The 105,307-nt window shown below is 46.0% G+C and overlaps 5 protein-coding genes across 5 annotated transcripts; 1 reads left to right on the top strand and 4 right to left on the bottom strand.

Moving 5' to 3' along the window:
• Nucleotides 1–15,742: 15,742 nt before the first annotated feature.
• On the bottom strand, nucleotides 15,743–23,790 carry LOC306763769 (nucleus accumbens-associated protein 2-like; the record flags this gene model as incomplete). The annotated part of the gene is made up of 7 exons (XM_079250666.1): nucleotides 15,743–16,365; nucleotides 16,566–16,663; nucleotides 18,993–19,098; nucleotides 19,179–19,355; nucleotides 19,511–19,770; nucleotides 22,993–23,201; nucleotides 23,350–23,790. The coding sequence occupies 7 exons, from the start codon at nucleotides 23,788–23,790 to the stop codon at nucleotides 15,743–15,745; spliced, it is 1,914 nt and encodes a 637-aa protein (XP_079106792.1).
• A 13,913-nt stretch (nucleotides 23,791–37,703) lies between these two features.
• qsox2 (quiescin Q6 sulfhydryl oxidase 2) lies at nucleotides 37,704–51,908 on the bottom strand. The gene is made up of 12 exons (XM_079251495.1): nucleotides 51,563–51,908; nucleotides 44,864–44,964; nucleotides 44,738–44,786; nucleotides 44,565–44,670; nucleotides 44,367–44,457; nucleotides 42,733–42,878; nucleotides 42,520–42,657; nucleotides 42,318–42,447; nucleotides 42,113–42,235; nucleotides 41,872–42,022; nucleotides 40,463–40,651; nucleotides 37,704–40,373 (listed from the first exon to the last, which is right to left on the bottom strand). The coding sequence occupies exons 1-12, from the start codon at nucleotides 51,795–51,797 to the stop codon at nucleotides 39,847–39,849; spliced, it is 1,986 nt and encodes a 661-aa protein (XP_079107621.1). The 5' UTR covers nucleotides 51,798–51,908; the 3' UTR covers nucleotides 37,704–39,846.
• Nucleotides 51,909–53,019: 1,111 nt separating this feature from the next.
• Nucleotides 53,020–64,473, top strand: barhl1a (BarH-like homeobox 1a; the record flags this gene model as incomplete). The annotated part of the gene is made up of 6 exons (XM_079251743.1): nucleotides 53,020–53,046; nucleotides 53,492–53,519; nucleotides 58,636–58,753; nucleotides 61,326–61,636; nucleotides 62,303–62,552; nucleotides 64,272–64,473. The coding sequence occupies 6 exons, from the start codon at nucleotides 53,020–53,022 to the stop codon at nucleotides 64,471–64,473; spliced, it is 936 nt and encodes a 311-aa protein (XP_079107869.1).
• Nucleotides 64,474–68,638: 4,165 nt separating this feature from the next.
• Nucleotides 68,639–87,793, bottom strand: ddx31 (DEAD (Asp-Glu-Ala-Asp) box polypeptide 31). Its single transcript, XM_079250944.1, has 21 exons — nucleotides 87,731–87,793; nucleotides 87,283–87,549; nucleotides 87,068–87,187; nucleotides 86,781–86,929; nucleotides 86,594–86,669; nucleotides 86,429–86,472; nucleotides 86,220–86,290; nucleotides 85,055–85,164; nucleotides 84,936–84,977; nucleotides 81,346–81,410; nucleotides 80,760–80,879; nucleotides 80,537–80,643; nucleotides 78,945–79,153; nucleotides 78,725–78,871; nucleotides 78,576–78,644; nucleotides 78,286–78,336; nucleotides 76,448–76,587; nucleotides 76,271–76,355; nucleotides 74,361–74,472; nucleotides 74,040–74,289; nucleotides 68,639–69,150 (listed from the first exon to the last, which is right to left on the bottom strand). Exons 2-21 carry the CDS (start codon nucleotides 87,397–87,399, stop codon nucleotides 69,018–69,020), a joined length of 2,217 nt encoding a protein of 738 aa, XP_079107070.1. The 5' UTR covers nucleotides 87,400–87,549; nucleotides 87,731–87,793; the 3' UTR covers nucleotides 68,639–69,017.
• Nucleotides 87,794–89,172: 1,379 nt separating this feature from the next.
• ak8 (adenylate kinase 8) lies at nucleotides 89,173–97,751 on the bottom strand (the record flags this gene model as incomplete). The annotated part of the gene is made up of 14 exons (XM_079251742.1): nucleotides 89,173–89,262; nucleotides 89,335–89,464; nucleotides 89,557–89,637; nucleotides 89,705–89,846; nucleotides 89,998–90,087; nucleotides 90,350–90,472; nucleotides 90,974–91,174; nucleotides 91,254–91,325; nucleotides 91,408–91,489; nucleotides 96,115–96,183; nucleotides 96,272–96,364; nucleotides 96,834–96,883; nucleotides 97,441–97,525; nucleotides 97,668–97,751. 14 exons carry the CDS (start codon nucleotides 97,749–97,751, stop codon nucleotides 89,173–89,175), a joined length of 1,392 nt encoding a protein of 463 aa, XP_079107868.1.
• Nucleotides 97,752–105,307: the final 7,556 nt, after the last annotated feature.

Here is a 105,307-nt window from a genome sequence, read left to right as displayed (position 1 = left end):
GTGCTACACCCATCTTTACCACTAGATGGTAGTAACTCTACAGACTGGACCTTGAAGTAGAACCTTTCAGTGCAAAGGAATCAGAACTTTTCTGGCCTTCCTTCGCATAGTTGAAAGGATGACGGGTTGAGATTAAAATATCTGAAGAGAAAGTACGTTTTTACTATTTGTGTTCAAAATCACATTATTTTGATCACTATCTGACTATTCATGATCTCTGGTGAGAGTTGGACCAGTATCCTGGTAAAACTGCATCTAGAAGACCACATCTGTCTCCAGCCATGATGAAGTGTTAAACAGGATGACAGAACCATGGCAGATTTCCTCAGAAGTGCCCCTGATCATCAGCAAATCCAGCATCATCTTCATCCTGTTTCTTCTCTGAGATCTCCCCATCCAGTAAAAGTCATTCTGATCATGACTCTTGTTTTGTCTCTTCTTCTCAAAATGTCCTCTAACTTGTCTGTGCTAAATCACAGTGATGTTCTGAATGGCTGGTATATCTATTCGCTTGTTAGCATGTTGCTAGCATGTGACGTGGTGCATCCTGGAAGTAAAGCTGTTTCTCAGCCTCGGGACACTGCTGGTGTTGTCAGCCCATATTCTTTTTACTATGTGCATCTCTGATCACAGTACATATATAGATATATTGCAATTTATCGAACGCGCTGCTTTTATTGTGAAGCGAGCGGTGTGAAGCGAGCCGAAGTCACTGGGCAAGCCCGTGTGCGACTTCCTAGTTTTCTTTAAACACGAGGCCCACAGCGTTCTCAGGTGAGAATTGCTGGGCTGTAGTTGCCAGCTAAGGCTTCCAGACGTGGGACCGACGTGTGTGTACATCTGTGACATGAAAACGTGAAAAAATAATAAAATAAAGACAAAGAAGGAAGTGCCGGACTATTGTTCATTCTAAGGGTGCAACAACAAAAATCTTGGTGTTTCTGCCTGGTCGGATTAAGTTTTGGAAGCGTTACTGTGAATGCTACCGGAGCTCATGCGAGGATTCTAACCGCGAGTGGAGTACAATGAAGGACGCCAACACGGTGCTAGCGCGGAGCTAATGCTAACAGTGGCTACTACTCAAGCACGACAGATCACAACGCAATCTACCATTAAAACCAAGGTAACGAGTTTCTTCAATCATGTCTGCGCCACAACAGCAAATGTCTTCTATGTGGGAAGAAATGTTGGAAAGAATTGAGGAAAAGCTAATTACCTTACCTGTTTTGGAACTTGTTGATCTTTGCACAAATACATTTGGCATTGCAATTAATAATGAAGATAAGGACTCTCGCAAATTGAGAAGGCTCATCCTCCAGCATTTGGAAGGTGATGATGTCACGTTGCTTGAAGATGAAGGAATGTCTTTATTATTAACAATAAATGATAAAATAGATTAACTGAAAACACTGCCCGGTCGCCACGACAGCTGGTACTGCACCCAATGTCGAATCTGGGGTGAGGCTACAAACATCTGTCAATTTTCCTGCTACTGCTATGAGCTTAACTGAAAGGACTCAAACTGTTCACCCAATGTACAGAAAAGACCTGAAAATTAATGGAAAAATTGGTGAACACAATCAGAAGGACAAGCTGGGATATGCTAGTCTGGAAAGACAAATTACTAGAGCGTTAAAAAAAAGGGTATGATGAATGTGAAATTGTGGATGCAGTCATTCAAGCCATTATCCCGGGCACAAATCTCGAAAGTAGAGATGATTTGTCACAGCAAGCCCTCAAACAAATATTAAGGACTCACTTTGTTGAAAAGGATGCCACTGAGCTGTACCATGCTCTAACTCGTGCTGCACAAGAACCCAGAGAGACTCCAGTCCGGTTTTTGGTTTGAGCCATGGATTTGAGGCAACAGATACACTTTGCTTCGGAAAGAGCAGACAGTGGACTAAAGTACAGCCCAGAACTCATTCAGAATCAGTTTTTACAGACAATACTCACCGGACTTCAAGATGACACCATACGGACAGACTTAAAACCATACTTACAAATTCCAAAAATTGCAGATGAAGTACTCTTGGAGAAAATGACTGCAGCGTACAACTTGGAAATTGAAAGGAGGGGCAAGCTGGCTACATTATCTAGAGTCAAGGTGTCAGCAGTAGGTTATGAAACAAACTGTACTAATTCAGAAGGTTGCGGTTATAACAGTGACTCTACAGCTAGTAAGAAACAGGAACAGTTTAAAAAACGGGATACGTTAATGGATAAAGTTGATGAAGGGAATAAATCTATCTGTGAAGCAATACAGAATCTCACCACGCAGCTCTCTAACCTGCACCAGCCACTTAGACAACCACAACCACCACCATCCAGGGGACAGGCTAGTCGTCGTTATGGCAGATTGCCATCCAGGACACACCTCAACCGACAATGTCATCATTGTCAGCGGGCCAATCCAGGAGGAAAGTGCGACCACTGCTACAAGTGTGAGAGTACAGACTACTGGGCCATCGGTGCCGCAGAGGAGCCAGGAACACCACATCCTCAACCAATAAGATCGAGAGCAGGTTACATCTTGGTAAGAATGCAGATCTGTTCTGCTCTACAGCACCCCTTACAGGCAAACAACATCAAACAGCTAAGCTAGTGGGAAGGAGATGTCTTGTCCGAGCTACTATGAACAATGTTGATACCAGAGTGCTGTGGGACACTGGCTCCCAAGTGTCCATTGTTGGAGCAGGGTGGAAGCAGAGATACCTACCTGATGTTTCTGTGAGGCCTGTGGAGGAGTTACTGGAGGAGGGAGGACTGGACTTATCAGTGGCAAATGGCACACAGATCCCATATCAAGGTTGGATTGAAGTGGAGTTTACACTGTGTAAAAATGCTGTTGCTGGGATGAGCGACAGGCCTGTGGTTGTCCCAATTCTTGTTGCCACTACAGAGCTGGAGCGTTCCATCATTGGATTCAATGTGATTGAAGAACTGGCTCTAGAAAGTGAGGACCCTGAGAGCAGTTTTCCGGCTGGTCACATGGTAAAGAGACTTTGCTCTGCACTTGAAGTAGGACATAAAACTGCCAGAGCTGTTTTGACTGTTCTAAAGAAGCAGCCTTCAGGAAACAATCCCCATTTGGCTCGCATGGGGAGAATGCCAGTCACTGTCCCAAAGAATAAAACCGTCCAAGTGCAGTGCAGTTTCCTCCAGCAGGGTGTGCTGTTTGGACCCCATGTCATGTTGGAGCCCAACCCAGAAACACCGTGGCCCACAGGACTGAAGGTAAGGGAGCAGCTTATTCAACTTCCTCAAGCTAATACAAGGATTAAAGTGGCTGTTGAAAATATAACAAACTGTGACATCACCCTGTATGGCCGCACAACACTTGGCTGGTTGCACAGTGTTGATGCTGTCTATCCATTGGAGCCCAAGTCTACAGAGTGTCAACCACCACAAAGTTGTACCAGGTCATCACTGGAGCAGCCCGGGCATGTGTCACAGCTGGAGTCCTGGGATCCACCCTTGGATTTGAGTCACCTCTCCACGGAGCAGCGGCACATAGTTCGGCAGATGCTGAGGGAGGAGTGTGATGTGTTTGCCAGAGATGAGTGGGATGCTGGCTGTATTATGGACTTACAAATGGATATTAATTTAAAAGACTCTGTCCCTGTTCAAAGGACTTACAATGCAATACCACGACATTTGTACCAAGAAGTGAAGACTCACATCCTAGACTTATTAGAGACTGGATTCAAAAGTCATATTCTTCTTACTCTTCACCTGTAGTTTGTGTCAGGAAAAAGGATGGAACTCTTCGTTTGTGTATTGACTACAGGCTGCTGAACGAGAAGACCCTTCCAGACCGTCATCCCATCCCCAGAATCCAGGAAATACTGGAAAACTTGAGAGGAAATCGCTGGTTCACTGTTTTGGACCAGGGCAAGGCGTACCACCAAGGCTTCATGAGTGAGAAGAGTCGACCTTACACAGCCTTCATAACACCATGGGGACTTTACGAGTGGATCAGGATCCCATTTGGACTTTCAAATGCCCCGGCTGCTTTCCAACGCCATATGGAGGGATGCCTGGGAGATTTGAGGGATGAACTCTGTGTGCCCTATCTAGACGACGTCTTGGTTTTCAGCTGCGCATTTGAAGAACATGTGCGTAATTTTAGGCAGGTCTTGCAGAGACAGAGAGCGAGTGGGATAAAACTCAGAGCAGAAAAATGTGATTTGTTTAAACCACAAGTCACTTATGTTGGACGTGTGATCTCTGCAGAAGGATACAGGATGAACCCGAAGGAAGTTGAGGCAGTAAAGGCACTCATACATCAGGCCCCAGCTACAGTGAGGGAGGTGAGGAAGCTTCTTGGATTCTTGAGCTACTACAGAGCCTACATCCAGGACTTCTCCAGGATCGCAAAGCCCCTGTACGAGCTGTTGGCCAAGCCAAAGGGTGAGACAAAACATTACCATAAGAAGGAGACAAAACGCTCCAGTTTCCAGCTGCCACCTTCTTCTTTTGTTCACTGGACAGAGACTCACAGAAGCATTTTGGAGATAATTGTAAACCAACTCACAAATCCACCTGTAATGGCTTATCCTGACCTCGAACAACCTTTCATCCTCCATGTTGATGCCTCTGAAGAAGGACTGGGTGCCCTACTGTACCGACGTCAAGATGGTGTCCTGAGAGTAATTGGCTATGGCTCTAGAACCTTGACCCCTGCAGAAAAGAACTACAAGCTGCATTCAGGTAAATTGGAGTTCCTCGCGCTGAAATGGGCCATCACAGAGCGTTTCCGTGATTACCTGTTCCATGCACCTCACTTCACAGTTTACAGTGACAATAATCCACTCATCTATGTCACCAAGTCAGCAAAACTCAACTTTACTGGTCACCGCTTTGTTGCAGAGCTGTCGGATTACAGATTTACACTGAAGTACCGACCTGGAACAGCCAACAGAGACGCTGACTTTCTGTCTCGCACACCGGAGCCCATCGAGACCATCATACAGGAGTGCACTGAGGAATGTGAGCCAGAGGTTATGGACACTGTGAGCAAAGCCCTTAAATGCAGCCATACAGGTGAGAGAACCTGGTTTTCTGCAGTGACATGTAACACTGATGTCTTGCTACAGTTAGGCAGTATTGTACCACCAATTCAGCCCCTTCCCATTCAGGATGTTATGGCGCAGCAACATGCAGATCCAGTCATCCAAAGAGTTGCGAACCTGAAAAAACCCCACATTTACTTGAAGTACAAAGACAGAGCCGCAGAGAGTCAACCTGTCAGAGCTCTATTGAAGGAATGGCCGAAGTTGCAACTGGATGAAGATGGACTCTTGTGGAGGAAATGTAATAATAGGATGCAACTGGTGGTGCCAGAGTCCATGAAGCCCCTGGTGTACAAGTATCTTCACGCGGAGATGGGACACTTAGGTGCTGACCGGATGGTAGCTCTGGCTCGGGAACGCTTCTTTTGGCCAAAGATGAGACAGGAAGTGGAACATTATGTTACACAAGTCTGCACTTGCATTAAGAGGAAAAAGCCCAACAGAGTCACAAGGACACCACTCCAAAGTATCGAGTCTTCTGCACCTTTTGAGATGGTCTCCATAGACTTTCTACATCTGGAGAAAAGCAAGGGGGGTGAAGAATACATCTTGGTTCTGGTGGACCATTTTACTAAATATGCTCAAGCTTATGCAACCAAAGACAAGGCAGGAAAGACTGCAGCAAAAAAGTTGTTTGATGGCTTTATCCCAAGATTTGGTTTTCCAGCGAAGATCCATCATGACCAGGGAAGAGAGTTTGAGAACCAGCTGTTTGAGAAACTACAAAAGTACAGTGGTATGTATCACTCTCGCACTACACCTTACCACCCCCAAGCTAATCCTGCGGAGCGTTTTAATAGGACTCTGTTGAGTATGCTGAGGACCCTGGAGGACATTGAGAAGACCAGATGGAAGGAGCACTTAAACAAGGTAGACCCCTGCTGGCTATGCTGAGAAATGGAGGGAGGCAATGCAAGAAGCTTATGCCATTGCCCTGGAAAACATGCTAAAATCGGCCAGAAGAGGACAAAGTTATTACAATCAGCATGCTTGGAGTTCTATTCTGAAGCCAGGTGATCATGTATTGGTGAGGAATCTCACGCCCCGGGGTGGTCCAGGGAAGCTTCGCAGTCATTGGGAGGATGCTGTTCATGTGGTGAGAGGGAGCAAAGGTCCTTGAAGCCCTTTACCTTGTTTACCTTGTTGAGCCTCTGAATACTGCAGGGAGAAGACGTGTGCTGCATAGAAATCTACTCTTACCTTGTCCTTACCTGGTTGAGCCTGCTCCTGCTGATCCCGGTTCTAAAAGGAGAGACAGAGGAACCAGGAACATCTCACAGCTAGAGAAAAAACCTAAGTACAAAACTCAGCCTGCAGACATAGAGACCTCTAGTGAGGAAGACTACAGCCTGTTCATACCATCGAGACCTGTTCTTCAGCCACTCAACCCTGCAGCCAGAGAGTTCCAGCCTAGAGCCCCTTCGCCCGCACAATTTGAACAGAGAGCTGCGCCAATGGATAGGGTTGAGGTGATCATCCCAGAGGTTGGTCCTGAATCAGTTCAAGAGACAGATTTATCTGAGCCAGAGGCTTTCTCTTCCGATTCTTCTGAGGATGCTTCTGAGATCTGCCCATTCAGACCTGTCAGAACCCGGCAACCCAGGCGCTTCTATACCTACGATCACCTTGGTGAGCCAACAGTCAGGGAACTGAAGGGCTGTCCTGTTGGTGTATCAAAACCAGCGAGGAGCCGAGATGACGACTACTTCGGTCCACCAGCCAACCGATATCCTTTTTATTACTTGTCATAATGCAGTGATAACATGCACCATACTCATTAGTAGCAGTGAAAGTTAAAGTGTTTTGCACTTTACAGTACAGTGTGCAATGTAGTCAGAACACTATTTAATGCACTTTAATATATTGGTTTGTAAGTCGTGCATAGTTTTGGGTTTAGTCTTGTTATACATGGTTTATTATGTGGCTACATTATTTTGGGTAAAGAGGATTTTCCTTGAGTCAGTTTTGAAGATTGGGGGGCCCACTAATGCTTCAACAGCCAGACTACCCAGTGATACAAATGGACTACAGGTCTTGTGTGTTTTGCCATGTGGAAGGACTTTAAATAACGGACAATTCATAAAGCCAAGACTTTATTCTGGAATGCTGCTAATGTTGAAACTGATGACTCTTCTACTAGTATGTTGTTAAACCTAGTTGTAACTCATGTTAGAAAATCTTGGCGTAACTTTTTTTGTTTTTTTTAGTGGGCGAGGGTGTTGTCAGCCCATATGCTTTTTACTATGTGCATCTCTGATCACAGTACATATTATATAGATATATTGCAATTTATCGAACGCGCTGCTTTTATTGTGAAGCGAGCGGAAGTCACTGGGCAAGCCCGTGTGCGACTTCCTAGTTTTCTTTAAACACGAGGCCCACAGCTTTCTCAGGTGAGAAATGCTGGGCTGTAGTTGCCGGCTAAGGCTTCCAGACGTTGGACCGACGTGTGTGTACATCTGTGACATGAAAACGTGAAAAAATAATAAAATAAAGACAAAGAAGGAAGTGCCGGTCTATTGTTCATTCTAAGGGTGCAACACTGAATCCCGATAGAAGTTATCAGACGAGTCCAGAACGTGTGGTTTTAGGATTGGAAAGTTACATAATACAACTTGGAGGCGGACCTTGTCTACACAGTCCTTTTTGTGTCTCAAAGGACAAAAAAATACCCTCCAACACAAAAGCTCATATTCTGGTTTGCATATCAGTCCTTTGATCTTAGCTTATGACCTATAAATTGACGTGGAAGAAGAGCTGAGTAAAGTGGTGACCTGCAGGTGTACCTGCCTAAGGGGGGGAATATTTACACAATCACAAATTTGATGTTGCATATTCTTATTCAATTGTCATTACTTTGTAGAAATAAGTTTTCTATTTGACATTACAGAGGATTTTTTTCTTTTTTTTTTTAATTCACCATTTTTTTCTCAGAAAAGCCAAATTATGTTGCACACGACTGATTTCCAAAAGTAATAATAAAGCAAAGAAAATAAAAATAAAAATAATAATCAAAATAAAGAAAATAAAGTAATAAAAGAAAATCCTGCAGGGGGTGAATAGTTTTTATAAACACTGGAGAAGCGCAGGAGTCGTGTATCTGTTGTCAGCCCATATGCTTTTTACTATGTGTATCTCTGATCACAGTACATATTATATAGATATATTGCAATTTATCGAACGCGCTGCTTTTATTGTGAAGCAAGCGGTGTGAAGCGAGCGAAAGTCACTGGGTAAACCCATGTGCGACTTCCTAGCTTCCTTTAAATACGAGGCCCACAGCGTTCTCAGGTGAGAATTGCTGGGCTGTAGTTGCCGGCTAAGGCTTCCAGACGTGGAAAAATAATAAAATAAAGACAAAGAAGGAAGTGCTGGACTATTGTTCATTCTAAGGGTGCAACATATCTGTCAGGTCATAATGAAGATATTCTGAATTATTTGAAAAATATCATGAAAATACAATTTTGGTCTCCGGTGAGTTCAACATTGATTTATTTCCATCTAATGATTATATGAAAACTGTTGAGTTGTTTAGTCTGACTTTCCATACGTTAATTGTAACACCTAGAATAACCATAGATTTTTACAAACATGACGTTGGTCTCACTGCCTGTTTTTGCTGCATTAGAAAGGAAGAAAAAGTTAAAAGCAAGAAAAAGAACATAGACAAGTAATTTAGTTAGAATAAATTCAGCACACCTCATAAATCATGACCGTAAAGAAGTTTATAAATGATATGAAGGAATTTTAGATTAACTTTTGTTATATCGTTTAAAAGAAAATTGACAAAATCTACCAAAGAAGGTAAAACCATGACAAAAACAGACTGCAAAAAGAAAAATAGACTCTACAGGGAATTTATAACACAGAGCGAATAAGGATAAAAGTAGAAAATATAAAAAAGAATTTTATGAACAACAATAGTTGTTCATAAATAATAATAACCTCCTTAATGGTATTAAGTCACAGTAAAAACAATTTTAAAATGATTTTAGAAAATAACAACAATTCACTTGTTGAAAGTGCAGAAGAAATCGCTGCAGTTTGTAAAAATGGTTACGAGTGAAAAACCGACAGGTAATAAACGATGGAAAAAGGGTGAAAATGGCTGCGGTGGCCCCAGTCCAACAGCCTCCATCCATGCATCTGACTTAACCACTTGTTCCAGTTCAGAGTAGCAGGGAAACTGGAGCCGATCCCAGCAATCACTGGGCGGGAGGCAGGTCCACCTGGACAGGTCGCCAGTCCATCACAGTGAGACAAACAACCACACACACACACACACACACATTGTATTAAATTACAGCCTCAGTTCTCAAAAACATCCTACAACAGGCGTCCCCAACTGCGGTGCAGACCTAGTGTTTCTCTGCTACAACACACTTGATTCAAATGAAAAGCTTCTCCTGCCGGTTAATGAAGCACTTGGTCCATCAGATGTGTCACGACGAGAATTCTGTGTCGAATAATTCAGGATTAACGTGTAAAATAATCCGTTCCGTGTTTTCTACTCTTTGTATTTTTGGAATTCTCCGTTAATCTGAACATAAAAAGCAAAAACAAGCTTTGGCTTCAGTTTGTTTCCTTTTCAGAGTTCATGTGGAAAAAAACAACGTGGGAAAGATTTGCACAGCGTAAACATCCTGGTTACCTGTCCAGGTGTTCCCGCCTCTCGCCTGATGGCTGCTGGGAAAGACTCCAGCTTCCCACTATGAACTGGAAAATGAATCAATTAATCAGTTTAATGTGCCGTAGATTGTAACTGAAATAAACTAGTTCTTCATCATCATCATCTTCATCATCCGTATAATCATTATTATTATCACATCATCATCTTCACATCATCTTCATATTCATCATCATCATCATCTCCATATTCATCATTGTCATCTTCATCATCATCATCATCATTCTCATCATCATTTTCCTCTTCATGTTCATCATCATCATCACCTTCATTTTCATCATCATCATCATCATCATCATCATATTTGAAGTCTGTCAATCATCAGCAGTAACATCCATGTCCCAGGTGTCTGCGTTCAACTCAGTGTCGTCTCCAGAGCTGCATCTGCGTCCCAGCCCTGCTTCCTCTTCTTCTCCTGTTCCTGTTCCTGCTGCTGTTCCTCTTCCTGCTCCTGCTCTAGAGCTGCAGCTATCAAGTACTTTTGGAATCGGGTACTCTGTCAATTATTTCTACGAGTATTCGAGTACTCTAGCGATTATCTTTTTTATTATAATTTGTAAAACAAATACTAGAAACTCAACCAAAGTAAATCCATAAATTTATGTTTGTGAAGCTGTTGCATGTGTTGTTACTACCTAATGCCTGAGGAAAATGTGTTTTAAAATGTGATACTTTTGTGCAGCCAACGTGTTTGTGCACACGCTCAATGTGTGGAGAAAAAATTCTCAACCGGTCACGAATTTCTGCCTTTTCAAAGATTTAAAAGAAGAATTCATGTAGAAAGAAGGACTGACTTGTAAACATGTCCAAAGTATCTAAGAACGAGCTGATGTTTTTGTGGACGACACGCCTGTTAAAAGTGTGTCTGTTTAATACGGAATAAAAGTTTGCTGCAGAAACAGAGGCAACGCCTGCCGTCACACGCCGCCTAAAACATGCGCTTTGACTCTGCGTGTGTGCAGGAGAGACAGATGAGGGATGTTAACGTGAGTGAGCAGCACAAACCTTGCCATGCTTCGTCACTGCTGACTAATATCACAGGTTTTGGAAAGCTGAATCTCCACCTGGAGCGGTGAAGTGGGGGTGTTTTCTGTCACAATTAGCCCTGCTTCTTTCCACTTTGCTGCTAAACCACACCCCTCAACAGTTAACTGTCCTCACCTGCCACTGTCACCTGTTCACCCGGTGTATATGCAGCCTCCACCACTCACTCTTTGCCAGACTGTCATCGTCTTCATGCCTGACCTTCCAGCACTTAATCCTGAACTGCCTGCCTGTTGCCAACCCGATCTGCCCCTGACTACTGCCTTCTGCTTTGCCCTTGAACACTGCAACTCTCAGCCCTCTGAATAACTGTCTGTGACTTGGTTCTCTTACACCAGGTTTGATCCCTGTCTGCTCAGTTGGCCTGGAGGATCTCGCTCTGCCTGGCATGCTGGAGACCTGAGTTCAACTCCTACGGGACATGTGCCATTGAGAGCAATTCAAATAAAGTCTGTAAAACTGCTTGGATATCTTGTGCTGTTTTCAGGAACTGTTTACACAGTCTCAGGTGCTGCTTTTGGGTCCATTCCCTGCCCTTACAGTACAGCCGTCTGGAGACAATCAAGGTTGTTCTGCAGCAACATGAAGCCTTGATGACTGCATCAGCTACTGTGGCTAGACAAGCAGCTGAGATCCAGGGACGCTCACTGGCACCTTTGACAGCTCACATGCAACATCTGACAGCCCAACTTTCCCAGCTCACTACTTCTGCTCTGTCGGACTCTTCTTCTGAAGCATCAGCTCCTGCATCTGCCTCTCTGCCAAGCGACGCTCCTAAACCCCATGTGGGAACTCCAGAGCGTTATGACGGTGACAAAAACACTTGTGGCCCCTTCCTCACTAACTTTTCTCTTGTTTGCACTGCAGCCCTGCACCTTCGCATCTGAGTTGGCGAAGGTAGCTTTTGTCATCAACCACCTGACAGGCAGAGCTCGCTTATGGGGAACAGCAGAGTGGGAGAGGAGGACACCAGCCTGTGCTTCTTTTGACCTGTTTGCCGCTGAACTTTGCAAGGTCTTTGGATTTCAGAAGAGTGGTTCTGATTCTGCAAGGGGATTGCTGGGCTTAAAGCAAGGCACAATAACTGGCAGACTACTCTATCGATTTCCGCATCAGAGCCAGTCGAAGCAGTTGGAACAGTTCGGCCCTTTGTGATGCCCTCCTTCATGGCCTATCTGACTACATCAAAGATGAACTTGTTTCTCATGATATCCCGAAGACCTTGGATGAGGTCATTGAACTGGCGATAAGCATTGACAATCGTATCCAGACTCGTCGAAGGGAAAAGAACCAAGGGAGAACCCAAAGATCTCTTTTTCCTCACCCCTGCCTGCTGCCTTCAGGGGGTCCAGTCCCACTGGTTGGGGGTCCAGAGCCTATGCAGTTGGGCTTCACCTCACTCCCTCCAGAGAAAAAGGAACGTCATCGCAAGTCCAACCTCTGTCTTTATTGTGGGGCCGCTGGACACTACATTGTGGGGTGCCCAGTAAAAGCCAGAGCTCATCAGTAAAAGGGGAGAAACTGGTGAGCTCAACAGCCTTGTCAACTCCCCAAAGCCAGAGACCCCTGTTCCAAGGTCGTCTCCTTCTTCCTGATGGCCCTCATACCTTATCTATTTTCATTGACTCAGGAGCTGATGTAAGCATCATAAGTAAGTTCCCTTGCCTCATCCGGTTCTGGCTAGAGCATTAGATGGCCACATCTTGGGCACTGTTACACATCAGACCTCTCCTGACCGTCTGTTTTCAGGAAACCATCCAGTTCCACATCCTGAGCTCTGCCCGCCTGCCACTCATCTTTGGGTATCCATGGCTTCGTCTTCATAACCTTCACATTGACTGGACCACTTGAGCCATTTTGGAGTGGAGTCCTTCTTGTCACCAAAGGTGTCTCTAGTAAGCCTCATCTCCATTCCATTCCTCCAGTTCCAGATCTTCTGTTCCAGAGTGCCTCCAGAGTATCATAATTTCAGCAAGGTCTTCAGTAAAGCCAGGGCCACGTCTCTATATAATTACACAGGGGAATGTGAAAATGGATACAGAAGAGGTTTCTGCTGTCTCTTCTTGGCCTGTCCCTGAAAGTCGCAAGCAGTTTCAGCGTTTCCTGGGATTTGCCAACTTTTACCGTTGCTTCATCCACAACTACAGTTCAGTGGCTACTCCTCTTACTGCTCCAACCTCTTCCAAAGTGCCTTTCCAGTGTTCATTGCTGGCTGCTTCAGCTTTTCAGACTCTCAAGGAGCTGTTTACCTCTTCACCGATTCTCCAGATGCCCGACCCTGGGCGGCAGTTTGTGGTCAAAGTTGACGCCTCTGATGTTGGCATGGAAGCAGTCTTGTCCCAACGCTCTGACACTGATCAAAAGCTCCATCCCTGTACCTTCTTCTCTCAATGCCTGTCCCCTGCTGAGAGAAATTATGACATAGGCAAGAGAATTGCTGGCAGTCAAGATGATTTTAGAAGAATGGAGTCATTGGTTGGAGGGTTCTAAGGAGCCTTTTCTTGTCTGGACCAATCACAAGAATCTAGAGTATATCCGTTCGGCTAAGAGGTTGAACGCGGCAGGCTCGATGGTTCCTGTTCTTCACCTGATTTAACTTCACCCTCTCTTATCGCCCAGAGTCCCGGAATGTCAAGCCAGACACCCTGTCTGGTCAGTTCCAGACGACAGAGGAGTCAGTGGCAGGACCAGCAGCTATCCTCCCCTCCTGTCTGGTGGCCTCTTTGACCTGGGACATAAAGGAGAGAGTGAAAGCTGCCTCTGGACAACCTAGTTTTGCCCTTCTTTCTCTGTGTTCCCCCAGCCTTGAGATCTGATGTGCTGCAATGGGCCCACTCCTCCAAAGTCACTTGTCACCCTGGAGTTCATTGCACTTGACAAGCCCTCCGCCAATGTTTCTGGTGGCCTACCTTGCTACAGGATGTTCAGGAATTTGTCAAGGCCTGTCCCACCTGCAACCACCAAAAGACCTCCCGACAATCTCCAGTCGGATTGCTTCAACTCCTTCCTATACCTCATTGCCCGTGGTCACACATATCATTGGACTTTGTCACTGGTCTGCCTACTTCCAATGGTCACACTGTTGTTCTGACTATTTCAGTAAGATGGCCCATTTTGTGCCTCTGCCCAAAATTCCTACCGCCAAGGAAACTGCCGAGCTGGTGCTACATCATGTTTTTTGTCTTCATGGTCTCCCTGTAGATGTGGTTTCTGACAGGGTGCCCTAATTTTCTTCTGTGTTTTGGAAGGAGTTCTACAGTCTCTTGGGTGCCACTGCCAGTCTGTCCTCTGGATTTCATCCCCAGACAAACAGCCAGTCAGAGCGTAAGAACCAGGACCTTGAGACCGCTCTGCGTTGTATGGCCACGTAAGATCCCTCGCCTTGGTCTTCACAATTGTTGTGGGTGGAATATGCTCACAACTCCCTTGTCAGCACTGCCACTGGTCTTTCCACTTTCCAGTGTGCTTATGGCTTTCAACCTCCTTTGTTCCAGATTCAGGATGAGGTTTCCTGTCCATCTGTCCTGGCTTTCACCCGCTGCTGTCGCAGGACATGGCTTAGGGCTCGCTCAGCTCTCCTTCGTTCCATGGATCGTGATGCAGCCAACGCCAGCAGTCACTGCAGACCTGCACCTTCTTACCAAGTAGGTCAGCAAGTATGGCTTTCCACCCAAGACTTGCTACTCCGGGTGGAGTCTAGGAAGTTGGCGGCAAAGTTTATTGGACCCTTCACCATTCAGAAGGTGATCAATCGAGTAGCGGTCCGCCTGAAGCTCCCCCGTTCTGAGAGTTCACCCTATCTTCCATGTCTGTTGAATGCTGTTTGAAATGTCCGTCAACAGTCCGGATGAAACAGTCATACTGTACAGACATACCGAAGGCGACAGATTCTGTTTTTATTTATTTTTTTTAATGTTTAAATATTTTATGTTGACTGAAACAGTGATGTAGTCCCTCCAAACAGTGCAGTAGTCTGACAATGCCGCGATGATGCATAAATTAAAATATATCACCACGTGATATTAGTCAACGGAGCATCGAGGCAAATTATTTTTCTCAATCAATTTTTGTACCACGGTTACTCAAGGTTACCCAAGTAACCGTTTCAGCCCTATCCTGCGCCCTCTTTCTCAGAAGTTCACTCCTCTTTTGGTTCCTGCATTTGAGGGGGATGCATCTCCTCGGTCTCTGGCTACCCACCCTAGTGCCCCCCCCACACCCCCAAACTAGGACAAAAAATGTTTCATTTTAAAGTTTCAGATCTTTTCAGTTTTACTTCAAATAGAAACAATAAACCTGATTATCAAGAAGCTTTATTGTCATAATCAGAGTATCATCATCATCATCATCTTCATCAGCCCTGTTGCTATGGCCTGTGCGCTGGACAGGAGGCTGTTGACATGCAGCAGAGCCGAACAGACAGATAGGTGGACAGAGAGTCAGGAGTAGCGAGGTAGGCAGGTGGACAGACAGGTGCACAGGAAGTGAGGTAGGGGACAGACAGGTGCACAGGAAGTGAGGTAGGGGATGGACAGGTGGACAGGAAGTGAGGTAGGGGACGGACAGGTGGACAGGAAGTGAGGTAGGGGACGAACAGGTGGACAGGAAGTGAGGTAGGAGACGGACAGGTGTAAAGGAATTGAGGTAGGGGACGGACAGGTGGACAGGAAGTGAGGTAGGGGACGGACAGGTGGACAGGAAGTGAGGTAGGGGACGGACAAGTGGACAGGAAGTGAGGTAGGGGACGAACAGGTGGACAGGAAGTGAGGTAGGGGGACGGACAGGTGTATAGGAATTGAGGTAGGGGGACGGACAGGTGTATAGGAATTGAGGTAGGGGACGGACAGGTGGGCAGGAAGTGCGGTAGGGGACGGACAGGTGGGGACAGGTAGCGACTGTATTATTTACACACAGGTAGGCAGATACATTAGAAAGCTTATTGGCTGTCTTCCAGAGGCTCCGCCCCTCTCTCATCTGTGTCGGCCAGTCCCCTGTGCGGGGGGGCTGGCTCTGCAGGCTGAGGGGAGGGATGTGAAGAGGAGGCAGAGGAGGAGGAGGAGGAGGACAGGGAGAGGGGGAGGTCAGCAGGTTGTTCAGTCTGTAGCCTGGCCTCCCCGTCTGCCTCACCTCCCATCAGCCTTTCCTCCGCCTGTCCTTCGCCTCCTCCTCCTCCTCCACGAGACCCTGCAAACTGCAGGTGAGGCAGAAGGGCAGCCGGGACCTCCTTCTCTCGCTCCTTCTCCCCCGCCGCCTCCCTCTCGCGTCGCTCAGCGTACAGCGATGCCTCCAGGCCAAGGTAGGAGGCACTGAGCTGCCTCAGGTCCAGCTCGAAGGGACTGCTGCTGGGCGGCACTGCCGACTCTCCTCCTGCCACTCCTCCACCACCCCTCTTAACCTTGCGGGGGTGGGAGGAGGCGGAAGAAGGGAGGCCATCGGGAAGGAGCGACTGGATCTTGGGGAGCCAACGTTTACGAACTCTGCGAGCATTGGTGCACATGTCGGCTGCAATGACGTTCATCTCACTCTCCTTAAAGTTTGGAGCGAAGTTCTGACAGTACACTGAGGAGGAGAAACAGGAGAAGGAGGAGGTGGAGGAAAAGGGGCAGGAGGAGCAGGAGAAGGTGGAGGAGAAGGGCAGGAGGAGAAGGAGCAGTTTTCTAACAAGTGTCAGTAAAATCTAGAAAGTTTTGAGTCTCTGTGTGTGTGTGTGTGTGTGTGTGTGTGTGTGTGTGTGTGTGTGTGTGTGTGTGTGTTCTCACACTTGACGGTGTTTAAAACTCGGTTGTCCAGAGGCTTTCGGCTTGGATCATTGGTGGAGGAGCGGATCCCTGTCCCACAGCTGTTGGCCAAAGTGTTTCTATGGAAACCAGAACAACCCAGTCAGCAATTACAAGAAGCTGTGTATTTTGTGTGTGTGTGTGTGTGTGTGTGTGTTTGTATGTTATGTAAAATCGGTTGTGACAACACATTGCACATCAACAAGTTGCCTGATGTTAATTTACTGTTTAATTTTGTGCATTGTGTACAGTTAACCTGGTTCTTTCATACGCAAAGAGAAACCTTGTATGTAGCAGGGCAGAGTTGTGCATGTGGGGTTGTGCACATAAATGTTCATCTGTTTTATTTGTGATATTTTCTCACGGTGTCTATCAGCTGGTCATTAAAACTGTTTAACCTTTAGTTTCAGCAGGATGACAACATTCTGCTGTTAGCCTCTCTGTCTTAACCACGCCCACGTCGAATTCCTGACCAATCACATCATTGTTCTCAAACTCCCCACGAGAACAAAGTCCTGCTCAGACCAAGTGTTGACAACAAACCATGAGTCCCAAACCAGGGTCACAAAAACAAAATGACATCTTAGAGAAGGCAAAACCTCCCTCAACCTGGCCAGAAGGGTTCAGATAAAACCTGAGGCGTTCTCAGGTCGGACACAAATCCAGATGTTCACCTGTTTAGAGCTGCACCCTGGTCTACTTCCACGGATAGTACAGTCTGTTTGGAGCAGCATAAAGACTCATTCAAAGAAGCAGGCTTTGGTCCAGAGGAAAACCAGGGGTCTCCTGGTTGGGTTCTATCCAGTAGTCACAGAAAGTGACGTAGACCAGCATGGTAGACCTCTGGCTCCTGCTGCTGATACTGGACTCATTCTGGTGAAAACCAGAACACCAAAGTAAAACCAGAAACTTGACTGGAGACATTTATTGTTTGTACATGTGTACTGGTGAAACAGATGATTTGGGTCTGGTGGAGATTCAGATGTTGTCACCCAACACAATGATGACAAATGTTCCAGGTTGGTTTTTTATTTTGCTTTGACAGACACTTTAGTTTCTTCTTCCCTTTTTCTTCTTCTTTTACATAAGGTGTGTTCAAGAAGATGTTTATATCTTATCAGTAAGATCTTAAAAGTTTTTACAGAAAGTTTTTACCAGATTGCTAATGTAGGTAGAAGCTCCACCCCATCTCAAGGGTATTTGTTCTCTGCGTCAGGAGTCAGGTCCTGCCTCAAGTGTAGGAGTTTAAATATCTCGGGGTCTTGTTCACGAGTGAGAGAAGGATGAAGTGTGAGATCAACAGATGGATCGGTGCAGTAATGCGGGCTCTGCGCCGGTCTGTCGTGGTGAAGACGGAGCTGAGCCAGAAGGTGAAGCTCTCGATTTACCAGTCGATCTATGTTCCTACCCTCACCTATGGTCATGAGCTGTGGGTCATGACCGAAAGAACGAGATCTCGTATACAGGCGGCTGAAATGAGTTTCCTCCGCAGGGTGGCCGGGCTCTCCCTTAGAGATAGGGTGAGGAGCTCGGTCATCCGGGAGGAGATCAGAGTAGAGCCGCTGCTCCTCCGCATCGAGAGGAACCAGTTGAGGTGGTTTTGGCATCTGGTCAGGATGCCTCATGGACGTCTCCCTGGTGAGGTGTTCCGGGCACGTCCCTCTGGGAGGAGACCCTGGGGAAGACCCAGGACACACTGGAGGGGTTTTGAGTGCATTCACATACGGATAGTCCACTAGACTCGGTCCGTTTGGTGCTCAGCTGTAGCGGAGTCTATCCATGTGGACCAAGGTCGCATTCACGCTGCACAAACCTTTACATTAATATATCCCCATTCCCACCAAAGATGGCGCTGCACTGGTATTTAGCAAAAGAGAGGACAAGACCTGCCTGAAGAAGAAAACTGTTTCCTCCACTTGTGAGTTAAACCTCAAAATGAAACTGTGGCTCTCTATTGTGTCTTATCCAAGTATACTGCAGAAATACACTGCAACAATGGACGCAGTATTAACAACAGATGAGGCAGAGGACCCTTAACGCCGTCGCTATGTATTTACCCACAATGCAATGCTACACCAAATGCAGGAAATGACTTTTTTTTGTAGTCTGCTTCCTGTATTTGGTCATTTGAAGTGGCCAGGCCATGCATAACATACAGAACATTTGGAAATACGTAAAGTTAACTATGTAGCTCTATTAAATGCGTCCAGTTGATTATCTGGATCATTAAAAAATGGCTTATGGGAATTCTGATTGGTTGGTAAGTTTAGACATCTAGCGGCCGTGTTGGTTACTGATCAGTAAAGTTTAGAGGCATGCGTATGAATGCATACCTGGCTGCCTTAGCTACATACCGGAAATAATCCTACCTCCTGTCCTCATGCTAAGCTACATTTGCTAACAGCTCACCTGTCGAAGAAGGTAGCCAGCAGCCTCCTGAGCAGCACCTTGTGTTTGACTCCAGCACACAGGTGGCAGTTCATCAGCTGACCACGCGTCATGAACACACCTGAACCTGGACATCAGAAGGTGATGTGGATCATGTGATGTGGCCCATCTCACTGTGATCTTGTTTCCATGACAACACTGTCCTACCTGCCACCAGCTCCACCTTCTCTCCCGGGTCTCCTTCTGTGTAGAGTGATGGGTGGCAGCGGTACCCAATCTGACTGATCAGACTGGCAGGTAGCGCCATATTGTCCCGACCAACCAGCACGCAGGGCCGCCGCTCATTTGCCAATGGGAGGGGTAGCATCTCCAGCTTCTCTTGAACTGAGCCAATAAGAAACAAGGATGATTAGAAGGTCTGGGCCCTGGAGCCCCTTGTTGCTGTTTGAGAGACCTGAAATGGTTTGTTATCAGAACGGATATAAAAGCAAACGTCTACAAATTCACATGTTGTTGCTGCTGATGCTGATGGGACTCACGGAATTGGTTGCCATGGTGACCATAGATGTGCTGGAAGAGTCCTGGGTGGACAGCGTTGCTGTAGTAATCTTCTTCCAGCTCCTCCTCAGTGGGTGGGTGTGAGGGAGGAGAGTCTGTGGGGAGACTGGATCCTCCTGGACTGGAGCGCCCCCCACCCGCCAGCAGGTAGGACTGCAGCCCCGAGACTAGACCTCCACCTGCACTCAAGTAACACAGAGTGCTGCTGCGGGAGGATTGCATTTCCCCGACCATGTCCACTCTGAGGACAGAAGCAGCCAGAGGAGACATGTTGAAGACAGGTCAGGTTAGAATCTCAAACTAACCATTAACAGGTGAGAACATCCACACTTCCGCTTTAAGCTCCACCTTGTCTAACCCCAACATGTTGGCATTTGTTCTAGTTTGTAAATATTTAAACTTATTTTTTGAATGGATTCATTTTATTTAGTCTGAATCTATTTTTCTGAACAGTACTTTGATCCATTTTGGTTGGCTAAAAGTACTTTAGAAATAAAGTTGGATCTGATTGGCATGACTTAACTGGGATTGAGGTTGCGGTTGGACAGGATTAAATTGAAATCAGCATTGGACTTGGAATTTGATTTGATTGGGATTGGAATGGATTGTAAATGACCCTTTGATAGGTCCCGTCCCACTTGGTTACTGTTGCTATGCCCAGCAAGCTTTCTACTTCACCATTTTTTCCCCTTCAAACGTTTCTCAGTGATCTCGTTTACAGATATTCCAAAGAAAAGGTATTTCAAATGTCTGGAGTAATAGTAGGGAAATATCAGAGACAGAAAGAACAGCAAGGTGCGTTTGAGGAATACATTCAGAACATTTGACGGCAGAACAACGTTGACGAAGAACAAGCTCACCCCATGTCTTGACTTACTCATGTATGGAACAACAGTTTTATACCATAGCAGGGTGAGTTAATATATTGCTTTATTATAAGATAACTTTAATTTGTGACTCTTTATAGATGTTGGTACTTATGTTTTAACCCATTGCAAAATTTTTGACAACCAATGTTACTAACCAGTGTTTCTCTTATATATTTGTTTAATTTCAAGCAGTTCATAACTACCTTACTCAATATAAAAGCCCTAGTTACTTTTAATTAATATTCTACTAGTGTTGTTGCTAACAACTGTGTACTAGTTAGTGTTAGGGCCTTCCCTTGAAACTACTATGTTTGTTACTCCTGGAATGAACACAGTGGGTTTTTGTTATTTTCAAGAATTCAGCTAAGAGTGAAGTCTTTCACACCATTTTATCTATATTTGTATCTGTCTACTTGTATTTGGCGTTTTGCGAAGGTGAAAAATGCATCAACCAAACCCAAGCGCCGTACACGCACCGCTTTGGTATTTTGTCTAGGAAGAGAAAGTTTTCTTTTAGTTACTCTTTCTATTCTATTCTATTCTATTCTATTCTATTCTATTCTATTCTATTCTATTCTATTCTATTGTCATTGAGCAGATGCTTTTCTTCAAAGTAACTTACATTTGAGCGTGAGAACAACACAAGCAAGAGATCAAACAATCGGAAGATCATTGATAACTGTGACTGCTGTGAGTCCAGTTGGACACAGCTGTTGCCATGTTGTGCTAGAGGCAGTGCAATTTTTTTTGTTCCCTTCCCTTCCTGCAATAGTCCCTTTGTTAAAATAAAAGGAACAATTGATCCCACAACATCGTCTTGGACGCAGCTTATTTAGTGCTGCCATGTCGCAAAGAACTGCAAAAAGTTCTGCAACTCAGTAGCAGAGGTGGCAACATGAGGCATCATTCACTGGTGGAGTGTAACTGTGGAGAGGGAGTGTAGCTCTGGATTAAAGAGTGAAGGTATACAGGAGCTGTTTGAGTTTTGTTGTTGTTTTGTAAGCCAGAAGTAAAGCTTTAAATTTGATGCATGCTGCATCTCGAAACCAGTGAAGTCTGAGTAGCAGTGGAGTGATTTGAGCTCTTTTGGGCTGGTTGAAGACCAGATGTGCTGCTGCTTTCTGAATCATCTGCTGAGGTTTAACAGAGCATGCAGGCAGACCTGCCAGTAGGGAATTGCAGAAGTCAATGTGTAAAATGACCAGATCCTGAATCAAAAGCTGTGTTGTGTGTTCTGTCAGGTTTGGTCTGATTCTCTTGATGTTGTAGAGAGTGAATCGGCAAGTCCGTGCAACAGAGGTAACATGGACCTTAAAGATCAAGTGTGACACAGTCCAACTTCATACTTACAGTATTTATGCAGGTAACAAAGGATTGGCTCGGATTAGGATTTAGCTGAAGGTGGCGAGCCTTCATCTCTGATATTCTCATTGAGACAGTTGTGGTCTGGTAGGAAGGAAAGGAAAAGCTGAGTGTCATCAGCATAACAGTGGTAGGAGAAGCCATGAAAGCTTATAACTGCGCCAAGTGAGTAAATTTATAGTAAAAAGAGAAGAGGGCCAGGCAACAAGCCATGAGGCACCCCTGTTTTTCAATTCATGTGATCTGGAAACCTCTCATCGACAGGATACTCTAAAGGATCTTCCTGCGAGGTAGAACGTGAACCGTGAGAGGACAGATCCAGAGATGCCAAGCTCAGAGAGCATGGAGAGGATAATCTGATGGTTGACTGTGTCAAAAGCTGCAAACAGGTCCAGCAGAATAGAGACTGGGGATTAACTAGTGAATCTGGGAAGTCGTATGGAATCAGTAACAGACAGCAACTGTGAGACCTGACTGAAGACAAAACGCTCTAGTAGTTTGACACGTATGATTGGTAAGTGGTGGTTATATAGTGGGACTTATCAAAGGGTCATTTGGATTGAAATTGAAAAGGAAATTGGAATTTGGATTGGATTTGGAATTGGAATTGAAATTGGGTTAGGATTAAATTAGACTGGAATGAATGGAGTGGAATTTTAATTAGATAAGATTTTGCGAAGGTGATTTGAAATCCATTACAATGGATTTGACTGTAATTGGGTTAACATTTAAATTAAAATTGAAAAAAGACTGACTGGATTGGAATGGGTTACACTGAGTGTAATTTGAATTTATGTGGAATGGATACTGAACGGAATGCATTGGATTGTAAATTAACTTGAAGTGAATTTGACTGGCATAAAACTGACTGGATTGGATTGGGGGTTGAAGTGATATGGAATTGATAGGAATGGACTGGATTTGATTGGTTGGAATTGGAATTTGATTTGAAATAGGAATGGGAATGATATAGAATTGGAATTGGCCCATTGGAACATTTGGACATTGGAATATTTAAGTACAGCAGATTTAGAGCCTCTGAATAAACACTACACATTATAGCTAGATTGTAAACATCCTGGACAGGATGTGAATGCTGTAAAACTTCCATAGATCAGCAAAAGGATAAGATATCCAAACATTGTTCCTGGTGATAGAAGAGGAAGACTTGGGGGAGATCTGATGGTGGTTCAAAGGATTAAGGGGTTTCAATGGTTGAAGCGTGAGTTCACCTGCCCTCCTCTCCTCCTCCTCTTCCTCCATTCTCCTCTGCCAGAGGACTGTCGGCTCTCTCCTGCTTGATCCGGCTGACAGCTAGCAGCAGCTCCTCAGGGCTCAGAGTCGGCTGGTCCGGACTCGCCTCCTGTATTGGGTCAGCACCATGCTGTTGATGTTGGACTGCTGAGGCTTCAAAGCCCCCAAGCTCATCTGCTGAGGTTGTCTGTGATACATCAGGGTTTAAATAAAGTAAGGTTATTATACATCCCATTATGAATATCTGACAGCTACAGTTCCACTAGTGTCCTTGAGGTGACAATGTGTACCTGAATTGCTGCAGTATTTGGACTAGTTATGGTGATTTGACCCACCTGAGAGTCACAGCACAGGGGGGAGGAGGAGGAGGAGGCCTTCATCATCATCAGCTCCATGCCTCTCTCCACAATGTTCTGGATCTGCAGGTAGCCAGCGGTGTACATGAGCACCAGCTGCTCGCTGGCTGCCATGCTGAGGCGTCCGGTATAGCAGAAGGACAGGATCTGCTGGAAGCATGTGGGCGTCACTGAGGATGGCAGCTCAAACACTGCCTGGGAAGAGGACGGTGAGGAGGATGAGGGGTCGGCTGCTGAGCTAAACAGGTCTCTGAAGTAGAGTGAAGAGGCGGCGAGAACGGCCCGGTGCGCTTTGAAGGCCTGACCCTGCACCAGGATGGAGACATCGCAGTAGTGACCCAGCAGCCGCTGCTGGTTCAGGCTGCCCAGCACGCTGCTACCAAAGTCGGGGATCTCCACCTGGAGCAGCCCCTCGGACATTGTGGAGGCCTAGGGTCCGCAGGAGGACGGGATACAGAGAGGCTGGAGACAGGGAGGTGTTTAAGTGTCAGGGATGCTGCAGAAAACTCCAGTAGAATGTCTCAAATCCATGAGGTCTTGGAGGTTCTGGTCTGGTGAGGACAGGAGGAGGTAGTCGAGTATCAGGGTGAAGACCAGTGCTAAAACCCAGCTGGTATGATGAAGAGGAAGGAAGAGGAGAAAGAGAAGTTTAAAGCTTCAGCTAAACATTATCCTTGGCAATAAAGACAAGAGGAAGCTGTAGACTGTTCCCCACTGCCAGTCAGATTCATGCTTCTGGCAGATGGAACCAGTTAATTTAGGATTACAACTCATCCTGCCTTCCATTTGTTAACAGAAACGCTTTTCCAAAGGAATAACAGGAAATATTTAATTAATCTGGTTTCACAACAGAAGAACTCATTGCAGAGAACATAGAGGTTCCAGAATTGAAGCTGAACTCAGTTCCACTTGCAGTCTATCGTTGTCTTTTGTGATGTGCTTAGGGTCCATCTCTCCACTAAAGGTTTTGGACAATTTTCCTAACTTAGCTATCTCTAACATGCAATCCAACGTCACAGTCAACAATCCAAGTATTAAAGGTAATGCAGCTAGTAAAAACCTTGGTTATTTATATCAGGTGTGCTTGAGACTACAACTGATCTGCTGTTGGAAACTTCTATTCAGGGGGTTGAATAATCTTGAGACCAAAGTGGTCATTGAAAGTAACATTTTCTGTTGAATTTGGAGAAACCACTTATAATATTAGTTGTGTTGAGCAATGCAAATTTCTGTTAAAATTAGTGTATTGAAAAAAGCTGCTAGTTTGTACAATTTTGCCAATAAACCCAATTTTCAGTGGGCCTTATATAATGTTGACTGCAGCTGTGTGCTTCTGCTGTAAACAGCAGCAAGATATTAACAATAAACAAAGGACAAATCAAACTGGACTGGAAATGCAACACTGACTACATCTACAAGAAAGGTCAGAGCAGACTGTACTTCTTAAGGAAGCTGAGATGGTTTAACGTCAGCACCAAGATGTTGCATATCTTCTATAAGTCTGTTGTGGAGAGTGCAGTCAGCTTTGCAGCATCTGCTGGGGTAGTAGCATCAGAACCAGAGACTTGAAGAGAATCAACAAACTGATCCAGAAAGCTGCTTCTGTGCTTGGAGTAACTCTGGAGCTGCTGGAGCTGATTGTCCAAAGAAGAATGCTGCACAAGCTGATGAAGATGATGGAGGATTCTTCACACCCTCTCCACAACACAGTGATGAAACAACAAAGTGTGTTCAGTGAGAGGCTTCTTCAGGTCCGATGTAAGACTGAAAGATACAGAAGATCATTCCTGCCAGCAGCCATCAGCCTCCGGAACAAGACCTCCTCTAGTTAATTATTATATACTACAATATTGAGTTTCCCTTTGGGAATTAATAAAGTATTTGTCATTTCATTCATTTTCATTTCAGTTCATAACTGTTTTTGTTTACTATGACATCACACACTGACAATTTTGGATGAAAGAACGCTATTTACCTGGTATCCTCCTGTGATTACGAGACAACTGGAACACACCATAAATTCCCTCAAAAATAAGGGGGACATTCTCAAAGAACCCGCTGATGCATATGCTAAAGCTAATGCTAACGTTAATGCTAATGCTAGGTTGAGTTTTCATTGCCCACTTTTTAATCGGTCTCTATTCAAAAACTGATATAATTTCAATGCTAGATTATTGACGTCTAAAGTTTGGTACACACATAAGGACTTTTAAAATCTGAAGAGATTTTCTATGTCCAAGATTAAAAAAATCAGGAATTTAACCGTTTTGTTTGTACCGTATGTGGTGCCATGTTAATCTCAGCACAGCACATCACACACTGAATGATTCTGTCACACTGGTGATATAGAATCTAGCCCTTCAAGCCAGATATTTTACATGATCAAACATGATCTTACAAAAACTCTCTTAAACACCTAGCCCCTCAACTCAAAAAGCAAGAAAAGGCACAAGCTTCCTAAACTCTTAATGCCCTTTCACACCGAAATTTGTGCAGGCTGTGAAGCATCTACCGCAGAGGTCGATAACTGGTGGTCCACTGGCCTGCCAACAGTAATATCTGGTCCATCAGATTATATTGATAAAAACTTATTTCTCCTTTTTTTCACAGGTCTTCCTGAATAAGTGCAGTTGTACATGTTTTTCTGTCTTTCCTGTCCTCTCCATCCTAACCAGTCAAGGCAGATGGCTGCCCTCCCTGAGCCGGGTTCTGCAGGTTTTCTGGCTGTTAAAAGGGAGTTTTTTTCCTTCCCACTGCGCTTCGCGCCGCTCAGGATGGGGATTGGATCGAAGTCATGATTCAATGCAATTATTTGGTTTCTATTATAGGCTGTGTATGAATTGGCTTGAAATGATGTGTATGTAAAGTGCCCTGTGACAACATTGTTGTGAAGTGGTGCTATACAAATAAAGCTGAATTGAATGGAATTGAATTATTACAAAAGTTATTTGTCAGTGTGCAGACATATTGCTGTTTACAGTGCTATGTCAAAAGAACAGTGTGGCCCCTTTAAAATGGTCAATCTAGAAAGAGAAGAGAGAGAGAGATGCACAGCATGTCAGCTGCGTTGGGAGCAGAGGACATTGCATGGTTAGTGGTCAATGTTTTGCAACAAGCTTTAGCAATGAACAACATACAGCTCTTCTAGCAGAGTCCTGTGTCCACTGTTATACCGCTGCTTGGAAAAGTGAAAAGCAAGCTCCAGGGTAAACTGAGACACTACCTTATTGTGGTGGAGGGATTGGCGTGTCCTGAAGACCCTAGTAGCTATGTTGTCAGGGGCTTTATGCCCCTGGTAGAGTCACCCATGGCAAACAGGTGTCTCGGGTAGGGGAACAGACTAAGTGTGGCTCAGAGCCCCTTGATGATGATGACCATTGACAAAAATGTTCCCTTGCCCAGACGCAGGTCACAAGGGGCCCCCTCTGGAGCTAGGTCTGGGGGTGGGGCATGAGAGTGAGCTGGGTGACCGGGCCTTTGCTCGTGGGGCCTGGTTGGGCTCAGCCCAGAATGGTGACATGGGCCCTACCTCTCGTGGGCTCACCATTTGCAGGAGGAGTTGTTGGGTCAGATGCAATGTGTGCTGGGTGGCAGCAAGAGGTAGGGACCCTGGTGGTCCAATCCTTGGCTGCAGAAACTGGCTCTAGGGACGTGATACGTCATATCTCTGGCGGGAGAAGAACATAAGCTTGTGCGCGAGGTTGAGCGGTTCCAGCTAGATATAGTCGGACTCACCTCAACACATGGCTTGGGGTCTGGAACCAGTTTCTTCAAGAAGGGCTGGACTTTTTTCCACTCTGGAGTTGTGAGAGGCGCCAAGCGGTTGTGTGCATTCTCATTGGCCCCCGACTTGGTGCCTGCTCATTGGGGTTCACCCCAGTGGATGAAAGGGTAGCTTTCCTCCGCCTTTGGGTGGGGGGACGGGTCCTGACTTGTTTGTGCTTATGCACCGAACAGCAACACAGAGTGCTCACCCTTTCCAGAGTCCTTGGAGGGAGTGTTGGAAGTGGCTCCCTTTGGGGACTCCCTTGTTTTGTTGGGGGATTTCAATGCCCATGTGGGCAATGAAAGTGAGACTTGAAGGGGAGCGTTTGGGAGGCATGGTACCCCCCCACCCTCCACCCCTGAACCTAAATGGTGTTTTGTTGTTTGACTTCTGTACTTGTCACAGATTATCTTTAACAAAGACCATGTTTGAACATAACAGTGTTTATATCAAGGATCACCAATCCTGGTCCTCAAGGGTCGGTGTCCTGCAGTTTTTCCAAGTGACCCTGCTGGAAAACACCTGTCTCAGACTCAGACAAGCTCTGCTCATGTCTGCTAAATACACATGGATTTGAATCAAGTGGAAAACCTGCAGGACACCAGCCCTGGAGGACCAGGATTGGTGATCTCTAGTTTATATGTACACCTGGCATCAGGACTCTGGGCCGCAGTTCAATGATCGACTTTGTAATCGTATTGTCAGACCTTTGGCTACATGCCTTGGGCACTAAGGTGAAAAGGAGGGCGGAACTGTCAACTGATCAACTTTGGTGAGTTGGCTCAGATGGTGGGGGAGAGGGCTAGCCAGGTCTGGCAGGCCAAACGTCTCACAAGGGTCTGCTAAGAATGTCTGTCAAGTCCCCTGCCAGAGTGAGCCTCAATACCCACCTCTAGCAGAGCTTCAACCATGTCCCAAGTGAGGCGAGGACATTGAGTCTGACTGTGCTGTGTTCCATGCCTCTATTGTTGAGGCGGCCAGCTGGATCTGTGGTCATAAGGTTGTTTGTGCTTGTCGTGGCAGTAATCCCAGAATTTGTTGGTGGACACCTGCAGTGAGGGACGCTGTTAAGCTGAAGAAGGAGTCCTATCAAGCCTTTTCGGCCTGGGGGACTCTGGAGGCAGCTGATAGATATCAACAGGTGAAGTGGGATGCAGCTTTGGCTTCACAAAGGCAAAAACCCGGGCATGGGAAAAGTTCGGTTATGCCATGAAATATGACTTCCGGACAGCTTCAAGGGGATTCTGGTCCACCATCCAGTGACTCAGGAGGGAGAAGCAGTGCTCTGTCAAATGAGGAGCTGCTGACCTCTACTTGGGATGTTGTGGGTCGGTGGAAGGAATAGTTTGAAGACCACCTCAATCCTACCAACACGTCTTCTAAGGAGGAAGCAGAGTGGACTCTCCTATCTTTGGGGCTGAAGTCGTTAAGGTCTGCTCGGAGTTTTTTATGGCTCAGGATGCTGTGGGGTGACATGCCTCTGCATCATCACATGGACATCTGGGACAGTACCTCTGGACTGGAAGACTGGGGTGGTGGTCCCCCTTTTCAAAAAGGGGGGCCGGAGGGTGTGCTCCAACTACACAGGGATCACCCTCCTCAGCCTCCCCAGTAAGATCTATTCAGGGGTCCTGGAGAGGAGGGTCCGTCAGATAATTGAATCTCGGATTGAGGAGGAGGAGCAGTGCGGTTTTTGCCCCAGTCATGGAACAGTGGACCAGCTCTATACCCTCTTTAGGGTCATGGAGAGGTCAGGTGAGTTTGCTCAACCAATCTACATGTGTTCTGTGAACTTGGAGAAGGCATTTGACCATGTCCCCTGGGGACCCCTGTGGGGTTACTCCGGTAGTATCGGGTACCGGAACCCCTTGTACAAGCTGTCCGGTCCCTGCATGACAGATGTCAGATATTGGTCTGCATTGCCGCCTGTACGTCAAAATAATTTTCATTGAAGGTTGTACTCCACCAAGCCTTCCCTTTGACACCAATTGTGTTAATAACTTTTGTGGACAGAATTTCTAGGCAGAGCCGAGGTGTTGAGAGGATCCAGATTGGTGACCTTTGGTGACTTTTTTTGGAGATGACGTCATCCTATTGGCTTCATCTCTCAACCTCTCGCTTGAGCAATTTTCAGCCGAAAGTGTGAAGCGGCTGGGAAGGGAGTTTCTCCCCAAAGTTAGCTGCAATTAGCTGCTGTTCGATGAAGTTAAGGAAGTTTACACTGAAACTATCAACAGTTAGCTGCTGCTGGGTGAAATAAAGGGAGTTAACTCCCCAAAGCTAGCTGCAGTTTGCTGCTTTTGGGTAAAGTGAAGGGAGTTTACCCGGAATCTATCTGCAGCTAGCTGATGCTGGGTAAAATGAAAGGACTTTACCCTGAGGCTAGCTGCAGTTAGCTACTGCTGGGTAAAGCAAAGGGGGTTTACCTTGAAGCTATATGCAAGTAGCTCCTGATGGGTAAAGTGAATGGAGTTTACCCTGAGACTGGCTGCAGTTAGTTGCTGCTGGGTAAATTGAAGGTAGTTTATCCACAAAGTTAGCTGTTATTAGCTGAATGCTAGCTGAATTAATGAAGTTTACCCTAAAGCAATCTACAGTTAGCTGCTGCTGGGTTAAATGAAGGTAGTTTACCGTAAAGCAATCAGCAGCTAGCTATTTCTGGTTGAAATGAGAAGAGTTTACTTTGATGCTATCTGCAGTAAGCTGCTGCTGGTTAAAGTGAAGGGAGTTTACACTAAAGCTATTGACAGCTAGCTGTTGCTGGGTGAAATGGAGGGAGTTTACTCTGATGTTAACAGCAGTAAGCTGCTGCTGGTTAAAGTGAAGAGTGTTAACACCCCCCCCCCCCCCCCCCCCCCCCCCCCCCCCCCCCCCAGCTAGCTGCAAGTAGCTCCTGCTAGTTAAAGTGAAAGGAGTTTACCCTGGGACTGGCTGCAGTTAGTTTCTGCTGGGTAAATTGAAGGTAGTTTATCCACAAAGTTAGCTGTTATTAGCTGAATGCTAGCTGAAGTTAATGAAGTTTACCCTAAAGCTATCTACAGTTAGCTGCTGCTGGGTGAAATGAAGGTAGTTTACCCTGAAGCTATCCGCAGAAAGCTGCTGCTGGGAATAGTGAAGGAAGTTTACCGTAAAGCTATCAGCAGCTAACTGTTTCTGGTTGAAATGAAGGAAGTTTACTTTGATGCTATCTGCAGTAAGCTGCTGCTGGTTAAAGTGAAAAGTGTTTACCCCCAAATCTAGCAGCAAGAAGCTTCTACTGGGTAAATTAAATGGGAGTTTACCCTGAAGCTATCTGCAGCTAGCTGCTGATGGGTGAAATGAAGCGAGTTTACCCTGAGGCTAACTGCAGTTAGCTTCTGATGGGGGAAGTGACGGGAGTTCACCCCTGAAGCTAGGCGCAGCTTTTCTTTCTCTTAGCCTCCTGAGCTGGTTTGGAGACTGAAAGTTTAATAACTGCTTCTGTTTGAGTTTTCCCACAATGGAAGCAACAGACCAGAGCAGCTCAGTTATAAAACCGTCAAAGAAATGTTGCATTTAAAGACCAAACATGTTAGAAGGAAAAATTAGGAAAATAACTGGTTTTGTTGGAACCAAATGTTCATGTGGGTATTTAGTTCACCTGGTAAAGCAGCTGCTCCTTCCACACAACCAGGTCTAAAGTTCAATTCTGGTATTCCAGTGACCCACATTGTGATCTACCGCTGAACAATAAAGGTCACTAGAGCCCACACAATGTTAAACATACAACACACACAGTTTCCAAGTAATATGTTTTAAACTTTCTATTTGGATATAAAATTATACATTATTCATTCATTCATTTTTCCAACCGCTTTGTCCAATTAAGGGTCGCAGAAAGTTGGAGCCTATCCCAGCAATCCCAGCAATAATTGGGCGAGAAGCAGGGTACACCCTGGACAATATTATATAACAATCTAGTATATATGTTAATTTATAAATATAATAAAATAGAACAGAATTTATAACAAAAACAGAACAGGAGAGTCCACAACAGTCCACTACAGTTAACTACATAGAAAATTCTCTATGGTGGACGACATAAGAGTCCCTCACAGTGCAGGACAGGCCTTTGTAGTCCTTTGTAGGTCACTAAAGTCCTTTTCAACCCAGAATTGTCTTCACACGTCAGAAAAGTCTTGTCAAGTTCTTCCAACAGCTTCATGTAGTCCTGCACAGTCCACTAACTCCACAGTCCTAAGCATTGTCCTCTAGTCTGTCACAAACCCTTTTCAGTCCAAGATAGTCCAGTGTCATGTCTATTAGGGTCTACAACAGTCCTGTACAAGCCACCCCAGTCCAGAAGAGTTCACACCAGTCTGATACAGGACTGATCCAGACCATCTCAGTTCTGAAGAGTCCAGACCGATACAGGACTGTTCCAGACCAGCTCGGTCCCGAAGAGCCCAGTCCGATACAGGACTGTTCCAGACCAGCTCGGTCCTGAAGAGCCCAGTCTGATACAGGACTGTTCCAGACCAGCTCAGTCCTGAAGAGTCCAGTTCAGGTGAGTTCAGTTCAGTGTTATTGTTGTTTACAGTCAGAAACAGACCGACGGACAGCAGACAGATTGGAGACAATATAAACAGATAGACAGTTTGGACAAAGAGACAGTTTCAGAGACACAGACAGGAGATGATGTCAGACGGCAGCTCCTCACCTCCTTCTGCTCCTCTTCCTCCTCTGCTTCTCCTCCATGCAGCAGGCAGGACGGCTGGCTGCGAGAGGTTTTCTTCTCCTCCTCCGCTCAGTCAACGCATCGTCTGGCGTGTCACAGAGGAGGAGGCGGCGGTGGGGGGAGGCAGAGATACAGCAGACAGGCGAGGAAGAGGAAGAGGAAGAGGAGGAGGAGGTGGAGTCATCTGAGGACAGGCAGGGAGCTAATGCGGCTAACTGCCCTGCAGAGGATGAGGAGCGACGGCATGCATCACCGCTCGTCTGCACAGCCATGATCACTCAGGAAAACACATCAAAACACGCCACACACACGTGGAAACACACACACATGCGGTCGTCTGTCTGTGTGTGAGAATCTGAGCCTCTGTCCGTGTGTGTGTGTGTGTGTGTGTGTGTGTGTGTGTGTGTGTGTGTGTGTGTGTGTGTGTGTGTGTGAGAGAGAGAGAGAGAGAGAGAGACATGACTTGGCCAAATGCACAGCGCTGCATTGCAGTGCCGAGGCTGAGTTGGCATGCTGAGTACATAACGTGCATACTGCGACTGTGTGCCAGCCACACACACACACACACACACACACACACACACTGCAGCCTCACCTTCCATCACCTCACAGCTTAGTTCAGCATATAACATGAGACACGCGGTCCTGCGGATCTGAATTTAAACATCATGATTCCATTTTGAAGAGACAGAAAGATGTGTGGGTGGATGCTGGAGGGAGGAGGAGGCTAAAGAAGCACTCAAACTGTGGGTGTGTGTGTATATCATGTTGATATGTGATGAAGAGCATCCTGCTGTACTTTCAGGATTAACATTTACTGTCTTCAGTATGAGGATGTTGAGTTTGTCTTCAGTTTGGGAAAAAACTAAGAGTCTGATTAGGGGCCCTAAATACCAAGCTTGGAACCTGTTAGAAGGTCTACGAGAAAATCCTCTAATCTAAAACAGGTCCTTGAAGTTTCTGGAAGTAGAAACTGATTAGACTGGCGCATTGCTTGATGTCTCCTCTCAACTCTAGACGTCTGAGTTTGATGTCTTCACGACACACCGTTTGGCGGAACTTTTGCTCTGGTTCTGATCTAGACCGGCTCTAGTAATGCTTACAGGAGGGGGGAGGCAGAAATGTGAACAGGGCCATCATGCATGCATGTCATGCTTCAGCTCTTTTTGTTGTTATTACTGTTTAATAATAATAACAATAATAAGTGTTTTCTTAACAGGACTGTTAGTAGAGTCCAACACTCAGAAATGGATTGCACTTTGTCAGACCTCTAACCAAAGACCTGTCCAGCTTGGGCGTCCCACCAGAAACTAAAGCTCCTGCTGGTATGGCTCTTAGGGTCATTGAGTCAACAAACCCCCTGACTACAATACGGTGGTTATCCCTCAGGGGGGAAACGGAATATAAAAATGATAGATACATTAAAATAAGAAAAAAATAACAAATATTAATCATTAAAGTTTTAACAACCAACATTACAAATGTCTCATTAGACAGCCAAATAACAATAAACTAAAATATTAAACTAAGCTGAAATAGTTAGGCCAGGGTGTCAGAGTGGGCAAAAATAAAGATGGAGGGAGCCTCCGTGATGTCACCCGTAGGTTTCTGAAGAGCTGAATTTAAGCTCCGTTCCTACCATCACCATCTTGGTAGGGGCATGCATGTTGTCTTGCCCAAAAAATACAAATATGGGCAAAGAGGTGGAGCTGAGAGAGGGTCTGTGAGCGTCATGGTGGATGACTGACATCAAGAAAACTCCAAGCTGCCTGTAGCTAAGAGCTAACCGAGCTAACCCGGAGCTAACAGGAGCTATAAACATGCATAACAACAGGCTGTAATCATGTTTATTTCTACTGTAAACATGTTTATTTCTGCTGGGAAGTTGGTCTTTTTAACATGGGAGTCTATGGGGATTTGCTCTGTTTTGCAGCCCCTAGTGGATGAAGGGGGAACTGCTGTTTTATGCACTTCTGCATAGGCTTCGCTTTTAACCGCCAGAGGTTGCTGCATTAATTCTTTTTAAACTGACTTTAAATTGTTGATTTTTTTTCTTGTAGACATTTTCTGTGAAGAGTCATGGTTGTTGTGAGTGACTGTATTTGATTCTGTGACATTTAGAAGTACTTGTCTGTGAATCTAGTTTCCCATTGGGGACTACAAATAGCTGAAACTGCAACTGAAACTTTAATTCATCTCAAAACTAATGAGAAATTTTCCTCCTCATCGTTCCACCAGAGAAGAATGCCCTTTGAGCCCAATGCGGTTTGTGATTGGCTTGGTGTAGAGCTGAACATTTCTCTTTATGCCGATGACCGATGTCTTATTTAAAACTTACATGCCTGTCTCACTCCCTGCTGCTCTTTCTACGTTTAAAATATTTTCCAATTTTCTGGATCTAAATTAAAGGCAACCTAAATTAAAGTGGGATATTCCCTGAAAACCAAGCGGCAAAGAACTATCTGTTACACGCCTTGCTTTCCAAAGTTGTCCACAACAGTGTTACCTACCTTGGGGTTCAAGTCACACATGAATTCAAGCCAATTTTGATCCCCTTTAACTCGAATTTAGGAAGATTTTAAACGATCGTCTCTGTTAAACTAATCGACAAGCTTGTATTCCCTGGTCTCTTTCGTTTGTTCTAATGTACACCACTTTTTCTCCCATATGGAAATCATTTGGAACAAACAGGTATCTTGGTTGCATGAACAGTCATTACAAAAACCTAATCTCTCAGGTTCTAATCTGAAAGGTTCCATTGCAAATTTCTTTGCTTTGAGTCCACTGTTCACTGTTGCTCCACCATTCAGCATACCCAAAAAGATGTCATAGCATTTTTCCTCTTCATTGGCTAGAAGCCTGAAATCAACAAGATCCCTGAGTCACATCCACCGGATCAGAGGTGTTCTGTATTTAGTCAAACATAGGAAAATTTGATTGCCATTAAGTGTTTGCGGTAGTGCCCTGCGATGGACTGGCAAGCTGTCCAGGGTGTACCCTGCCTGTTGCCCAAAAGCCAGCTGGGATAGGCTCCAGCTTCCCCGTGACCCTGAATTGGATTACGCGGTTTAGAAAATGGATGGATGGATGGATGTTTGCGGTAGTAAATTTGACTGCATACAGAGCCTCTTTCTATGTTTCAGGAAGAGCTAAGATCTTCCCCTCACCACTGATTAAACCGTTGAGTAATTAATTATTTTGCCGTCGGTGGGTGGGCTTGTCTGGGGACAGAACAGCTTAATTGTGCTCCCTCTAGCTATATTTATGTAGGGTTGTGGTTTATAATAGACATCTTTTCACTCTTTCTTGTGACTATGATTTTATTGTCTCACATGTTGGCCAAGTCATTTGGTACTTGTTTGTATGTTTTTTTCCTCCTCATTTTTAAGGAAAATGTTCATTAACAAGTATTTTTAATGCTCCACCTTAGTATTTTCTAAAAACTGAATAAACAATGTTGAGGAAAAACAAACGTCCTTACAAAGACACAAGAACAGGTGTTTTATTACCAGTGGGGACAAAAATCCTCTGATTAAAACCAGGTTTAATCAAGTTTCCCATTGGCTACACTTGATCTGGGATACAGGTCAGTATAATCCGGTCTAGTCCACCATCGTCCTCTAAAATCCAGGTATGGAATTCTACAATCCAGTACTGTCTACTATAATCCAGTCTACACTAGTCCAGTATTCATCAGGCCACTCGTCCTGAAAAGTCCAGTGCTGTCAACTCGATTTATGGTCCAGTACAATGCAGTCCAGTCCAGTCAAGTTCAGTTCAGTTCAGTTTTCTACAGCAAGGCTCATCAGTACAGTCCCACAAGGGCTGCAGCCCTGCTTCAAATCAAATAGATCCAACAGCCAATGAAGTTCTGCACAATGACTCATTGAGTTGGTGTGTTGGTGCAGGGATACACTGAAAACCTGCGGGGCTGCGACCCTGATGAGGGATGAGTTAAATAGCCCTGCTAAGACCCAGTAGAGTCCTCTACGGTCAAGGTCAATGCAGGCCTGTGGCCTGTGGAGTGGTGGTTTGTGGGGAGAGCAGGCTGTCCGGTAACAAGAAACTCAAATCCCACTTCATCCTCGTCGAAGCTGCAGCGGAGCATGAAGGTTTGGTTGAGTTTATAAAAACTGTTGGTGTGTTCCGGTTATCATGTTTCAATCAGTCTGCTCCAGGATTTACACCACTGGTTTACACCACAAGGTTTACACTACTGAGTACAACTAAATCTAATCCAGTACTATCATAATCCAGTAATATTCCACAAGAATGAAGTTCAGGATCCTCTTGGAACAAAGTGCAGCAAGATCCTGAACTTTCTTGTAATGGAAGAATCTGTTTACTAAATGCCAGCGGGATATAACTGACTGTAATAGACTCTAGGACAGGTTCCCAGCTCCGGTCCTCGAAGGCCACAATCCTGCAGGTTTTCCATGTATCCCTGCTCCAACAAATAAGTCATTTTGCAAAACTTCATTGGCTGTGGGATCCATTTAATGAAAGCCAGGTGTGTTGGAACAGGGATACATGGAAAACCTCCAGGACTTCGGTCCTCAAGGACTGACTTTGGGCACCCCAGTACTTGGAGACTGTAGAGATGGTGGTAGACTCCATGTGTGTCATGGAGCAGACTAAAGGAAATGTGGCAACCAGGACAAGCCCACTTCCTCTACAAACTCAAGCAGACATTCTTCCACTCGCAATATGGACTCTGGATGTGGACCCTGGAGGCGAGGACAGTGAAGTGGCTTGCCTACTTCAAGAAGGCCCAACGTCCAGCAGACTTACGGTATTACCCTTCTTCCCCACCTGACTCACCGCCTCCCTGGACTGTGTGTGTGTCTTGTCTGAGTTTGTGTTTAAGTGTATGAGGTGTTTTTTTTCTCTCCAGACTGCGCCATCTAGTGGCATGGTCTGGAGCTACGTTTCTTTTCCCTCAACCCCTTATGATCCAAATGTATCCGTTCTTATCTGTTATAGGCCGGCACCGGTAAAACTGGCTTCAGTTCAGTTCTGTCAACTTGTCATAAAGTTACATGTCTGTATGTCAACCCTTGGAGGAGCTGGCTTGAACCTTGAATTCCCCTCGGGGATGAATAAATTATCTTTGATTTGATATGAATGAAAATTAATGGCTCAATAGCAGACCTGTGCAGAGCTCGTCAGAAATCCATTTAACTTGGATCAGGTGTGTTGCAGCAGGGAAAACCTGCAGGATAGTGGGTCTTAAGGACCTCCAGGAACTGTGTCTTGCATGGACGCTGTCCTGCAAGTTTGGGGTTATGCCTGCTGCAGGTCCTGAATCAGATGAATAGGTCAACATTATTGGACAGAACTTAACAGAAGAACTTTGAACAATCAGAAGTAAACATGACTCTGAGCTGCAACAGGATTTATTTACAATACTTACACAACCTCAATTAATCACAAAAATACATTATGTATGAAACGCTGAGCAGAAAGAGTTTAAAAAGAGTCAGAGCTGATAAACAGCAGGACGACCGGCAGAGGATTACCATGGAAACCACTAAAACATCCAGGAAGCTTCCATTTTCTAAAATAAAGTTTATAGATAAAACAAAAAAGTATTTTAAAAAAGAGCAGTTTTGGTGAAATTGATCTAATAAACACATTTATATGTTTATGTTTTAACCTCAACGACACACTGCTGCCTTCAACTAAAAAAAAAAGAAATCTTTTTTTTCCTTTTGAGCGACTTAGACGGCCACCAGGTGGCGCCAAACACAACGCTGCAAAAGCTTCTGTTCAGTCAGTGAAGCTGATGAGGACGTTCCTCCAACAGAATAAATAACTTTCCACCCACCCACCCACCCACCCACACACACACACACACACACACACACACACACACACACACACACAGACACACACACACACACACACACACACACACACACACACTTTCAGCTGAGTGTGAAATGGGCTGACAAGCAGCACCAAATTCTAACCCTGACCCTAAAACTGGGTTTAAAACACTTTAAAAACCACTTTACATCTGCAGGAGGTGAAAATACTGTCCCATGTACATTCACTTCACTCTGCGGTCATATTGGTGTCCCCAAAATGTCAGAAAAACAAGAGTGAGCGTGTCAATGCACATTTATCTGACCCGGTTCTAACCCAATAAATGGTTCCAAACACCAAAATAATAATAAACAAAAAACTCCAAAAGAACCATTTTTCACAGAAGTCCCAGTAAATTTACTGTCAGATAAAAGAAATGAGATTAAAACACAACATGTCACCAACATGCAGGAAAACCACGATTCTGCACCCAGTTTTAACCCGGATCCTTAAACCGGGTCTAAACACACACACGCTGCACCCAGCGGGATGATGCCTTTATGTGCAAACAAGTACGTGAACTCTGAACTCCCCCTAGTGGACATACTGGCTAACATCAGGCACGCATGCCTAGTGGACATACTGGCTAACATCAGGCACACATGCCTGATGTTAACCAACATGGAGGAGATGACGTTTGTTTTCATTAAGTGACATAAAAAAGGCAGTAAAACAGACAGACGTAGCGTGGGTGGTCATTTTACAGATCACAGCTTCTTTTCTGTTCGTTGTGCGGGCTGCATGTCAGCTGTACTGCTCAACACTGCCCCCTGTGGTTCCCTGTGATACTGCTTTGTTTGCACCATCAGGTTCTGGATCTGCCAGAGTCCCGAACATGGGACAAATTCTGAACATAAACAACCCAAAAGGCTGGAGGAATGCTCCATATCCGTCTGTAGAGTAGAGCACAGATGAGTCTTCAGTCTCTGGTCAGATTCACGTTCCAACATGTGAAAAAACAAACGTATTCGTAGCTACAGACATGGATCTGAACTTGTTTTAACCCTCGTGGTGGGTCAAAGCGGGCCACGATTAGACTTCACTTTCCATACATTATGTCAGAACCAGATCAGCCGGACTTCGACACGGGATGATGATGCATCATCCACGCTACAGCTAGCTTAGCAATTTTCCACCCTGTTCCAGCTACAGAAGAGGCGTCTCAGTGGGACAACATTCATACAACGGGAATGCAAACCGGTCAGTAGATAAACATTCGCTTTATTTGACCAAACTGTCATTGTGCTACTTTATCTTTTATAGTGCTATACTCCCATTTGCTCTACAGTGCAAATATTACTCTGTCATGTTGGGATAAAAATATAGTTAAAGACCTGTCAGGAGAGTTCATGTGATTTTACAGATTTATATTCTAATTAATTAATGCAGAATAACTGTGATAGTTGTAAAATAAGAATCATCAAACCTGCTATCATGACGTTACTATTCTAAACACAATTAAATGAATGTCCTATGTCCACCGAGACCCCGCAAGGCAGCGGTCAGATCCGTGTCCTCACCGTGCAGGAAAAACAAGAATGTGTGTTTACACACTTCCAAACCTCACGCGGTTCTAACCCTGTTCCTAAAACCAAGCCCAGACCCCTTCCACGGTCTTTCATAAGGTCTTCATAAAATCCTGAACTCAGATGTCCTCACAAATGTAGAAACACACACACACACACACACACACACACACACACACACACACACACACACACACACACACACACACACACACACACACACACACACACACACACACGGTCCGGGGTCTGAGAGGACAGGTGTGTTTCCAATCAGCGGGAAAACGTTTGGCACAAAGTAAACTCAGTCTCTGATCCAGGTTCCTCGTGTCCCTCCGGTCGGATTCTGCAGTTCTGAGAGTCCAGAACCAGGTCCGACTAAACGCAGGTGTTTCCTGGATCCTGTTAGAAATACAGAAATAAACAAACGTCACTAAAACTTCATACCGGTCCAGTCTTGTTTGGTTCTGGTCTGATTCAGGGCTGAAAACAGCTGGTTTACTTCTGGTCGGAACCAGCTGAGCTGTCTGCCGCAGGTTCAGCACCTCAGCCCTGAACCGGGCCCAATAGGACCCAGCTCTGGTCCAGTAGAGGCCGGTCCGGAGCAAACCGGTCACGGGTCAGACGTGGAAGCGGGAGTGCCGGAGCTTCCACCTCCTGGAGCGGACTTTGAAGAAGAAGAAGAGGAGCATGAGGAAGAGGCAGGAGGAGATGTAGAGCACCACACACAGACTCATGTCCACACTGTTGAAGCCCAGACCCAGAATCCAAACTCCTCCTGCTGCTCCTCCTGCTGCTGCTCCTCCTGCTCCCTCCAGAACCAGAACCTCCTCTTTCCCTCTCAGAGCTGGCTTTTCGGCTCCAGCCTGCTGCTGGGACCTCCTCTCTAGATTCTCCTGGGCTCCTGCAGCCGGTTCCCGGCGCTCCAGGGCGGGCCGGTCGGGGTCAGGAGGAGCAGCGGGGAGGTGGGGAGGAGTCAGGGAGTATTTGGGGGACAGGTTGGAGGCACCGTAGTGATGTCGGAGGAAACGCAGGACGTTGTCCTGGTTCCACACGTGGACGCCGTCCGTCTCCTCGTGGCAGGCGGGACAGAGGGAGGGACTCGGCCAGGGAGCTTTGGGGAAGAGGGGGTCGTCACTCAGCGAGCCTGGAGGAGGAGGAGGAGCCTTCATCAGCACATGCACCTGCAGCCGTGTGTGTGTGTGTGTGTGTGTGTGTGTGTGTGTGTGTGTTTACCGGCCAATCTGGTGTTGACCCGGTTGTGCTGGTTCCACAGCCACAGGATCTGCTGGTCTCCGGTCCGGACCCGGTCCATGCTGGCTGTCGCTGCCTGCTCGAAGTGACGGCCGCACTCCTCGCAGCCGAAGAACGTCCGGATGTAGCGCCGCATCACCTGCAGCACCGGCGCCGCCTCGCCCTCCAGACCTGAGACAACAATGCACACACGGGTTCAGAACCAGAACCAGGAGACCAGAACCAGAACCAGGAGACCAGCTCTACTGATGTTCAGGTGGGTTAATGAGATCCAAGGTTCAACAGCAGAACTTTGTCCGGGTGAACCTGTCCTCACCTGGTAGCTGATGGAACACATATTCCCCCGTGATACTGGGGCCGATACTGGGACTGATACTGGGGCCGATACTGGGACTGATACTGGGGCCGATACTGGGAGTGATACTGGGGCCGATACTGAAGCGGATACTGGGACCGATGCTGGGACCGATGCTGGGACCGATACTACTGGGGCCGATACTGGGGCCGATACTGGGAGCGATACTGGGGCCGATGCTGGACCGATACTGGGAAAGATACTAAAGCGGATACTGGGACCGATGCTGGGACCGATGCTGGGACCGATACTGGGAGCGATACTGGGAGCGATACTGGGGCCGATACTGGGGCCGATACTGGGGCCGTTACTGGGACCGATACTGGGACCGATACTGGGACCGATACTGAAGCGGATACTGGGACCGATACTGAAGCGGATACTGGGACCGATGCTGGGACCGATACTGGGAGCGATACTGGGAGCGATACTGGGGCCGATACTGGGACCGATACTGAAGTGGATACTGGGACCGATGCTGGGACCGATACTGGGAAAGATACTAAAGCGGATACTGGGACCGATGCTGGGACCGATACTGGGAGCGATACTGGGAGCGATACTGGGGCCGATACTGGGACCGATACTGAAGCGGATACTGGGACCGATGCTGGGACCGATACTGGGACTGATGCTGGGGCCGATACAGAGACAGATACTGGGACCGATACTGGGGCCGATACTGGGACCGATACTGGGAACTGACACTGGGAACTGACACTGCATCTGGATAAGGACCAGTCCCCTGTGAGAGCCTGTGGAGGGTGCTGCAGCACCACCTGCTGGTCACTCAGAGTAAACGACACGTCAGTCTCCAGAAACACCAGAATAACATGTTTGTTGTTACATAAGTATAAAAACACGGTAACCATAACGATAAGTCTTTAAGTCAGCAATAACGTGAACGGGGTCCTTCAGGGAGAAGCTGTAGAGGCGGAGGTGTCCGCACCAGTGCCTGGTGAAAACAGGTGGACCAGGAGTATCCTAAGATCTGGTTTCAGGATCAGTGTCCGGTTCAGGTTGGGTGTGTCTGTACCTGTGTTGTCCAGTGCTGTGGGCATGGCTTCATGTTGGACAGTCAGAATATGAAACAGAGTCCAGAGGGAACAGGGGTAGCCTCGAAGCCCCGCCCTGCTGCCCTGGCAACCAACCCAGCGAAGCTCCGCCCCCAAGAACACACCTGAGATCTAAGAGGATGCAGAAGTTCAGCTGCTAATCAGTGTGTCTGTGTGTGTGTGCGTGTGTGTGTGTGTGTGTGTATGCGTGAGCACACTGACCCTCATCTTGTTGTCCACCAGGTCCAGGACAGCCTGGTAGGGGATTCGCTGCAGCGGCAGACTGAGCAGCCAATCAGAGAGCGTGTCCATCAGCTTCACCACCGAGCCACCACCTGGATACAGCTGAACAGGTAGATGTAGAAAAGATGCAGAACCGGGTCAGTCCAGTTCAGGACAGATACAACTACAGCTGAGCTGCTGTTACCTTGGCAACCAAGGTGACGAAGTCCTTGAAGACCTTTAGCTCCTCCCCCTCCAGCGTGCTGTGAGCGGCGAGCTCCACTCTCAGCAGGTAGTGAAGCGCTGACTCCAGATCAGCAGAGTAAACTTTGGACCTGCAGACACCGACACATTACTGCACGTGCTCAGAACCGACCCAACACCGGTCAGTTCAACCCGAGCCCGACCTGTCGAAGTCCCGCCACGGTTCTGATGTCTGGTTGTCCACCAGCGTCCCTGTCTGAGCCGGCGAAGAAGCGCTGCGGCGATGGACGCCTGGCAACGTCCTCAGGAGGGAGGAGAAGAAGAAACGAAGGCGCTTCTCGCTGCAGGAGGAAGAGGAGCTGGTTCTGGTTCTGGTTGTACGCCGACACGTGCAGGTGTGTTCATGCTGAACTCACCTGTGCAGGTGTGAGTGTGTCCCGTTTGGATGCAGCAGGTAGACGGAGGGAAAGACGGAGATCTGCAGAGCGTCCAGCAGGGGGCGCTCAGAACTCAGAGCCCGCTTCACCAGGACACCTGAGAACTGCAGCAGGTCCAGGATCACCTGTGAGAGACACACACACACACACACACACACACACACACAGAGTCAGGAACATGATGTGAAGCGGGTCGACGGGTCTGAGGAGAACTCTCAGGCTTCTGATCAGTTCCGGGTCTCATTTACGTTTCTTTCCACCAAACGCTGCGATCGATAAAACCAAACCTGACGGGAGAATCGGGGCTCCCTCTGCAAACTCTGACCCAAACATACCCTGGGTCTGGTTCCGGAGAAACAGGCGATGGCGAGGAAAGGAAGTGCAGCGCCGGTGATCCGTAGCGATGCATCAGAACCAACTTAAACATTAACTTCAAGTCCAACGTCGTTTCATCAGTTTTCTCACCTTCACAGCCTTGCCGGATGATCGCCATGGTGATGAGGATCAGATTCACACTGAAACTTTGACAACTTGAGAGCCAATCAGACGGCTCGCTGTGAACATTTAAATCCGTTCGTACATAATGCTGCGTGCTGATTGGCTCGGCTGGAAGACTTGCAGATGGAGAATGGGGAGGGAACGCAGAGATCGATAAGATTTCCTGATGACGGGCTGATAAGCTGAATTGGAGCATTGCTCTCGGATCTTTGTGCTGAACTGGGTCCAGTATTGGAGAGACCGACCCGCCAGAACCACGTAATCCCTGTGTCGCTACCAAGGTATGCTGGTGTTTCTGGGCGACACGTTTAGGAATAAAGCCTACGCAGTGTTTTAGAAATGAGAGCCCGGGTCCGTCTGACTGGTTCTGAACTGTCTAACTGGTTCTGAACCGTTTTAACCGTTTGATTAATTCTGAACAGTCTGATCTGTTCCGCACTGCCTGATTTGTTCCAAACCGTCTGGTTGGTTCCAAACCTTCCGATTGGTTCTGAATTGTTTGATTGGTTCCAAACCGTCTGACTGGTGCCGAACCGTCTGATTGTTTCCGAACCGTCTGATTGGTTCCGAACCGTCTGATTGGTGTTGAACCGTCTGATTGGTGTCGAATCGTCTGATTGGTGCCGAACCGTCTGATTGGTGCCGAACCGTCTGATTGGTGCCGAACCGTCTGATTGGTGCCGAACCGTCTGATTGGTGTCGAACCGTCTGATTGGTGCCGAATCGTCTGATTGGTGTTGAACCGTCTGATTGGTGCCGAATTGTCTGATTGGTGCCGAACCGTCTGATTGGTTCCGAACCGTCTGATTGGTGCCGAACCGTCTGATTGGTGCCGAACCGTCTGATTGGTTCCGAACCGTCTGATTGGTTCCGAACCGTCTGATTGGTGTCGAACCGTCTGATTGGTGTCGAACCGTCTGATTGGTTCCGAACCGTCTGATTGGTTCCGAACCATCTGATTGGTGTCGAACCGTCTGATTGGTTCCGAACCGTCTGATTGGTTCCGAACCGTCTGATTGGTGTCGAACCGTCTGATTTGTTCCGAACCGTCTGATTGGTTCTATTCCTCCTCAGCTGGTTCAGACCCGTCTGAACGTGTTTAGTGACCAGCTCACCTCCCGTCCAACGTACGAATCCGGTTCCTCCAGGATGATGGCGGTGTAGTGGTCTGACTGTTGACCCAACAGTGGGAGGAGCTCAGCAGCACTGCACACACACACACACACACACACACACACACACACACACACACACACACACAGTTAGCAGTTGTGGTCTTGATGAAGGCCTGGTTCTGGATCAGGTGCTGGTACCTGTACGGCTCCAGTGGAGGGCAGCGCTGGGGCCGGTCCACTTTGGTGTGGTTCTGCAGGATGTTGACCATCAGTTGGCGGACGGACTGGACCTCCCGGTCTGCACCTGCACGTATTGTCATGGTAACATGGAGACATTTGTACACCGTGTGACAGCCACAGGTGAGGTTTACCTCTGTGGGGGGTTCCCTGGTCTGTGGGAGGAGCGTGGGCCCGGAAGAACTGCAGACAGAAACAGGGTTATTACAGCTGTGCTCCTGCAGGGGGCGACATGCCCACCGGACTGCACGGCTTCCTACCTTAAAGGTCGGGTAGAACTTGATGCCGTAATCTTTACAGACGTCGAAGTTTTCCTCCTGAGCGCAGTCCAACACGGCAACACCGATAGCTTCCTGCCAATCTGACACAAGCACACGCGTGTTACAGAGGAACCGGATCACACTTGTTCGATGCTGGTCACGGAGTTCCTCATGGTTCTGTACCTGGACCATGTTCTACGTTTCCTTCAGGTAACACATTAAACTCAGATCAACATGAATCCTGATGAAACCGGATCGTCACAAGCACGTCCTGAAGACCCAGACGACTCGGAACGTTGTAATTTCAGACCGAGCGCGTTGTGTTCAGACCGGATCGTGTTTCCAGCTCACTTCGGAGGTAGGTCTGGGCGATTTATCGGATTTTAATCTCACTACGATCTGGGTTTTCAACGATGATAAAACTAAAAGGGTGTGATTATTTTTCTCTCTGCAGTTTCCTCTCCTGCTGTCTTCAGCTGCTAATCGAGCGTCTCTGGCGTTGCAGCGCTGTGCTGTAAACTCCTCCCACAGCCGCTTTGCTTTCATTCAGACACTGTTGCCAACTTGGAGACTTCCTCGCTAAATCTGGAGACTTTTTTTGTTAAAAGCGACAAATCTAGCAGCTTTTACTGGAGTTATTGGAGACTTTTCTGGTGTTTTGGTGACTGACTTGAAGGCACATATTGTTCTGCAGTTACTGTAAGGAAGGAGCAGCGGGAGCCTCTCCCGTCCTAAAGCACTCCCAGGCGGCCAGTCTCAGTCGGCTCCGGCTGCAGGTCAATGTAGAATACAGTGCCTTGCAAAAGTATTCACCCCCCTTGACATTTTTCGTGTTTCGTTACCCCACAGCCTGGAATCAAAATGGATTGTTCAAGGGTTTGCATCATTTAATTTACAGAACATGCCCACAACTTTGAAGACGTGATATGATTTTTATTGTGAAGCAAACATCAAATGAGACAGAAGAACAGAAAACATAAATGTGCATAAGTATTCACCCCCCCAATGTCAGTACTTTGTAGAGCCACCTTTTGCAGCGATCACAGCTGCAAGTCGTTTTTGATAAGTCTCTATGAGTGTACCACATCTTGCCACTGGGATTTTTGCCCATTCTTCAAGGGAAAACTGCTCCAGCTCCTTCGGGTTTGATGGTTTGCGCTTATGAACAGCAATCTTTAAGTCTGACCACAGAGTCTCAATTGGATTGAGGTCTGGACTTTGACTAGGCCATTCCAACACATTTACATTTTTTTCCTTAAGCCACTCAAGTGTTGCTTTAGCAGTATGCTTGGTGTCATTGTCCTGCTGGAAGGTGAACTTCCGTCCTAGTCTCAGATCTCTGACAGATTCATAGAGGTTTTGCTCAAGAATATTTCTGCATTTCCCTCGACTCGGACCAGTTTCCCAGTGCCTGCTGCTGAAAAACATCCCCCCAACATGATGCTGCCACCACCATGTTTCACTGTGGGGATGGTGTTCTTGGGGTGATGGGATGTGTTAGGTGTGTTCCAGACATACCGTTTTCCTTGATGGCCAAAAAGCTCAGCTTTAGTCCCATCTGACCAGAGCACCTCTCTCCATACAGTCTCTTCCACATGCCTTTGTGCAAAGTCAAAATGTGCCTTCTTATTTCTAGCAGAAAGTAATGGCTTTCTTCTGGCCACCCTTCCATAAAGCCCAGCTCTGTGGAGCTGATTGTGGTCCTATGGACAGATACTCCAGCCTCTGCTGTGGAACTCTGCAGCTCCTCCAGGGTTACCTTCGGTCTCTGGGCTGCCTCACTGATTAACGCCTTCCTTGCACTTTATCAAGATAAAGCTTCATGTTATTTGTTTTCTACAACCTGTGGAATCCTAAAGACGTTGTTTAAAAGCCACGGTTTAATGTTAACTATGTTCATGTTGTTAAAGATAATCGCGTTAAATAATCGAGATCTCAATCTCAGTCAAAATAATCATGATTAGAGTTTTTGCCATAATCGAGCAGCCCTAGGTGGAGGTGGTTTTCTAAAGGACATGAAGAAGTGAGCTGGTTGTTCTGAACTGGTCAGTGGGTCCAGATGTTGAGACGGGTGTGTCGTTGTGCCACGTCTGACTGACTAAACGTTCGAGATTTTACAGATAATCAGGTTGTTGTGGGGGGTTTGCATGTGAAAAGTCACATTAACGTGTGGTTTATTAATCGATATCACCAGTGCCGTCATGGTGCACCTGTTTACGTCGGGGATGTGATTTATAGTTTTATCCAACGGAACTCATGCTAACAAAATGCTAACAACCGGCTAGCTAGGATGAATCCATATCAACGGGAACGCTAACAGTCTGCTCATGACAGAAGCTGCTCACCGGGGCAGATAATTCCCAGGCAACATAAACACACCATGAACCAGAGGACTAAATGTATTTATTTGCTGGACGCAGAAGACAGACACGCAAACGGACAGACTGTTCTGGGTCTGGTGCATCGGGTCTGAGAGTAATTTGGTCCGTTTTCAAGGAGTTTAGCTGTCTGTGACTAAACGCAGAAAATGGAGCGATACCAGCGGAAATCACGGGCAAAGTGATGAGATGTACAGCTGACACGCAACCAGAGAAGATAGAATGGGAACAGGAAATAGATGACGCGGAAACCGCCTAATAAAACACACCTGAAGAAGAAGAGAACAGCACAAAACCTTTGTGGTTTCATTCTTCTTCTGGCGCTTCTGGATAGCTGAAAACAACTCTATAGCGGTGCGTTAGTGCCACCAGCCAGTGTCAGAACTCTGAACTTCCCACTAGTGGCTGAACTGACGTAACTATGGCAACGTAAAAGACACATGGAAATATGAGAACGGCGACGTTTAACACCGTTTGAACAGACATCGTCATTTACGTACCCAGGGTAGCGGGATTGGACCTTACACTGTGCAGCTATGGAAGTTCTCTGGATGTAACAGGCCGGCTTTTAGGGATGGAAAATCTCATCCAAAAATTGAAAATCGGGATTTTTGCTTGACAATTTTAAAATAGATTTTTATTTGTAATTTTATCATTTTTATTGTTTTTATTGATATTTTTACGTGTCTTCTTGGTCATTATAGCAGCAGAATGAATGTCTGCCTACTGTGTTGTTTTTTACTCATTGAAATCAGGAAAAATGACGAGCAAAAACATTTTTTTTTTGTTGATTTGAAAAATAAAAAAATCAGCAATATGGAAGAATTGTGAGAATCACAATTTAAATCGAATTGGCACCCAAAAAATCGGAATCGAATCGGGACAAAAATCCCGTCGCAGCTCTATCAGCCTTCTAGACTCTGTTCTTCAGCCTGAGGACGCTACGTTAGCACGGCACGTCTTAACGCCGAGACTCCAGTAGACCGTTATACGACCATGAAGTGTTACAGCTGTTGCGCAATCATAACTGACACTATGATGTCATAACGTTCTATCCATTCTCATTGGACGTTGCAGCGCCGATTAACTTGAACTATGTAAAAGCTGGATGTAATGTGACGTCATCATTCAGGCGGAGGTCATCTATGTCCATCTGAACCGCTTCGTCCAGTTCAGGGTCGTGGGAAACTGGAGTCTAATCCCAGGAATCACTGGGAGAGACAGGTCACCAGTCCATCGCAGGACACACACTCACACACACTCCCAGGGACAATGTAGAGTAACCAGTTAACCCAACATCGTGTCTTTAGATGGTGGGAGGAGAACCCGGGGAGAAACATCACATACACGGGGAGAACATGCAAACTCCACACGGACAGGCCGCTTTTTGAGCCTCCCCCGAGTCAAGAATCGAACAGTGAGGTTGCTGTGAGGCCGTCTACGTCTCCGCGCCGCTGTCAATGTGGATTTAATATCACACATGAAGAGGAGGTCATGTATGAAGAAAAACACACTCCCTGTTTAAAACAGGCATATGTAGTAAAAGCTGTTGCTGAGCACGTTTCCATGACAACATGGCATCTGGTCCCCACAATGAGAGCAAAACACACATGAAAGCCCGCTCCGTCTGTGGAGCTGTGGAGGTCAGAGGTCGTGATGGAGACAAAGACCGCCTCCTCTGAGACAGTCTGAGGTGAACAATGACGTCCAGGACGTCCTGTCTGACGTCCATCTGCTCTGGAGGATGAGGGTGATGGGGTGAAGGCTAACAAGTGGAAACACCATGGAAACGGTGGTCACATTGGTGCTCGTGGAGTTAAGGACCAGGTTTTAGGGCTGGGACACTCCAGAGACCTCAAGCTGCAACGTAAACCAGATGTGTGTCAGCTGGTGAGACTTCTATGGAGACAGATGGACTCCAGTTGTGTGTATCAGGCTTCCTGACTTTGTGAGGACCGGCTGGTTCACCGGTGAAGGAGGAGTGTGTGGTTCTGCATCAGAGGTCTCGTTTCTTAACGTTGCGTACGCACAAAACGGACCCTGACACCAGCGTTTGGAAACCGGCGTTTGGAAACCGGCGACTGGAAACCGGCGACTGGAAACCGGCAACTGGAAACCGGCGACTGGAAACCGGCAACTGGAAACCGGCGACTGGAAACCGCTGTTTGGGAAACTGGCAGCGCAGACGCCGAGGCAGGGAACTGAAGCCGCACGGCAACATCATTCCTCTCAGACATCTAATTTGACTCCATATCAAACTTTAACCATAGATCAGCTTCATCGTGAGTGTTACAAACGGACGTTATTTCTGCTGAGTCAGAACTTTTCACATCAACATAAAAACCATTTAATTCCATATTACGTCAAAGTCTGCAGAACATTTAACCAGTTTTCTCATCATCCCGTTCCTCCAGATGGTCTCCACGGTGATGCGGACCATCGATTCACACAGAAACTGTGACAAGGTGCGACTCAATCACACCGACTGCTGTAAACATGTAAATACCGTGGCGTAATGCTTCGTCATGGATGCAATGGTTCTGCTGGGAGGGCCTGGGAGAATCAGGAGGGAAGGTGTGTTCAGGACATTTCCTGGCCCATCATGATGATGGTTAACATGCAAACTTTGGATCCATCTGCTGAACTGGGTCCTGACTGGGACCGACTGGAACCGCGCCGTCCACGGTCAGTTACAGGTGTTAACCACTGGGTTCCCATGGCAACCGGCTCTTACCAACTGGAATTAACCAATAATTAACTTTCTGTTCTCTTTCAGGAACAACATCATTCCATCGCAGCAGCGCTGAGCGCCACAAGTCCTGGATGACATCATCAGTTATCCATCAGTTTCCTGCTCTGTGGGAGAACAGACCAACGTTAACACGCAGGAATCTCCGGTTTTCCACGTGGAATGGTGGCGGCTCATCCTGCTGATTTGTAACCTGCTGCATTCTAGTAACATGCAAGTCATGTGACACTAACATGTACAGCTACACGCCACAGGTAGCTCTGACACGGTTAGTGGTACGACACTTTGGTGCTGTGTAGCGGCCAGGCTAGCGGTGGGCACTGACCACCTGCTAGCTGCTTGTCGGGAATTAAGAGTGCACAGGCCCCTGGGCCCAGAGTGTTCCAGGGCCCCCACCACAACATTGTGAAAACTGAAACGACATTTCTAACATCTCTCAGCCAGTGGTACCAGTAGCAACACACTGGACACTGTGGTGTAACTATCTGGTTTTTATGTACACTATGTTTCATGTCCAAACTGCTGGTGGTTGCCCGACGTGGGCCCCTGGGCCTGTGCCCATAATGCCCATTGGATAATCCGGCCTTGTTTCCAGCAGGTGTGTTATCGCTGCTGCAGGTGTTTCAGGTCTCACATGAGACCCAGCTGCTTCTCTTCACATACGTGTTCCTGAGGTCACGGCTGGAACCAACTGGTCAAAGAAACAAAATGATGGACGATTTTATTCTCTTGGCATTTCTGGACTCTTCTGCAACATGTAGCTTCTCTTCTTCATCACAGCACATGTGTGTTATTAGGGTCTGCATTTCATGCAGAGATGGGAGCGGTTTCCATAGAAACCACATGTTTGTACTGATTCTGACACCATCCTTCCTGCTGTTCATTCACATCTCTGAGCTTTAGTCTCTGATAAAATCTAAATAATTACAACACAAACTTGTAACGTGCTCAGTAAAGTGTTTCCTGCTGGCTCCCAGCAGCTCCTGGAACCAGTTAGAAACATGAAGATGACACCAGTCTGACCTGGTCTGAAGGGTACTGGTCTTACCCAAACCTCAGGTAACCTGCTGGTGACCAGAAGCTCCGCCCCCATTAGCCGACCACCTGTTAGCTTAGCACCAGCTGACCCCAGCGCTCCCAGCAGCTGGTGGATGTTTCCATCACCAGTAACCAGTCAACTGGAGCTTTGACCAGCAGCAGGTTATCAGCATCGTGTTAATGTGGTTGATTTTAGTTAACATCTCTAAACCGATTAAACCAGTCGGAATTAGTTAAGAATCTCCCTGAAAACCCGCAACATTTAGTATAATAAACAACTAAAAACAATCCGCTACCACGAAGAAAAGTTGAAAAATTTCTTAAATTAAAGGTTAAATTAGGATAATAATAATAATGCCGAACTGACAAAGACACTGAAAATAACTTGTAAACACAAAGACTGGTAGGAAGTGACTGACAAGACTTTAGTCTGGACTGGAATTACAGAAACAGCAGTTATGTGAATGGACTCTTGTTCTGTTGTTCAGACCAGCTGCTCGGGATCTGGACCGACCCATCCGAACCCAGCGGTACCTTTCACGTCCTGAGCCAGTTCCTTCCACGTGCTGGAGTACTGGATGCAGTGTCCGCACCAGGAGGAGTAGAACTGGACCAGCCAGGCCGAGGACGAGTTGGTGACGGTGGGCTTCAAGCTGCTGCCGCTCAGGATCAGCAGCGGGTCCTCCTCCGTGTACAGCCGGGCTGCGCCTCCCCAGGATCCGGGGACGAGCCAGAGAGCGGCCGCAGCTTGCAACCAAAGCAGGAACATCCCTTCCGAATATGGTGCGACACACCAAAATGGATGGTCAGAGAACCTGGCAGTTTCTACCGAGAATGAAGGAGGAGAACCGGGGAGACATGAGTGGACCGTGCGGCTTTCCGTGAGTGTTCCCCGTGACAGCAGCGCGGGAAGAGGACTCACTCCGATGCGGTTTCCAGGAACACGCGGCGAGAGAAACTAATGACTTTTTAAAAAAGAAAAAAAATATTTATGATGTATCAATACCATGATTTTCGATATATGTGTAATATCTTGTCTTGCCTTCAGGTTCAGTTACATGGTGTGTTTATCTACCGTTTTGTTACATTTTGTAGTTCCTGTTGATGCTGTAGTCACACATCTAGCTTTTCCTTCAGATAAACGATCGTTGTGACAAAAAAAAAAGACGAAGAAGAGTGAAACAGGTGCTGACGTAACAGCCGTGTTGCGTTCAGGAAACATTAAAATGTTTGTCTTTTTATTCTCATATAAGTATGTTTTTAAAAATTCTTCATTGTCTTGACTCGCTGTCATCACTGTCAAATCTGTTATTTGCAATTTTAAAAAAGTTAAAAATGTTTATAATAGATACAATAAAATGCCTGCGTTCATGTGAAAATCCATTAAATGTTTCTGAAACATGGATTATTTAAGTCATGTAGGATTTTTGTGGTGTGATGTAACCAACACTTCCCTCTAAAATAACAAATAAAAATAAATTCATCAGATCTCAGCAGAAAGTACAATGTAGAAGTAAAAAAAAAATGCATCTATATATTTACATATAAATATTATTTAGCTTTTCCACGAATGCACGTGTTTGGAGAACAACTTCAATACAGATTGAAGTTGAATTTTTATGCCCTTCATATAACATCATGTCTGAGATTTCAAAAATATCTGCATGTTTCAATAAACATCTCCTAAAACCTCCTTTAATTAAGATTTGTCCTATTTTCAATATTGTGTTTCAGTGCTTTTAAGTTATGAAGTAGAAAAACAAACATTTGCATCATGATGGATCCGATTCTGTATCTAAACACATAAAGTACCGGTTCCGTAGCACTGATGTCAGCGCCACATTACCATAGCAACGCTTCAATGAAACCCCTGGAACGAATTCAAGTGAATTTCTGATCAATACTTAGTTTTATTTATTTATTTATTTAATTTGTTTGCTTGTTCAGTAAAAACCGGATCCTTTTCACATCACCACATCTGGACGTAGTCCATGCTGACCAACCCACCAGTGGTCAAGGTAAACAGAACCAGAACCAGTATGGCAACTGGCTCATGCTGACTGTACAGACATGAGGAAGTGGGAATGGAAGTGATTTATTGGTCATAAGCAGAATCCTTGTGAAGACGATAGTCCAACTAAACCAGGAGGAAATCTCACATATGATAGTCAGACTAATATCCTAAAGTCTGGCTAGAAGTCTGGTTTAGACCTTCATGTGGTTCTGGCCCATAGATCAGTAGGTACCAATAATCCATTACTGGTACCAGTTAAACAGCCCCAGTATGATTGTAGCTCCTCCCAACTCTGCATGGATGAACCAGAACAGACCTGAAAGCATCACTGAGAACTGGAGGACATCTAAAGTGGACCTTTAAACGTGTTACCATGGAGACGGGCTGCTGATTGGAGGAGGAGCTGCAGCTGTTTGAGACGCCTGATGTTTGTACTGTTCTGCCTGCAGGCGCCCCTTGGGAAGACCCGGTCCAGAGGTCGGATGTCCCAGACTTTACCTTGGGAATGAGGAGCAGTTCCTCAAACGGAGGCGTGACTGAGGCTAAGACACGCCCCTTAACAACCATCACCGCAGCTTTATGACTGAAGCCTCAGCTGACCTGACCTTATGGAGGAAGTACAACATAAAACATGACTCAGCTTGATTCATCATATGCCACGTTTACATGGCCGTAAAACAACGTGTAAACACCTAATCCTGAATGAAACCAATCTGAATTAAATTAAGTTCTGGATTAAGTGGCTGGTTGATTCCCACTTTAAATCTGAATTGATTATTTCTCTTTATAATGTAAACGTTCATCCTGCTTTAAGTCCATTCTGTTTCTCCACCTCAACCAATCAGAAGCCTTTTTCACCCACAGATCTGATTAACTAAATGTGTTTTCCACGTAAACCTCAATTCAGAATGACTATTTCCATCTGAACACAAAGGAGAATCCTTTGGAATTATGTCATGACGAATAATTAATGCAGAATTCAAAAGCAGCCAAAATAATTCAGCCTGATTAATAAAATGTGACTCAGCATTCATACAGTATGACTCAGCTTAATTCATCTGGCGAACAAAGGAAGACAATATCTCTAGAGCTGGACCGAAGCGCTGATGCAGTCTCAGTCCAGGATTAAACCTTCCATCTTCAACGTGAGAACATCCATCACGCGTGTCCAGATGTGTCACGGACTTCTGTTTTCCTTTAGTTCCTCATGTAGAGACATTAAAATGTCCTTATCTATAGACATATTATCTCCTTAACTATAGACATAAAATGTCCTTATCTATAGACATATAATCTCCTTAACTATAGACATAAAATGTCCTGATCTATAGAAACTAAAGCTACAATGATTTGTCAACAAAGTCGACAATGAAAATTCATTGTCGACGCGTCGCATTATAAACGCTGTAACAGCTTTGCTAATAAAACGCTGCACCAGGCAACTGAACGCCATTTACCAACCACGGCTTTTCAGACAGTAGAAGAATTCTAAACACCAAGCAAACGACGCAAAGCACCACAAGAAGTGATGGGGTCAGTATTTTGTGCAGCATCTTTGTTTAAACAACGAAGAAGAAAATGACGGCCGAGCGAACTATTTCCAAAGTTTGGGGATATTTCACGCTAAACAAAGTGTCAAACAGATGAAATGTGTCGTCTGCCACGCAGAGTCGGCGTACCACGGCAGCACGACGGTCATGCATGAGCATCTGGAAGGAAAGCACCCCGGAGTCATGGTTTCCAGCATTCCTGATGGCAAAGTTAGCATTAGCTAAAGTTAGCATTAGCTAAAGTTAGCATTAGCGAGTAGTAATGTGCTGTTGTTACCTCTGCCAAAGAGCTTCTGTTTTTACCGCCGTTTGTCTATTTGTGTTCAAGATAACTCAAAAAGTTAAGGATAGATTTTCATGAAATGTTCAGGAGTTGTTGGAAATGTGAAAAGGAAAAAGTGATTTAATTCTGGTGGTGATCCAGATCACTGTTTGGATTCAGGAACTTTTTAAAGGATTCTGGGTCTTGTTTACCTCCAAAACAGGCTTTTTCAAGATGTAAATAATCATTTCAATGCAATTCTACAGAAATTAAGATGTTAAAATATTTATTTATTTTGTTTTCCTTTTGAGGCAAATTCTGTACAGCTTGGATATGACACTATAGCTAAGTATGAATATTTCAAAATAAATTAGTAGTGAGCTGTAAAGCTTAAATTTAATATTCAACTGGTTCAGGAGTCGTTCTTTTTTTTTTTACCATTGACTGACTGGGAATCAGGGGGACATTCATATGATGCAAATGAAGAGAGTGGGGTAAAACATACTGGAGCCTGTAAAAAGAAGCACAGATGGTGGGCGGGACAGAAATAATTGTGACCAATTGAAAAAAATATTTACAGAATAATCGACTATTGACGACCCCTCCCTGAGCCATCACCTTATCGTGGTGGAGGGGTTTGTGTGTCCTGAAGATCCTAGCAGCTATGTTGTCGGGGGCTCATCCACCTCTATGATGAACACAAACCCGGGCAGAAACGTTCCCTTGCCCGGACGCAGGTTACCGGGACCCCCCTCTGGAGCCAGGCCTGGAGGTGGAGTACGAGAGCAAGCGACTGGTGACCGGGCCTTCGCCCATGGGGCCCGGTCGGGCTCAGCCCGAAAGGGTTACATGGGCCCCACCTCCTATGGGCTCACCATCTGCGGGAGGAGCCGTAGCGGTCGGGTGCAATGTGAGCTGGGCGGCAGCAAGAGGCGGGGACCCTGGCGGTCCGATCCCCGGCTGCAGAAGCTGGCTCTAGGGACGTGGAACGTCACCTCTCTGGTGGGGAAGGAGCCTGAGCTTGTGCGTGAGGTTGAGCGGTTCCGGCTAGATATAGTTGGACTCACCTCGACGCATGGCTTGGGCTCTGGAACCAGTACCCTCGAGAGGGGCTGGACCTTCTTCCACTCTGGAGTTGCTCATGGTGAGAGGCGCCGAGCAGGTGTGGGCATTCTCATCAGCCCCCAGCTTGGTGGCTGCACGTTGGGGTTTACCCCGGTGGATGAAAGGGTAGTTTCCCTCCGCCTCCGGGTGGGGGGACGGGTCCTGACTGTTGTCTGTGCTTATGCACCGAACAGCAGTTCAGAGTACCCACCCTTTCTGGAGTCCTTGGAGGGAGTGCTGGAGGGTGCTCCTTCTGGGGACTCCATTGTTCTGCTGGGGGACTTCAATGCTCACGTGGCGTACGCCAATTATAGTCAACTTTTGGGATTTATAAAAGCAGGACTTGGCGGTAAAACGTCCCGACCTCCACGCCAACTCTGACCATGGCGTACGGCAACATCTGGAGAAACTGGAAACGGCGACACCAAAGGCAGAAAATAAAACCAAAGAAATGGTGTGAAATTTGATACATTTGTTCAAAATCAAATATAAACCTTTAGGCAGAATGCCGTAAATTAACAGCATTTGCACAAAAAAAAAACACAAAACAAAAAAAAAAAAAGAAAGAAAAAATACCCGCACATTTTGATATTGTTCCTCCACCACGTAAAACGCCAACCACTAAAATCTGTTCTGAAACGAAGCAGTTCTACATGTTATAAAAACCATTTCACACAGTTCAGTCATACAGAAGCTGCCATAATATTAAAGCGCTAAATGAATTAGTACATTAAAATGAGGTGTCGCCCATCATCAGGCTGATCAGGTGTTTCCTCCACCTGCAGATACAGAACATGAAGTGATGGTTGGAGATAAAATGCTCCCCAATGCGTAAAGGCGCACAGTGGCTTATCTGTCCCTGCGGATGAGCTTGGAGACTCTGGAGTCGAACCCGGCACCTTCCAAAGGGAAATGAATGACAAGTCGCGGCTGATCACTCCTTTTCCCAACCCAGAGCAGAGGAACAGAACGATGTTCTCCACAGCCAGACGTGGTGTAGCGGCCATCGGGCAGATGGAGGCAGGTGGAGGTGCCTCCATGCCCAGGAGGAAACCTGTTGTACAGCTGCAGATGTGTGCAGATAGTGGAGACGCTACATAACATGCTACTAAATGACGTCAGCGCTTCACCTGCGTTCACCTGATCAATCATCCAATCTGAATGATTGGGTTGTCAATCATCCTCTCATGTTGGAACCAAACGCTGCTGCTTTACGTCTAGAAGTGATGCAACACATCAGAGGTGGAGAATTGGACTCCACCAAGGCTGCCCTTTATCACCGATTCTGTTCATAACTTATATGGACAGAATTTCTAGGCGCAGCCGAGGTGTTGAGGGGATCCGGCTTGGTGGCCGCGACCCGACCCTGGATAAGCGGCAGAAGATGGATGGATGGATGGATGGATAATCGACTATTAAAATAATCGTTACTTGCAGCCCTAATATACACAATATGTCCTGATCTTGAGACAAAACATGTACTTATCTATTTACTGATTTATAGATCCATAGATTTATGTCTATGGATTTCCAGTATAATTAGGACCTTGCTGGACATTGTACCTGGCACACTGCGGGGGTCTGCCTCATTGTTCTGATGATCACAAGGACGTATGGATGATGGATGGATCTGGTTTTGATCTTTAGGTCAGATCCAGCCATGGTTGCAGGTTCAGGTTTGGATCTGGACCAGTTCTGAACATATGTAGACTGCTAGTGGTGGTCCACTATAAGAATAGAAGTAGTGTGTATATATACGTGTGTGTGTGTGTGTATGTGTGTGTGTGGAGGGGGAGATGCGTACGTGCATGTGTGTAGCATCAGTTAGCTGTCAGAGTGTGTTTGTAGGAAGGAAACATGCCTTCAGGCAACAACCACTGCTGTCAGTCACACGTCACACACAGATGTGTGTGTTGTTAAACTGACACACCAGGTTTAACTTGACAACTCTCTGATCTGTCAATCACTCCACACACACACACACACACACACACACACACACACACACACACACACACACACACACAAGCTTCTGCTGTTGATGAGCATTTAACCATGAATCTAATTGAGATTAAAAACCTTTTTTTCCAGCAGTCCTGGGACTACACACACACACACACACACACACACACACACTGTGTGTTACTGTGACTGACTGTCCAGACGCCATCCAGACGCCGAGCCGTGTCGACAACATGCTACAACATGCTAACAAACAACATAAAGCTTTGAACATGTGTACCAGTGAACCCGCCTCCTAGTGGCCAGAGAGGGTCATCACGCTTCTGAATGCAAGTCGCAGTGATGCGTCAGGGCTCTACTGTTTGTAATAAACCACAAAGATATATTCTATTCTATTCTATTCTATTCTATTGTATTCTCTCTTATTTATTCTCTTAACTTGTACATCTGCCAGGAGCAGGTCTACAATCCATCCCTTCTACCGCTCAGCCGAGACTCCAGATCCACCTGGATCCCACCGCGGTCCCCCTGGATCAGTGATTTTACTGGGAAGTAGATGATTTCCTGCTGGATGGTCTGAAGTCAGACATGTTGGTGTATGTGGACAAACTGGTCCCTGACCATCAGGTTTATGGACACTCGGAGTCTCTGGTCCTGCAGCTGTCTGGATCTGAGTCCCGTAGTCCTGTTCAGTAAGCATTCCGTGTGTTTTCAGTGCTGTCAAGCTGGGAAGTCCATGAACGGTCTGAAGGTCCTCCTGAAGTTCCAGACTTCGTGTCTGTGAACCGGGAGGGAGTGAAGGCCGGTATGGTGACTTCAGAACAAACCAGAAGGTACCAGTTTCAGGCAACAGGAGCCCTCGTGGCTGGGGGAGGTTTGAACTGCAGCCTTTCTGTGTGAAGTTTTTTCTAGAACTGGAGGAACCCAGCGGCTCTTTTTCTTTTGCAACGATATCATCATTGCTTGATGTGGAATCCATCTTTGTTTCTCAATTTTCATCATTTATTTGCATTTTTGCATCACAGTCAGTGTTTAGAAACAAAAACGCTGATGTTACACCTCCAGAATATTCTCTATTTCCTGTTTATTCCTATCGGTTCCGGTGTGTTTGCTTGCAGATATTTTGTTCCAAAATAATATAAAATAAGATTTTATTCATGCTGCAGAGTCAGCAGTAAGTCAGATTCGTTTCCGGTGAGGGTTGGACTCCGCCAAGGCTGCCCTTTATCACCCGATTCTGTTCATAACTTATATGGACAGAATTTCTAGGCGCAGCCGAGGTGATGAGGGGATCCGGCTTGGTGGCCTCAGGATTGGGTCTATGCTTTTTGCAGATGACGTGGTCCTGTTGGCTTCATCTGGGCGTGATCTCCAGCTCTCACTTGAGCGATTCGCGGCCGAGTGTGAAGCGGCTGGGATGAGAATCAGCACCTCCAAATCTGAGACCATGGTCCTCAGCCGGAATAGGGTGGATTGCCCTCTCTGGGTCGGGAGTCAGGTCCTGCCTCAAGTGGAGGAGTTTAAATATCTCGGGGTCTTGTTCACGAGTGAGGGAAGGATGGAGCGTGAGATCGACAGACGGATCGGTGCGGCGTCTGCAGTAATGCGGACTCTGCACCGGTCTGTCGTGGTGAAGAAGGAGCTGAGCCAGAAGGCGAAGCTCTCGATTTACCAGTCGATCTACGTTCCTACCCTCACCTATGGTCATGAGCTGTGGGTCGTGACCGAAAGAACGAGATCTCGTATACAGGCGGCTGAAATGAGTTTCCTCCGCAGGGTGGCCGGGCTCTCCCTTAGAGATAGGGTGAGGAGCTCGGTCATCCGGGAGGAGATCAGAGTAGAGCCGCTGCTCCTCCGCATCGAGAGGAACCAGTTGAGGTGGCTCGGGCATCTGGTCAGGATGCCTCCTGGACCTCCCTGGTGAGGTGTTCCGGGCACGTCTCAGACAAAAGGATACATTGCAGGGATTATGTCTTTTGGCTGGCCTGGGAACAGTTTGGGATCCCCCCTGAAGAGCTGGAAAATGTGGCTGGGGGAGGCTGGTTAGGCTGTTTCCTCCGCTACACCAAACCCAGGATGGATGGATGGATGGACAGACGGGGGGATGGATGGAATAATGGCAGAATGTGGTTCGTGGTAAAATGGCCTTTTAGCTCACCTGGCTGGTGTCCCCTTCTGGGTGTTCTAACAAATGTTCCCCCGGCAGCCTGAGCTCTCTATCAAGGTTCTGGGAGAGTCCATGAGACAGATGGGTGGGGCTTCGGCAAAAACGGCACTAAGGTTTTAGGTTTAATTATGTGTATTTATATTATCTTGGGGAAGGTAGTTTTTATATTTATAAAATCTATTTATGGAGGTTTTTTTTTAAATAATGTAGTGTTTTTATGTTATTGGAAACACCTCTGGCTGGTGGAAAATAGTTTAATCCAATCAGCAGCAGAGGATATAAAATAAGGCCAGTTGGCTCATTGGGAGGCTGAGCTGCTTTTTTCTGCAATATGTACACAATTATACAAATAATACACTAAATTTGCAAAACTCCTACATAGTTTGCAATATGACACACTTCGGCCAAACACCTACACACATCTGTAAAAATGGTATTTTCATCCCACAAACAGTCTTCAAATGAAAAGATGCAATTGTGTCGAGTTGAACACTGCTGTGATCAACACAAAGCAGATTAGTGAAAACATCTTGCAGGGAACCAGTGATTCTCTGGATGAATTGCTGGACATTTTATACATTTATGAAGAGATCATTTAGATCAGGGGTCTCCAGCTGCGGTCCTCGTGAGCTCCCATGCTGCAGGTTTTAGTGTTTCCTCGCTGTGACACAACCGATGAGCCAAATCAATGTCTCATCAACCGGCTGGTGCAGAAGATGACAGCAAAGTGCTGGAGATGCTTTTCATTTGAATCCAGTGTGTTGTAGCAGAGAAACACTTAAATCCTGATTCATACATGGCTGATTCACTCTGAATAAAAATATTTTGTGTTGTTTAGTTTCTGTGCAACTTGCAGTAATTGATCAGGTTGAATTCATTCGCTGCCAGGCAAAACACTTTTTACTCAACTTTACCTTCAGATTCTGATTCTTATTGCGTCTCCTCCTGAATAACAAGAAAGTAAAAGAGGAGAAGGAGGGGAATCATGAGGGAGATGAGGAGGAGGAGAGGGTGGACGGATTGGTGGCTGAGGAGGAGCAAAGCTTCTTGCAGATGAAATCAGAAACTTATCAATCCATTCAGTTCACATCTTGATAAATAAAACTCAGTCATCAAGACTTTACTCTAAAATGAGATTTTCTTTTACTTTAAATAAATGGTAAAATATTGCCATATTTTCATCACTTTCCTGCTGTCCAACATCTGACTGATACAACTCACCTGGCTGTCTCCGGAAGCTCCAGGTTCCTCATCGACTCCTCGCTGTCGCTCAGGCCGGAGGACGCGCTCCTCTCCTCGGCAGACCCTCCGGAGCTCAGCCCGGGCAGCAGCAGCGGCTGTACGGCGCCTCCTTCCCGGCAGAGAGTGTCTGTTTCCCGGCTGCCACACGGTCCAATGCAGCCCCGCTCAGTCTGTTCGTCCTTCCTGATCCGGGATCTTTTAGCGGACAGCTGGCCCGGTTCTGACTCGGGACGGTCCGAGCTACGACCCGAGCCCTTCCGATCCGGACCAGATGAAGAGTGTCAGGACAAAAACTGCGAGAACAGAGGTAAAGGTCCTGGAGAATATTTATGTTTTTCACGTTTTTTGTGTTTTTTAAAATTATTATTTTAAATTATCCTCATGTAAACTGAGAAGTTTTAATCTGTGGACAGAACCAGAACCTGGTCCAGAGATAGAACCCGAACTTCTTATTTATATTATTTGAGACAGAAGAAGAGGAAGATGAAGATGATATGATTATCTCTGTCAGAAATAAATGTAGTAATAATAAATTTGGTTCATTTTCAGCAGTTTGTCCTTTTTCCACCTCAGATCTTCCAATAAAGTTGCTTCTTATTTATAATTGATTATTGATTAATTATTGATCAGAAAATGAACCAACTGAAGCTGCTTGAACCTCAATACACACATGTATAAACCTGCCAGTATGAACCAGAACCTGAATCTGAACCTAAACCAGAACCAGAACATAAAACTGTAAACCAGTGTAAACATGGAATTGCTGCTGTTCTTCAGAAAATGATCAATAATCAATTAAAACCTGAAAATTTCTGTTGAACAGATAAAAATGAGTTGAAAAGAATAGTTTAGAGATTCTTCTGCAGAGACGCGTAAAAACACAGGTTCTGGAGGTCCAGAGATCCGGGTCCAGTCCACCATGACCTTCAGCATGAAGTTTACAAATATTGAATCAAAAAATAAAACCCTCCAGATCTGCAGATCAGACCCAGAACCAAGACCTCTCTACCTGTCAATCACCCAGCAGACGGCCCGGCAGAGCCAGGGACCGGTCGCCTGAAGAAGCCCCGAAAGGCCCGAACAGCATTCAGCGACCAGCAACTGGTGCGACTGGAGAGAAGCTTCCAGAAGCAGAAATACCTGAATGTCCAGGACCGCATGGAGCTGGCGGCCTCCCTGCAGCTCAGTGACACCCAGGTCAAAACCTGGTACCAAAACCGAAGGTAACCCAGGTCCCCAGGTAACCCAAAATTGCATGTTAACCAGAATTGTAGGTAACCCAGATCCGTAGGTAACCCAGAACTGTAGGTAACCCAGAACCACACATAAAACAGAACCAGACGTAAACTAGAACCGTAAGTAAGCCAGAGCCATATGTAAACCAAAACTGCAGGTACCCCACAACCACAGGTAAACCAGAACCATAGGTAAATGAGACCCGCAGGTAATCCAGAACTGCAGATAAACCAGAACTGCAGATAAACCAGAACCGCAGGTACCCCAGAACCGCAGGTAACCCTTAACCACAGGTAATCCAGAATCATAGGTAAATGAGAACCGCAGGTAACCCAGAACCACACGTAAACCAGAACCAGAATCACATGTCAACCAGAACCACACGTAACCAGAATTGCAAGGTAACCTTAAAATGCAGGTAAACAGTCACACTGGCTTGTGTTACATTTACTCGTGTAACGCTGGCTTGTGTATTCTTGACTGTTTTCAGGCTTACATGTGTAATGCTTGCTCATCTAACGCTGACTCGTCTAAAGCTGACTTGTGTAACGCTGGCTGTGTAACACTCAGTCATGCAACTGAGTCATGTAACGATAGCCAAGTAACTGAGTCGTGTTACACTGAGTCGTGTAATGCTGAGTCGTGTAACGCTGGCTGTATAACTGAGTCGTGTAGCGCTGAGTCGTGTAACACTGCATGTGTAACTGAGTCGTGTAATGCTGAGTCGTGTAACACTGCATGTGTAACTGAGTCGTGTAATGCTGAGTCATGTAACACTGGCTGTATAACTGAGTCGTGTAAAACTGAGTCGTGTAATGCTGAGTCGTGTAACGCTGGCTGTGTAACTGAGCCGTGTAACACTATATGTGTAACTGAGTCGTGTAACACTGAGTCATGTAACACTGGAAGTGTAACTGAGTCGTGTAACGCTGGATGTGTAACTGAGTCGTGTAACGCTGAGTCGTGTAACACTGGATGTGTAACTGAATCGTGTAACGCTGAGTCGTGTAACGCTGGCTGTATAACTGAGTCGTGTAAAACTGAGTCGTGTAATGCTGAGTCGTGTAACACTGCATGTGTAACTGAGTCGTGTAATGCTGAGTCATGTAACACTGGCTGTATAACTGAGTCGTGTAAAACTGAGTCGTGTAATGCTGAGTCGTGTAACGCTGGCTGTGTAACTGAGCCGTGTAACACTGAGTCATGTAACACTGGAAGTGTAACTGAGTCGTGTAACGCTGGATGTGTAACTGAGTCGTGTAACGCTGAGTTGTGTAACGCTGGCTGTATAACTGAGTCGTGTAGCGCTGAGTTGTGTAACGCTGGCTGTATAACTGAGTCGTGTAAAACTGAGTCGTGTAATGCTGGCTGTATAACTGAGTCGTGTAACACTGAGTCGTGTAACGCTGGCTGTATAACTGAGTCGTGTAACGCTGAGTCGTGTAACGCTGGCTGTATAACTGAGTCGTGTAAAACTGAGTCGTGTAACACTGAGTCGTGTAACGCTGGCTGTATAACTGAGTCGTGTAACACTGAGTCGTGTAACGCTGGCTGTGTAACTGAGTCGTGTAATGCTGAGTCGTGTAACACTGGATGTGTAACTGAGTCGTGTAACACTGGATGTGTAACTGAGTCGTGTAACGCTGGCCGTGTAGCTGAGTTGTGTAATGCTGAGTCATGTAATGCTGGCTTGTGTTTCCCTGTAGGACGAAGTGGAAACATCAGTCCGCTGCAGGTTTGGAGCTCCTTGCTGCAGCCAGCAGGATGTTCCTGCCCACACACTTCTTGTGTCATCCTGCCCCGTCCACAGTGGACCCCTACCTGTACAGAGGCCACGCTCCCTACCACGACCACCCAACAGCCCTGCCTCTGTTGCCATGTGTCCTCACCCACACGGACCCCCGCTGACAAGGCCACACAGATATTACTGGGAGATGAGCATCAGTCTGGACATCTTTTTGACTTCAAACTGTTTAGGAACTGTTTTTGGAAGTGATCCTGGAAGTAAAGTGAGTTCAGGCTCACTGCGACACTTTGGACTTGTAATGTCAAACTTTGATTTGCATAAGAAGGACACCAGGAAACCACAGCTCATGGACCAGATGGAACATTTAGACCACGGGTCTCCAACTCCAGTCCTCGTGAGCTACCATCCTGCAGGTTTTGGTGTTTCCCTGGTAAAAAACACTTGACTCAAATGAAGTTTCTCCAACAACTTGTTGTCATCTTCTGCACCTGCCTGTTATTGAGCCATTGATTTGGGTCAGGTGTGTTACAGCGGGGAAACACCAAAACCTGCAGGATGGTAGCTCACGAGAACCGGAGTTGGAGACCCCTGGTTTAGACCATCAAACCAAACCGTGGATTTCAGACAGAAGGACAGTGTGTAATCTATCAGAGACTGAACCAAGTCATCCTCAATGGGACACAAATATACCTCTGAATGTCTCACTGTTTTACATGTTTTCAGAAATACAATGCTGATGTCTCTCAGTTCTCTTGTTTTTATGCTGAGTGAAGATAAAAGATCAAACTATGTCAATGGCGACAGTTTCAATCTCTCTGGTCATTTGTGATTAAATTATTCACTTAGTGGCGATGGAAACCTCACCACTTTGAGGTGGTGGGGTGACCTCTGGGGTCCTCCAGACTGCCCCTCCTCAAGCTGGGGGCTGGTCAGTGCAAGGGGGACTGGATTAGCTGGGAAATGCCATTGAGTGGGTGGGTTTGTGTGTGTGCCTCAGTATCTGTTGTTTCCTTTTGTGCCTTGGACCCAGGGTTTCTGTCTAATGGGGATAAAAGGTGGGGAACTGGGTGGGGGGGTTGGTTTGGGGTGGGAAAAGGTTGGTTTTGCAGAAGATAAATGATACATGATGTGGCTTTTACAGAGCAATCTCCTGTTCCTCTGCTACCACAGTCAAGTGGTTATGGAGAACAGCATTCACTCATGCTTCTTGTCTTTTTCAATGTTTTTGGTGTGTCGTCGTCCCCCCCCCCCCCCCCCCGAGCTGCCACCTTAGTACAGTACATCCCAAATATCCCATGAGCTATGTTGTTGGTTGGATCCGCAGCTAAAGCGCAGCTAAAACTTGGACTCAGATCACTGGAGCTAGGCTTGTCAAGATGGGTTGGCCCCATTTTGGAGTTGTTCCTGGTGAAAAATACCAAGTAGACCAGAAATAGCAATTCTTTGGGAATATTTCAGGTCTGCAGTCCATCAGACAGAAGAAGATCAAGCTACACTCATAGCCCCCTGACTTGGACAGGAGCGTAGCAATCCTCACCCTTTGGGTGAGGGTGTGTGTGTGTGTGTGTGTGTGTGTGTGGATGTGTGTGGAACAGCAGCTCAGAGTAGCAACCCAGATTGGAGTCCTTGGATGGAGTAGTAAACAGCACTCCTCCTGAGGACAGCCTCAACCTGCTGGGGGACTGAAATATTCACGTGGACAATGACGGTGAGCTCAGGTGCAACATTGGGCAGAACACCTGTGCCAGTCACAGCGACGATCCCAGAGCTCGTTGGTGGACACCAGTAGTAAACGATGCCGACAAGATAAAACTCTGGCATGGGGGTAGTTTTGGAGAGGCCATGGAGAATGACTTCCAGGCAGCTTAGAAGAGATTCTTTTCCATCATCTGACAGCTCAGGAGGGGGGAAGTAGTGCGCCATCAACACTGTGTACAGTAAAGATGGGGCACTGCTGACCTCGACTCTGGATGCTGTGGGTATGCGAAAGGAATACTTCGAAGACCTCCTCGGTACCACACATGTTTTCCAATGAGGAAGCAAAGCTGGGGAACTCCAAGGCAGAGGTCTCTGAGGTGGTTGTATGAGATCCGCCCAGTTTCTTAAAGTCTGGATGCTGTGGGGCTGTTCTGACTGACTCTGCAGCACTGCGCGATATCAGGGACACTTCATCTGGATTGAAGTGGTGATCCCCTGTTAAAGAAGGGGGACCAGAGAGTGTGCTCCAACTACAGACTCAGCCCCAGTGAGGTCTATTCCAGGGTCCTGGAGGGGAGGTTTCGCCTGACAGTCAAACCTCAGACTAAGGAGTGTAGTTTTCGTCCTGGCTGTGGAACAGTGGACCAGCTCTACACCCTCTTCAGGGTCCTGGAGAGGAGTTGAAGGTGAGTTGAATGTCCTGCTCCAGTTCATATTCTGCACAGATGTTCCTGTACACTATGCCGGCTACTTGATCATGGCGCTCCATGTATTCTTTGATGTAAGTGAGTTACATCATTTAATCCTCAACCTGTTGTTTTTTCGGTTATAAAAGAAAGTGATAACACTAAACATAGTTTAATAGTAGATGTTTTAATCTTTTTTTTAAAAAATGGACAAAGTTTCAGACTCTTTTATTTTACTGTCGATCCCATTCCAAATGTTTGGACCTTTACAAGTTACACTGAAACTTGCATTTCAGTCTCCTTTTCTTTACCATGAATAAAATATTTCTCCTTGTGTTGTAATCATGAGTGTGAGAACAGATTGGGATAAGGTGTATCTACCATTAGATCCAGATACTATATTATACATTATGCCTTCCATCTCTTTGTTATGATTCGCTCACATTTTTCCAGTCCAAACGACATTCTGATGTCTCTGCTGTAGATCCTGGTGGTGTGGATCACTGAGTCCATGTCTCGCTCACTCTTAGCGTACAGCTGGATGTCATCCATGTACAGGAGGTGGTCCCATTCCATAGCCAGTCTTGTTGATCATTTGGCTGAGGGGGTTCAGGCCTATACAGAACAGCAGCATCAGGGCATCTCCTTGATATTTATTTCTAATTTATAACATTTATACCACTGCATGAGAAATCCGTCTGCAACCGGAGCCTTCCTGGTCTCTAGTTATGAAAAAGATTTAATTTGTACACAGACATAAGTCATATCAGATCTTCCTTTTGGAAGGACGTGAGTACTGAGAAGTTTCAAAATGTTGAAAAATGACTCATTTGAAATTCCACAAGGCAATAAAATGTTTTATAAAATGGTTTAAAACTCTGCTGGATTTTAGTTTATTCTCTAGAAACTTGTTTTTGGGTTGATTATACAATACATTTTACTATTTACTTGTCTATATGCTAAAAGTTTTGCTGATTTTCCACCAGTTTTGTAATTTTGTTTCAGGAAAGTAATTTTTTTCTGGGTTTCTTCTGAGAATAAATCATCATTTTCACTTTGTACTCTTTTAAAATCTTCTTTCAAAGTAAAGTTTTTTATTTTATTTACTATCACCAACTAGAAGCAGGTTCAGTTTTTCCTGGAGATCTACTAATCTTAATCCTCTCGGTTTTTACATTGACATGCAGGTTTAAGAAAATACAGTAACAGAAGACAAACAGATAAACAGAATATATAATACGTATGACGTTATGAAGCTGCTTCTTCCTCTGTGTGTAACGCGTAGAGCTACCGTAACAGAAATACTGACCAGAATAACAGGAATAACCTGATTACACCTTGGTTATAATAAAAACAGTAGATGACCGTAATAATGTAAAACGATAAGTCTGCGTACTATGATCAGTGTTTATCACAACTCACATCTCTCTGTACATTTAATCAGCAAACTGGTCACATTAGAGCAAAACCTGATGCCAGTTTATAATTATTAGGATGACTGGGACAGAACTGGACCATTTGGACAGACTGGGGTCTCCGTCTGGTGTCTCGACCACAAACTGTTTGCTGTTAACGTCCAGCTCTTCTCCTGGACCACCAGTCTGTCCAGGAAGACACCTGGAGTCCAGATTCAGACTTTTCTGCAGCAATTATCTGATCAAATATAAACCAGAAGATGAATTATTGATGCAGCAGGAGCTCCACAAAGCTCTTAAATCTTATTTTTCTATCTAAAACTAATATTTACTGATGTGGATCTGTTGTGTTTCTGTCGGGCTTTGTTCCAGCCAGACCGGACTCAGCCGGGGACGTTGGTCTTCAGGTCCGTCTCAGATGGAAGCCAAAGACGCTGCGCGCATAAAAACTCAGGAAACCTCAGCGTTTATAAGAACAAAAACATCCAAACTCTTCTTTATTCAGGTTTAGATAAAAACACACCAAGTCAAACAGAGGAATTCATGAGCTACGGCAGCCTGAAAGGACAAATCTCAGCTGCTGCTGACAGGAAACTGGCTGGACCAGAAGGAGAACCTGCTAAATCTGCGTTTATTCCTCAGATGTCATGAGGAGCTTTGGGGGGGCTGAGGGAACTGGACCGGCCTCTGGGACTCGTGTCCAGCTGGGTGAGTCCAGGATGTCTCTTTCTGATCGACTCCTTGTCCTCATTCCTCCTCCGTCTCTCTACTGAATCACAACCAGGAGCGAGCTGAAAGGATCTGATGCAACATCAGAGACGTTCCCACCGTAAGACACTGGTCCTGTCCGAGGTTCCACCTTCAGACCAGGACTTCTGTCTCCTTTACTCTGAGAGTTTGTTAGCATCACTGCTGCTCCTCTCCTGACCCACTGATTTTCCTCTTCCTCCTCTTCCTCCTCTTCGTGGCATCGTCTCCCTCCAAGCCGCTGGAGAACTCCGAGCGGAAAAGCTGGGCCTCCCTCCGACCCGGATGAAACCTGAAACCAAAGCGGGGGAAACAATCCCGTCAGGGCTCCTGCAAGTTTTTACTGGTTCAACTTTTTCAGGTTAAAACCAAAAACTCAGAGAATGAAAGTAAAAGTATTTGTTTCCATCGGCAGCGACTGACCTCCTGTGCACGTCAAGCGACAAGGCTCTGCTACGTACGACCCGCTACCACGTACCAGCAGTACTACCACGTACCAGCAGTACTACCACGTACCAGCAGTACTACCACATACCAGCAGTACTACCACATACCAGCAGTACTACCACGTACCAGCAGTACTACCACGTACCAGCAGTAGTTCCACGTACCAGCAGTACTACCACGTACCAGCAGTACTACCACGTACCAGCAGTACTACCACATACCAGCAGTACTACCACGTACCAGCAGTACTACCACGTACCAGCAGTACTACCACGTACCAGCAGTAGTTCCACGTACCAGCAGTACTACCACGTACCAGCAGTAGTTCCACGTACCAGCAGTACTACCACGTACCAGCAGTACCACCACGTACCAGCAGTACCACCACGTACCAGCAGTACTACCACGTACCAGCAGTACTACCACGTACCAGCAGTACCACCACGTACCAGCAGTACTACCACGTACCAGCAGTACCACCACGTACCAGCAGTACTACCACGTACCAGCAGTACTACCACGTACCAGCAGTACTACCACGTACCAGCAGTACCACCACGTACCAGCAGTACCACCACGTACCAGCAGTACTACCACGTACCAGCAGTAGTTCCACGTACCAGCAGTAGTTCCACGTACCAGCAGTACCACCACGTACCAGCAGTACCACCACGTACCAGCAGTACTACCACGTACCAGCAGTAGTTCCACGTACCAGCAGTACCACCACGTACCAGCAGTACTACCACGTACCAGCAGAAGTTCCACGTACCAGCAGTAGTTCCACGTACCAGCAGTAGTTCCACGTACCAGCAGTACTACGACGTACCAGCAGTACTACCACGTACCAGCAGTAGTTCCACGTACCAGCAGTAGTTCCACGTACCAGCAGTACTACCACGTACCAGCAGTACTACCACGTACCAGCAGTACTACCACGTACCAGCAGTAGTTCCACGTACCAGCAGTACTACCACGTACCAGCAGTACTACCACGTACCAGCAGTAGTTCCACGTACCAGCAGTACTACCACGTACCAGCAGTAGTTCCACGTACCAGCAGTAGTTCCACGTACCAGCAGTACTACCACGTACCAGCAGTACTACCACGTACCAGCAGTACTACCACGTACCAGCAGTAGTTCCACGTACCAGCAGTACTACCACGTACCAGCAGTACTACCACGTACCAGCAGTAGTTCCACGTACCAGCAGTACTACCACGTACCAGCAGTACTACCACGTACCAGCAGTAGTTCCACGTACCAGCAGTAGTTCCACGTACCAGCAGTACTACCACGTACCAGCAGTACTACCACGTACCAGCAGTACTACCACGTACCAGCAGTAGTTCCACGTACCAGCAGTACTACCACGTACCAGCAGTACTACCACGTACCAGCAGTACTACCACGTACCAGCAGTACTACCACGTACCAGCAGTAGTTCCACGTACCAGCAGTACTACCACGTACCAGCAGTACTACCACGTACCAGCAGTACCACCACGTACCAGCAGTAGTTCCACGTACCAGCAGTAGTTCCACGTACAGCAGTACTACGACGTACCAGCAGTACTACCACGTACAGCAGTACTACGACGTACCAGCAGTACTACCACGTACAGCAGTACTACGATGAACCAGCAGTACTACGACGTACCAGCAGTAGTACCACGTACCAGCAGTACTACAACGTACCAGCAGTACTACCACGTACCAGCAGTACTACGACGTACCAGCAGTACTACAACGTACAGGCAGTACTACGACGTACCAGCAGTACAACAACGTACAGGCAGTAGTTCCACGTACCAGCAGTACTACCACGTACCAGCAGTACTACGACGTACCAGCAGTACTACGACGTACCAGCAGTACTACCACGTACCAGCAGTACTACGACGTACCAGCAGTACTACCACGTACCAGCAGTACTACCGTGTACCAGCAGTACTACCGTGTACCAGCAGTACTACCGTGTACCAGCAGTACTATGACGTACCAGCAGTAGTACCACGTACCAGCAGTAGTACCACGTACCAGCAGTACTACGACGTACCAGCAGTACTACGACGTACCAGCAGTACTACGACGTACCAGCAGTACTACCACGTACCAGCAGTAGTTCCACGTACCAGCAGTAGTTCCACGTACAGCAGTACTACGACGTACCAGCAGTACTACCACGTACAGCAGTACTACGATGAACCAGCAGTACTACGACGTACCAGCAGTACTACCACGTACCAGCAGTACTACGACGTACCAGCAGTACTACGACGTACCAGCAGTACTACGACGTACCAGCAGTAGTACCACATACCAGCAGTAGTACCACATACCAGCAGAACTACCACGTACCAGCAGAACTACCACGTACCAGCAGAACTACCACGTACCAGCAGTACTACCACGTACCAGCAGTACTACAGCGTACAGCAATACTACGACGTACCAGCAGTACTACGACGTACCAGCAGTAGTACCACGTACCAGCAGTACTACCACGTACCAGCAGTACTACAACGTACAGCAGTACTACCACGAACCAGCAGTACTACAGCGTACAGCAATACTACGACATACCAGCAGTACTACAACGTACCAGCAGTAGTTCCACGTACCAGCAGTACTACGACGTACCAGCAGTACTACGACGTACCAGCAGTACTACGACGTACCAGCAGTAGTTCCACGTACCAGCAGTACTACGACGTACCAGCAGTACTACGACGTACCAGCAGTACTAAGACGTACCAGCAGTACTAAGACGTACCAGCAGTACTAAGACGTACCAGCAGTACTACCGTGTACCAGCAGTACTACCGTGTACCAGCAGTACTACCGTGTACCAGAAGTACTACAACGTACAGCAGTACTACCACGTACAGCAGTACTACCACGTACCAGCAGTAGTTCCACGTACCAGCAGTACTACCACGTACCAGCAGTACCACCACGTACCAGCAGTACTACGACGTACCAGCAGTACCACCACGTACCAGCAGTACTACGACGTACCAGCAGTACCACGACGTACCAGCAGTACTACCACGTACCAGCAGTACTACCACGTACCAGCAGTACTACGACTTACCAGCAGTACTACCACGTACCTGCAGTACTACGACGTACCAGCAGTACTACGACGTACCAGCAGTACTACGACGTACCAGCAGTACTACAACGTACCAGCAGTACTACAACGTACCAGCAGTACTACCACGTACCAGCAGTACTACCACGTACCAGCAGTACTACCACGTACCAGCAGTACTACCGTGTACCAGCAGTACTACGACATACCAGCAGTACTACGACATACCAGCAGTACTACGACATACAGCAGTACTACGACGTACCCAGCAGTACTACCACGTACAGCAGTACTAAGACGAACCAGCAGTACTACCACGTACCAGCAGTACTACCACGTACCAGCAGTAATACGACGTACCAGCAGTACTACCGTGTACCAGCAGTACTACGACGTACCAGCAGTAGTACGACGTACCAGCAGTAGTACGACGTACCCAGCAGTAGTACGACGTACCCAGCAGTACTACGACGTACCCAGCAGTACTACGACGTACCAGCAGTACTACGACGTACCCAGCAGTACTACGACGTACCAGCAGTACTACGACGTACCAGCAGTACTACGACGTACCAGCAGTACCACGACGTACCAGCAGTATCACGACGTACCAGCAGTAGTACGACGTACCAGCAGTACTACGATGTACCAGCAGTACTACGATGTACCAGCAGTAGTACCACGTACCGGCAGTACTACCACGTACCAGAAGTACTACCACGTACCAGAAGTACGACGTACGAGCAGTACTACCGTGTACCAGCAGTACTACCACGTACCAGAAGTACTACGACGTACCAGCAGTACTACCACGTACCAGAAGTACTACGACGTACCAGCAGTACTACCGTGTACCAGAAGTACTACGACGTACCAGCAGTACTACCGTGTACCAGCAGTACTACGACGTACCAGCAGTACTACCACGTACCAGCAGTACTACGACGTACCAGCAGTACTACGACGTACCAGCAGTACTACGACGTACCAGCAGTACTACCGTGTACCAGCAGTACTACGACGTACCAGCAGTACTACCACGTACCAGAAGTACTACGACGTACCAGCTGTACTACCGTGTACCAGCAGTACTACGACGTACCAGCAGTACTACCACGTACCAGAAGTACTACGAAGTACCAGCAGTACTACCGTGTACCAGAAGTACTACCGTGTACCAGCAGTACTACCGTGTACCAGCAGTACTACGACGTACCAGCAGTACTACGACGTACCAGAAGTACTACGACGTACCAGCAGTACTACCGTGTACCAGAAGTACTACGACGTACCAGCAGTACTACGACGTACCAGCAGTACTACCGTGTACCAGAAGTACTACGACGTACCAGCAGTACTACGACGTACCAGCAGTACTACCACGTACCAGCAGTACTACCACGTACCAGAAGTACTACGACGTACCAGCAGTACTACCACGTACCAGCAGTACTACCGTGTACCAGAAGTACTACGACGTACCAGCAGTACTACGACGTACCAGCAGTACTACCGTGTACCAGAAGTACTACGACGTACCAGCAGTACTACCACGTACCAGCAGTACTACCACGTACCAGCAGTACTACGACGTACCAGGTGGAACAGTCATTTCTGACTGACACTCAGTCTCACCTTTTCTGTCCAGATTTCCGCTGGTTCTGGTGCTGGTTCTGGTTCTTGACTGGACTCTGGTCTCCAGGTTTCTTTGGCGGCCTGGTCCTGGTCCCGGGACCACCTCGGCCCCCCGCGGAGGTCAGGCCCCGCGGAGCGTCTCTGAGGCCGAAGCTCTTGGCGGTGTGTCCCAGATGCAGCGAGCGGATGTGGAAGATGTGTTTTAGGTGAGCGGGGTAGGTGGTGTACGCACGCAGGAAGGACTGCAACGCTGCTTACATCAAACACAATCAGCCAATCAGACGACAGCGCTGACCTCCTGAGGTCACATGATCAACCTACCTTTCTTGGCGGCCTGCAGAGTCTGAGCGTCTGCGTGGACAAAGTTCTCAAACTCGGTTTGTAGGACGGTGGTGCGTTCACGGACCTCCTGCTCCAGAGCTTTGGATGAGCTCTGATGACACACACACATCACACACACAGACACACACACACACACACACACACACATCACATGATCTGATCAGGTTATTGATCACCAATCAGGACTCCAGAAACAGGATCCCATAAAAACATTCATCATTTACTGATTGAGACCTGCAAAGATCTTCACTTCATCATCTGGACCAAAAACAGAACCATGCATGACAGTCCACCTCATGTTCGTACTGTTAAACTGGTTTAAACTGGTTTAAAGTGGTGTAAACTGGTGTAAACTGGTGTCTTGAGATAATTTAGGCTGGGACTGGTCCTGGACCATGGAAGTGAGGAGTTTCCTGCAGATTTACTGTGTTCTGTACATTTTAACTGAAGATGTGGCAGAGATGGACGCCACAGGTGCACCATCCAGGTGCCATAAAGTCCTGCCATGTTTTCCCATCTACCTGTGCGTTGTTACAGCTAATCGTTACTAATATTTCAGTTCTACCAGTTAAACTCGGTGATGGTAACATGTAGTTAGAGATGACTTCTTTCAGTCCAGATGGTTAAAGTCAAACATATTTTCCAAACTGTTTTTGTGTTTTTCTGTAAACACTAAATAAACCATCAGTCATGTTTTTGCATTTCTTGGCCATAAAAGTATAAAAATGATCAGTCTGTAGGTCAGATCTGATGTTTTACTGATATCTGGGTGGTTTATGCAGACTGAATCTGTTTTTCAGATTCCTCACATAAGCCAGAAAACACCAGAAGTTTTATCCTTTCTGTCCAACTTCAGGAGGACAACTCACTGTGACGCTGCATGTTCATTACAACACATCAGCGTGTTACTGGAGCTCATTCTCCCTCATGTAGAAGATACTCATCATGTTGATGCATTTGTGTTTGACCTATTCTAATACTATGAATGAATGAATGAATGAATGAATGAATGAATGAATGCTGATCTAAACTAGACACAGTCCAGGGGATCCAGAACAGACAGACATGAAACCTCCATCCTGCAGGGGGACAAGACTCTGTACAACATCTGACATTTTATTCTAAAAGTAACCCTGCAAAGGAAGAAGGGACAAAAATAAATGGATGATGGTTGGATGAATAGATAGATGGATGGATGAATGAATTGATGGATGGATGAATAGACGGATGGTTGGATGAATGGATGGATGGATGGATGGATGGACGGATGGTTGGATGGATGGATGGACGAATAGACAGATGGTTGGATGAATAGATGGATGGATGGATAGATACATGGATGGATGGATATTCCATTAAAAGTCAACATAACGTTTCCTGTGTAGTTTAACAGACTGTAAAGACGAAAGACCATTAAAGACGTCTGGATTCCCGTTGCGGGTCGCTTCCACAACCAGTCTGACTTCTACGACCCCGTCACCCAAACACATTACCAGTAAAACCATGATAAAGAGATCTGGGTCTCATCTCTGAAAGACCCCACACAGTTTGGAGAAGCTTCTAGAGCTCTAGGTGTTCCTCAAAACACCACCTGGACAGTAAAAAATCTCCACTTTTCTTAAAAATTTATCTGCTGCTAAAGATCTGATCGTTTGATGCCAGAAGACACTTAAAGACGTCAGCGGGTGTGCTTTGTGGTTTCTGCATATGGAAAGTCCATTTGGCTGGATCATCTCCAAAATACATGTTCCCAACACGGGTTGTTACGCACCCTGAACAGGCCCCGACAGATGAACCCGGCCAAATCGGCTCCCATTCCCCGAACCACAACACTCAGCCCAAAACGCTGGCGGCTAACGAGTTAAGGACCTTGTGAGGAGACAACCTACCTTGCTGTGGTACTTGCCCCGCCCCTTGTACGAGTCGTCCATCATCAGACAGGATAGCACGTCGAGTAACTTCATCTCTGATAGGCTGAAACACAAACCCGGCCCCCTCAGTAAATACCAGCCAGAGGACCAATGAGATCATATTGCAGGATGCTCTACAGCAATCAGTCAACACACCTGATGTTGTTATTGGCCAGCTCGCTGATGAAGGCCGTCTCAGCGGGGGTGAGGAAGAGGAGGCTGCTTCCTCTTCCTCCAATACGAGCCGTCCGGCCGACCCGGTGAACGTACTCAGCAGCTGATGGTGGAGGAGTGTACTAGTAACACACAAAGAAGAAAATTGCTCTCTTATTGTTCAGAGCAGTCAGGAAAATCTTCCCCCATCCTTCCTTTTTTCATTGGATCATCAGTGTAGTAAGACTAGACATCAGCCCACTGTACAATCCCAGTCCTCAAACCAGTTAAACCAGCAGCAAGAGGCTGCAAAACTTAAACAACTGGAGTGACATTTACATTTTTAACTAAGAACGAGTCAGTTACATGACTAGTGCGACCGTTTAACTTGGAATAGGTCAGTAACGTGACCAGTTTAACTGGGAACAGAAAGATAGGCGGAGCCTCCGTGAAGTCACCAGAAGGTTTCTGAAAATGTGAGCTCATTGGACGGTTCCCACTTTTAGCATTTTGGCAGCATCACATGTGCTGTCATTCCTGGAAATGACAAAAATGGGCAAAGAGGTGGAGCTGGGAGGGATGGGGGGGGGGGTTGAGTGTGGGGGGTGGATGATTGACATCTAGCGAACTCAAAGCTGCCTGTAGTTAAGAGCTAATAGAGCTAACCCGCAGCTAATAGAAGCTAACCAGAGGTGAGCGGGCTAAAGCTAAGTCGCTCTGTTAACCTGCCTAACACCGCGGTTGTTCTACATTCTGACTTCTTGCAGCTGGATATTGGGTACCTGTCAATCAGAAGGACACGCCCCTAATTATGCCAAATTAAAAAAAAAAAAATTCCCTCCCCCCACAGTTATCATGAAGCATATCCTAATATACCTCAGATGTATTTTTACCAGGCTGTAAACATGTTTATTCCTGCTGTAAACATGTTTATTTCTGCTGTGAAGTTGGTCTTTTTAACATGGGAGTCTATGGGGATTTGCTGTTTTGGAGCCCCTAGTGGATGAAAGGGGAACTCCAGGTTTTGGCTTCACTTTTAACTGCTGGAGGTTGCTGCTTAGGAACAAGTGAGTAACATGACTGAATAAACTCGAAACAGGCTAGTCACATTGCTGACATCACTGGTTTAACTGGGAATGGGTTGGTAACGTCACTGTGTTTAAGGGAGCATTTCAGGGAGGCAGAGTCTCTCAGATGGAAAGATGGACTCCTAAAGTTGTTTCTAATTTTTTGCTTCAGGCCTAACTCTCTAGATGTTTTGCTGCCATCAGCAGATATTTCCCATCAGATGATAAAATGTTCCAGTTTCATCATCTGACATGATGTTTATCTTCTGCTGGGAATAAATATTAGTTGCTGAGATTCTGCTTTAAATACATTATAAACATCATCTCAGTTATGTTGCATTAGGAGGTTAGGGGTTAGGGTTAGTTAAGTATCGGTTAGTTAGGATTAGTTAAGTTTGGGTTAGTTAAGATTTGTTAAGTTTGGGTTAGTTAGGGTTTGTTCAGTTTGGGTTAGTTAGGGTTCATTAAGTATGGGTTAGTTAGGGTTTGTTAAGTATGGGTTAGTTAGGGTTAGCTAAGTATGGTTAGTTAGGGTTAGTTAAGTTTGGGTTAGTTAGGGTTTGTTCAGTTTGGGTTAGTTAGGGTTTGTTAAGTATGGGTTAGTTAGGGTTAGCTAAGTATGGTTAGTTAGGGTTAGTTAAGTTAGGGTTAGTTAAGTTTGGGTTAGTTAGGGTTATTAAGGTTTGGGTTAGTTAGGGTTCGTTAAGTTTGGGTTAGTTAGGATTAGGGTTTATAACATTTACACCAGTTTGTCATGCAGGAGTGTATATTTACCTGAATAATCCAGGTTACCCAAGGAAGGTCCAGACCTCTAGCTGCAACATCCTGAAACAAAATTCCGTTACAGCTAACTATTTCAGACCGACAACCTGGTCTGGACCTGGTGGCCGGAGTCAGACCGCCACCTTGTGGCCCACCGAGACCAGAATCCAGCTTTGGATTGATTACATTTACATTGCAACTGATTTTCTGAAACACTGAGGTGTAAAGACCAGTTCACTGTGTGTAAATTCAGTCTTCATTCTGGTATGTGTACCATGTCGGGTAACTGGTAACTCACTCACCGTACACAGCAGGACTCCAGAACCAGCAGAACCAACAGCTGAAAACTGCTCAAAGACCTCTAATCGTTCCTGGTTAGGAAAACAAACACACACCTGAGCACACTGATCAATGAGCAGCGGTGACGTTCGGACACAGTGGCTGCGTTTACCTCTTGTTTCAAGTTGCCATGTAGACGCAGGAACTGGATCTTGTGATTGGTGGAGGGGCCGGAGAGGACAGAGGTGAAGAGGAAGTAGAGGAACTCAGCGACCTCGCAGCTCGACACAAAGACAATGACTTTGTTGTTCTGAGAAAACTAAAGCAACAGGCTGTCAGGTCACCATGGCAACAGCTTACCCATCATTTCCCGGGTTGTGTTAAATGTTCACCTTGCACTTGTCCAGTATGAACGCAGCCAGGCAGACCAGTCGGAGCTTACTGGGAACCACCACCACAAACTGCTTTAGAGCCTCCGGTACAGCAAAGCTCTCTGACTGGCTGTCGGGGGTGGGGTCAGAGGGTGGCGGCGAGGAGGCGTGGCCAGAAACATGGATGCTGACTGGATCCTTTAAGCAGACGTCAGCTAAGTGAGTAACAGCTGAAACACCGACAGAATGAGATGTTAACTACTGCTGTTAAAGTTCAACCTGAAATATGCTCTAAACATAAATAAGACTTAAAACTTCAGTTTATTAAGGATCATATTCTGTTTAAATCTATATTTATATCTGGTCCTCAGAATGAATACTGTGCTTCTAGGAATTAAAATGATGCCCTCAGATAGTATGTACCACATTAAATAATAGCTTATAGAGATTATATGACAGGAAGACACAATTTCCATGGAAACTAGCGGGACTTTTATTGCCATGGAAACTAACAGGACCTTCATGAGTTATTTCAAACGAAAGCTGGAGTCATAGGAGACAAAGCAGAAGAGTATTTTAGAGCTGGAACAAAAACAACAACAGTATAACATGAGGCTTGTAGTTGCAGTACCAGGACCTGGTAGGTTCCCCCATGCTAAGCAGGTCTGGAGGGAAGAAATCAGATAAAACCCAACTCAGGCGACCTCTATACTATATTAAAATATTGCTTCAAAGTTTCCTTTACTCAGTTAGCTAAGCTAGCTGCTGCTCCCTCCGCAGGATGTGTTCCTTTACTCAGTTAGCTAAGCTAGCTGCTGCTCCCTCAGCAGGATGTGTTCCTTTACTCAGTTAGCTAAGCTAGCTGCTGCTCCCTAAGCAGGATGTGTTCCTTTACTCAGTTAGCTAAGCTAGCTGCTGCTCCCTCAGCAGGATGTGTTCCTTTACTCAGTTAGCTAAGCTAGCTGCTGCTCCCTCAGCAGGATGTGTTCCTTTACTCAGTTAGCTAAGCTAGCTGCTGCTCCCTAAGCAGGATGTGTTCCTTTACTCAGTTAGCTAAGCTAGCTGCTGCTCCCTCAGCAGGATGTGTTCCTTTACTCAGTTAGCTAAGCTAGCTGCTGCTCCCTCAGCAGGATGTGTTCCTTTACTCAGTTAGCTAAGCTAGCTGCTGCTCCCTAAGCAGGATGTGTTCCTTTACTCAGTTAGCTAAGCTAGCTGCTGCTCCCTCAGCAGGATGTGTTCCTTTACTCAGTTAGCTAAGCTAGCTGCTGCTCCCTAAGCAGGATGTGTTCCTTTACTCAGTTAGCTAAGCTAGCTGCTGCTCCCTCAGCAGGATGTGTTCCTTTACTCAGTTAGCTAAGCTAGCTGCTGCTCCCTCAGCAGGATGTGTTCCTTTACTCAGTTAGATAAGCTAGCTGCAGATCCCTCCGCAGGATGTGTTTCTTTACTCAGTTAGCTAAGGTAGCTACTGCTCCCTCTGCAGTTTGGTTTCCTTTACTCAGTTAGCTAAGCTAGCTGAGGCTACCTTCATCCTGCGGGAATGGTCTGACTCTCGAGGCAGCTGGCGGTTTCTTCCGGGGAGGCAGCAGTGAGGTAAAAACACGGTGTGTGTTTACCGTGTGTCAGCGTTGCAGAGAGCAGTACGTTCTGCCGGGCTGGTCCTGTAGAATTCAGACTGTTTAATATGATGGTCAGGTCTTTCTCGAAGCCCAGGTCCAGGGTCCTGTAGGAGGAACCATCATGAACTCACTACTTATAACCCAGTAAGAGCAGACCAGACACTGGGATGTTAAACTGGTTGAAGGGCTGAACGTGACCCATCAACAGTAAACATGTCACCTGTCCGCCTCGTCCAGGACCAGCCAGCGGACCGCACTGAAGGCCATGCTCAGGGTGTGTTTGATGTGATCGACCAGACGTCCAGGAGTCGACACCAGGATGTTGATTCCTTTACGGATCCTGAAAGGAAACAAGTCTTTAGAACTTCATGAAGAATCAGCCTGGTTCTCCTGACAGCTTGGGTCCACTTAAACCCAATTTTACCCTCAAATAAACCAGATTCCAGTTTTACAAAGCTCTGTGTTACAGATAAAAACAAGGGGAACTGCATCTTCACTCCTCTCTTTCACAGAGACATGGTCTCTGAACCAGGTATGGACCAGATCTCTCACATGAACCAAATCTCTAAACCAGGTCTGGACCAGGTCTCTGATGTGAACTGATGTGAAACAGAAACCCAGGTAGGATGTGTTAATGGGTTGTGTGACATGTTGGAACAGTAGCATTACCTGCTAACAGCAACACTGACTGTATAGGGTTCATATATGAAGCTGACATGATGGCTGAACACCTGCAGAGACCAGGTAGTCTCTGGTCCACTGGGTCCCTGCAGGTCAGAGCTGTAACAACCTGAAGTCAAACACACCTGGCCTTCTCTGCTTTCCTCTTCTCTCCTCCCATCAGGACACCTGGGACAATCCAGGTAAATGGCTGCACAGAGAGAGAGAGGGAGCGAGAGAGAGAGAGAGAGAGAGAGAGAGAGAGAGAGAAAGAGAGAGAGAGAGAGAGAGAGAGAGATTCTACACCAGGAGTATCAAAAGTTGGTCCTGCAGGTTTTCCACGTATCTCTGCTCCAACACACCTGGCTTCCATTAAATGGATCCAACAGCTAATGAAGTTGTGCACAATGAGTGATTAGTTTGAGTCATGTGTGCTGGAGCAGGGACACATAGATTGTGGCCCTCGAGGACCGGAGCTGGGCATGCCTGTTCCACACTGTATAAGGTGGATCTTCAAAGTCTGAGGAACATTTTTCTGAACAACAACTTGGTAAGTTCAGTTGAAAAGTTGACACTAAACGTTTCCATGTTGCCGTCAAGCCGAACGGCGCACAAGTCGTGTTGTTATGCTAGCTGTTGCTAACGGACTAAGAGACGAAGGCTGCTGAGAGTACATGACTCAGTTAGGAGATGTTGATATTTAATTTCTGCTGGCATAAAAGATTTTAGTAAACATGAAATTTGCATGATACGCTTCATTATTAGAAGGTGAAACATGAAATGTATTCATGATTTTGTTCTTGAATGAGGAAACAGCTTTCAGCGGATCAGGAAAATGTGGGATGAAGTTGTTCTTACTGCTGAACTCAGTCATGGAAACATCCTGCTCTTACATGACCTGGAGATAATGTAAATGTTGGACCATTAAATCAGACATGTTGGTAGCTTTATTCTCCCCGTGGTCAGATAAATAATTCTGTTGTAGTTTTTAGAAGACAGCTATGATGTAAGGATTAAACAACAAGGAGCCATCCAGTCCCCGGTTTTATACAGCGGAGCTGCTAAAACAACCACTGTCAAGCTACAGCACGTTTCTCTCTTTCATCTGTCAAAAGCCAGCTGATCTGAACCGAGTGATGAAGACGTTGCTATGGTGATGCCCGTAATACTGTCATATAACGGTGATTTAACTCACTGAACAACTTGTGCGTTTATACAAAAATAATGCAGCAAGTTGGCGTTAGAATTATCACTGACCCTGGTGGTACCACTCGTACATGCCCAACAGTAATACACTCTCACACACACACACACACACACACACACACACACACACACACACACACGGACACACTCACATACACCCACCATGTCACTGTGTGCAGGCAGGTGATATACAGTCGCTGATCTCTGTCCTACATTACTATGCCGTGTAAAATAATTCTGTTCTGGTTACCGCGGTAACCAGCACCGAACCAACATGATAAATAAATAAACTTCAAGATTAGAAGATAAAATACATTCATGGGTTACTGTGGACTGCTGTCTTATGTCGTCAGTCCAGATACGCTTTCAGATCTATGCCCAGTCCAGTTACCGACCTGTTGCCAGTTAAACCAGTCATGTTACCGACCTGTTGCCAGTTAAACCAGTCCAGTTACCGACCTGTTGCCAGTTACACCAGTCATGTTACCAACCTGTTGCCAGTTAAACCAGTCATGATGTCGACCTGTTGCCAGTTGAACCAGTCATGTTCCCGACCTGTTGCCAGTTAAACCAGTAATATTACGGACCTTTTGCCAGTTAAACCAGTGACGTGACCGACCTGTTACCAGTTAAACCAGTGACGTGACCGACCTTTTGCCAGTTAAACCAGTGACGTGACCGACCTGTTGCCAGTTAAACCAGTAATATTACGGACCTTTTGCCAGTTAAACCAGTGACGTGACCGACCTGTTACCAGTTAAACCAGTGACGTGACCGACCTTTTGCCAGTTAAACCAGTGACGTGACCGACCTGTTGCCAGTTAAACCAGTGACGTGACCGACCTGTTGCCAGTTAAACCAGTGACGTGACCGACCTGTTACCAGTTAAAACAGTGACGTGACCGACCTGTTGCCAGTTAAACCAGTGACGTGACCGACCTGTTTCCAGTTAAACCAGTGACGTGACCGACCTGTTGCCAGTTAAACCAGTGACGTGACCGACCTGTTTCCAGTTAAACCAGTGACGTGACCGACCTGTTGCCAGTTAAACCAGTGACGTGACCGACCTGTTGCCAGTTAAAACAGTGACGTGACCGACCTGTTGCCAGTTAAACCAGTGACGTGACCGACCTGTTGCCAGTTAAACCAGTGACGTGACCGACCTGTTGCCAGTTAAACCAGTGACGTGACCGACCTGTTGCCAGTTAAACCAGTGACGTGACCGACCTGTTTCCAGTTAAACCAGTGACGTGACCGACCTGTTGCCAGTTAAACCAGTGATGTGACCGACCTGTTGCCAGTTAAAACAGTGACGTGACCGACCTGTTGCCAGTTAAACCAGTGACGTGACCGACCTGTTGCCAGTTAAACCAGTGACGTGACCGACCTGTTGCCAGTTAAACCAGTGATGTGACCGACCTGTTGCCAGTTAAACCAGTGACGTGACCGACCTGTTACCAGTTAAACCAGTGACGTGACCGACCTGTTGCCAGTTAAACCAGTGATGTGACCGACCTGTTGCCAGTTAAACCAGTGACGTGACCGACCTGTTACCAGTTAAAACAGTGACGTGACCGACCTGTTGCCAGTTAAACCAGTGACGTGACCGACCTGTTGCCAGTTAAACCAGTGACGTGACCGACCTGTTTCCAGTTAAACCAGTGATGTGACCGACCTGTTTCCAGTTAAACCAGTGACGTGACCGACCTGTTGCCAGTTAAACCAGTGACGTGACCGACCTGTTGCCAGTTAAACCAGTGACGTGACCGACCTGTTACCAGTTAAAACAGTGACGTGACCGACCTGTTGCCAGTTAAACCAGTGACGTGACCGACCTGTTACCAGTTAAAACAGTGACGTGACCGACCTGTTACCAGTTAAAACAGTGACGTGACCGACCTGTTGCCAGTTAAACCAGTGACGTGACCGACCTGTTGCCAGTTAAACCAGTGACGTGACCGACCTGTTTCCAGTTAAACCAGTGACGTGACCGACCTGTTGCCAGTTAAACCAGTGATGTGACCGACCTGTTACCAGTTAAAACAGTGACGTGACCGACCTGTTGCCAGTTAAACCAGTGACGTGACCGACCTGTTTCCAGTTAAACCAGTGACGTGACCGACCTGTTGCCAGTTAAACCAGTGATGTGACCGACCTGTTACCAGTTAAAACAGTGACGTGACCGACCTGTTGCCAGTTAAACCAGTGACGTGACCGACCTGTTTCCAGTTAAACCAGTGACGTGACCGACCTGTTGCCAGTTAAACCAGTGACGTGACCGACCTGTTGCCAGTTAAACCAGTGATGTGACCGACCTGTTGCCAGTTAAACCAGTGATGTGACCGACCTGTTGCCAGTTAAACCAGTGACGTGACCGACCTGTTGCCAGTTAAACCAGTGACGTGACCGACCTGTTGCCAGGTAAACATGAGCTCCAACATGTGTGGCAGAACAACGGCTGCTTCAGCCACTGGTTAAACTGGGATGATGCGTCCGACGCGACTGGCGGTGATGGAAGTGTGGATGTTACCTTCAGAAGCTTCTGGAAGGTCTGGAAGGTCTGCAGAGCGAGCTGAGGACCAGCAGGACAGTGAATCAGACAGGACAGGAAGCTACGAAGCGACCAGCAGCAGAGTTAAAGTGTCAAACCTCTCTGGTGGGGACGATAATGAGGGCCAGAGGACCGTCGGACCTGCTGACCTTCGGCTGAATGGACTGGAGACCCTGAACCAGCGGGACGGCGTAGGACAGAGTCTTACCTGAAACCAAATCTCTTTGATACAGGTGTTTACACTCATGATGCACATGCAGAAATAAACACTGAATGTCTTTATTACTTTGTTTCCACTCATTTGACAGTAAACATGTTAAAACCAAGCGGCAACCTCCGGCGGTAAAAAGTGAAATCTGTTCGGAAGTGCCAAAAACTGCAGTTCCCCCTTCATCCACTAGGGGCTCCAAAACAGAGCAAATCCCCATAGACTCCCATGTTATAAAAGACCAACTTCACAGCAGAAATAAACATGTTTAGGAGAGAAATAAACATGTTTACATCAGGAACAAACATGTTTACATCAGGAATAAACATGTTTACAGCCTGGTACAAAAATCCATTTCGGTTTAATTGTTCAGGTTTACCTTCATGACAACTGTGGGGGGAGTGAATTTTTTTCTAACTCGCACGTTTAAAAGTAATTTAATCTCAAAATTCGGCATATTTAGGGGCGTGTCATTTTGATTGACAGGTACCCGATCTCCCGCTTCCAGTCAGAAGAACGTAGAACAACCGCGGTTTTTAGCCGGTTAACAACGTGACTTAGCTTTAGCCCGCTTACCTCCGTTAGCTGGTTAGCTCCTGTTATCTCCGGGTTAGCTCGGTTAGCTCTTAGCTTCAGAAAGCTCGTTCGAGTTCACTCAATGTCAATCATCCACCATGACGCTCACAGCCCCCCTCTCAGCTCCACCTCTTTACCCATATTTGTATTTTCCGTGCGAGACGACACGCATGTCCCTGCCAAGATGGTGATGGTAGGAACCGCCCACCGACCTTAAATTCAGCTCTTCAGAAACCTACGGGTGACATCACGGAGGCTACGTCCATCTTTTATATACAGTCTATGGTTAACCGTAAAGTTCCAGGAACATATTTAGCCGCTATATCGCCTGTTTTCTGTGAGGACGTATGATTGGTCAGGTCAGCCGCCGCCTGTGGAGAAGACCCAGCCTCTGCTGGTCTTCCTGGACCAGAATTGTGACCCACATGCTGTTGTTCTCCTGCTCTGGATCAGCTGATGGAGCTGTAGCTATGTCTCACCTGAGCCCGTCTGGGATCGAACGACGGCATCTCGACCCGACAGAAGAGCGGGGATGGTCTGCTTCTGTACGCTGAACACACACAAGGAACATGTGATCAGAGCGTGTTGCTGACGTCATGGGAACCTTCTTGTCTCCACACAGATCTGTTACTGTGCTGGTTAAAACGTCTAACGACTGGTATGTGGACATGAACCACTTCATACTGACCTGGTCAGAGTGGAAACATTCATGACTTTGTCCAGTGTTGCCACCTGGTGGACAGAAGTAGCCAATCAAAACGCATAAAAGTGTTCAATCATCAAATCAATAAAAATGAGAGGACAGTCTTCACAGATGCAGAAAAACAGGGATGTGTGTGTGTGTGTGTGTTACCAGGTGGGGATGCAGGTGGAGGTCCGAAAACGAGTCCGATGTGAAAATCTGCTCCGTTACCGGCGAAACAGCTGGTCTGAAAGACACAGATGGAGAAAAAGGAGGAGTTTTGGAATGAACCAATCAGAAGCCAGTGAGCTGAACCAATCAGAATCCAGTCAGCTGAACCAATCAGAAGCTGGTCTACCTGTGCAGGTCGGGGATATCTGGGTTGTGTTTAAACAGAGATGAAGTCTTGATGCTGCCGCGTCCCAGTTCCTTCCCAGCATCTGTCGTCTTCTCCTGATTGTCTCTCTTCTTCTGTGGTGTCCTGTGTGTTTCTTCAGGGGGCGGAGCCTGAACAATAAGGCGTTAATTTCTTCTTCTGTTGTTTTCATGCATGAAACAGTGTGATGTTCCACATTGTTTCAAGAGCTTCAAACATGTTTCTAACGCTAGCATGTTAGCATCATGCTAAAATGGAGGTCAGCTCACCTGTCGGTCTTCCTCCTCCTCCTCCTCTTCCTCCTCCACATGAGGAAGGTGAAGTCTCCTCTGGTTTAAGGAGCATCTGGTCTCCTCCGAGGAGCTGAATCTCTTCTTCTTTGCTGCTTTCTGGGAGTTAAAACGACCACAGAATGAGTGTGTGTGTTTATGAGTGTGTGTGTTTTCTGTATGTGTTTGATGTGTGTGTGTGTGTGTTAACTCACTGCAGCCCATCTTTGCTGACTGGTGACACGTGACCTCCTGCTGGTCAAAGCTGATGATGATGATGAAGAACTGCTGCAGATGTTCAGACACAGCTGTTCGTCTGCTGGAGACGGCATCACCTCACCTGCTGCACGCGCTCAAGCAGCTACAATGACGCCACAAAGTTCACGCGCCGGTCTTGGGATATGGTCGCTGTGTGGCAGCACGCGCAGGTCCTGCTGAGCACGAGCGCGAGTTTCACCGTCAGGATCTATGATCGACACATTCTGGATGGAAACCACGACGTGAGAGTTAAAGTACCGCCTCACGCACGCACGTGAGTCTGTGGAAACTAACGCCAGCATGTTAGCATCATGCTAAAAGTTACTTCCGGTTTGAAAATGCGTCTCGCGTTCTGATCAAATGTAAATAAACAAAATAAAAAACATGGAAACAATCAAAACTCACCATAAAAGTGTCCGAATAGACACACGAGGGAATCTGTTCCTGCTACGTTAGTGAAGCCCCGCCCCTCCACAGCTGACAGCATGGACATGCGCAGTAGCATTGTGTCAACGCAAAGCCTTTTTTTTTTTTTTTTAATAAATTGAATTAAATCTTTATTTCCGTGGATGATTTACTTCTGTAAATAAAATTAAATAAATCAGATTATTCCAGATTTTAAATATTAAATGACATAATTTGTTGGTTTAGTTAGTAAATTCTACTTATATGATGAAAAAAATTTATTTTATAACTTGTCTTTGCAAAGCAAATGAGAAATTATTTATTTATATTTATTCCAATAAAAGATGTTCCAGAAGCAGCTTACCTTCTGGAACATCTTTTATTATTCTAATAAAAGATGTTCCACAAGGTATGTTACTGTTCTGTATGTTGTTTCATTAAAATAAACTTTTTGTTTTATTTAATCTATAGATTACATAAAGAGTTAAAAGAATTTAAACAGAATACAAACAAAGTGTTTTAATGCCGTTTTCATTCGTCGGCTGAGATAAATTTAATGTTCAATGTAAAACAACTTGAAATGTCTGATAAACATTTAGGTTATTCACAGATAAAACATCTTGATGTATTTTATTGAGCTTCAGGCTGAATTATCTCTTTGAACAGAAATATGATGAATAATATAGAATAAGCATGATGATAACATCCTGTCAGCTTATATTTGATTTAAAAAATGTTTTCAGAACAAATTACTCTTTTTATTATAAAATCTGGTTTAAATGATTAAAAATGTTTATTTTCCTCCTGAAAGTTTAGATTTAATCCTGAAACTGGTGAAAATATGGATCCACAACTTTTATAGTTCTGGTTCTGGTCCTGGTTTTGTCTTTGGTCCTTGTTCTTGTTAAGAATCAGGTCTGGTCATGTGATGATGCAACACACACACACACACACACACACACACACACACACACACACCAGATTCACACAGATCAGTGGATCTGTGGACCAGTGGATCTGTGGACCAGTGGACCAGTGGCTGGTGGATCCCAGCATCGACATGGACTCGGGCAGCAGTTTGTCCCATGATGCATCAGTCTACTAAGCAGCAGGTTTTGGTATGAAGACATCTCACTATGATTGGTGGAAACAGCCTGTATGCATGATGTCAGCGGTTGTCGTGGTTATCAGAACTTCACTGATGCTGGACTGGGACGATGCTCAGGAACCAACTCAGCCAATCAGTGTGTAGAATCTGGTACTCAGCATGGACCCATGGTCCAGTTCTGTGGGACCACATCCAGTGGCCCCAGTTGATCCAGAACCCAGTTTGTTGATGGAAAATGGACCTTAGACTCCCGTAGACCAAAACAAACTTTATTTAAACAACATAAAACCACAGAACATTCTGCAGTCCAGGTGGGTCCAGGTGGGTCCAGGTGTTATTTAGACGTCAGTCTGCTCTCCAACATCTCAAACACAATGTGTGGATCCTGATCAGCATCGATGTGGATCGCATCTGGATACACCGACTGAACACACACACAATGTTTCAATATTCTGTCTTTCTGTGCATGTATCTGTGTGTTTGTGTGTGTTCGTACCTGAAGAGCGGCGGACCGGACCCGGTACTGTTTCAGTCGTTGCATCACGGTCTCAGTGCGGTCCTCTGGTCTGGTCTGCAGTCTGGTCTGGACCTCAGAGCTGGGGGCGGGTCGGGTCACGGTGTGGAACCTGCAGCAGTAAACAGGTGTGTCCACTTGTGTTCTGAGATGGTTTTACCAGGTCAGAACCAGTTACTGTCCTGGGAGAACTGGTCCACTGACCTCTGGCCGCTGACCGGGTCTGTGGCCCTGAGACTGAGTCTCTCCTGACAAACTTCGTCTGTCGCCTCCAGGAAGAAGATTCTGGAAACAAAGAACCAGAGGAGAACCTGCTGACCTGACCAGAAGAAGGAGCGCTGTGTTCATGTACCTGTTGGGCTGGAACTGAGTCTCCTGCAGGCTCTTGGCTTGATGGAGGTCCCAGGGGAAGCCATGCAGGATCCAGCCCCTGCAGCTGCAGTCCACTTGGCTCAGACGCGCCTCCAGAACCTGCAGGACCAGGGAGTCTGGAACTGCAACAGCAGCACTCATCAATAACTCAACCAACTGGTCCTGGATCAGCAGCATGCGAACAGACCCACACTGCTGGGATCCGGACCAGAACACAGAACCACCTGGACTGCTGTGTAGGACCGAGAGGTTGCTTGGAAACAAGATCCTTACCTGGACGTCCACCATCCAGGTACGGCTGGACCTCTGCTCCCAGACCAGAACCGTCAGCGGCAATGGATCTCAGCAGGTACCCACAACACACTGAAACACACACACACACACACACACACACACACACACACACACACACACACACACACACACACACACACACACACACACACACACACACAGAAAGGATCAGATCCGTCCAGGCTCCAGACATCAGGCAGATGAGACTCAAACTAATCAAGTTCTGGTTGGCTTCAGTCAGAAACCCAAACAGAGTCCTAATCCACCTGAAGTTGGGTTAAATCAGACCAGAACCCACACAGAACCACAAGGACGAAGTGTGTGTGTCTACCGTCCACCATCTTGTACTTTTCTGACAGCAGCTGGGCCTGACGGCTCTTTCCAGACCCTGGAGGACCCATCAGGAGGATTCTTGGAGTTCTGGAGCGATGATGAGTCCGGACAAAAGACAACACTGATGACACACACACACACACACACACACACACACACACACACACACACACACACACACACACACACACACACAGAGACATGTGTCAGCTGTACAGTACAGTACTGAACTACCAGACTCCCAGAACTGGACCAGCGGTCCAAAAAAAATTTTTAAAAGTAAAAGACATGATTAAATAAAATATTTCCCATCAGTCATAATGGGAAATATGACAGGCCCCCGTCTCCTCTCCATCCACAGAACAATCCTGTGATGTTTCCAGTCAGGTGTTTTCTGTTCCTCTCAGTCAGACTTCTGCACCTGCTGACAGGTATTTTGTCCCACTGTTCAACAGAAAAGTTCTAATGTGTCCAGGACCAACTTGTTTTGACAAAACATTTCGTCTTATGTCACTAAATCACAATTTATTGTTCCTTTTTTCTGTCCCGTTATCTGAGTGACTGTTGTAAATTCAGCCTTTTCTTTAACAAAGCGGATGAATCCACCTGAGGACGGCTGTACCTTGTTGGTAGACGTCGTTGTGAGGCTGGTCGCCGCTGACGCTCTTCAGGACGTGCTGATAGGCTGCTTTCACACCGGTGACCTCACAGCGGTAACGCTGCAGCTCAGCCAACACCTGTTGCTCTGACAGGCCCCGCCCCCTCTCCAGACGCTGAGCAATGATGTCATCAGTTGGCAAAATGAAGGTCTCATGGTAGACATCTGCAGACAGGAAGTGATGTCATGATCAGTCACCTTTCCATTAGTTAGATCTGTTAGTAGCAGACCGAGCTGGACTCACCTCCCGTCAGCGGGTCTACCAGCCGGCCCCGGGCCCGCTGAACCAGAACCTCATCGCAAGCCTCCAGAAGAACTGAAAACCGGTAGAGACGGTTCATGAGACAGGAAGGGGATGACGATGTGACCATGTGATGGATGACGTGTCATATCCTCACCTACGTGGTCTGGGAGGACGCCGGCCTGCTGCAGCCTCACAGCGTGCCAACGGGTCTGAGGGATCCCTTCCAACACCCAGCCCTGTGACACAGTAAACCTTCATCAGGTCTGTCAGCTGGACAGGATCCTGCATGGCTGGACAAACCGTCCTCCGTTAGATGAGCAGATCTGACCAATGGCAGCTTTTACAGTCTGATGACATCATGTCATCGGTGGGCAACAGGAGTCAGACTGCATAGGTTTACTGTCAATACCATTACCATGGAAACAGTCATTCGACCAGGAGGACATACCTGATGAGGTGTTCCAGATGCAGGAAAACAACACTGAAACCAGTAACCCTCCCATTTACGCCCATTTACACCTGACAAATTCTGGGATGTCTCAGAAGATCCACAGACCAGTTTAAAGTGAAGCCAAAAGCTGGAGCTGAAATTCAATATTGTAGTATATAATAATAACTAGAGGAGGTCTTGTTCCGGAGGCTGATGGCTGCTGGCAGGAATGATCTTCTGTATATTTCAGTCTTACATCGGACCTGAAGAAGCCTCTCACTAAACACACTTTGTTGTTTCATCACTGTGTTGTGGAGAGGGTGTGAAGAATCCTCCATCATCTTCATCAGCTTGTGCAGCATTCTTCTTTGGACAATCAGCTCCAGCGGCTCCAGAGTTACTCCAAGCACAGAAGCAGCTTTCTGGATCAGTTTGTTGATTCTCTTCAAGTCTCTGGTTCTGATGCTACTACCCCAGCAGATGCTGCAAAGCTGACTGCACTCTCCACAACAGACTTATAGAAGATATGCAACATCTTGGTGCAGACGTTAAACCATCTCAGCTTCCTTAAGAAGTACAGTCTGCTCTGACCTTTCTTGTAGATGTAGTCAGTGTTGCATTTCCAGTCCAGTTTGTTGTCCAGCTGAACTCCAAGATACTTGTATTCCTCCACCACCTCCACCTCCTCTCCCAGGATGGAAACAGTGCTTTGTTTATTCTTCTTCCTCCTGAAGTCAACAATCATCTCTTTTGTTTTGCTGCTATTTAATATGAGATGATTGTCACCGCACCATTTAACAAACTGACTGACCAGTTCTCTGTACTCTGCTTCTTGTCCATCCCTGATACACCCCACAACTGCAGAGTCATCAGAGTATTTCTGCAGATGACAGGACTCAGAGTTGTACTGGAAGTCTGAGGTGTACAGAGTGAAGAGGAATGGCCAGAGTACAGTTCCTTGTGGTGCACCAGTGCTGCTGACCTCCATCTCAGACACACAACCTTTCAGTTTCACAAACTGGGGTCTGTTTGTGAGGTAGTCATAGATCCAGGTGGTTGTGGAGGTATCCACCTGGAATTTATGGAGCTTCTCACATAACAAAGCAGGCTGAATGGTATTAAAAGCACTGAGAAATGAAAGAACATGACCCTCAGAGTGCTGCCTGAATGGTCCAGATGAGAGTGTGCTCTCTGGAGCAGGTATATGATGGCATCTTCAACCCCAAGTCCATTACGATATGCAAACTGGAATGGGTCCTGAAAGGTGTTTACTTGCTTGTTGAGGTGAGCCAGTAAGAGTCTCTCCAGGACTTTCATGATGTGAGAAGTCAGGGCAACTGGTCTGTAGTCACTTGGTTCAGCTGGTTGTGTTTTTTAGGCACTGGAACAAGGCAGGAGGTTTTCCACAGCACCGGGACTCTATTTTGTCTCAGACTGGTGTTGAAAAGGTGCTGGAGAATCAGACATAGTTGTTCTGAGCAGGTCTTGAGAACTCTGGGACTGACACCATCTGGACCTGCAGCCTTGTTCTGGTTCAGTTTCTCAAGTTGCTTCTTAACCTGATTGCAGGAGACAAACAAGGTGGAGGTCTCAGGATGTCCTGATGTGGAGGGAGATGAAGCTGTGTTCTGGTCCATGACTGAGCTGCAGGGTGACAGATTGGAGGCGTGACAGGAAAGCAGTGGGCTTATGGAGGGTGTGTGGTCTGTTGGGCTGGAGGTAGGGGGTGAACTGAACCTGTTGAAGAATATGTTCAGCTCATTAGCTCTGTCCAGACCTCCATCAGGCTGGTCCCCCTTTAACTTGAAGCCGGTGATCTTCTTCATTCCAGACCACACATCCCTCAGGAGATCCCTCAGGTGATCCAGGGTTTGTTATTGGGGAAGCACCTCACTGTTCTTGTTGGGACGATGCTGTCCACACAGAAGTTTATGTAATCTGTCACACACTCAGTCATGGCGTTGATGTCGTCTCCATGAGGTTCATAGAGGACGTTCCAGTCTGTAGCCTCAAAGCTTCCTCTAAGAGCATCTTCAGCTTCAGCAGACCAGATTTTGATAGTCTTTGTGATGACTGGTTGCTGCTGAACGATGGGCTTGTAGGTGGAGGTGAGAAGAACCAGATTATGGTCAGATCTTCCTAAAGGGGGCAGGGCCGAACAACTGCATCCATTATTCATATTTGCATAAAATAAGTCCAACATCTTATTTTCTCTGGTGGAGCAGCTGACAAACTGCTGGAATGTTGGTAGAGTTGCAGAGAGGGAGACGTTGTTGAAGTCTCCGGAGATCGCCATGAATGAGTTTGGATGCTGTGTTTGTAGCCGAGCAACGACGGAGCTGATGACGTCACAGGCTGTGTCTGGTGTGGTACCAGGTATTATATAAACCGCTACCAGAATAACACAGGTAAACTCTCTGGGTAAATAATATGGATGGAAGCTCACAGCTAACAGTTCCATGTCCCTTGTGCATATCTTCTCCTTGACAGTAACATGTCCAGGATGACACCAACGCTGGTTAACCAGCACTGCAATTCCACCACCCTTTAGCTTTCCGCTGTGTTGTCTACTGCGGTCTGCACGGACCGTTTTAAAGCCCGGTACAGAAACATTACAGTCAGGGATGTGTTCATGCAGCCATGTCTCAGTGAAGCACATAATACTGCACTCTCTGTATTCTTTCTGAGACCTTGTTAGCATCTCGAGCCCATCCGTTTTGTTAGCTAGCGATCTCACATTATCCATGACGACGGTCCATCGCTTTCTCCTCTGCCTCACTCCCGCTCTGGATCCTCTTCTCTTTCTTTTCAACTCCATTGGGATTTGATGTGTTGTTTTGCTGATGATCCTGATTTGGGAGAGTTTAATTAGTTGATCCCGATTGTAAACAAGTCTTTCGTTGCCATGGAGACTCATCATAACAAGCCTTGAGAGAGCCAAAAATATGGAGAAAAATCTTCCTTGCAACACACCCTCCGAACCGGCATGAAATCCTCAGAGAAAAATACCTAATTTGAGGTAATATCTATGTGAGAAGAGTTTGTACTTTTAAAAAAGTCAGAGCTACTACAATTTGCTGCCATCAGACGGCGCAATCTAGAAGGAAAAAATTTATCGCTTAAGAAACCAATGGGTAATGTCATTGGGGTTCCGCCCATCTTTTATACAGTCTGTGTGACCGACACGTGGACTCAGACCCACCTGATGATGTCTGATCTGATCCCTGACTAACAGGATCACTGAAAGAGATAATCCCCCCTGCTGTGCAGGAAACGGGAGTGCATGGAGACAGGTGTGGTGTCCAATGTGACAGCAGCAGTCTAGATGGGAGCTGTCAATCATCCTGCATTCACACAGACAAACATAAAAACTCTGTTTGTTGATGAGTTTAGCCTGCAGCTAAAAACAGCTATTAGCAAATCAAAGTAAAAAAGTCTGTCTCTCCATCACAGACACACACACTCACACACACCCACCCACACCCACCCAAACACACACACACACACACACACACACACACACACACACACACACACACACACGGTGAAGCTGCAGTGGTTTGTATAGAAATAGAAGCTTCTGACTGCTGTCACGTTGTGACAGAACATCTCGGTTTTTCTTCAGCAGAACTTTTTCAGCTCAGAGACGGATCCAACCGCTCCGTCCCGACGTTCTGGACTCCACGACGTTTCCATCACAACCAATCAGAGAGGGGCGGGGCTTCACCTGGCTCTGACCTGGAGATGGCTCACCTGACACGGAAGCTTCCAGTAAGAAACCAGTTTTATGCACTGACTGTATCCTGGTCCTGATAGATCCAGACCTGATGAAGAACTGTGCCAGACCCGATCCCGACCCAGTCTGGTTCTGCTATATCCAGTCCTGATCCAGTAGACCAAACCAGTGGTGGACTGAACCGGACTGGACATGTTCTGGTTCAGAGCAGCAGAAATGAGCATGCTCAGAATGTGGACTGTTTATGAGCAGCAGAACCAGAACCACCTACAGAACCTCCTTACGGGCATGTGAAACCTGCAAGCAGCTCTGACAGCTCATGATGGGATGTGAAAGCATCTGTGGTGTCGCGTGTCAGCTGTCTGTACAGGTGAGCTCAGGTTGGTGTCTGACAGCTTCCTAAACGGATCTGAGAGCCGCTGCGTTGTCCTGATGGATGGAGACAGGAAGCAGGACGAGACGCTAACACGAAGCGGCGGCGAGGATGAGAGGGAATCGTCTGTGACAGCCGCGCGTCCGTTTGATCAGATGATCTCTGGGGAACAGCACAGACACGCTGCTCGGCCACACAGCTAATCATCATCATCAGAGCTGAATCCTCCGTCTCTACGATCAGCCCACTGCACGGCCTGAAATGTCTTCATCTGCTGAAGAAACGGCGACGGGAACGAGCCGCTCCTCAGATCGACACTCACCCTGTTGACACAGTCGATCTGTTCCAGTCTCCGTTGAACCAGTGGGACCAGCAGCTCTGCAGGAACATCCTGGACAGAAGAGAGATCACATGACTCCACAGAAGAGTCGGCCTTCCTGACATGCTTCTGAATCTGGGAGTAAATCTGAAGGTGTAACCTGCTCAGAGAGTCTGCTCGGCTCCGACTGATCCTGGAGCAGACTCTCCATGTTCACGTTGACGGCCCTCAGCTCAGCGCTCAGCCTCTTTCCCTGAAAACACCCACAGAAGAAAGAGCGGGACGACATGACGGCACTGAGCCAGTTTAACTGGAAGTAACCAGGTTACTATAATCCAGTATCCCCCCCCCCCCCCCCCCCCCCGCATGTTTTCCAGGTAACCCTAATCTAACACACCTGGATGAAATGAAGACTTGTTAACAGGCTGTAATTAACTTGATGAGGAAGTTCAAACATGTCTAAAACGTGCAGGGCAGGGGGTCCTGAGGACATGGACTGAGTAATCTGATGCATCTAAAACTTTTCAAATGTAAAATTATATAAATTCTTACATTTACAGACTATTATTTCATTTATTTTGTTGTTAATACGTACATGCACAAGTACCTTCCTGTTGTTTCCAAAATACTGGAACTAACTGCTAATGATGGAGCCTGGGGTCTTAGTGTTATCTTCTAATGTGAGTGTGTTTTTGTTTGTGTGAGTGTGTGTGTTTACTCACCACAGTGTGCTTGCCCACAGCCGGAGGACCGAGCAGCATCACACGGGGAACTGACCAGGTCAGAAATATGTGAACAAATAAAAATGAAGACGATAATTAAACATTAATGACCACCAGCTAAATGGAACACTTCCCACCTTTATGCTGCGTTCACTGAACCTAAAAGCGGTAGGAAATCACATCGAATATCAGGATTTTTTGCTTCACAATTTTAAAATCTTTTTTTTTTCAAATAAAAATAATCTCTTATAAAATTTTTGAGAATTGCAATTTAAATCAAATCAGGACAAAAGCGTGTCGTCACAGCCCTATAGACCCTCTCCTGACTCAGAACTGACTTCTACTGAAGTTATTTCATCTGTTGTCAGTTGGAATTTCCCATCAGCCATTTCATGCAGCAGCAGTAAGTCTCCTGTTGAACTCATCACTGTGGTCCAGGTTTCTGTTTCAGCACATTTAGGAGCTGCGTTTTCCCACAGACAGTGAACTTAACCATCAGAACTTTAGGACTCAGAATTTCAGGTTCCAGTTTTCATGTAAGTCCGAGACACCGAGGGGTCCCAAAGACAGTCCACTGAAACCAGAACCCTGACCTGTCGGGACGTACCGTCCACCCTGCTCCTCTGCAGCAGCTCCATCAGGTAGGAGATCGGGTCTTCAGGTCGGTGGATCACCAGACTGGAAACCAGGCTCTGCAATGCAACACAACACACACACACACACACACACACACACACACACACACACACACACACACACACACACACACACACACACACCGGACTGAGAACAGCTGCTGTGTTCAGCAGGAAAACCTGCGGGCTGCACCTTTACCTGCACCAGGTGGAAAATGTGGTGTTTGTCTGCGTAGACGCTCATCTGAGCCGGGATCCTCAGAGGTCTCACCGTCTCATCCATTCTGTCCTGAGGACCATGAACAGGTTCAGGGTCAGCTGACTTTATTTGTAGCCGTAGGGAGATTTGTTGTGCAGCGATTTCAGGTTTAGTGTCACAGAAGACAGTAAATAAACACATTAACAGACATTGTGACATTCACCATGGCTCACATCAATGGCTCAAGTCAAAAATCAATAAATAGTGACATTAATAGATGAAAATGATTTAAAATCCTAAAATTTATTGAGAAGGACTGATGCAGATGGAACAAAACTGTTCCTATAACGTTTTGTCCTGCAGCTCAGCACCTGGAACCTGCATCCTGATGGGAGAATAAAGGGTGGGAGTCACAACTCACAATTTAAGAGGCTGTAAGCTGTACCTGTTGGGTGTACCTGCCGGGTGTACCTGCCGGGTGTACAGGGCCTCAAGACTCAGCTGATCACCAATCAGCCTACTGCACCATTTAATCATCTGACTGACTTTATTTCTGTCTATCAGAGCCAAATGACCAAACCAGGCTACCAAGGAAGATGATAGAATTGATTCAATAAAAGATGTGTAAAAGAGAGAGAGCATTGTTTGTCAATATTAAAACGTGACAGATTTCTGAGGCAGAAAAGAAGTTGATGTTCTTGTTTATATACAACTTCAGAGTTCTCCTCCAAGCTGAGTGAGCTGTCACTCACAGTTACCAAATATTTATAGCTCTGCTCTAGTTCGACATTTTCACCAGAGCTGGTTGTGACCTCTGGTGTGTCTTTTATCCTCCTGAAATCAACGGCCATGTCTTTTGGACGGTTTTGGATGTGTATCTTCAGGTTGGACTCTTCACACCACTGAACAAACTGACTGACAACTGGGCCATGTCCATTTAGTTTCCCTGAAGAAGGCTCACAATCACAGCGTCATCAGCGTATTTCAAAACAAAACGATTTCTGAAAGTACTCTGACACGTGTTAGTGTAGACTGTAGAGGATGAAAGCAAGGGGGAGAGCACGCACCCTTGTGGCGAACCAGTGGAACTGCACAGTGTATCAGAAAAAACTCTGTTCACTCTGACTCTCTGCGTCCTGTTTGTTAAAAAGTCTAAAATCCATCCAGCAAGATTTTTACTTAGGTTAAAATGTTCTAATAGTCTTTATGTCAAAATATTGGTAAGAATTGTATTAAAAGCCGATGAGAAGTCAATAAATAAAAGCCTGGCATGGCAGCCTATCCCTCGAGATGCTTAAAGAGCAACTGAAGGACGAGCGTGGCGTCCTCCACTCCTCTATTAGGTCTATAAGCAAACTGTAAACTGTCCAAAGCCTGTTCTGTGCTCTTTAGAATTTCCAACCGCACTATTTTTCCAAAGGTTTTCATGGGGAGAAAGGTCAGAGCAACAGGCCTTAAGTCACTCAGTGATGAAGAAGTGATGAATTTTGGAACTAGAACCACAATGGCGTTCTTCCAAATGTAGGGTACATGCTGTGTTTTCAGTGACTGAGTGATAATATACTGAAACATTGGGCTCAACTCTGTGGCACAAGATGCGAGTAAGCGACCGCATATTTGATCTGGTCCTGGGCTTTTATGCACTCTTGTGCTTCTGAAAGCTTTCTCCACATCTTCATTAGTATAAAGTGTTCATTATTGACAAGTTGCAGGCTGAGATCATGTGTCTTATTTTATAAGTCAGTGGTGTCAAAACGATTACAGAACACATGTAAAGCATTGGCAAGATCAGTGTCTGATTTAAAGCCACTTAGGGTAGTGTTACTCATGCTTTTTTAATCATGTATACCTGCAAGTATTTCCATAGAAGTCCAGGCAGATCCGAGTTTATTAGCAGCCCTTTTCGCCTTCACATCAGTGGAATATTTCTGCTTTGCTCTGTCAATCTCAATTTTTACCTCTCTGGTGGCTAGGTGCAGATCAGATGCTGTTCCAGTCCTGAACATGGTTTTCTTTTTGTTAATACAGGACTTCACTGACTTAGTGACCCATGACTGATTATTAGTGTATACCTTGACCTTTCCTCGAGTCACCAGCAGGTCTCTACACAAAATTATATATGAACAGACAACATTTGCAAGTACATCGAAACTGTCACATGATTGCTGACACATTTCCCCAGTCAGGGCTACTAAAAAACTCTTGGAGAGAGAGCTTATAGTCCTGATGCATAATCTTCATTTCCTTGGTTTTGAACGCATCACATTAACAAGACTATGATGTGGAAAGACATCCTCCATGTTCCTTCAGGATCCGGATGGATCTGATGTAAACATTCTGCAGTAACGTTGTTATTAACCCAGTCATCTAATGTAAACATTCTGCAGTAACGTCGTTATTAACCCAGTCATCTGATGTAAACATTCTGCAGTAACGTCGTTATTAACCCAGTCATCTGATGTAAACATTCTGCAGTAACGTCGTTATTAACCCAGTCATTTGATGTAAACATTCTGCAGTAACGTTGTTATTAACCCAGTCATCTGATGTAAACATTCTGCAGTAACGTTGTTATTAACCCAGTCATCTGATGTAAACATTCTGCAGTAACGTTGTTATTAACCCAGTCATCTGATGTAAACATTCTGCAGTAACGTCGTTATTAACCCAGTCATCTGATGTAAACATTCTGCAGTAACGTTATTAACCCAGTCATCTGATGTAAACATTCTGCAGTAACGTTATTAACCCAGTCATCTGATGTAAACATTCTGCAGTAACGTCGTTATTAACCCAGTCATCTGATGTAAACATTCTGCAGTAACGTTATTAACCCAGTCATCTGATGTAAACATTCTGCAGTAACGTCGTTATTAACCCAGTCATCTGATGTAAACATTCTGCAGTAACGTTATTAACCCAGTCATCTGATGTAAACATTCTGCAGTAACGTCGTTATTAACCCAGTCATCTGATGTAAACATTCTGCAGTAACGTTATTAACCCAGTCATCTGATGTAAACATTCTGCAGTAACGTCGTTATTAACCCAGTCATCTGATGTAAACACGCTGCAGTAACGTCGTTATTAACCCAGTCATCTGATGTAAACATTCTGCAGTAACGTCGTTATTAACCCAGTCATCTGATGTAAACATTCTGCAGTAACGTTATTAACCCAGTCATCTGATGTAAACATTCTGCAGTAATGTCGTTATTAACCCAGTCATCTGATGTAAACATTCTGCAGTAACGTTATTAACCCAGTCATCTGATGTAAACATTCTGCAGTAACGTTATTAACCCAGTCATCTGATGTAAACATTCTGCAGTAACGTTGTTATTAACCCAGTCATCTGATGTAAACACGCTGCAGTAACGTCGTTATTAACCCAGTCTTCTGATGTAAACATTCTGCAGTAACGTTATTAACCCAGTCATCTGATGTAAACATTCTGCAGTAACGTCGTTATTAACCCAGTCTTCTGATGTAAACATTCTGCAGTAACGTTATTAACCAAGTCATCTGATGTAAACATTCTGCAGTAACGTCGTTATTAACCCAGTCATCTGATGTAAACATTCTGCAGTAACGTTGTTATTAACCCAGTCATCTGATGTAAACACGCTGCAGTAACGTCGTTATTAACCCAGTCTTCTGATGTAAACATTCTGCAGTAACGTTATTAACCCAGTCATCTGATGTAAACATTCTGCAGTAACGTCGTTATTAACCCAGTCTTCTGATGTAAACATTCTGCAGTAACGTTATTAACCAAGTCATCTGATGTAAACATTCTGCAGTAACGTCGTTATTAACCCAGTCATCTGATGTAAACATTCTGCAGTAACGTCGTTATTAACCCAGTCATCTGATGTAAACATTCTGCAGTAACGTTATTAACCCAGTCATCTGATGTAAACATTCTGCAGTAACGTTGTTATTAACCCAGTCATCTGATGTAAACACGCTGCAGTAACGTTGTTATTAACCCAGTCATCTGATGTAAACACGCTGCAGTAACGTTGTTATTAACCCAGTCATCTGATGTAAACATTCTGCAGTAACGTTATTAACCCAGTCATCTGATGTAAACATTCTGCAGTAACGTTGTTATTAACCCAGTCATCTGATGTAAACACGCTGCAGTAACGTCGTTATTAACCCAGTCATCTGATGTAAACACGCTGCAGTAACGTCGTTATTAACCCAGTCATCTGATGTAAACATTCTGCAGTAACGTCGTTATTAACCCAGTCATCTGATGTAAACATTCTGCAGTAACGTCGTTATTAACCCAGTCATCTGATGTAAACATTCTGCAGTAACGTCGTTATTAACCCAGTCATCTGATGTAAACATTCTGCAGTAACGTCGTTATTAACCCAGTCATCTGATGTAAACATTCTGCAGTAACGTTGTTATTAACCCAGTCATCTGATGTAAACACGCTGCAGTAACGTTGTTATTAACCCAGTCATCTGATGTAAACACGCTGCAGTAACGTTGTTATTAACCCAGTCATCTGATGTAAACATTCTGCAGTAACGTTATTAACCCAGTCATCTGATGTAAACATTCTGCAGTAACGTTGTTATTAACCCAGTCATCTGATGTAAACACGCTGCAGTAACGTCGTTATTAACCCAGTCATCTGATGTAAACACGCTGCAGTAACGTCGTTATTAACCCAGTCATCTGATGTAAACATTCTGCAGTAACGTCGTTATTAACCCAGTCATCTGATGTAAACATTCTGCAGTAACGTCGTTATTAACCCAGTCATCTGATGTAAACATTCTGCAGTAACGTCGTTATTAACCCAGTCATCTGATGTAAACATTCTGCAGTAACGTCGTTATTAACCCAGTCATCTGATGTAAACATTCTGCAGTAACGTTATTAACCCAGTCATCTGATGTAAACATTCTGCAGTAACGTCGTTATTAACCCAGTCATCTGATGTAAACATTCTGCAGTAATCGTCGTTATTAACCCAGTCATCTGATGTAAACATTCTGCAGTAACGTTATTAACCCAGTCATCTGATGTAAACATTCTGCAGTAACGTCGTTATTAACCCAGTCATCTGATGTAAACATTCTGCAGTAACGTCGTTATTAACCCAGTCATCTGATGTAAACATTCTGCAGTAACGTCGTTATTAACCCAGTCATCTGATGTAAACATTCTGCAGTAACGTCGTTATTAACCCAGTCATCTGATGTAAACATTCAGCAGTAACGTCGTTATTAACCCAGTCATCTGATGTAAACATTCAGCAGTAACGTCGTTATTAACCCAGTCATCTGATGTAAACATTCTGCAATAATGTCGTTATTAACCCAGTCATCTGATGTAAACATTCTGCAGTAACGTTATTAACCCAGTCATCTGATGTAAACATTCTGCAGTAACGTCGTTATTAACCCAGTCATCTGATGTAAACATTCTGCAGTAACGTCGTTATTAACCCAGTCATCTGATGTAAACATTCTGCAGTAACGTCGTTATTAACCCAGTCATCTGATGTAAACATTCTGCAGTAACGTCATTAACCCAGTCATCTGATGTAAACATTCTGCAGTAACGTTGTTATTAACCCAGTCATCTGATGTAAACATTCTGCAGTAACGTCGTTATTAACCCAGTCATCTGATGTAAACATTCTGCAGTAACGTCGTTATTAACCCAGTCATCTGATGTAAACATTCTGCAGTAACGTCGTTATTAACCCAGTCATCTGATGTAAACATTCTGCAGTAACGTCGTTATTAACCCAGTCATCTGATGTAAACATTCTGCAGTAACGTCGTTATTAACCCAGTCATCTGATGTAAACATTCTGCAGTAACGTCGTTATTAACCCAGTCATCTGATGTAAACATTCTGCAGTAACGTTGTTATTAACCCAGTCATCTGATGTAAACATTCTGCAGTAACGTCGTTATTAACCCAGTCATCTGATGTAAACATTCTGCAGTAACGTCGTTATTAACCCAGTCATCTGATGTAAACATTCTGCAGTAACGTCGTTATTAACCCAGTCATCTGATGTAAACATTCTGCAGTAACGTCGTTATTAACCCAGTCATCTGATGTAAACATTCTGCAGTAACGTCGTTATTAACCCAGTCATCTGATGTAAACATTCTGCAGTAACGTCGTTATTAACCCAGTCATCTGATGTAAACATTCTGCAGTAACGTCGTTATTAACCCAGTCATCTGATGTAAACACGCTGCAGTAACGTCGTTATTAACCCAGTCATCTGATGTAAACATTCTGCAGTAACGTCGTTATTAACCAAGTCATCTGATGTAAACATTCTGCAGTAACGTTGTTATTAACCCAGTCATCTGATGTAAACATTCTGCAGTAACGTCGTTATTAACCCAGTCATCTGATGTAAACATTCTGCAGTAACGTCATTAACCCAGTCATCTGATGTAAACATTCTGCAGTAACGTCGTTATTAACCAAGTCATCTGATGTAAACATTCTGCAGTAACGTTGATATTAACCCAGTCATCTGATGTAAACATTCTGCAGTAACGTTATTAACCCAGTCATCTGATGTAAACATTCTGCAGTAACGTTGTTATTAACCCAGTCATCTGATGTAAACATTCTGCAGTAACGTTGTTATTAACCCAGTCATCTGATGTAAACACGCTGCAGTAACGTCGTTATTAACCCAGTCACCTGATGTAAACATTCTGCAGTAACGTTGTTATTAACCCAGTCATCTGATGTAAACATTCTGCAGTAACGTTGTTATTAACCCAGTCATCTGATGTAAACATTCTGCAGTAACGTTATTAACCCAGTTATCTGATGTAAACATTCTGCAGTAACGTTGTTATTAACCCAGTCATCTGATGTAAACATTCTGCAGTAACGTTATTAACCAAGTCATCTGATGTAAACATTCTGCAGTAACGTCGTTATTAACCCAGTCATCTGATGTAAACATTCTGCAGTAACGTTGTTATTAACCCAGTCATCTGATGTAAACATTCTGCAGTAACGTTGTTATTAACCCAGTCATCTGATGTAAACACGCTGCAGTAACGTCGTTATTAACCCAGTCATCATTTTTCACATCCACCAGCCGTGTGTTTGTGTAAATCTGACACCACAGCCTGGTTTAGACCAGAAACAAAGCAAAGTGACGACAAACCACAGACTTCTTGTGTTTTATCCGTCTGTATGAGTTATGACAGCAGATTAATTTACAGACATGTTCATGCTGATAAACCAGTATTTTCATCTGTCAGCATCTAGTTTCTGCTGGTTTCACTGGTTTATGTCTCTAAACCTCGTAGATGAAAAAAAAGGGTTTCAGAGGTTGCTGAAACGTAATCTGGTCGGGTTTCAGTTATCAGATCTAGAAAATGGTTGTTCATGATTAATGAAATGAATCAAATGAAAGTGTATTATGTGAATTATGTAATCTGGTTCTGATTTTAATCTGGATTAAAGCTTCGGTTTCTAAACTTTTCAGTAGGATCTGGAAAACTCATAGAAAACAGGACTGATAACTGGGCTGGATTTCCAGGTGGATTTCAGAAGGAAAATGTTGTAAAACTTTCAATTTGGCCACATAACAGATTTTTTATTGTTTATATTTTTACTTT

The sequence above is a fragment of the Telmatherina bonti genome (genome assembly GCF_933228915.1).
Source record: "Telmatherina bonti genome assembly, chromosome: 13".
NCBI lineage: Eukaryota > Metazoa > Chordata > Actinopteri > Atheriniformes > Telmatherinidae > Telmatherina > Telmatherina bonti.
Note: the sequence above shows the minus strand (reverse complement) of the source record. Positions and strands in the feature narration are given on the sequence as shown.

Coding starts and splice junctions, on each gene's coding strand:
- qsox2 (XM_079251495.1), bottom strand. CDS start 51,797: ATGTTCCTGCTTTGGTTGCAAGCTGCGGCCGCTCTCTGGCTCGTCCCC. Junction 42,658..42,732: donor ACACACTCACACCTGCACAG/GTGAGTTCAGCA, acceptor TTCCTCCTGCAG/CGAGAAGCGCCTTCGTTTCT. Junction 42,023..42,112: donor TGGTGGACAACAAGATGAGG/GTCAGTGTGCTC, acceptor GCATCCTCTTAG/ATCTCAGGTGTGTTCTTGGG.
- ddx31 (XM_079250944.1), bottom strand. CDS start 87,399: ATGCCGTCTCCAGCAGACGAACAGCTGTGTCTGAACATCTGCAGCAGT. Junction 78,337..78,575: donor CTGGAGTCCTGCTGTGTACG/GTGAGTGAGTTA, acceptor ATTTTGTTTCAG/GATGTTGCAGCTAGAGGTCT. Junction 76,588..78,285: donor GGGTAACCTGGATTATTCAG/GTAAATATACAC, acceptor GTGTGTTACTAG/TACACTCCTCCACCATCAGC.